General features: G+C 41.5%; 3 protein-coding genes and 1 long non-coding RNA gene across 8 annotated transcripts; 2 read left to right on the top strand and 2 right to left on the bottom strand.

The window, feature by feature from the left end:
• The first annotated feature begins 2329 nt into the window (after nucleotides 1-2329).
• NR2E1 (nuclear receptor subfamily 2 group E member 1) lies at nucleotides 2330-20497 on the top strand. The gene is made up of 9 exons (XM_063150970.1): nucleotides 2330-3111; nucleotides 8068-8213; nucleotides 8924-9011; nucleotides 9288-9523; nucleotides 10827-10973; nucleotides 15667-15763; nucleotides 16149-16298; nucleotides 16563-16668; nucleotides 19036-20497. Exons 1-9 carry the CDS (start codon nucleotides 3087-3089, stop codon nucleotides 19196-19198), a joined length of 1158 nt encoding a protein of 385 aa, XP_063007040.1. The 5' UTR covers nucleotides 2330-3086; the 3' UTR covers nucleotides 19199-20497.
• A 2926-nt stretch (nucleotides 20498-23423) lies between these two features.
• On the bottom strand, nucleotides 23424-41010 carry SNX3 (sorting nexin 3). 2 transcript variants are annotated; one of them, XM_063150971.1, is made up of 4 exons: nucleotides 40759-41000; nucleotides 28050-28145; nucleotides 27548-27672; nucleotides 23424-24107 (listed from the first exon to the last, which is right to left on the bottom strand). In XM_063150971.1, the coding sequence occupies exons 1-4, from the start codon at nucleotides 40918-40920 to the stop codon at nucleotides 24002-24004; spliced, it is 489 nt and encodes a 162-aa protein (XP_063007041.1). In that variant the 5' UTR covers nucleotides 40921-41000; the 3' UTR covers nucleotides 23424-24001. The 2 variants fall into 2 exon arrangements, with proteins under 2 accessions (XP_063007041.1, XP_063007042.1); XM_063150972.1 differs by lacking the exon at nucleotides 27548-27672 and having other exon boundaries at nucleotides 23904-24107; nucleotides 40759-41010.
• A 6584-nt stretch (nucleotides 41011-47594) lies between these two features.
• On the top strand, nucleotides 47595-109102 carry AFG1L (AFG1 like ATPase). 3 transcript variants are annotated; one of them, XM_063150973.1, is made up of 13 exons: nucleotides 47595-47690; nucleotides 54076-54299; nucleotides 61359-61410; nucleotides 62006-62107; nucleotides 63380-63510; nucleotides 68688-68787; nucleotides 71395-71453; nucleotides 86863-86945; nucleotides 90339-90409; nucleotides 90666-90766; nucleotides 103509-103649; nucleotides 105381-105494; nucleotides 106218-109102. In XM_063150973.1, exons 1-13 carry the CDS (start codon nucleotides 47603-47605, stop codon nucleotides 106347-106349), a joined length of 1398 nt encoding a protein of 465 aa, XP_063007043.1. In that variant the 5' UTR covers nucleotides 47595-47602; the 3' UTR covers nucleotides 106350-109102. The 3 variants fall into 3 exon arrangements, with proteins under 3 accessions (XP_063007043.1, XP_063007044.1, XP_063007045.1); XM_063150974.1 differs by lacking the exon at nucleotides 103509-103649; XM_063150975.1 differs by lacking the exons at nucleotides 68688-68787; nucleotides 71395-71453.
• Nucleotides 109103-124207: 15105 nt separating this feature from the next.
• Nucleotides 124208-131446, bottom strand: LOC134415519 (uncharacterized). Of its 2 annotated transcripts, XR_010027069.1 has the most exons (4): nucleotides 131316-131438; nucleotides 127446-127529; nucleotides 126726-126913; nucleotides 124208-125397 (listed from the first exon to the last, which is right to left on the bottom strand). It is a non-coding gene; the product is annotated as an uncharacterized LOC134415519 (long non-coding RNA). The 2 variants fall into 2 exon arrangements; XR_010027070.1 differs by lacking the exon at nucleotides 127446-127529 and having other exon boundaries at nucleotides 131316-131446.
• Nucleotides 131447-132578: the final 1132 nt, after the last annotated feature.

Genomic DNA, 132578 nt, shown 5'->3' on the forward strand with positions numbered 1-132578 from the left:
TGCACACCCCAGCCTACTCTCTGGCAGGGCAGTATGAGAAGCTGAAAAATCCTTGACTTAGTATAAGCACTGCTCAGCAACAACTAAAACATCAGTGTGTTATTGACATTATTCTCACCCTAAATCCCAAACACAGCATTATGCCAGCTACTACTAAGAAAATTACTACTCCATCAAAAACCAGGACAATATGGTAAATGTTAAATGGCAATAATGGCAATAATCATTCCAAGTACAAAATGTTAACTGTAATTTCTCATCTTTTGGAAGCTGAAATACTTTTTGTCCAAATGGCCCTGGAAATGGCTTTGATAGAACCAGCAGCAAAAAGCTGGAGGTGGAAGAGAGCTCTTCCCTACACTCTTGGAAGTATTCTTGCCTTCATTTTCTGGGCTGAGATATCTCTGTCCATCACAAAAACCACTCTGAAGAGACAAAGGACGAACCTCAGCTGGTACAGGTTTACAAAAACAGTGCCGGGCACTGCCCAGGGAACAGGGAAGGGCTGATGGTTTGCTCTACAGCAACTACTGCCTCAGCCCACATGCAGAGCCAGCTTTGGGTGTCTGGGTTATGCTAGTGGAGTTTTGGGTGGAGAGGTGGGATCTTTGAGCTCTCTTTTTTCTCTTGGCAGAGCCTGTGCATGGGAGGGAAAGCCCTGTCTGCATTCAGAGCAGCCTCTCTCGGGTGCATCTGAAACCTGTGGACATGGTCTGCTCAGCCTTTGCAGTGTTTTTGAGGTGGCTTTGAGTTTACAACACAAACAACTGTGGCTGCTATAAGGCCAGAGATCTGCCTCTCTAGAGCAGGGGATACCCGGGGCCAGATTTGGGCCCTGCTGCCATTTAATCCTCTTTCCTTTGGCCTTCAGACCTCGCTAATGCAGCATCTCATTCCCTGTTGCTTTTCACATTGCTCAAGAAGGTGAACTTTCCCTGCCTCCCTGGAAGCACATTTGGAGTGAATTTGTCTGCATTCCCTGATCCCTGAAAGTCTTTGCTTTCTGAGATCTCCCTGAGCAACTTCCCAGCCCTCTGGACCATGTCCCTCAGTGTCAGGCAGGACCAGGCTTGTCCTGGTTCAAGGTTTCCTTCTGTGTCGTGGAAGCACTGGTCTTGTAGGGGGAGCAAAGAGCAGAAGGTCGCTGTGATTCCAGCGCTGCCCAGAGTCATGCAGCCCTGCGACACAGTTACAGTACAAGAGGAATCCCCATAACCTGAGATAGAAAGACGCAAGGTGAAAATATGAAGTGCGGGAGGACCAAGACAGTGTGTTTGGGCTGAACACCTTATTCCCCCAGGATCACAACCAACAAGAGAGAAGTCAGTTGTGGTGCATCAACACCGCACACGAGTGGCAGGGATGGGAAAGAAGGGACCGAGGGACAGCACCTGCCGTCCCCGCTCTCTGGTGCCATTGCCCGGCCCAGCTTGCATCGGCAGCAGAGATAGCCTTCCCTTCCTCCCCAGATGCGCACCTCTCACCATCCTTCGGCTGCTCTAGCAGCGCTCACCTCTCAGCTCCCAGCAGGACTGGGAGAGCTCGGCAGCGTCTCGGTGAAACCGGAGTTGAGAAAGGGTCCCACCTCTGGCCCCTCGCCGCCCCCTGCACCGCGGCTCTGGCAGCGCTCCTGGGACGCTCGGCGGTGCCGCGCTGCTGAGGGCAGCGAGGGCGGCGGTGCCCGGGGCTCGGAGCAGCCCCACCGGGCACGGGCGGGCTCCTCGCACGGCCGCCGTGCAACAAGTCCCGGCGCCGGGCAGCGGGAGCACAGCCCACCGTGCGCCTCAGGGATCCGCCGGCCCTGCTCCCCCCGGACAGCCGCAGCCTCCCGGGGCACGACGGCGGTCCGGCTGCCCTGAGGGAAGGCTGGAGGCTCGGCCCGGCCCGGCCCGGCCCGGCTCACACCCCGGCCGACGCCGCCGGCTGCCGGCACAACCGCTGCCCGGGCCGGGGCAAGGGCAAGGGCAGGGGCGAACCGCAGGCGGGCTCCACCTCAGCACGGGAAAATGCGAAAGAAACGGGATCTTGATCCGTTCTTTCTGCTTTCCTTTTGTCTTCTGTTGTGTTTTATTTTTTTTTTCCTGGGTTTTTGTTGTTTTTTTGTTGGTTTGGGTTTTTTTTTTTGTTTTTTTTGCGGGGGGAGGGAGGTGGGGAGTTGTCGCTTTTTATGACAGCGAGGGCACAAGGCGAGTGAGGAGGCGGAATCGTCTCGGCAGTCGCTGCATTTTGTGTGGAAGCCGCTCGGGGGTTCATTAATATCATTAGCATTTAACCCCCTCCCTGCCCCCTCCCCTTGGCAGCGCGGGGTGACGTCACGCGGCGGCAGGAGTTGGGGGGAAAGCGAGGGAAGCTCAGTGGGCAAGGGGCGTCCCTCTCCCCTCCCCGCCGCTGCCTGTCACTGCCTCTCTGCTGATATTATAGGGGCCGAAGCCTGGAGCTCAAAGCGCGAAGTCAGCCAGTGTAATGAACTTCTGGAAACCTTTCCCTTTTTATACCATTCAGTTTCTGAGAGGCAGAGACTGCCTCCTCTGACGCCTTTTCCCCCCTTCCATTATTTTTCCAGGCTCTGATCTCCCTGCTTGCTGCACCGAGGCGCTCGGCGCAGAGCCCCGCTCCCTATCCTACCTTCTCCTTCGCCTCATTGTTGTCCTGGCTGCTGTGGCTCTCGCTTGCCTTCCAGGAGCGCGGTGGCGAGCACAGCCGCACCCCCAGCACCCTCCCAGGGTCCCGAGAACATCTACTCGGAGAGGGGCAGCCGGCGGCCGCCGACTTTGGGTCACTTCGTTGTTCTTTTTCTTTTTTCTTTTTTTTTTTTTTTTCATTTTGCTCCACTTTTTTTTTTTTTTTTTTTCCGCGCCCCCCACCCCCTTTCCGCGTCCCCGCAGCGTGTCCCCTTCCCTCGGGAGGACATCGCCGGGGGAGCGGGGCTGCGGCGAGGATGTGCCGGCCCCCGCGGCGGAGCCAGCAGTGAGCACCCGAGGGAGGCACCTGCCCCGCGGAGCCGGGGGGCCCCCGGGGGGGCCTCACCGCCTCGCCCCGGCGCCGACACTTCGCCCCGAGTTTAGCGACTCACGGGGGCTTCGAGCATGAGCAAGCCGGCGGGATCAACAAGTGGGTAATAACGCGGTGGAGGCTTCGAGCAGCCGTTCCGAGGCCGGCTGCAGCCTGGCCTGGGGGGCGGGAGGTGGAGGGGAGGGAGAGGAAGGGGAGGGGGGGTTGTGGCTTGGGTTTGCACCCCCCCACACCCCGCGCCCAATTGAAAAAGAAGTGTATATTTCCAACCGGAGCGGCAACGAATATATAGGCTCGGGGTCGCCCCGATGGAGTTTGGGCCTGGGGCTTACAAAAAGCCGTTTTCCAGCTGCGTGCCCCAGCATTCCGGGCTGGGAACCGGGGCAGAAGCCCGTGGGCAGCGAGCACCCGGGAAGGCGACTCCGCCGACGGCGGGGAGGGGGCTGGACCCGCCGGGACGCGGCCGGCTCCGTGCGGGTCTGCGGCACAGGGGTGAAGGGGGAAGGTTTGGGTTTAAAAGGCATTTCGGCGTTTAAACGCGCTGGTTTTCTCACGGGTTTTATGCAACCTTCTGCGACATAATGATTTCTTTTTAAGAGTTTGAAACTCCGGTCACTCAATTACACGGAATCGCGTAAGCAACTCAGTCGAAGGAGGATTTAAATGCAATACTTTGCACACCATTCCTAGTTACAACAAATAATCCTGCAACGAGGAAAGCAGAAACAACTTAAAAGTCACATTTTCCTTAATCCTAAATCCATGCACCTCATAACTGGGGAATTTAAAGCATGACTAACCGCTCTTACAGAATGGCTCAATTCGTATAATCCCAATGGGACTTTCGGAGTTTGTAATATGGATGGAGTCAGTAACAAAGGGGGGAAAAATACCCAATCCAATTTAATGTCTGACAAGTGATGGATCGGACAGCTATTTCCTCTGCGCTCCGACAGGCTCCCGGGGTTGCGGAGTGGCGGCCAAGGGAGGCAAATCTCCCTCCCGCCGCGGTACCTGCCACCGGCCGCCCCCCGCCAGCCCCGCGGCCTTCTCCTCGCCGCTGCCTCCATTATTTTGACCCGAGCCCGCCCTTTGTCCGCGGGGGCCGGGGAGCCGGAGGGGGGCGGGGGGGCGGCGGCGGGGCCGGGGGCAGCGGGGCCGCGGCGCGGAGGGCGCGCGTGGAGGCGGCGGCGGCGCGGAGCCCCCGGCACTGCGGCCGAGCTGCCGCCGCTTCGGCGTCGCTGGCTTGTCCTCTTCCTCCGCGGGGCTGAGTGCGGCATCTCTTTGCCCCAGCCCCGCTAGGAAGGGAATAAAATTGTAGTCGAGGTGCTAAGGTACTGCTAACCGGGGAAGGGGACGGGGACTAAAAAACCTGCGGCGGTCGGGGCTGCTTCGGCCGACTGCATTCCCTAGGTTGCCCGGGCCGAGCGAGGCTGCCGGAGCGGGATCGGGCCCGTGGGCAGCCGCGCCGGGACCTGCCGGGGCTCCTGGCAGGTTTCTGAGTGATGAGGAAGGGGCCGGCAGCCCTGGGGAGTCTTGTCCCCAAAGGGCGGCGGAGCTTCTGCCGGAGACATTTTGCGGAGGTGAAAACCCGCCAGGCTGGATCGCTCCTCCGGCCCCACGGCGCTGAGCGACCCCCCGGCCACCGCCGCCGCTTTCACTGGTGACCCCCTGACCCCTGGGGACCTCCCGAAAGGGACCCCGAGGCCCGACTCAGTCCAACCCCACGGGCACGGGGACACGCTGGGTCTCCTCAGCGCCGGGGCCCGAGCCCTGCCGGCCTCGGCAGCGCATGCAAAAGCACGACCGGCAGTCCCAGGGCCTGGGCGATCGTCCCGGGGGTCCTGAGGGGCTCCCGGGCGAGGGGGCTGCGTCCTGGCTTTTCTGCCCGCCGGTGGGCGCCCGGCGATGTCAACTGCGATGTCTGCCTGGGTGGTAACAAGACCCCATCCCGCCGTCCCCCGAGCCCAGACTAACTTCTTTCAACAGCCTCTGATGGTAATTACAGTAATCGGGGCTGCCATATATCCTTTAAGCAATTATGACACACAAAAAAAAGCCCCCAAGGACCCCCTGTCGTGGGATGTTCAAAACGGTTTCCCTGCTGAACAGAAATCCCATTTTCTTAGCGCTAAAACTTCTGAGACGAAGCGGTACCTCGGGGAACCGGAGCGCTTTTAAACAGAGTTAATCAGTTATCGCATGACCCCGTGTCAAGCTTACATTTTTCCCTTCCCACCCCCCGCCCTGCCTCTTACCCGTCTATTTATTTCATATTTTGCCCAGCAAGAAAGTTTTCTCATAACAGCCCCCGCGGGGCAGGGCTGGGGGTTCGGAGGGGCGGAGGGGGTGGGCAGAGCGCGGCCGGGACGGGGCGGCCCCGCCAAGGCGGGATGCGGGGGGCTCCGGCCGCTCCCTCCGCCGTGCCCCCCGTCCCGTCCCCGCCTCGCCGGAGCCACGGGGCTCAGCAGAGCGGCCACCGACTTGTGTGGGTTTGGTGGGATGATCCAGGTGCTTGTGTGGGTTTGGTGAGGTGCTCCAGGTGCTCGCCATCTACGGCAGGAATACGGGGACGTGTAAGGAGTACATGGGCCATGTGTTTATATGCATGCTGTGGATATGTACTACATAGTGCATAGGATTTTTTTTTTTTTTCCCCAAAGCGGCTCCCAAACTTAAAATCTGTGTGGGGAAAACTATCACAAGTTTTTCCGTCTCCACTTAAGCGCCGGCAGAGGAGCCGGCCGCCCCACTCCGCAGGCCGGCCGGGCAAGGGGGACCGTGTTGCTGCCCGGTGCCCCGGGGGGTGGCGGTCACACGGCGGGCCCGGGTGTGCGGGGCCGAGGCCGGGCCCGGAGCCGCGGGAAGGGGAGCGGCGCTGGGACGGGTGCGCGGGGGCAGCGCAGCAGCGCGGGCTCGGCACCGGGATGCACCACCGCGGCACGTACCGCTCCAGCGTGTCTGCCCCCACCCCCAGCCTGCCCCTCCTCCTCCTCCTCCTTTGTGTGCGTGCGTGTGGATCCTCTCTCTCCCCGTGGATGCTAAGGACTGGAGAGGGAAGTCGGGCGCTTTCCCCCGTTTGCATTGTGCGATATCCGAATTCCCATGCTACACTTTTTGACGGGTCACTGGTGCCCCAATAGGCAGGTGGCAAGGAGGGCTTGTAATTACACACTCCCAGAAACCGTGCCTTGGCCTCAGCCCTCCTCACGGGCGCCTACCTGCAGCTCCAAAGCCGCGGTTTGCTCGCAGGCAGTGGTGTGCGGGGGGGCATCCTTCAGCTGCGCTCCTTATTAATTGCGCAAAAGTTTTCTATTCTTTAACCTCTCTCCCCCCCTCCCACCTTCCCTCCCTCCGCCACCCCTCCCTCTCGCAGTCCCTAACCTAATCCCCGTCCCTCTCGCCGTGTTGTGTATAGCAGCTGTCGGGTTTCATTTAGGGGAGAAGCTGGCAGCTTGTGCTCATTGGAGGCAGTCAAACGAGTTTCAATGGGGAAAATCATTAAGTTAACACTTTATCTAATGTCCCTATTGTCTGCCAGCAGGCATTGTCTTAGAACCTTAGCGCAGACATGTCTGAAAGTATCTCGGACTCCTGAATTCTCTAGGGAGCGAGAGGAGCCCCTGCGGCCTGTTTCCATTGCCCCCTCCCGCCCCCCAGCACTGCTCCGCACGCTGCCGCTTTTCCCCCTCCATCTTCACCCACTCGTAGCCCGGGCTGTCCCTGAACTACTTCCAAAAATATATAGCGGCCCCGAGAGCCCTCTATTAGAGTTTGGAGACCAAGGCTTGGTGAGAGGGACTGAATTTATAATTCAAGGTCTGGTAAGAGGGAATAAGGCCGTTTGAGGAAGAGAAGAGAAGAGAAGAGAAGAGAAGAGAAGAGAAGAGAAGAGAAGAGAAGAGAAGAGAAGAGAAGAGAAGAGAAGAGAAGAGAAGAGAAGAGAAGAGAAGAGAAGAGAAGAGAAGAGAGAAGAGAGAAGAGAAGAGAAGAGAAGAGAGAAGGAGAAGGAAAAGAAAAATATTAAAGGAAAAAAGTAAACAAGGAAAAGAAAGAGAATAAGAAAAAGAAAACAAGGGAAAGGAAAATGAAATAAAAAGAAAAGAAAAATATTAAAGGAAAAAGAAAAAGAGAGCAAGGAAAAGGAAAAGAAACATGAAAATGAAAAGAAATTAAAAGAAAAAAATTAAAGGAAAAAGAAAAGAATTAAAGGAAAAAAGAAAAAATAAAGGAAAAGAAAAAATAAAAGAAAAAGAAACAGCAGAAGAGAGAAGGAAAAAAAAGAAGCAAAGGCAGAAGCCGAGCGGGGTTTTGGCGGGTTTCTTAAACGGGGCTGCAATCGTCTCTGCACGACTTTTTCCATCTCCCTGAGAGTATTTGCAGTTCTGGTGGCAGCCGGAGCGAAAGCAGCGCCCGGCGGCGGAGCGGGGGCTGCGGCGGAGCGGAGCGGGACGGGGGACACTGCCCGCCCGCCAGGCTCACAGCTCCGCTCACTCCTCCGCGCACGAAACAGAGGCGGAAAGTTTTGCTGCAGGTTTCGGGGTGAAGAAAATGGCACGCCTTCCCTGCCGTGAAAATCAGCCCCCTTTCGCCAGGGTTGCCAGCGGGGAGAGGAGGTTGCTTGGCTTCCCAATCATTTTATTTTGTTTTGGTTTGGTTTATTCTGTGCATCGGTCTCCTGACTGCTCTCCTGCCCAGGGAAAGCGCCGTCCTGTTTGCCGAGTGCCAGAAAGCCAGAGAAACACACACCCCCCTCACCAAAACCCCCGAATTCCCTCCCCTCCCCCTCATCCTCACTTCTCGCAGGCAAGACTGCTGCTCCCGCTGCTGTAATCTTCCCTTCCAAAATAGGTCTTGGCGATTATAGAAGATCCAAATAAACGTAGCGGGGCATGAATAATGCTCATTGTAGAAAACTGACACTTGCTCAAGGAAAAGAAAGTTGGCTATAAAATCACTTCATTATTTGCTTGTACTGCGGCTCTGGGGCTAATCCCTCCGGAGGTCAGATTGCTGAGAGCTCTCTCTCTCCCTCTTTCCCTTCTCTGCTTTCAGGTCGCATTTTAGACATCCCTTGCAAAGTGTGTGGGGACCGCAGCTCCGGAAAGCACTATGGGGTTTATGCCTGCGATGGGTGCTCGGGATTTTTCAAGAGGAGCATCAGGAGGAATAGGACCTATGTTTGCAAATCAGGAAATCAGGTACCAGCAGCAGCCTAGCCCCCTCACCGCCTGCACCCCCTACCCTGCATTTCCCCAGGGGCTCGCATTGCCCCTGCCCCACCAAGAGAGAGACTCCGCAGCAAGAGATGCAGCAGCCGCGCAGCCTCACCCTCCCTTGCCGGGTCCCGGGCCGAGGCCGGGCGCTGGGTGCCCCAGCCCGCCTCGCCCTGCACGTCCCCCCGCCCCAGCGCACCGGAGAGGATAGGAGAGATGTGCAGGGAGAAGGAGGGATGTGGGCAGGGGGAAGGCAGAGCCAGCGCATCGCCTGGGTACAGGAGGACAGAGAGGGGCGGCCTCCCGGTAAGCCTCAGAACAGCCAGGCGATGGACAACCATGTGTTTACAAACTGCGTATCGTGCCCGCGCCCAGGCGGAGGCAGCCCCGCTTTTCCCCTTCTGCTCCGGCCGCTCTCCTTCCCACTCCGGGAGCGTCCCCGCGGGGATGTGAGGCTGGGATCGCGGAGGGATGCGCGGTGCAGCGGGAGCCCCGAGGGGGCGGCGCCGCCGTCGCTGTCTCGGGTGCTGAAGGCGGCCCGGCCCGCCCCGCCCGGCCCGCCCTGCCCCCAGGCCGAGCACCTGGCCCGGCCCGGCCCGGCCCGGCACGGCGCACGCAGGGCCGGCCCCTCCGCGCCTCCCGGGGCCGGCGGGTGGGCGCTGCTGCCCCCGGCTCGACGGCTGGTTGTGTTGCAGGGAGGCTGCCCGGTGGACAAGACGCACAGGAACCAGTGCCGAGCCTGCCGGCTGAAGAAGTGCTTGGAGGTCAACATGAACAAAGATGGTACCTGCTCCCCCTCTCCCGGGGCTGGGGTGGCGGGGCAGCCGGAGGGAGATCCTCTGAACTGGGGAGCGCTGAGTCACCCCGGTGTCTCCTTGGCCCGGCCACGACTGACCCTCCCATCCTGCGGCACCCTCAGACACTTTTCCCCAGGCACCCTCGGGCGGGGGGCACAGGGCTGGCCTCAGGAAATTGCAGGGAGGGAGGGAGGGAGGGAAGGCCGGTCGAGCAGCGCGGGCACCCCGCGGTGACTGCCTCGGCCCTCGTTGATGCCCACAGCGGTGCAGCACGAGCGGGGCCCCCGCACGTCGACCATCCGGAAGCAGGTGGCTCTCTACTTCCGCGGGCACAAGGAGGAGAGCGGCGGAGCCCCGCACTTCCCCGCCGCCGCCCTGCCGGCACCCGCCTTCTTCACCGCCGTCTCCCAGCTGGAGCCCCATGGCCTGGAGCTGGCCGCTGTCACCGGCACCCCGGAGAGACAGGCTCTGGTGGGCCTGGCACAGCCCACCCCGAAGGTCAGCCCCTGCCCGGCCCCCCGCGGGCTGCAAACCTTGCTGCTGAGGTGCCTGCAACCTGTCACCTCCTTCCTGCCTCTGGGGTAGACATGGCAAAAACAGCAAGGCTTGAGGCTTTGTGGGTTGTGGTGGGGACTTTTGTTACATCTCTAAAGGCTGTGAGGAGATGAGGTGCAATCCGTCTGGAGAAGCGGTATGCAGCAGGAGCAGCTCATAACCTGCTCCATACAAACCCTGTCTCACGCATTCTTATACCTTCATGGATGCAGAAATGCTCCTCCTGCCTGGAGCCCATCCACAAGTCAGTTTTAGACCTTGTTTCACAAGGAATGCAATCCCTATGAATGAGTTTTCTTCAGAGAAATGCCAGTCTCCATGGTGGTGTAGTTCAGAAAGTACTTTGTGTACTGACCAAAGCCTGCAGCTTGTCCCCACAGACACAAAACTCAAACTTGGCTAAGCTGGCTCTCTGCACTTCTTGGTTGTGACATTTCCTGAGCAGCCCAGTGGAAGCACTGCTGTGGCCTCGACTGCACAGGAATTAGCTGAAAGGTGATGTTTTTCATTAGCCCATTTGCAATGGCATTTTGTGTCTTCACAGCATCTAGAAAATCACAGAAGAAACTGCTTAAATCGTTCTGCATTTTCAGAGCTGGTACATAGCTTGGCAGAATCCTTCATAAACGTGGTCACAACATACAGTTTTATGTGGTAACTTTTAAAAATGCTGAATCAGAATTTATTTGGCAAGAAAATTTAGCACACCCTTGAAAACATAACTCCATTCAAACCCTACACAGCCTCTAGATAGTTATGCTAAGGCTCTGTGCATCTACTTACAAACTGTTGCAGTCAGGGAGCAAGATGAAGGTTTAGGCTAAATGAATATTTACTGCTTTGCTGAGCAGGGCTGGAATGCTAAATCAGCTTCTGAAGCAAGGTTACAAACTACATGTTGTTAATCACATTTTTACTCTTCTAACTCTGCTATCAGAGGTGTTCTATTGTATAACAGAGTAAAGCATGACACATAATTTTGGTATGCTTTTTCCCTTCTGATGCAATAATTTCATTCTCCTTTCAAGCTCCTGCTCTGAACAGTTTCTGTAGTACAGCTCATCCACATGGATAAGCAGCAAGGAGCAGTTTGGAGTGAGCCCACTGCAAGCAATGCCCTCTGCTTGCAGAACAGGAGAGTGCACACTGTACTGGGCATGACCAGAGCACTGGATGTAGGGGAGAGGAAGACCAGGCTGCCTTGGTGGCACTGTATGAGATGGCTTTATTTTCTCTTTGCCATTAGTACCCACACGAAGTCAACGGCACCCCGATGTATCTGTACGAAGTGGCCACTGAATCCGTCTGCGAGTCAGCAGCCAGACTTCTGTTCATGAGCATCAAGTGGGCCAAAAGTGTCCCAGCCTTCTCCACCTTGTCCTTACAAGACCAGGTAAGGCAGTGGCAGTGGGAGTGGCAACGGCCTGGCCTGTCTGTTAAAGAAGGCTCAGACTTCACATTGGGTCCTGAGCTTCCAGTCCTAGACTTTGAAATCCGTAATGGACTTCAGCGGCTCTGAAGTTCAGTGCAGCGTTTCAGTGTGTCCCTGAAAACCAGGCAGTGATTTAGAAACTGCTTTCCTCCAACTTCTATCTTGTGAAGCAAGTGAAAAATGAAGGAAATCCAGGAAAAAGAAATCTAACATAGAACTAATATTATGGAAGAACAAATGCTAGAGGAGGAATCACCAGGCTGCAGACCAAACTTAGTATGCCCAAACTGTTTTTCTACTTGTAGGACAAGTTTTCTTTCCATTAAATGGGGAATAGCATCTTACTTTGCTATTTAGGGATGAGAAATGCTTAGTTAAGTTTATGGCTTCAGGATATGACTGAGGTTGTTTCTGAAGACCAATTCTCCTCCTCTTCCTCCTCCTCCTCCTCTACCAGTTCTTCCTTTTCCTCCTCCCCCTCCTCTATGCATCCTCCTTCTCCTCCTCTTCTTTTTCTCCTCTCCTCTCAACTGTTTATGCAGACAACATTTTTTTCCTTATTCACCTTGGCTTACGATTACATCAATATGGTGGAAGCAGTATTTGGCCAGCCCCCAATATTTTTACCATTAATTAAAATCTTCCCTAATATGTTTTGTTTTCCTCTATGATAATTTCCCTTTGCCTCAAGTAAATCATAGGTGAACCATACAAGATGAAACAATTTCCTAATGACTTGATTCTTGATGAGGACTCAGTATGCTTTGTATAATGCACCAATTTTTTAAAAAGTAATCAGATAATTGTGAAATGGAAGGGTGGAAATCTACACAAAGCTCCAGTCATAAAAGATGTCTATTACTTTGATATGATTGAGCTAATTTACCAAAATGGTAACTAGAAAAACTGTGCCATAGATGTTACACAGCAGTCGTCAGAGAAACTAGTTCCTCTCCCCAGAAGCACATTACAAGTTTTGCAGTTGATATGCAAATATGTATTTTGAGCTACAAGAAAAGAGCTTCCTAGAAAACCAATAATGTTTTCAATCTAAAGGTAAATAATGATAGTCACAATGTGTTATAAAACTAAGGTATATAAAAATGCTCATTTTCTAGCACCAAACCCACGTCTTGAAATCCTTGTTGTGAAATTAGTCAAAGAGGAATGCTGCTCAGTTCTACCTGCTGTCCTGCTATGCAGTGAGGATGAGGGGAGAGATGAGATAGGGCCTGGAAGGTCACACATGCCAGTAGGAAGACAGGAATCCCAGTGTGGCATCCTGCTGCTCTCTAATCGTGTCTTCTGCTGCCACTTATCCTGTGGAGCACTGGGTCTGTCACAGTGAGCAGCCAAAGAAACAGGCTCAAGTGTCAGGGACAAGAAGAAGGTGCTCCAGCAGCAGCCCCAGCACACAGGAGCAGACTGGGTCCATTTCTGGACCAGTGATGTCCACAGGAGGCTCTATAGGCAAAGGGTTTATCTGACATAACAGGGAGGCATTTCCCACACCATCATCTCTGTTCGTGTGGAGAGGAGGAGGCAGCAGGATCTGCAAGCAGGGGAGATCTCCCTGGTGTGTGACCAAGCACAGCCTGCTTATCTACCATAGGCACCACAGTGCTCCCATTAAATAACCCATTGCCTCTTTCACTTTCATAGCAGGGACTAATCTTAGTGAGTAACATATTAAAAACCCGGCCTTTGCTTAACATCACTTTCACTTGCTGTAGCTCATTGCAAGTCAGCTTCCTCAAAACTCAGAGCTGCTCAGCTCAAAAGCTTTGATTTGGGTCTCTTCCTGCATGATTCCCCTGTCACTTAGGAGAGCTGAAGAAGAAATAATTCTGATTTTATTACCTTATTTCATGAATAATCATACAGTTGATTTTTATAACATTGCTATTGCTTTATTTAATGGCCCAGCAAATGTCTGCATTTCTCTTTTGGTATCCCTGATTTTTGCCTTTTTTTTTTTTTTGCTCTTCTAAAAAAGCCAAGTGCACTGTAATTTCAGAACTCTGGGGCAGTTTTATCTTGATTGAAGGCAGGGAAATAAATAGAAACCGATTTGCTGATAAAACACAAGTCTGAGCATTGCTGCATTTTTACCTCTGGTAAGACAGAGGCTGTGTCCCTTCCCTAGATTCATACAGATTAAGTCCATTTTGAACTGGAAACCACAAAACAAAGAATGCCATGCTTCTAGTGCTGCTGGCTTGCACACCTGCCCACGTTATCTGTGAGACAGGTTGGCCCAATGCAGGTCCCCAGCAAAAGGTCACAGCAAGGATGGGGTTGATTAAGAAGCAAAACCAGTTGTTCAGAAAGCCTGGTGTTTGTTATTTCTTTGAAGAAGGAGGGCTGAGTATGACTTCAGCATGAATTATTTTAATTGGTGGTTTTACAGACTTATGCATAGGCATGAAGAAAGCTTTTGCTATTGGAATAGTCTCTTATTTCTAAAGTCTTCTGACTTTAAAGGCTTAGTGGGAAAAAAAATATGAAATTGATATCTTCCAGGAACCACCATTCATTGCCATTGTATCTGCATGAATGAATGACAAAAAAAGAGCAAATGAAAGCAAATGACAAAAGGAAACGAAAGGCTGGCAAATAATTTTCTGTGTCATACAGACACCTGCACATCCATCAGGTGGGATTATCCAGAGGAGAGACTGGGTTTGCAGGTTGCAGTGGTTAGGAAACTTTATGGAATGTTCATCTGCTCTCAGAAGAACGATGAGATGGGGACCACACTCTGCACACAGCACCCCCTCCCTGTCTCCATTTCAGGCAATAATCTGGGCAGTTTTTGGTACTGCAAAATCCAATGTAAGTGTTTCAAACACTTACACAAGCTGTATGCAGAGACACAAGTACCTTCCTGTCACACTTCCCTTATGTTATGGAGAAGTTCTGCAGAGCACACAAAATGGCAAAAAGGCATGAAATGGACATAACCCCACAGTGACAAGTTGATAGCAGAGACTGAGAATTCAGACTGGAACAGGATGGTTTAAAACTTGTAATCATGGAATCACAGGAGGCATCAGGTTGGAAGGGATCACACCTGATCCAACCCCCCTGCCTCAAGCAGGGTCATCACAGAGCACATGGCACAGAACTGTGTCCAGGCAGTTCTTAAATATCTCTGGTGAGAGAGACTCTACAACCACTTTGGGTAACCTGTTCCAGTGCTTGCTGCACAGTAAAGAAGTTTTTCCTCATATTCAGGTAGAATTTCCTGTGCAGTTTCTGTCCATTGCCTGGTGTCCTAGTGGCTGGCATCAAGTAACACTGTTCTGAACAGCAGTATTGTTAGGAGTTTTCACATAGATGAAGGATTTGCTTTTATTGAGGCTTTCTGTAACACCCACTACTTTCACATACCTGATTCCAAGGATATCATCATTCATTTGGTACAGCATCTTTTTTTACTTTGCTCTTCTTTACAGACTCTTTACATACTTCAAATACCCTCCTTCCTCTTTTCCTAAGAAGCTAAGCTGCTGGTAGTTTCAGGGACCATAGAAACATCGATGACTGCAGGTTTTGGGGTTTTGGTTTGGTGGCTTCATTTTTTTGGGCAATCTGCTTTCACTGCATGGAGTTGCTAGAAGGTATCGTCTGAGCCCACTACAGTTCTCACCTCTTCAAATCTCTCCCACCCTATTTTGTGACACAAGGTCTCAGCAACATGTACACACCGCCATGTGCCTTTTGGCCATGCACTTCAGCTGAACCAGAGGTCCTCCAATCCTCTCTTAAGAGTTGGTCTGGGCTAACAATCTAACAACCCATAGATGCCCTCCAGACTAAATATGTCTGTTCTGGCTTTGCCAGTCTGCATTTCCAGAAGTCTTGTCTCCTCTTCAGATGCACCACTGCCTCTTCAGGGAAATCACAAGCATTGCCTCAGGGAAAACAGAGAAAAACACATCCTCCATACAGGCATGCAATGTGCAAAAACTGCAGAGAACTAGCAATGCTGTCAGCATAGGTGCCTGGATATTCTCATCTCTGAAAGGAAACAGCTTTTACTGCCTGGAATTTCTGAGTGATTTTAAGCAAAAAAAGAGAAAAACAAGTGACACTGATGTTTGTGTGCTCAGATGCTGTGCTTGACAGATATAGAGAGTGGCTTAGTAAGGAAGGGGTTATAAGATGGATGTGTGCTCTAAAGCACTGCTCCTTACAATGATCCAGGATGTTATCCAGGCTTTTCTTCACAAAATCCTGCGTTCTGGAGGGAAAGGAGTGTAATCTCCAGAGATCAAGAGGAAAGACCTGTCCTAGAAAAGCCGTATAAGTGCTGAGGGGGAGGAGAAGAGAACCCATATCATGCTGAGAAAGCAGGTGTATTCATGTTGTGAGCAAATGCTCTGGGAAAAGAATTCTCTCTTTCTTTCTTTTCCCTTTTGGTCCACAACATGGTGCACAGTGAACAACCCTCAGTGTTTTTCTACATTGCACAGACTTTTTTCTAGACACCTTCTCAAAAGGCTAAGAGAAGAGCTAATGAATGCTGTGGGGGAAATACCATGACAGGCATTTAAAGTAGTTTTTAAAATAACAGAAATTTACATATTTAAATTGTTTATAAATCTATAAATTATACACTATGTTATATTGTACATCTATTGTATGACAGCTGATGCTTTTGGAAGATGCTTGGAGAGAACTGTTTGTTCTAGGAATAGCACAATGGGCCATTCCAGTTGATGCTAACACTCTACTGGCTGTATCTGGTAAGAATTGCACAATTTAATGACTTTGTTACAAAAATTACCATAAAAATACATTACTGAAAAAAGAACAACATGTAAAGAATAACAAATTCCTACTGAACAATAGAGCATACCTGTCATTTATAAATCTATATTTAAATGCAAATAATGTTGTTTTGTTGTATTCATGACTGCTTGCATTGTCATTTAAATGCAAATTACTGTGTTTGTTATCATCCAAGAGAAGATTTTATATTAACTTTCATACAATATAGTCAGTTTACATGGAACTAGATAGACAAGTGTGACAATAGAGAGGACATTGATACAGAGGATTTTGTCAGAAATCAATATGAAATAAAGCAAATGCCTTTAATATTATTTATTTCATCTGTTTCTGTTTCAGGCATGAACGGTGACAATACAGATTCTCAGAAGCTGAATAAAATTATTTCAGAAATACAGGCCTTACAGGAGGTTGTGGCTAGATTTAGACAACTTCGGCTAGATGCTACTGAATTTGCCTGTCTCAAATGCATTGTCACTTTTAAAGCTGGTAAGCAAAAAGGATCTCTCACTTGTCTGGTCTGATAACTGTGAGGTTGCTGCTTTAAAGTGATGTTTTAAACCAGGCACAGCTTTGAATCACCCAGTAGGTTTCCCCGTATTGAATTCCAATAGTCATTGCTGCATTTTGAAAGGGCTGACAGCGGAGTGCTGGGGAACTAATGGGAACGTTTAATTTCCATTGATAGCACTAGCTGAACTGTTTTGATCCACACAAGAGTCAAGCTGAACTAGTAACTGATCTGCTTTCCAGTGCCCACACACAGTGGTTCTGAACTGAGGAGTTTCCGCAATGCTGCTGCCATAGCAGCCCTTCAAGACGAAGCCCAGCTCACCCTGAACAGCTACATTCACACCAGGTCAGTGGTGGCTTCTGCCAGTGCTTCTGGCAGCTGTAGGGCTGAAATCCTGCTCTCATTGCATGCAAGGTGGCATTTGCACTGACTGAAATGGGGACCAGGCTGCCACGGAGAGTATACATTGGCTGCCAGCCGGCTGGGGTTTCTGAAATAGAACCATAGAAAATGTTGGAAAGGATCCTTAAAATTATTCAGTTCAACCATTAACACTGCCAAGTCCACCATAAATCATGTTCCCAAGGGCCACATGTACACGTTTTAACTATCTTCAGGGATGATGACTCCACCACTTCCCTGTGCAGCCTGTTCCAATGCTTGACAACCTTTTTGGGAAAGAAATTTTTCTAATATCCAAACTAAACTTCCATTGGTGCAACTTCAGGCCATTTCCTCTTGTCCTATTGTTTGTGACTGGGAGCAGGGACCAAAACCCACGTCACTACAATTTCCTTTCAGGTAGAGAGTGATAAAGCCTCCCCTCAGCCTCCTTTTCTTCAGACTAAACAACTGCAACTCCCTTTAGCTGTTGCTCTAGACCCTTAACCACCTTTGTTGCTCCTCTTCAAGTGTGCTCCAGCACTTGGGTGTTTTTAAACAAACAGAAAGGTGTTAAAAGGAGATCTCTTCCTCTGAGAAGTGATAATGGCTGGGCAATACTTTGCAGTTCAGAGGGCTAAATTTCCTCTATGTTATATTCAATCAAATACCACTAAAAGTGATGCTCAAAACATTGCATCTCTGTTAGTATGACTGCCTTTCATACATGATCTCCAGTTCCCATATAACCTCCTCCATTTTGCAGACACAGAAATCAGGACACAAGGAGCTTAAGTGGCTCTTCCAAGATGTCACCCGGAGTTTGTGATCAGGTTCAAATGAAAACCCCAGAATTTGTGAATCCCATTATGGTGCTGCAGCAAAGTCCTTTAGCTGCAGTGGAAGTCCATGAGACTAAAATAGTTGAAGATGGAGCAGTGGAAGAGGAACTGTTATACATTTATTTCCCTCTGAAACTTTGATTTGCTGTCATAGTAGCTCTGTCAGGCAGAAGCCCTATCAGTATCAGAGATTAGATGGTAGCAGTCTCTGAAGCACTTTTATTAGTCTACAGGGAATGGCCTGCACTGGGGATGGAAGTAAAAATGCAAATTCCATCCAGTTATTGCTGCTTCAGAGCAGAAAGAGTAACTGCTGCATAGTGGTCTCTTCCTATTCTTAAGGAAGGCCTTTTCCATGAAGATTGCTCCCTGGAGACCTTAAGTGAGACAGGGCCTGTTGGAGAGAGAAGCCAGGGAGGAACATATAGCCACATCTTCCCTTCCAAGGAATCAACTTTTCCACGGCATTTCTGTGTTGCCGCAAGTATTTAGATACTGTGCTACCCAGTGTATGTTGTAAACAATATCCTTTTACAAGGGAAAAGTGCAGTCCACTGACAGGACTCTCACTCAGACTCCCTTGTGAGAGGGCTTTCAGCCTGTGTGTTTCATCCTCAGGCTTGAATTTACCCTCCTGCCAATGTCACTGCAGTATCAGCCCTTTGATCTCAGTGGAGGTGCTCTCAAGAGGATGCAAGGGAGGGCAGTCTGGGGAAGCAGCATGTCTCTCCTAACAACCTACACTTCACTTTAGGGAGACCTCTGTAAGCAGAAGTTTGAGAATCACTGTTGTAAAGACAGCATAAGCACAGCTAAAAATGCACATCCTGTGCTGTGCTGGCTTCAAAAGCTGGGAGAAAGGCCAGAAAATATCCTACACAAAAACACATTACCTGGGGAAAAGCACAGCTTCTTTAACTAAAACTCTCCTAACAAATGTCAGTTGGTATTCAATACATCTGCTAACCAAAAGGGGATGATTACCATGACAATCCAGCTAGTTCTAAACTGTACTTCAAATGACAGGGCAGTTACTACAACTCAAGCTCTTCCTTGTATTGCATTGAGAACATTGCTGTATGAGAGACACATCAGAGCAGGTCCAGTTTTTGTATTCCTACTGCTCCAGGGGAATGAAAAAAGGAGCTAAACAAAACTCAGAAAGCTTGTCCTATGTTCTGCTGACTGCCACAGAGAGTTTTCCTTAGAGTCAACCTTGTTGCTCACACAAGTACAAAACACAGATTTTTGGCACAGTTGTCCTGGGGTGACAATAGTATCCCACTAGATTCTGAGTCAATCTAGACCATGCAGAGTGCACTTAGGTTGAGCTTATGGTGTTTCCTCCCAAATTTGCCTCAAATTGGGACACATAGGTAGCATCACCTGTGCAATTTAGTAAATATTGGTCTTTTTCTATAAAATAAAGTCCTTCCTTTGAAAAAATACTTTAAAACTTCAATGAAATTCTTTTTCTCTCTGTCTCTAGGTATCCCACACAACCCTGTCGTTTTGGAAAACTTCTATTGCTTTTACCAGCTTTACGTTCAATTAGTCCATCTACAATAGAAGAAGTGTTTTTCAAAAAGACCATTGGGAATGTACCAATTACAAGACTGCTTTCAGATATGTACAAATCCAGTGACATATAAATTACCTTAAAAGAAACAATCAGGATGGACAGTTTGAGAAGAACTTTTATCTATGGAGAATAAGCCTCAACTAACAAAATCTACAGGAAGCATAAGCCTGGGAATGTTTAGTCCTTAAACTCATTGACAAAAAATACCCCAGTAGATATGATTCTGCTGCTCTGAACAGAGTGATTTAGATCATGGAGAGAATGCTTTGTTCTACAGAAAAAGTGAAAGTGGTTGGAATTTGGCTGCTATTCCTGTTACTACAGGATGGAGGCAATTCAGATGCCAGTCATAGTTAACAAAGACTCTGCTATTCTCTCATTCAACTGGCAGATCTGAGACAAAATGTGAAAGAAGGTACTTTAGCTTGTTCAGTATTTGGAACCGGGTGACCAAACTTGGCTTCTGTTGTAACACAAGATGTGGTGGCCTTCAGAATTGTTTTAAAAGTAGCCTATGTTGGGAAAATGTTTTTAATAAGATAGGCAACATTTGAGACCAAGTTACCAAAACATTGTTTCTGCTATAATGCATCATGAAGTGGCCTTCAGAACTGATTAAAAGGTAGCTTATGACGGCAGCTCCATTCTTCCTACAAAGTGAACTGGTGATCTTTGATGCAGATGTCACCACAATTTGTTCGGTTAACATCTCAAACACAGAAGAGCTTTATACATTTCCTTCCCGACCTTCCCTCCTTCTTCTTCCACACACAGACACACATTCACACATACACACACACACACACACACACCTGAAAAGAGACAACACAAGAAAGGAAGACTAAAACAGCAAAACCAAATACAATGGAGATGACCGCTTCAGTGATCTGCTGGCTGTCCCGTTGGCACAGTGCTGAAACCAAAGGCAACGGTGGCCAAACTCTTTGTCAATGAGATGTGCAGAGAAATGAAATGACTATTAAAAAATCAATGGAAGGAATTTTATTTCAAAGAAATAAAGGTTGTTGACTGATACAATGCTAACAATTTCCAAAAGTCTCCAATGCCTTTTTAGAAAACTCCAGGTTCTAATTTTGAAGCCTTGTTCGCCTACACCCTCTCACACACAAAAATGTTATAAGCTGCTTATTTGATGTATGAATAATGTAGAAAGAAAAAACATTTAAAGATAGCTGCTGTACTTTTCAAAATTTGATTTGTTATTAGGAACTAGCACTGAGAAAGATCAGCACTTGAACTATCATAGAATGAGTAAAACTTTTCCTGTACAAAGTGGATTAACCGATTTGTGAAGTTAAAAAGTTGTACTCATTGTATTTACAAAGAATAAAAATATATTGAATTTAAATTAATTTCCACTGTTCTTTCAACCGTTGTCCTTAATCAGCTTCTTTCACTGTCCCCTACTTACCAGGGAATAGAAGTATTCTTTACTAAAATGGATTGCCCTAGATCCTGTGGAGTTTCCATCATCACAGGTTTTTAATAACAGATTAGACAAACATTAAAGGAGTAGCTTAGGTGATCCTGCCTTGTGAGATCCTAGATGGAGCTATTTTCTGTAATCCAAATAAATACCAGCTGCCAAATAAATACCACCTTCTTTCTCAAGGTAACAGGTAGCTTTTTCTAGGATACAACACTACGTGCATCAGAGGTCTACCACAGTATGTGCCTTCCGTTGCATGTTATTACAATTTTTAGTACCAGTGAACCGTGCAGTAACAAAAGGTGATGAGTACAAAAGCACTGCTTCAATTAAAAAGACTGAGATTTTATTAAGGTGTCTAACTGTGTAATCACACCAAAAAAAGAGGGAAACAACTCCTAATCAACACAACAACTTGGCAAAAGTAGGAGGGAAATGCATTGTACATATGGCAATGAGTAACTGAAGAACCATGCATGCTAAAATGACAGGTAGAAATAAACTGTGTGTATTGATAGCTCACTGGTTTGCAGTGTCAAGGAATACAGGTCACAAGTGAAATCCTAGCTCTGCTGACTTCCAAGCTCAAAAATCTCACATGTTTCAGAGGTCAAAGTTTTAACCCCAGCTCTCTTCCATTTGCAGTCTGCTGGGTCTCACATTCTATCTTTTCCAAGACAGACAGACCATAAATACACAAGATGAGTCACAGGCTATGGGACCTCAAAGTATCTTCTATACAAACTAGCTTGGAGCACTTAAAAATGCACTTACCACAAAGCAGAGCACATTCTTAACAAGAAACCAACAAACTGTTTATAATCCATTCTTCCTGCAACTGTAATAATCTCCAACTATCTTCTGCTCTCTACACTGAAAAAAACCTAAGAGGGTAGAAAAATCAATTGCAGTTCTCCAACTCTGTGACAATTCAGTCTATGAGCTAGAGAAATAAAACCCAGTGCTGCACAGAATCCATCACAGAACATTCATTTCAGTAAGATTCATGCTGCTGTCACAGAGCAGCAATGAGCATGAACTACATCCACCCTGCTAGACAACCAGGCCATCACACCCTGCAGTTTGCTGCAGTCCCTCCATCGCCCAGGCCAGAGGACACAACAGAGCGTACTGGCAAAGCAGGCAGGGCAATGGCACCACACCCACATCTCATCCTCTCACCTGCAAGACCTGGCCCAGCTGCAGAGCAGACTCACAAGCTGGGACAAGGCCCAGATCCCTATGGTTTAGGCACAGCTAATCTCAGACTGTGTCTTGCTCACACTGCTGCACATTGCACTGAAGCACAATCAGTTCCACTCCACTAGGATGAGGGTCTCTAGCTAGCCTTGAAGGACTTAAGGCTAGGTGAGATCCCAGAGTGCTATGCAAATGCCCTGTCATTCTAAGAGACTAATGCTCCAAAGTCCTCACTTTGGAAATAGGAATACTTTGACATCAAGCATGCAACTTTTCCCTCTTCAGCTTAAATATTTTAGTTTTTCTTTCATGGCCAATGATAGAGATTGTGTCATCATCTTTCAAGTTTAAGATGTGGCATTTACTTTGATTTCTGGAAGAAACTTCTCTAAGAAAATAACATTTGAGAGAAGAAAAATAACTTACTCTGTATCTAAACCTACATAATGAAACTTCAATATATTTAAACCTTACTTCTCCCTTTTCAAGAATAACTCAACTTTTAGGGGTGATTCAACAAGGAGAGGGAAATTCGGAAATTATTTACATTATCAAAAACATCTTGAAAAGCGACAGCCCTGGGCTGCAAATGGACTGTCAGTTTTGGTCCTTGGTTTCATGAATAGAACAGTTAGAATCAGCATAGTCTCAGTTAAGTATGAGGTTTCTATCTAAATTTAAATTATGCAGAGCAATTATTCAAACATCTATCTATTCAGTGCAGCTAATCAATAGTACTATGTGTAATTCAGCCAGCCACCACTGCCCTGTCACTTCAGTCTTTTACATTCAGATTTCCATAAATGAGGTTAATGGTCTTAGTTAAAAGAAGCTGCTAATTTTGCCAGAAAGTTTTAGGATGCTCTTTACAGAGATTGTCATAAGAAGGAAAAAAGCAGACCTGAGACTAAGCCAATACATAGCTACCAAATAGCATGAAACTCTAGAGCCGATTGCTACTAGAATATCCTGGAATCTGCCGTCAAGAGCATCTGGACAGGCAACTTCCATGCCATATTTTGAAGACTAAGGAAGCTTCTCTAGCTCACTTCCTTCCTATATAAAAGACAACTTCAGCAGTGCTGCCTGTGAACTGCAGTTCAGCCATCCAGCACCTGCATTGCACCAGTGGTCAAACCAGCACAATGCTGATCTATGTGGTCTATGATCACATCTTACACCAGACTTGTATGACTTTATGTTCCTAATTCCATTTGTAGAGCAGAGCTATTTTAAACTAGGCATGATGTCATAATTTAAATTATGTAAACATTCATTTTTCTATAGGATGGCATAGTTTTCACTACCTAGTTGAAGCTGGATTGATGCTTCTCATGCCAGGCAAAAAGGTACCCCTTTCCCAAAGTTATTAAAGACACAGATCTGTTGATTGCCTCTCATGAGTGGTATTCCAGCTTTGATTCCACAACACAGGAACAGCCTGTTATACCTTTATGTGTTCTTGAACGCTTCCAGAGCAGGTGCCAGCATCTAAGAGTATTTAGTGCTGGCTGTTAGTGACACACAACTACAGTGTGGAAGAGCATCACAGTGAAGCTGTAACACCAGTTCACTTGGCATAGTCAACCCCTCCTCCTCAGAAAGCAAGAGATACTGCACACTCAAGGTCAAGAGTGACAAAACATTTGAAGTGCATTTTCACTTTTATTTCAAAACTTTAGACAAGTTACTTTAGTATATAAATTCATTTTTTTTTCCTCTTACAGAATATAAAGATAATTCCCTCATTACTTCAGTATAAAGTGTTTTACAAGCTTGAAGACAATTGCATAAGTGTTTCTCATACAGGATATCAGAAATAAAGCAGTCTTTCTACAGACATTCAGACAGGTGACTACCTCAGAAACAGCATAGCAGTTTAGTCAAATACAAGTGAACACGTGACACTACAGTTGTGAAAGTTCAAGTAAGGCCAAGTCAGTAAACATTGTTAAGTCATTGCAAATAATAGTGGAAAGGTTTGTGAGACATTGCAAGGGGTGGATGGTTTCATGGTATAATACTCTTAAATCAAGGATTCAGAGGGATTTAGCTAGAAGACAAGTGAGTTCTTAAATGCTATAAAGCATATGCAAAGACCAAGCAGTGTGTTGGTGTTAGTGGAGACTTCGTGCCTGTTTATCCTCAGCATGCTAAGACAAACTACAACCTCTTAAAACCAAGCATAAGAACCACTAATATTTCAGAAGATGCTTTTAAAATTCAAGTATGCCTTATTTTGGATGGTGTGTAGTTTTTATCTATTACTTCATCTTGTAAGAACATGTGAAGACAACGCTCGTTCTGTGCCAGTGGGTGGCCTGCAACCCTGGAGAGAAAAAAAACCAAGCATTAGTGTGACCCAACTGAGCCTACTTGCAGCTATCCAGCAGATCAAGGTTTGCACCAATAAACTCTTGTTCTGCACTTGGGCACAGATCCCACTTTCACTTCACTGTTGGCAACTAGAATGCTGTCTAGTAGCAAGATTTATCATGCTTCCCAAGATGAAGTTAGTCCATAGGAACCCTGAGCTACCTCTGATCCCTTGGAAGCATGTTACATCATCTGTCACCTGCAATTGATGGGACTATCCAAGTAAGTGCTTATTCTAGCATTAGGAAATCTAGAGCTAAGAAAGGCAAGAGGATTTTTTTTTAAAAAAAGGTCTTAACACCTTTGCCATGGGACACCCTTTTAAAGGCCACTTATCCCCTCCATTTTCAGCATCACTGAGCAGCAGCTCGTCGCAGCAGAGCTGAAGCCTGGCTCCAGCAGGGGGTGTGAAGGTTTTCCAAAGGCTCAGGCACTGCTCCAGACAGAGACTGGACCCTAACCAACGTCCTGGCCTGGATGGGCAGCACTGCACACAGCCAGGGGCTACTGGCCCTTCTGCAGACACAGGAGAAAGAGCTTGCCTGTTCTAGGGGACACCAGCATCTCTACTGTAAATTTAATTTAAGCTGAAAAACCATCCTTTTAACTGTAAAGGAGCTAAAACTGAATTAGGAGACACTCACAAACTTGGAAGAAAATCACTCACACTCACAAACTTGGAAGAAAATCACAAGGTACTGAACTTGAACCCTTAAAATACCATTTTTACCACAAAAATCCAAAAGAATCAGATAGCTGAAAGTTCATCATTTATGGACACGAATATTATGCAGTTTGATTTGAAAAAAACTACATCCAGTTGGTCAATTAAGACACACTTGTTCTTAGGAGAGAAAAGTCCACCACAGTCCCAAGGGCAGCTTCTGTAAGCTTTGTGGCCTCCACATCTATCAGAACATTTATACTCATCTGGCTGAACACATGCAAAACATATTCAGCTCCAGTGGCTCAGCACCACTTCCAAGCACTTCTGGGCATCTTCTCCAAATGTATCTATTAGTGTTTATTTCATCACAGAACATACTCACTTGTCACTACTCACTTGTCATTAAGGGCAACCTGTAATGAGGAAGCTGTGCCCTCCTATTCAGTATTGATGTATTATTTCAAGAGCAGTTATAAAAATGTATCCATCTTGCCAGGTTCTAGAAAAAGGCCAGCAGTCTCAAGCACTAGTTCACAAGGATGACAGTCTAGAGTAACTAGTTTGAGTTTCTTACCCCATCGGAATGAAGTTACTGATGTCAAACTTCAAGGAAAAGATATATAGGAGAGGATGAGGCAGCAGTAAATTCCTTCTTCCTTTCAGGAAGGGTTGAAAATCGGTGGCTGAATTGCAAGACTAGATTTGATCTCTGATTCAGCTCTTGGTTTCACAGGAATACCTTACTCTGTATTAGCTCAGTAATTTTCACCAAGGTGACCTTTACATATAGCAGCTGCTACTTGAAGAATTTTCATCTATTTCAAAGTCAGGTTGAGGCAGACAAGTGTTGAGGCATAACCACCCTTGTGAATGTCACTGCATGTAGTATTGATAGTGGTGCCAGCAAACTGGCCCAAGAGAACTGACTCAAGCTGCACTCTTGTGATTCAGATTTTACATTTAGAGGGACAAAGCTTCTCCATAACATCCATCTCACAGTCCTGAATATTAAGAAGTAGCATTGGTGCACCAAGATTTTTTTTGTTCCAGTGGCATCAGTTATCTGAGGGACTCTAATTCCAGAAGCAAAGAACAACTTTGATTATGCAATAATGTGAATGTACTATGCAAAGGACCTTCAGGTATAAGTTCACTAGTGCCCAGAGTACTTGGCAGAAGTCTTAAAGCTTCTACATGGTTCAAAACTTTAGTAACAATTTCCTAATGAGTTGGTCATGCCATTAGAATACACTGATGAGTTAAATGGCTATGATTTGTGCCTGGAAAGCTTTATTCCAGATGTACTCAACTCCACCACTGCATCAATATCTACATTAATCTCAGTTTATGTTTCAAAGGAGGAAAAATTAACCAAGAAGTTTTACACTTCCACAAAATCAATTTATTACTTGCAGGAGGACTGAAAAATGGATACTGATAAACTGGCCATTCCATTTCTGTCAGCTATACAGAGTTTTTCAGAGAGACAGGGTAAGATGACTGTTTCACATCAGCTGCTTCAGAACACCAATAGTCCTCATGCATGCATATTGCTAGACTCAGCATACAAAACTTTCAGTAAATGCACTTTTGCTCCATTTAAGATAGAGTTCCAAGTCTGCATGGATAAAGGCTTACTTTACAGCCATGACTGCCTTGATTTTACAGCAAACTCAAACATATTCCATCTTACTACTGGATGCCTTGGAAGCTCATTCCACTTGTCTTTGAACAGCAAAAAGAGCAGTCTGAAGCATTTTACCCGTTCAGAACCATTCTAAAATGAGTTAAGAAGCAACTATGTGAAGAAAAATTTCATATGGTCACACTTACTTGTACAGGACAGACAGTTCTAGTGAATTAGTCACTTGCACCTCCAAGACACATGCCTGAACTAGCAGTAACTGACAAGTACATTTTTGTAAGTTCTGGCATAACTCACAGGCATCCTCTGTTCCTGTTAAACAGCATCACTATTTGAACAAGATTAGAATGCCAGGGGAACTGACAGGCTTCAACTCCCTGAGGGAGCAGTCCCAAATCCAGTTGGTCTGAACAGCATTAACCAGAAGAGCTGGTTAATTGACAACACTCCTTACCTACTGTTTGGATCTGCACTGTTAAAGAGATTAAACCAGCTATTCAGGTCAGTGTACAGACAGTGGTTAGTAGTGTCAGATGGTGGAAAAAGAATCATAAGACTTTGTTACTATAATTTCTGCTCAGCCTTTGAAAGGCAGGGACAAAATCCAGTGACTATTTCAAACTACGTGTGCACGCCTCGAGTAGTGTTTTTACTTGAGAATCTTCAGAAAGATTCTCAAGATGATCAGAGAAAACATGCATCATCACACAAACTGATAATGCCTCACATTTGCAATCAAAGTAAACTGCTGTAAGTCCACTGTAAGCTCTACTGTTCACCCAGTTGGAAGATATCTTTCCAGAAATTATAAAGTAGAATTATTTTGAACACTATAATTTCAGTAGCAATTTGCATAAATTAACAACAACACTAACAGTCATTTCAGCTGTTCAGGTAAGCACTAAGATACCCAAACTAAGCATGGGATAAGTAATGTTAGTACATCCTACTGCAAGATTATGTGAAAGTTCATATTCTGAGCCTAGTGCAGTTACCATCCTTAGGAGGATTAGTAGCTTCAACTCAGTTTTCCAGGGCTGAGCTCCAGGTTTTTCTCTAAATAACTAGATCCAACACTTACTTGTTTATGAATTGTTCAAGGGCCTGCTTCCTCTCCTCTATAAAGGAATCATCAAATATACCATCATCTCCTCGGAAGGGGAGCTGGCGGAGAAGAGCTTTTCCTGGTAGAGGTGGTACCACAACCTGCAAGATTTACACAAGTGTCCTTATGTGCAGCCTGTAAGCAAGTTCATCCACCTCTTCCTCCTAGAAGACTCAACTCACCACATTTTTAGTGAAGTAATAAAACGTGAGCAGAGAAGAACAGTACTTGCCCACATGGGTAAGCTGAAATCAAGTAGTTTATCTCTGAATTAACTCAAAATTATTAAAACAAAAAGCCTCTGGCAGTGCAGCACCGAGGCTTGATAAAAGGACTGACACACTGGTTTATTTCTGGGCATTTTCAACCCCAGTACCTGCTTTATATGATACATGCTTTCTAACACAATAAAAACATTTCAGCATCACGACTCTTTGCATATCTATGCAGACTTCTATTTACTTTTCACTTTACTCACCTTGCTTTCTCTTTCTAGTTCATTCCTTAGCCATTCAAAATCACTATATCTTCTTCTGACTGTAGATTCTTTCAGTTTGAAGATAGGTAGATTTGTCTGAAAACAAGAACACAAGCTATTGATTAAACAGATTAGAAGTTCTGATAAGCAGAGACAAGAACCAAGCTGTTGTTACACAGTAGTTCCATTTAAGCAACAGCAGTAGTACTGAGAAACATTCAAGATACAGAAATAGAGATAAGGCTCTAAGCTACATGAGTAAGCTGTGCCTTGAACTCCACAGTCATGAGCCTCATTTAATGGTATCCCAATTACTGATATTCTGTCATCATATCACCAAGCAGAATATCTGATCTGCTGGCCACTTGAGATGTTTCTAAGGTTGCAGAAGCATCTGCTATTCTTATTGTCTCAGCAGCTGGATTCCCAATATATACAAAAGTGGAGGTGGGAAGGGGGAAGAAATTCTTATTCCACACAAGTTTCTCTTACTGCATTCAAGGGAATGTTTCAGATATCAGCATAGGACATTAACCAAACTTCCTGTACTTTTCTACTCCCTGATACAACATGGCTTCCAGCACCTTCAAAATCAAAACCTGTAAGTCTTACAGTGAATCCATTCAGGACTGATGATGATTTGATAGCACAAGCTGCCAAGTTTGGGTCGCTACAGAGAAGGCAACAAGGCTGAGATGCATTACAACATTCAGTGCTGAGAAGATCAAACTATTTGACTACAGAGTTAAACCAAACAGAGCATGACTAGGGAGAGCTTTGCTGAATGAGGCTAGGAGGCAGCACTCAAACCTAACACCCTTGAAAGGGATATCACATGGGAGCAAGGTTATAATTCTGCACAAGACCCTGCTACAAGTCCTTACATTAACTTGTGTGAGAGCCTGCATTACCTCTGCTCATTCTTGCGGTGCAGGGTTATCCCACTTTTGCAATCCAATTGCACATTATTTTAAAAGTACACACTGAGAGAATCCTCTCCTAATGAAACCCTGGCTAGAACACTACAAAATTGTTTCTAGGAGTTATGACCTCCTGAAAGTAAGAGCATGAGCCTGTAATTACCATACACAACCAGAAGTCACAGAATAATGCCTACTACTGTCGGACTACAAATTCAGTAACAGTCTTTGTGTACTTTTAAAGAAGTCTCTTGAGAAGCACTCTAGGAAACTGATGTTCACTTGGGGCTACACTTACCTCCAGCTGTCCTGATGGCAGATGCACAGCAGTCATTCTCAGCTACTGCCTTTTACTTTTTGTTTTTTGGTTTTTATCTTGTAGGCCACCTAACTCAGGATCTGGTCATTGTTTGAGCAGATACCCCTGTGCAATATCATTTGTAGAGGTTATGCTTAAGCTATCACTAGGCAATACTTTTGGCTGCTCAAAACAGGTTTAATTGCAGATATATTTTCCTGCACTGGGCAGGTCCATGACTTGGGTCATTGTACTGCTGCCAGCCAGTCACACAATAGTACTTGATAAGTTAGTTGTGTACTTTCACATTATGCAAGTTAGTTCATAATTTACAGGTGATAAAGTTTAGAACAATATTTTGTTATCTTATTGCTAAATGTTTGAAAGTATTCCAGCTCTCTTTCCCAGGTAAAATATTGTTGACTGTACTTGCGACTAATAATAAAATTGTGTTTAAGACTAACGTCAGACGTCAGGCTTTATAAATAAACACTCTCGTCTAGATGGTAAGAATATTCTACTCAAGAGTGAATACAGCTAGGTTCCCCACAATGCATGAAGGAGATTCCCAGAAGTTAAGTATTGGATTATTCTCCTCTGATTTCAGCTATTGTTTTGTAAACCAAGTTCACCATTACATAGCACATCAACTCTTTGTCAGTGTCTCTGGTAGAAAGTCCTTTAAAATATTTAACATACAGGCTCTCACTTGCAGAAAATATTAATTTCTCTCTCAAGTTACTAAAAAAGGGATTAGAACTGGATAAAAGCAGCTAAAAAACTTAAGTTCCCAGGTCTTCAGGAACTCTTTTCATGCTTTGAGGCATGCAGTCTATAAAGTTAATCTCTGAACAACATATCAGGCTTACAAGTACAATGTGGGGGTAGAAGTGCCAATTGAGTTCACTTTACCTTCTACATTCCCTTTTCAACTTTTGACATGCTAACTCAGCTAGCAAGTAGGAGAAAAAGAGTTTTTGTTTCTAAAAAGCAAGAGTTCTTTGCATTCCCTGTAAATTGAAAAATCATCTCAAATTTTCATCATAAGTACCATAAATATTCAGATTGTGAAGTATGTCAAAAAGCATAGACTAAATTAAGTGTCTTGCAAGTCACAACTTGACAACTATATTCCAAAACAAAGTACATGTTCACCTGGTCTGGATACGTACTAGAGCTATCTACTGAGATCAATTTCTAAACCTTATGTTCTTTAAACCCAGAAATTGCAGTAATTCTCCTTCCTCTAGAAATAAGTACTGACAGAGCAGTGTTCCTAAGGTAAGCAGCTGTTAGGAAGGATCTATTTAAAAATGCAATTTGAGAGTCCGGTTTTATACTGCTTAACCTATTTACATCTTAGGTCCCTATTTTTAATTCAGGCTATATTCACATCTGAAGTTGCTGTATGGGCCTTTATCACTAAGGATTATTGCCCTGTTTGAGCAGAGCACCCTTTGCTTCAGCAGGCTGGACTTCTGCACGCCCTACTGCCTCCATCTCCCATGGATAGACAGTTTTCATTAAGCAAGCCAGACACCTCCTGAAGCATGGGCTTTCACTGGACAAGAACTTGGTAGGAGACAATCCCGAAGAGCCAACAGAAACTTTCGTTTTCTATTAAACTGTCATTTCAAGACCATGCAGACTATCAAAAATGTATTATTCTCTGCTTGACATTTTATGTTGAGTTATTCTTGTTCAGTCACTGAGGTTCCACCAGGTATTCTGAGCGCTTCCCATGCTTTGGTTGTCTGCTAGAATAGAGATCAGAGTAAGGCACAAAACTTGAAGTCAGGCTAGTTTCATTTTTATGAGTATTTCTGCCCATGCTTATTCAGCATTATAATGTCACCTTTCTGGCCTGCTGAGCTGCTAAGTCTACTATCACAAAACTCATGACAGCATGAAACATGGAACAGCCCCTGGAGCACAGCTCATTCCTGTAATAATTTCAGCACAATTTCTGCAGCAATTCTTTCTTCAGCTGTGTAATAATTATAAAATTTATTGAAAAAAAATTCAACAGCTTCTTAGTCCAAAATCATGCTGCTTAGCAGTTTGAATGCAACCTAAAAGGATTAGGCATCACCCAAGATGTTAGACAATTGTAAATCACTAGTCAGAATTGCAGATAAGGCATTGTTGCAGAAAGACAAACAAATCAGTTCTGCAGAAGTTATACACAGCCCAAAATCCAAAGAAAGTCCAGATGGATTTTGTGTAGCACTGTCCCTTTATTAGACTGTATGTAGACACCATGAGGCTTTCTCTGACAACTGTCAAACAGCCTGTATTCTGCTGGGGCAGTTAATGGCCAGCCAGTACACCAGAATAAATATTGTCAAAATTGGTGCCAAGTTACATTACATAATTAAACAACAGGTGACAAACTCAGATCCTTAAGTCACTCCTGCATTTTTCCACTCAGATGCCAAACAAACTTTCTACAGTCATTTGGCTAGTGCTTGACAAACCAGAAATGGGAAGCAGTGGTTCCGCACTAACAGACTTCAGGGCAAAGTCCACGTTCCCAGTAAGCATGTTTCATCAGCTTCATTTATGTCACCATAACATATTCCACTTTGAGCCTGACTCTAAATTCAGGAGATTCCCAGTTCACCTCAGAAGCAAAAGACAGTTCACCTCAGAAGCAAAAGACAATCCAAAGACAGTGGCTCAGATAACCAGGTAACAGTCTTCCAGCTCTTAATACAGTCACTCCCCAAGCTAGGCCCAGTCAGAAGCTGAAAAATTGTTTCTGTATGGAAGTGAAGAGAATTTCACAAGCAGAATGCAAGTAGTTTGAGTACTAGTCATTACTGTCCATTCAGCTTCAGATACAGTCAACAATGCAGCCATTCTGGTAAACAAATTACCTTAAATGCAGGAGGAAAACTACACTACTTTATTCGTTTATAGTTAGTTTCAATTAATAAAATAATTCTAAGTATTTTTAAGTCTTAGTTTTTAGACTAGTTTATCCAGTGAGTGGAAAAGTCTTGCAAATAGTCAGACTTGCTCCTAAAAATTGGTTTCCAGCCATAAATCAAATGCAAATAGCATCTGGGTTCCTTCAAAGAGTATGCTGACACTCCACAAGACTGTGTGACACGGCAGCCCAGTCCATCCCCACAACAGCAAATTCCCCAGATGTTGTTGCTCAGCATAGTCTGAGGTAAATTTGGCTAATTTCCTCATCTGCCACCATAACACTCAGCAGCAGCACTGCATTGCCAGCGTCTCCCACTCCTAACAGACTGAGAATAAAGCTGCACTGTTGCCACAGCACCTACTTTGATGTCATCTTTTCAAGTAGATTATGGTAGCCTTGAGAGAACTCTATTTCCATTAAAATAGAGTGAAAGAAAGCACACAGCTCACTTTTGATAAAAGTTTGTGGCTTTGACTCTCAGAAGCTAAATTCAAGCATCCTGACTGTCTCATGCAAGCTGTAATCTTTGTCAAGAGCCTACACTCTTTGACTACATTTACAGTCAAAGAGAGCTCTGGGGCACCACAGTAAATAGCATTCAGAGTGGATAAAAAAAAGCATTATGATTTTCTTAACATAAGAGCCTGCTGCCCTTTAGTACAAGAAACTGGCTCCAGCAGTCCACTGTTATTGCAGAAACTTTGCCAGAGGTTTGTTTCCTTCCCAATTCAACATAAGCAGCTACCACTCAATTTCCTACAATTATGAAAAGCAAGAAAGAAGGAAAACATGCTTTAAACTTCAGTTTCTAGAAGTTTAGATTTTTGGTGGGTATATTACTGAAGGAAAGCTCTTTCCTCACTGCAAAATGTCGGACTAGAGACTGCTATTTTTCTAAGTTTTAGTCCTTCTCATCAAAACAGAGTGCTATCTCCCCTTTCTCCATTTGGTGTCCAGATCTACTGAAGGTACGCCATAATAAAATTACGAGAACACAAAGATCTGACCATGCAAGTTTTAAACAATGCTGACTTAAACTATACCATGAACTTTTGAGCTTCCCGCTCTGCAGCACTGAAGCTATGGGGCCAGGGTGGTTTCTACCTTGAACAGTAATAGCAACATAATGAAATCCTAATAGCAACATAATGACAGAGACTATCATAACCTTTGTCAAATCCAGTGCTTTGAGTCCAGAGTTGCTCTCTGAAAAATGAGCATAGGGATGCCCATATTTTTGCCCAAAAGCATCTATCATCACCTGAACATGTTCAACAACATCATGAACAGCTGAATTATGGTATGCCACAGTTAAAATACTCTGAATAGGGTAAGCTAAGAAAAAGAGATTGCTTAGTGATTCTTAATTCTTCAGGCTCCATGCTCAGAAGCCAAAAATAAAAACTGGAGCCTGCTTTGAGGACACATTTGAACAAAGACTTTTACAACACCCATATAGAACTAGTAACTAGATTTGGGTTAGCAAGTCAAAGCCTCCTATGAAATGCCAAATATTGATTTGAAAGAGAAGGGATTGCTACTTTTACACAATTCAAGGTGCAACAGCCAGATGGCTCTGATTTGACTTACTGTAATGTTCTTACTCATTCCTCATCAGGAATGACTGAAAAGGGATCACATTAAGTTGATGCTTTAGCATCATTACTGACATCTATCAGCTAAAGTCAAATGGGGATAAAAAAATTTCAGTGAATTGCTGAAGTTGCTAATTTTTTATCAAAAACTAAACTTTTAATATGCTTTGTGGGCTAGAGACTGTCTAGCATCCCTATACTTCAAATACACAAGAAAAAAAGCAGTAAGTTAACTAGCTTAAAAGTGAGTGTACAAAGTAGTAAAAAATTCTCTTCATATTTCCAGTTTTACTGGAACAGTAACACAACACTCCTAAGTAGCCACTAAAAGCTATAGAAAGGCTTCCAACTCCTATTCATTAATCTGCAGCATATCTTAACACTTAGAGGGTGCTACATCTTAGGCCTATAGAAATAATCTCTAAGCTCTATTTCCAGGTCTAGAGGTGGCTCTAAACCACTTAATATATAGCTTCATTTTCTTCTGGATTTTAGAGTAAAGTTGCTATACACTAGCTTATAGTTATACTTTCAAATAGGTTTTGTGGCCAACACAAACTATACTGTCATATTGGAGAATCTTCTGGGGTATAACACAGATTTTGAATTCAATTCTAAAGACATAACCAAACCATGGACCTATATTCAGTTGGTAGAACAACTGTTTTTACACCTTGACTAGGTTAGGGCTTCTCCATCCTTTTTATGTTACAAGTTAGAGCAACAATAGTAACTTCAGACCCTTTACTCAGTGTTACAGCTCCACAGGGTATTTGGATTATGCACTTGTTAAAACAGTCTCCAGTAGTGCAACTCGCATTGCTTTACCAAGTGAAAAAACTTTAAATAAAATACTTCCCTTACTGTTAGAAGACATAAACCTCTGCTCTATCATTTTTCCCCAGATGAAAAGCAGCAGAGACCAGACTGCTCTAAAGTTCAAGCTGACACTTTTTCAGCAAGCCATCTAAAAATAAACACGTATCAAAACTCTCTGGCATCACATGCCTACCTGGACTACAGCCATCCGTCCTATAAAGATTAGTCATTGTTCCATTTGATTTGGTCTGTTCTGCACTGTACTAGAGTGCAATCCTAAAACATGACTGCACTGTATGCTCTAAAATAAAAGGAGTGCAAGACACCAGTTAAACTAATATATTAATAAGAAGCACTATTCAGAAACTTGGTTATTTTACTTACACAGTAACAGATATCAATGCCAAACTAGTTCAAACCTTTGGACCAGCCTCTTGAACCTAGTTTAATTACAAACCTCTACAGAAAAAAAACAGCTGCTCAAGAGTAAATCCACTTTCCTTGCTTTGGAAGTTTCTTAAATCCAAGCCATTCTACTTCTCTGTCTCCTTTATCAGTGTCCTTGGAAATTCTTAGCCTTCCAGTTATCTTTATCTGAATTACTGCTTGAAGGAATAGTTAATGTTTGTGAGGATGCAGTACCCAGGCTGTAGAACAGAAAAACACTCACCCGAATCACTGCATTTTTATTCTCTGTAGAGGAGTCTGAGAATACATAACTGGTAGCAGTGTCTAGAATGGGTTTTAAAAGCACAATTTACTATAGTTAGGGCAGACTTGCAGTGTTATGCAAGATTTGTAGTAGTAGAGAAATAGAGAATTACTGCTGATTATGCATCCATAAACACATCCCCACTGAGTCAGTGTTTAGTCATGACTCCACCACAGGCTTCAACTACTAAACTGTGCAATGCTGAAGTCAACTACAGCAATGGCTGATTTGATTATTTTTGTGGTGGGGGAAGAATTTGCAGCTTCAAACATGAAGGACAGGACATTTGGAACTGTTCAAGGACAAAACATTGCAAAACACATTCAAGAGCACTACTTTGCAAAACATGGCACAAGATAAGTGCTTTCTGAGCAAGTTTGACTTTCAGTTCATTTTCTGTCTTACTCTGACTTGATCACAGCAGTCAGACTACAATCAGTTAATCACAAATCAGACCACTATAAACATGCTGAAATGTCAATATTGTATCCAAACTAGGTCTTGAAAAAATTGGTTAAGGAGAGAACAGGACTTTCACAAGCAATGCAAGTTCAGCAGTACTCAGATAAACTTCCCCAATCCCTGGAAACCAACACTATTCATAATACTGCAGGCACTTCACAGCCTGTGTATTCATTTCCTTCCCCACAGCGGACCTACACAGTCGAGCACCTCTGCAGGTCTGCAGAACATTCAGGAAACCTGACTGCTGCCCTAAAGAGCACTGGAACCACCCAACTATTGCATTTCACAATGCAAGCACAGCAAGACATTCCCTTTCCATACCACAAAACAAGCAACTGCACTATGGAATATCAAAAAGCTAAGGTAAGCCTTAGGGCCAAATTTAGTAATACTGATTAGAGGCAAGAGATTAATGAACATTAAAGAACAGAGCTAAGATGACAAAGGCTTTTAGTTTGGCTTTGGTTTGACAAAAAAGAATTATTTAACTATTTGGACTAACAGTTCCTGTAACAGCTATTTTATTATACTTCTAACTATCAGTTTGAATATCAATGACTTCTCTGCAAGTTCTCACTAACCATGAACAGATGATTTAACCCTTCAGTCTAGGTAACAAACCCAAGCAAAATGGGCAGCACAGAAGTCACTTTTACTTCTACAGAAACAAAACCAGATGGAATAGTGTTAACAGTTTATTTCCAGAACACTGAATATTCTGAGTTTGAAGGGATCCACAAAAATCATGAAGTCCAACTCTTAAGAGAAGAGCCCATACAGGGATTGAATCCACAAGCCTGGTGTTATTTAGCACCAAGCTCTAACTAAATGAGCTATTCTCAGGGTTGCCAAAGGGATACTTCCCAAAATGTAGCAAGTTCCTGGATACTTTTTGTTGACAGTATTCTAAACAAAGTGCTTATCTCCCGTGGCACTGTCTTTACAATGGGTGTACAGCTGTGACGTGTGACACTAGCCACTGGATCAGTCAGCTTGTAAAGATTAAGTCTTGTCTCCTTAAAGGATTTAACAACTGAAGTTATTGCACAGAATCTGCTTGAGTAAAAGACCTTCCTTTTGACCCACTTATCAAGAAAAATAGAAGACAAATGATACCTGGAACTGGACTGAGGACTAAATACATGTTGTAGGATGCTAATATGATAATTGTAATTTGTTCTGTTTGCTTCCTAGAATTCAGAGAGAGAACTGGCTTTTAGTCCATAAATAGTAAAGGTATTCCCATGCCCTCATTCAAGAGTGTTGACTTGAACAAGCCCACCCTGAAAAGGTTTAATAATAAAGAGAGAAGAGCTAATAAAGACTTATGAGAAACAGCATGTAGGGGTATTTACACTGAGAACCTGATTTTTGGTTCACATTTTTCCTCAAGGGGAAAGAGCAATTAAGTAGTTTACTGTATTCCTTTAGCAGGCAGTCTCGTTGATTATGTTAGTTTTAAATGCTGCACAATCACCATATTGTGATCATCTAGACAGATACCTTCAGATGAGGTAAGTACTTTATCAAGTTTTATTTTGCTAGACAAAGCACTTAGAACTTTATACCCTGCTGCATTATTCCCAGTCTAGCTCACCTTGAGCCTTCACACACAAGGGACACCTCAGAATGGTAGAAATGCTCTGTGTGATGCTGCTGCTGGAAAGAAAATTCTCAAGTACCCTGTCAAAAACATGACCCACGCAAATTTGCTATTTTAGCACAGCAGGATGGCATTTTCTATCACTTACTTCCAAACAAGATGTTTGACTTTCATTGCTAGGCTGCACTGTAGTGGCACGTTGCCACACTGTGTGCCTTATAGTGGTTGCTACAGTGGAAAGCTTTCTGTCATCACCTTGTCCAGCTTGCCAAGAACAGACTGTTATTTAATGCACAGACTCAGGCTCAGAAAGTCAATACTTTGGCCAACTGTCCATCTGCAAAGTAAGCAGCCTGGCTAGAAGTGCTGCATAGGGTGTACCTGCAGCACTCCTCTCATTTAAGACTCCATAAATGCTTGTCAAAGCACCACTCAACTACCCCAGCACACAGCCACCCTGCACAGAGACACTCACAAACCTTCCTAAGCTCCAAACCACTACTGCCTTGCTTATGCAGTAATGTACTGCTGAGCAGTCTACCCAAAACTTCAGCTTCCCCATCAAGCTTTCTGACTTCCACCAGAACTTGATGAGTACAGCATTACAAGAACTAAAGCATGAAGTTGTTCCACTTGCTGCTTTCCAGACAACAGATATGCTTCAACTGCAGTACCAGCAGAAAGCTTGCCAATAAAAGTTTTGGGGAAACTCTGCAGTATTTCACACACAAGTTTTGCAAGACACTTTTCATCAGATATCACTTCAAGAGGCAGCTAGCAAGCTCAGTCTTTCCAAAAAACCCCAAAAGTGAAGCTTTGAGATTCAGACAAAGATAGAATTACAGAGTCTGTAAACACCATGACAATGGTACAAGTGTAATTGTCTCAACACAAACTTGAATTTCAGCGTCCTCTCTGACAATGTTTCTGGCTTAGAATGCTCTCCAGCTGCAACATGAGGCTGCAGTCCTTTAGCTTTCACCAGCATTTGGCAGCAGTTAAGCCATCCATTTCTGCACACTTAATGTTTTACTGCTGGTGTTACCTGAAGACACAGCTCTCCAGATATGATACAGGTAACTCACACCATCTTCTCAGGTTTGCTCCTCTGCTGCTCCCAGCACTGTTGAAGGAAACTGCCTATCAGCTGCTACTTTCTTACTTTCTGTGACCACAGGCACTTGTCAAACCACAGAAGCCACACTCCAATGAGCAGGCTATGGTACTAGGCCTATCTTTCACAAATACAATACCACAGCAATCCATGCTTGAATTCTCCCTCTGTGCTGAAATTTGTGTATTAGCAATATGGTCCATGTTCTGCTGAGAAGCAGTTAATTGATGCAAGTTTAGACAGTGAACATAACTCTGCATGCCTTGTATTACCTGCTCTGTAGCCTTCCAGCATAACAGTTCACGGTAGCTATGAACTATGTGTATGGCAGTGCACAGCTGGAAAGGGAATGATCAGGAGACAGTCCCGTACACCAGCATGTACAGATGTGAGCAAGGAGGGTGGAGGATGCAATGTTTACACAGCAGTCAGTCTGGGAGGAAGAACAGAGGAAGGTCACAGTACTATCACAGTGTACTTTTGTTCAAATCATTCTTGGGCTTCATTACAACAGGAATCCAGAATTTTCTACCCCAAACACCAGGTGGGCTAAGACTAACTTGCCTCAAAACCTGTTTTTCTGCTTCCCTTTCTGATGAAGAACTTCAGCTGAGTATTTAAAAAAATTGCTATTTTTTTAATCACAGGAAATTTGACATAATTCTCAAGGCCGTATCATGGCCAAGTCCCTTTTGGATCATCTTCCTTGGATCCAACCATTCCAAATACTCAATCTCATGGAAAGAAACGTCATCAGGAACTTAAGGTGCAAATACTTTCCAGCAAGATAGAATTACATCTTTCTTCTAAGTGGATTGCTAGGGTTCTGGTAAGGGCAGTGCAATGCAAAACAAATCTGCAAGTTCTAGTTTGACTTCACACTGAGGCCAAACATAGGCTACAAGCATGTTAGTTTATTCTTCCTGCCCCATAGACACATCCTGAAACACAGAAATAGCTACTGAACATGACAATTTATAAGCATCAGAAATAAAGTATCCTCCCTAGCAGCTTTACACTTCAGGTGATCTTTCTTTTTCAAGTAAGGTTACACCAAGCTGGGGACTTAGACCTTTAAAACCAGAAAATTCACACAAGGTTAAGTCTTGTCTGGTGAATTTCGGTGACCAAGGCAGCAGCCCTTAGCTGTATCATTCCCTGCTGTGAAGAACGCATATTGCAGAGAATGTGTGCAGGAAATCAATGAAGCTTCACCTTTTATTACTGACTGCAACAACTGACCAGGTTCAATCATATATAACATAGAAAAATTATAACAGAGCTCAACTAAACAAGGTTATAACTGAGCAAAGCTAAACAAGGTAGAAGACTCAACTACGAACTATAAAAAAACCCATCTGTAAGCATCCAACTTCCTCAACCCAGCTTATTTCTAGCCCTGTACACCAAAAAGGGTTCCCTCCTCAAGGCCCTACCAGACGCAGGCAAGGACTGTGCTGCAGACACTGCATTTTTTGACCATTCCTCTGGGCCCTGTTTATGAAACCCTAAAGACCAGGGAACACAGTAATGACTTCACATAGCTTTTCTCAAGCTTAAGACTACTAGCCTTTGGGGCAAGTCACTGAACACAGCCCTTCCAGCTAGGAAGGATTCTAGTGTTACTAAGAAGAAGCATTTGACAGCAGCACATAGTGAGAAACAGCCCTATTTATTAGGCACTACAATTTTATTTCAGGTACAAGAAAAACCAGGAAGCCCTCCTCCATACACACACCCCTTATCACTTCAGCTGGCTCTGATCTAAGCGCGTGTGCCAACTACACTTATTTACACCTTCTCTATGTACTTTTTGAAGCCGCTGGAATCCTGAACTTGACCTCTCCTTCGGGGCAGATCTACCCATATTACCCCATCTCAGAGAGTGGAGAGTTTGCTCTTCTCTATTTACCTGGAGACAGACAAGCAATGGCTCACAGTAGAGCGGTATTTCAAGTCTGAGGATAAGCTGTACACAGCGGAGCCGAAAGAGCACTTGTCCTTTGGTTATCTGAAACAAGCTGCACCGCCGTAGCTACCAGGAGCCCGTCACAGAGTTATCAAACCCAGGCCGAGGATGGACAGTCAGTCCACTGCGGCTCTGCCACCGCCCCCCAGCGCCCCGCACCGCAGCAGCCGTGACACCGGTCCTGAAGGACACGGCGGCGGGAGCCCGTCACCGCCACCCCGGCCAGCGCCGGGCGACACGAGAGCCCGATACCGCCACCCCGCTCCCGGGCCGGCTCACCTTGACGCGGATCTCGTAGGTGGTGAAGCGGCCGCGGCCCACCCCCACCGTCTGCGGGTTGCCCACGTCGATCTCCAGGAAGTTGCTGGGCGGCCCGTAGGCGTCGTTGAGGTTCTGCGGCTTGCTGATCAGCCGCCGGGTGTCTGCGATCGTCTCGGCCATGGCGGAGCGGGCGCCTTCTCCCCTGAGCCAGCGACCGAGCCCCCAGCACCGCTGCCGCTACCGCCCGCGCCGCCCGCCCTGCGCCCAGTTGACCGACCGGCAACGCGCACCCGCCTCCCGCCCGCGCCCACAAGGCACGCTGGGTAATGTAGTTCTTGAGGGCGGCCCCGCTTGCTCATGTTTGGCGCGGCTTCCCGCCTTCTGAACTACACGTCCCAGCAGGCGCTGGGAGCGCGCCGCGCTGGCCGAGAGCACTGATTTGTCAGGCCCGCCCACCCCTTCGGCCGGGTGCGGGTGGCGGAGGCGGGGAGTTGTGGAGGGTGGGTCTGCTCTGCCCGCACATCCTCATTCTTCGGGGATTGAAAAGACCGGGTGGGAAATGCTGTATGTGCAAGGTGTTATGCAAAAGGAGTCAGCCCACTGCAAACGTAGGCTGGTGGAGATCCCCACCAAAAGCTTTGTATTGAGAGCAAAGTCTTAAGTCACTGACTCAAGTTGCAATCGATGTGACGCTGTTGTTTGTAGTAGCCTTAAACCTTTTATTTTAACAAATTATACACATTTAATAACATTACCAACGGGGTCAGATTTTATGTTCTCATGGCTTGCAAAGCTAGAGTTCTTAAAGGATAGGAAATTAAAATAATGTTTACAGAGTAAGTTATTAAAATGACTTGAGAGAGCAAGAAAGAGAGTGAGAGAAAGGGAGCACAGCTGACAGAATTGTCCCCTTCCAAAACATAAGGTCTTTATTTCTCATTATCTGATTAAGTAAGTGGTATGTCACGATAAAAGAAGTATTTCCGAAAGTAGTGCAATGTTTACCTAGAACGTCAGTGAATTGAATTTATATCAATCCGCTATTACTTCTAAATTTTTCTATCATCTTGGAAGACTTCAGACTTTTAAAATACCTGTTAAAATAATAAAATGCATATATCACTTTCCTTCTGTCTTTATTCTTATTAAAGAGTTCTAGTAATGTTCCTTTACTATCCAGGTGGAATGAGACTGTGTGAAAACTAGTAATATTTTTTCCAAAAATCTGTGTAGGCAATAGGTAAAATGGCAGGCTGCCCACAAATCACATCAAAGTTAACATCTGGCAAGTTTAGTTAGGTGTTGTCTGTGTTAATAAAAAGGTAATCAAAAAGCAGAAATTATTCCAAAGTTCAAAAATAGTTCATCCCCATAACCAGTATACCATGGGTTATTTGCTTGGTAACTTTTCTGTGAATTTCCTTGTCATCAGTCCTTCAGTGTTATTTCTCCCACGTACTAGAGCACCTTCCTTACTTCCACTAGTAGCTGCCAACTATTCACTTTATAATTATAAACAGAAATGAGGCTGACACGAGTTTTACAAAGCAGGAATGAAGGGGAGATTTACCTGAGTTATACTAGTTATTAAACTGGTCGTGCTGCAAGGCAAGAAAAAACTCATTAATCCTACTGAGATGACAGATGCATCTGGAAAAGTTTTGTTTGTTACACAACCTATGCTGCCACATCTGACTGCAAATGTGAAAAAGAAACAGAGCACTGGTGTTGTCTTAACTATAATACAGCGTCTTTCTCCTGGCCAAACCTGGTTTTGTTACCTGTTCAAAGCAACAAAAAAGTGTTCACTGCTGTACATTTGGGAAGTTGCTGTGTCTGTGATGAATACAGAATTTGTTCTCATGCTGGGTAGCTAGTAAGAGTGAGGCTTAAGCTGAATTCTTTTCTCACAGCACACCTTCTCAGTGCCACTATTCTCTCTGCTTTTCCTGTCAGGGATGACTGGTGGTGGAGAGCCTTGTGGAGGCTACAGGGAGTGACTGTTTTAGTCCCCACTTGTCAACAGTATGGGTATATAAAGGGGTTGCAGTGATTTGATGAGGTGTCCCATCTGTTTTTCCCACTGAAGTCAAATACAACTCCTCTAACCTGGGAGATGAAGGGGAAGATGTCCAGCTTCATGACTCAAGCCCCCCTTACATCATCAGAAAGCATAAATGCCACACTGGCTAATGGGGCAAGGAGAAGGAATGAAGGTAGGGGAAAAACAGAGTCCTTCGAGCCTTTGTTTCCTTCCAGTCCTCAGAAAATGCAGTTGTTTACTTTGAATCATGTTCCAGGGATTTTTTTGTGATCATGAGACTAGAGTTATGTTAAATGTAGTTGTTTCTTCATGCTAGAAAGGTTCATTTCTAAGCATGAAGGTGAGCAAAAACTCAGAAAGTTTTAATTCTGTTTCTGACATGCACTTTGGGCCAAATTTCAAATCTGGAGGGAGAGAGGTCAGCTGTGTTTGTAGGTTCAAAGATTAGGTCAAGCATTTAGAATTGGACTCAATCCTTCTGGGTCCCTTCCAAGTCAGTATATTCTGTCATATCAGTGAAAATCCTAGCGAACCTAAATTCTTTAACAGTCAGGTATTCAATGATTTGTTATTACACCTTGTTTATTAAACCATGACACAAAGATTTTCTGGCATAACTTCAAGTGGCAAAATGGATACCAGAGTCTCACAGCACAAACTGATACAAGCAATATTAATGGATGATTACTCCTGGAATTTTGGGCAGTAATACTTCTCCAGTAGTTTTTTTTTTTTGTTTCTTTCTTTGTATTTTGAAAGAAAGAGTCACATTTAACAGGAAAGTGAACCAATCTCTCCATTATCCAGTTAAGACTCTCCAGCCTTTCTGACAAGTGTCCAGGTTAGCACATTTTAGACAGCATAGGCTTATTTTGTTAGAACTTGTGGGGAATGCTGACTCAGGATAAGGCAAAACCCACAAGGCATTGAACTAATTGTGAAATGCCTTGTGTGGAAAAATGACTTCCTGATCCCTGCAGTAGCTGCCAATGCTTTGAAACATGATGTTTGAATGTCTGCATTGTGCCCCTGCCTGCAAGACAGTAATATTAAGCTTCTAATCATAATTTGTAATATCTACATTTATATATACATCCATTTACTGTGAACTCCTATTCTGAAAGATAGTGTAGCTGAAACACTGCAGTGAATTTCTAACACATTGAGCTATTTGAGCTGACTGAGATGCAAACAGTAAACAGATAGTGACAAGGGCTGTAAGTCCATAATTTTGGGAACGTTTGTTAACCTGAGGCTTTATCAGCAATGTAGGCTTTTAACAGTGTATTTGACTGTCTCAAAATAGATGAGGTTAATATCAAGTCTACCCCCAAGTGTCTTGACATAATCCCAGGAAAATTACTTTGATGGAACTGTGTTGATGAAAACGACCCACAAAATCCATTTTTGCAGAATGGGCTGAATGGTCAGTTCTATATCAAAAGTGTCTTTTTGTTTGGGAACCAAAGATATTTCCCATGGTGGGAATATCTTGGAGCCTTGCAGTCAGGTAAACCCAGCCCTCCAGAAACTCTGAATGGTTCTTGAAGAGACCCAAAGACTTTTGGACCCATCCCCATAGGCTTCAGCACATCCAAATTTCTAAAAGCAGTGCATTTATACCACCAAAGGCCAGAGAAGACACTTGGAGTGGTTTGATTTTACCCCTCATTTTTATTCCTGTTTTATTCATGCTGCAGGCCACTTTTGGCTAGCTGGCAGAGTAATAATGCAGCAGAGTTGAACAAGTGCCAATTTAATTTCTACACAATTTCAGTGTCACATTTCTGAAGGTGGGCAAAGGCATAGGTACAGGAAATGAAGGGTACAAATGTACCACAGGATGGATCTGTACCTGTTACAGGACATAAACCATGGTAATCTACAGAAATGTACTTGAATGTCCTGTTTGTTAAGGTTAACACCAAAACTTGCTTTTGCCAAGTGCTTACAGCCAAAGGACAGTGAGTTCCTGGGATGTGCAGTGCAGTGCATGGTGGCATTTCAGTTGGCCAGTGTATAGAAGGTTCATAGCATTGCAGAGGCTTTATTCATTTAAGTAGAAGATGTCCGAAAAGATCCAAATGAGTTTTTCTATGCTGCCTTGCATAGCAAGGTTAAGAAAAAAACAGTAACAATTTAAATAAATCAGATGTTTTTGCTGAAGATTATACTGTCATTTTCTCCAATTATTCTTGACATTTCACCCATTCATATTGTTATCTGAGTTAATAATGGAAGAAAACCCAGCTCTTGTTGCCTTGTTTATTCTTTGTTCTCAAGGAGATAAGCTGTTTATAAAGATAACTTATTTGTTATTTAAATCACTTTTACAGAATTTGTTTGTTTCCTTGTTTGAGTTTCTAAATATATTGCAACAATTGTGATGCATCTTTGAGATGCCTATTCAATTCACTATGATTTGTACTGGAATTCATTCCTAAATGGGCACAGGTGTTGATAGCTATAATATGCTGGAATGAGTCAAAACCAATAAATGCCCAATAGAGGAAAGATGAAAGAAAATGCACTGAAAACAGCTCTTTTAGGATGTGATAAATAGGCACTTTAATTCACTACCCAATTAGGTATATAGCGCTGAAGATGTGTCTGGAGCAACCACGTATTTTAAACAGCTGAACATGTTAGAGTGCAACTTCAATGACTGCTAATATTTTCAAGATCATAAACATTATTTTTAGAATTAACAATACTATTCAGGATATAATCAACTTTTGTTTGCAAGCTGTTCTATAGTTCCCTAAAGCAACATTTTTCAATACTTTTGTTAAAAAAAAGTTCGTTGATATTTTATGAAAACTATTTGCTCACTTTCTCATGTTGCTCAGAAATTAAATGCTAGAATGACATTTAGGAATTCTGATGTTACAAAACCAAAAGTCAGTTTAAGCACTTCCTTTGTGTTTTACCAGGAACAGACACTTTGTAAACTATTTCTTGCACAATTCACTCTGCACACAACACCTCCTGAAGCCCCATCCTGGCATTTGGGTGCATTTCTATCAGGAATTACAGGCTGGCCAATGTTATGATTAGTGATTCCTGAGTGCCAGTGCCCTTCCCTCAGAGTGCAGGCTTTTTTCATTGTGCCTTTCTGTCAAAAGAACTTTGTAGTTGCAGTGGAGGTGCTTGGATAAGGCAGTCAGGTACCTACCAAAGGAGGAGGGTGGTCAGCAATCTCCTGAAGAGTTCTCAGAAATCCCACGTGGGTATTTGAGCTGATACCAAAGACAGGGTTTACTGTATACTAAGCAGACACTGAGACTAAATCAGCCTCTAGGGTTTGAATTATCTCCAGAGAAATTTGCTTTTATGTTAACATATCTTCTTGTTGCATTCTAAATACACATTCATAGGCATAAAAATTATACTGATAGATGTAAAACTGATACTGCTGATGTGCAGATTGGTTGTAACTCTGGCCAAGGATATTTGTCCTTAATATTTTACAAATATCTATCCTTAGTATTTCATGGTCCATGTTTTTAGAGATAAAAGCAAATAGCACAAGACAGAAATTATCCACAAATGCAAATTCAGTTGCCAAAACTCCCCAATGACAGCTGTGGCACCCAATGCAGCATGATACAAAAATTACAGACTCACAGAATAGTTAGGGTTGGAAAGGGCCTCTGGAGATCATCTCGTCCATGGCACCTAGAGCAGGTGACACAGAGACGTGTCCAGGTGGGTTTAAATGTCTGCAGAGAGGAAGAGCCCATGATCTTGCTGGGGAGCCTGTTCCAGTGCTCTGCCAGCTCTGCTTTACCCTCAGTGTAAAGAAGCTCTTCCTTGTCTTGAGGTGGATGAGGAAGTTCAGTTTGGAAACTGGAGTGCATGGGTAGGGCAGTTGGGTGTTGTGTGGGGCTCCAAGTGGATTTGGAAAGTGGATTTGTACCAACTGACTGTGTAAAGAGTCAGCCAGGTGGGGGCAGCCAGGCAGGTGGGCTCCTTGGGGGCTCCCACATTGCCTGCAGCACAGTTTGGGGGAAAAGGAGGGGGAAGGAGCCAGGGACCAACAAAGGACTGGGGGTGCTGGTTGACAGTGGCTCAACATGAGCCAGTGTGTGCCCAGGTGGCCAAGAAGGACACTGGCATGCTGTGTGTATCTGGCCAGCAGCACCAGGGTAGGGATTGTCTCCCTGTACTCATCGCTGGCAATGCTGTGCCTCAGATCCTGTGTTTGGTTCTGTACTTCTCACCACAGGAAGGACATTGAGGGGCTGGAGTGAGTCCAGAGAAGGGCAATGAAGCTGGTGAAGGGTCTGGAGCATCAGTCCTGTGAGGAGCAGCTGAGGGAGCTGGGGGTGTTTAGCCTGGAGAAAAGGAGGCTCAGGGCTGACCTTAAGGCTCTCTATGACTCCCTGAAAGGAGGTGGTAGCCAGGTGAGGGTTGGCCTCTTCTCACAGGCAACCAGTGACAGGGTGAGAAGACATAGCCTCAAGCTGTGCCATGAGAGGTTTAGGTTGGACATGATGAAGAATTTCTCCACAGAAATGGTGATTAGATATTGAAATGTGCTGCCCGGGGAAGTGGTGGAGTCACCGTCCCTGGAGGTTTTTGAGAAAGACTGGACGTGGCACTTAGTGCCATGGTCTAGTCGACATTGTGGTGTTAGGTCATAGGTTCGACTCAATGATCTCAGAGGGTTTTTCCAATCGAATCGACCCCTGTGATTCCGTGACCCAACGGGAGCGGTTCGCCCAGCACCGGCCGCGCACGGGCTCCCCCACAGCCCCGCGGGACTCCATTTCCCAGCGCGCCCCGCGCCCTGGCCGCCGCCGCCGCGCCGGGAAGATGGCGGCCCTTGTGTCGCCCTTGGCTACTGCGCGCTGCCTGCTGCGGGCTCTGGGCTGCCGCGGCCGCCTGCTCCCGCCGCACAGAGGTCAGTGCCGCCGCCGCGGCTCTCCGGGGCTCGCCAGGCCCGGGCGGGCGGCAGGCTGCCGGGGCACCGCGCACGAAGGGCACCGAGGAGCGGTCGCAGGAGCCGGTGCGTGCCTTCCCTCCCCGTCGTGCCGCGGGTCTGTCCCCGGCGGAGGGAAGGGGGCTGGCGGTGCCGGGCGGGCCACACGGCAACCGCCGGGACACGCACGGGCCTCGCCGCTCTGCCATGACCTGCCGGTGTCCTCGCATTCCCGGCCGGGGCTTGTCCGCCACACCGCCCCGGAGGGGACCTGCCTGCCGGGGTGGCACCGAGAGTCGGCCCCGGGCACTGGGTGACCCGCGAAGGGGGCCCGTGGCTTCCCGAGCCGGTGATGCCGCTTTTCCCCTGGCAAACAGGGCCTCGGTGCGCTGCCCGGTGAAAGGCTTGCGGCTGCACCCGGGCTCGGCGAGTGCGCCCTGGCTGCCAGCGCTTCGGCCAGGCCTTGGGAGTCTCGGGGGCTGTTCTCCCTCAAGGACCCTCCGGGGTGTAACGAACGACTGCTGTGCTTTCACAGCCTTGCTCTGAAAGCCTCTTCGGTACAAAACTTTATGGAGTTCTGTTAACTTGAGGCTTAGGTTAGGAGCAGAGATCTTTTTTCCTCAGTGAGAGCTCTTCGTCCTCTGCCAGTCTGGCCAAGGTGTGAGAATTCAGCTGGTGACTGGTGGGTCTCAGGATTGATAAATGTCCACATCCACACATTATGTTGTGATTATAAAATATTTATACATCCTAAGAAAAATAGACAAGCACTGCAGCTAGTACTGTTCTGTAGGTGAGAGTGTTTTATTTTATATTGGTTAGAAAAAGTTACCTGAGCAAAATTAGAGGTTTCAGTCAGCTTCCGTGTCAAAGAAAAGGTAGCCCTTGCATATGTTGTTTGAGGACATCAGACTGCAGGGATGGGCTGCCATCATGGAATTGATTTATAATCTTGGTTTATGATCTGGTTTATAGTCTTTGTTTTTGTGATTTGCTTTCCACAGTTGTGTACCTTTTCCTTAATTAAGTAAAGACATGACAAGTATTATTTGTAAAGTCCCAGTTTCACTGGTATGCTTCTCTTGTGTCTCCCTACTTTCATCTGTCAGTCAGGTTGTGAAATGAAGTGTGCATGGAAAAAATACAAGTAATCTAGCAGAATAATGTATCAGGCATGTATGCAAAAACTAGAATTCTAGTTCCAGCTCATGTTTCTCTAGATTAAATACTGTGTCGTATGCTGCCTGAATGAATGGCCTTCAGTGATTCATCTGAGGTCATATAATGGGGCAAAAATGCAAATCCTTGTCCTGTGTCTTAGTTGCAAGCTGCCTCTTCTGGTTTGAACCACTAATTTCAGCATGTGGGGGGCTTTTATGAATTTTACATGATATTGGCCTAACATCTTCAATTCATGCAGATAATTTACTGTTTATGCCCTACCCCCCCCCAATATGGTTGGTTGGATTTTGATTTTTTAAGCTTTCTGTTAAGCACTGGAAAGTAAATAATTTTTTCAGACCACCTCCTCTTGCATTCTTGTCATTAATCATAGTGCAATATTTTGAAAGGAGCATTTGTATATTATAGGACTATAAATGCATTTTTAGCTTTATACCTAGCACATGATCTCTTTCCCAAGAAACTTACATGACAAGTCTTTGTTCTTCTACAGGTTTATTCATGAGCTTAACTTTAGCACACATTTAATTTATCCAAATCCTTGTACATCATGGGGCAATTTACCTGTTTGAGACTGATTCTGCCAAACTTGCATATATATTTAATAAAAGATGAGACAAGAGAACATTATTATTGCTTACAGATACCAACATGACAAAAAATTCTTTCTGATATTTTGCTACCTTTGCTCCTATTTGCAGAGAGGAAAATAACCTTTGGAGCTGCAAGACTACAATTGCCCTTCCTCATCACTGTGGTGTCATCTAAGAAGGAAACCTTTTACAGCACTTCTATTACTGGCTTAATCTTGAGTTTAGGTCTCTGATACCCCCATCAGCCTGTTGATGAAAGTGCCCTCTGACTCCCAAGTCCTCTTTTTCTGTTGTGGCATTTGTGTTTCATAGGCAGTTTTAACAGCTTTACACTAAGAGCTTCAAGGTTTGAAGTAGTTTGGCTTCATTGTGACCCAAACTGATATTCTGAACTTCAGCTTGGGTTATTGAATGCATGACAGCTTTTAAAAGTTGGTTTCTATGACTTTTTTTCCCCTCTCTCCACACAAATTCCGGGGTTTGTGAAAAGCTCTCGAGGCAGATTGTGCTGGCAGAGCAGTAATGAAGCAGATGTGATCCTTGTACCTTGCATTAACACTGATTTAGTAGAAGCTATTCCAGCTTCTTGATGGTGACTGATAGCAAAGGTGGCGCTCGGGTGATTTTGGGGTACTGAATTTTGGTGCAGTTGTAACCTACATGGGTTTGGTTTAGATGCAGTTCTCACAACTCTTCGCAGTTGGAAATGTTCTCTATGTTTAAGACAAACAGTAATTAACAGCAAAGAAGGAAGGGGGAAATGTTAATTCTCTGCCTTGTAGCTTGGTTACCCTTCTGTGCTCTCAACCTCTTGGCTGCTGTCAGGATCAGTTTTGGTATGCCGCAACTCAACTTCCATTTCAGTTTGTCTTCTTGCATAAATAAATAACTCTAGTGCCTGCCTCAGAAGTGACTGTTGCTTTCATAAGATGTATCATTGAAACTCACATCCCTTTTTCTGTGTTGTCTCAGACATCAGTTCTATAGCAGTGGAAAAACTCAACAACACACTGATCAGTTTTCCAATTTGCTGCTTTTTTCCTGGTCAGAAAATCCCTGGAGTTAAGAACACTTTTTATAATTTCATGTAGGCATTAATTATCTTTGCAGTGGTAAATTAATGTCAGTTTACCAAATATGTCTTAAGTCCCCTACTTGAAAGAAATTTTCTTGTAATTCCAGATTGGCATTTTAAAAAAGAAGTTTTATTTGCCTTGGTGAGATTTTCCCTTCCAATTTCTTTCTTTTTTTGGATGTGTCGTGGTAGGTTTTCACTGCAGCTGTGTCTGTGATCCTTGTATGAGCAAGCAGAAAGGCACATGCAAAGACCTAATTACATGGTATGAAATAAAGTGAGATTATACTGACATATGTATGTTTTGGGAACGGGAATTTAGGAAAAAAGTTGCAGCTTGGTGTCAAATCTAAAGCAGCGGGTAACATCAGTTTAAATGTGGTAACATCCTACACTGTCCTGCACCCTGAAGGTGGGAAAGGTAGGTTATGGATAACCATGTCTAATTTTACACTGTTCTGTGTAAAACTGTGTGAACAGTGAATTGACGTTGTGCTTTTCTATAGTTGTATCCAGAACACTGCATAGGTGTGGAGGACGCTTTTCCTGTGTGTGACACTTGAAGAAGGGAAAATAATAAATAATTGAGTTGAAGTTTCTGTAATACAAAGATTAGATAATGAAACAGTAAGGAATAAATGAAAATCCCTATTTTGCAGTGTGGAGAAAAGGGCTGTAGGACTGTAGTTAGTACACTGAATCGTAGGCGATTCCTATAATTGAGTGATAGATTTTACAATCTGTTCCACAAAATGCGGGTTAGAATGGAAGGTGCACATTTTTTTCTGTCTCTTAGAATATTGTATCACTTGTACCTTCTGTTGACTTATCTCTTATGTCTAAAACCCCACATGCTCCTCAGTAGCATCGGCCTTTTTTTTGCAGCTACAGGTGTGAGTTTATCACTTAACCAGTTACTGGGTGTCTCCTGATGGTGTGCTATAGTGTATTCCCGTGATATTTAAATCCCAGTGTTCAATATTATATTAGGAGAACAGTGAGAACAGCCAGGACACCCTCTATGGCCGTTTGGGCATAGTCTCCACCTCTGTCACATGTTAATGACAGAGTACTTTCTCCCACTCCCAGGATGGTTAGCTGTGAGAACATGTAATCTGAGACAAACCCCATGCTTCTGAGCACTCCTGCTGCTGATGTGCTTTGTCCATGGCCAGGAAGGTCATGAGCCACAAACCCTTTCTTACCCCTAAATCAGCTTATTATTTATTTTCCTTTGATTTTGTGGTAAGCAGTAAGAACTTTGGAATGTATAGATATAAGGGGGCATGCTGGAGCTCTTGGGGCCATCAACTTCTGTGTATTTCAAGGGCACAGATAGTTCAGAGGTACGCATCACGGGACTGAGGTGCACTTTTTTTGGGAGTGGAAGAGTAGAAGACATGATGAAAAACTTTTGAGAGTTCATCTGAGCAACCTGGTCTGGTGGAGGGTGTCCCTGCCCATGGCTAGGGTGTTGGATCTAGATGATACTTCAGCTCCCTTCCAACCCAAGCCATTCTAAAATTGTGTGATCTTTCCTTTTCCCTTCAGAGGCAGGTCGGGTTTTGCTGACCTGTTCCTGACAGATTTTCCTCAAACTTATTTTTAAAATTCACCCCAAATCTTTGGAAGTTTTACAGCTTCTAGACTATTAATTACAGTTATTAAGTTATCTGTGTAAATACCATATCCTTCCATTTTCTCAGTACACTGTATGTATTTGGAGACAGCTGTATGTTTTCCTTCTCTACAGGTTTTACTCACACTTTTGCAATAACAAACTTTGAACTCACCTTTCTTTATGTGATCTCTTTGGATAGAGATGAGCTAATTACTCTTAATTGAAAGCAACAACTCAGTTCCTCCAGGAACAAGAGAATTTGGTGCAGTTATTGGCTGCAGATATAAACAGTGGCTTTTTAGGAGAAATTTTTATTTGCAATAAGTAATCATAATTTGATCTGCTAGTTCAGTTTCATTGTTTTCTAATATTCTATCTTCCTTGTAGCTGTGTAAAACTCTTTTCATGCCTTTTACGGCATCTTTGTGGGTTCTGATTCATATTTTAAAAAACAAACAAAAAAAATCCATTTACTCTGTCATTTGGTTCATACTTCTCGTAACATATTATGTGAAAATTGAAAAGTGTCTTCCATGGCGGACTGTACCAGCATTGAATAGAACAGGGTGTTTTTTTTCTCTGTGTGTATCTATATTGGAGGCCTTGTGTTTATTTTATTTTAGTTTATTTTTTCCTCTAATAGTGTTATGATATTGTCTCACTGGCATTTTGTGATCCAGTGTAGCTGTTGGATCCTTTTTTACAGGTCTTGTCTCTTTAGCTGGTAATTCCCCATCTCCTGAGTTAGTTATTTCCTCTAAATAACATGCTTTGTCCCTGCTGAATTACATCCTAGTTTATTAGATTATTTGTCCAGTGTGTCAGAATTTACTTGCCTTGCAGAGTGTCTTCACAGCTCTCCTGATTTCTGTTGTGTTCCCAGTCTGTCTACCTTATTTTTCCATATATGGCATGAATGGGAATCTGGGGTTGCACCAAGATGAGATCCTGAGCCCTCTATGAAACTCTACTGCAGATATACACCTGGTTTAAGTGTAGTAATTATTTATTACATATCCTTTTTCCAGCTGTTTTGTACCTGCTTAAAAGTACTTTCATTTGCAACTTTCTTTCCTGCTTTATAGATGGTAATGCTGTGGGACAAAAGTGTTACTGCAATTAACATGCTATACCTTTACTCATTAAGAAATAATATTTTTCTTTATTATACTTAACCTGTTAAATGACACTGGAAGCAAAGAAGATATTTAACAACTTCCCAGTGCATGCCGTTGTTTCTGATATTAATGATTTGGCAAGCCTTCTTTGTAATCTTATGCATTGTTTCTTTCCCTAGTTATGTCTTGTTTTATGTCTAGCAATCCTGACTTTTTTTTTTAACATCTTGTTTCTGACAGTATTCCTATCTGGGCTTGTCCCTGTCTCTTCTAGGCAGAAGATGATGGCAGCAGATCAAGCTGTGGCATTGCAGGGCTTCACAGCTGCTGCCTTGCTTAGTGTGGTGTTTGACAGGTTGTTTCAAATTCCTTACAGAACTCCTGCTTTGGTCTCTTGTTTGCTGACTTTTAAGTATTTTCTGAAGTTTTACCAAAAAGATTATCTATTTAGAGAAATGCACTTTGGAAATGTAAAGGGTTTTACCCCAATTTGGAAAAAAAAAAGGGTCAAAACTTCCCTTGCAACAGCTCAGCCAAATCTTACCAACTCTGTAGCTGGACTTCTTAGAATGTGTGCTTGTTAATAAAGTAAAGGAATTGTAAACATACATTAGAGTTAGAAATTGAGTTAATGAAAAATGAAGGGGTAACCAGTGGTTATATAGGTAAGTCATTGTCATGTATATATGTCTTTGTGTAAACTGTTAGGAATATGTGTTGTTTATAAGGAGATTCTTTTAAGAACTTCTCTATTAATTGGTTACTTTTACTTTAACAGCCTACACAGCTCAGGCAGATGAGAAGACAGGCCCTGCTTCTCCTACAGATGTTCATGCCAGAGCCTTACAGGTTTGCAATGGACCTTTAGAACATTATGACTTTTTGATTAAGCATCAAGAGCTGAAGAATGACGAGCAACAAAGAAGAGTTGTGGAGCGCCTGCAGAAATTGCATGAGAGCCTTAAAGGCTACAGCATTGATTCGAAAAATATTTTTTCTCAGGTGAGGTTTATAATGATAAAAATATTTTTTGCATTTATATTTCCTCCTAAGAATGTGCTTAAAATGCATAAATTTCTGTCAAGAACACAAATCTTATTTTTGCAAATACATCTTTCCAGATAGATGATTCTTCATGTTTCAATATGTCTTCTTTCTTTTTTGGTTTGTAAAATCCAGTGGCACTCTAGAAGTAGCCAAATTAGATATATTGAAATAATTCTGTAAGAAAATCTAATATGGTTTTAGTTATGTCCACTGCCTACTTTTCCAAAAACATCATTTGGCTCTAGGAGAGAGGGGCCTAAACCAGGTTTTAATTCTCAAGCACTAGTATTATACTTGTGTGTTTGGATTAGATAAACTGAACACTGATGTTTTGTGTTCTAACAGATATTCCACAAATAATTCCACATTATAATATGTATCAGACATGACTTTTAAAAACAATTCTTCTCCATGTTGCTAGTTTCCAGGTGAGGTAAGGAAAGAAGGCTTTGGTATAATCTGCACCCTTGTGTTTTTGGGGGCATCGCAGTTTCTTTTCAAAGGATTTACAAAAGTTTAAACGTATCCCTGTTGCACATTGCCTTAACAATTACAGTGCTGTTAGCCAGCTGTTGCATCTCTGTAACTTTTCCCTGAAGCTCTTGACACAATGTTTTCTAGACTCTCTTTCACAGTATTTTCCACATCTCTTGTTGTCATGCTATTATTCTTAGATTGCTGCTCTGGTGGCCTTGCACCTGCAAGTATTGATAGCACTGGTATGGCACATTCTCATGGGAAGCAACTAGAACTGATGTGGGAATTCCCTCTTCAGCTTTCCTTGCCTCTTGTTTTGTAGACCTGAGTTTATATCCCAGAAAACTAAATGTAGCACCCAGAAAAGCAGATAAGACATTTAATTCGTTGCTAAATATTGGGCATAGATGTGCACAAAGGTTGAATGCCCAGTGAATGTGCTTGATTTGCACCTGATTAACATATTTCAGTCAGCACAGTTGTAAGCTGTGGTAGGATGAAACAACAAGAGTGGGGTGTTTGAGTGAGTCTGATGATAAAAGTATGGTGCTGGGTAAAAAGCATGGCAAAATATACGTTGCTGTCTCACCTGCACTTTCCCAGCCTGGAGAGACCTCCTTGTCCCTGGGAGGAGGGAATCAGCATTTTCCCCAGCTAGACTCTGAGTTTTTCTTTTGATTTCACTCTTTTCTTGCATCACTTAAGGGTTTGCTTTTTTTTTTTTTTCATCAGAAGTAACTTTAACATTTATGGTCAATAAATGTCTTAATAATAAACATTATGGTCAAAAATGTCTTTTGCAGTCCTTGCTAACAAATCTCCTTGTCAGCCTTTTTAAGCATTCATTGCACCACACTCCTCATCTCATGAGCATAAATTTAAATATGCTACTCTAAACTTGTTACCTAACCATACCAAATTGTTCTCTTACCTGGCACAAATACTGTCATGTTTGCAGATTGCAGGGCAAGACTAAATGATGTAGCACGAGATAAGGGGAGCCAAAGCCTGAGAAAAAAATGTTATGATGAAGACATTGCCTTTACTGCCAAACCTGAGGGATCAGTAGGCTAGAATATTTTGATCTTTTCTGGCAAGAAGTTGTGGACATTTGGATATAAAGTTCTAAAAGCACTGCCCTGGAGAATAATTTTGAGAGCTGACTTGTGTTAACTGGAGTGCCCCAAATCATTGTTAGTTGTTAGAGCAGGTGTCATGGCTTTGTAGATCAAGCATTCTGTGGGTTTGTTATTTACTGATTCTTTGACTGGGAAGTGTGAATAGCAAAGAAAGCCTGTATTGCAGAGAACAAATTATCAGCCTTTCTCTATTTAGGAAATATGATGCTGCTATGTCCCTATGTAACAGAGCTAATTGCAGTAAAGCCAGACTGACACTTTCTTACTTAAATGCCATTTTTTACTTGAGAATATGTTTTTCACCAATTTCTTTAAAGCATTCCACTTCTGCATTTAACATTGCTTTAATTTTAAACCAACTTTTGAAAATTGTTATATGGCTCACTGATGAACTAATGAGTCAGTGAGAAGCAGCTGAAGAACTACTTGCTACAGGGATAAGTATTACTGCAATTTGAGGTTTTTTTTTCTGGAGTTTGATATTTCTATAGAAATCTTAAGATTGGTAACAGGTTGAGCACTATAGTGCCATGCCATACGTCAAAACCCCAGAAAAGGAGAGCAGTGACTTCTGCATGAATCTGTCAATGTCTGCTAGCCTGTGTAGTTAAACTGAAATCATGATTCAGAGAGAAGTCATCACAACAGCTTTGTTCCTCTTCTGCTGTATTTGAGAAAGCAATTTGCCAGTTCAAGCAGAGCTCCTTATGAGATAAAATGAAGCCAAACAGATGAGTTTTTGCTTCAGCAAAGTTGTAATCAACATCTTAATGAAGGTTTCCCCAGATAAGTCACAAATGTGACTAGGTAGTTGTAAAATCATATGCTTGTATCTCTTGAGGGGTTTCCTAAGTAAGCAATATACTTGGTTTTTTGCTATGGACTTTCAGCGTAGTGATGCTGCTGCAGACTTGGTTCAGTTAGAGCTAAGGCTTTTCAGGCCAAGAAGAGCTGGTGCTGAGTACTGCTGTCTGGAGTTGGCCTGCTTGAATAGGATTTGTGTAGGTTTATGGGTGGAATTCATTCTGACCAGTTGAAGGCTTCTCCAGGAAATACTAATGATACAGGTAAATCCTGTATTTGTGACTAGCTTGTTGGCAGTCTCCTGTCATGGAGGCCAGGCGCTTTGTAACTTTGAATACTGTCATGTTTGTGTAATAAAACCATTGGTTTTCCTTTCTGTTTTGTACTTGGTGAGTTTTAATAGATGAAAATGAAACAAATGGATGTATTTTAAACTAATTAAGGATATATTTTGAAAAAATGAAATAATTTATCAGTTATGCTTAGTATTTTGTAAGTTCACTTCTTGCTTTTTCAAGAGGCTTCTAGAAACTTGAATAGCCCACTTTTAGTATGAAACCTCCTGTTCTGAGAAGAAATTAATCTACTGGCAGCTTTTTTTAAAAAAATAGTGGTGCTTGGCATTTCAAGTGTGCTCATTTTTCTGGCTCTGTTATTGAAGGGAATGTGGTTGAGAGGTTGTGGTGAAGAAAAAGGGGTGGTGGAAGAGAAACCTCTCTCTAGCAGCCTATTCTATAGTCTGATATTCCTTATTTTATTGCTTGATTTCTTCTGTGATAGAAGTGCAGAAGCCTCTTCCAAAACAGCAGAAACTATTCCAGAAATAGAAACTTCTTGCACTTCTGAACTGTTACAATAGTGGTCTGCTTTGGTTTTAGCTTGGTTCTTCTTTTGTCACTTTTTCTCTAAATAGTTTATTCACTAAACTGTGGTAAAAGTAGGATTAGGGAGCGAATATTTATATCAGATACAATAGAGGCCTTTCAGGTTTTTTTTTTACCCAGAACACTTGTGTTACCTCACAGGCCAAATCTTTTTGAAATGAGTAGTCTGGGGCACACAGACACACCAGGCGCCATTTTCTTCATGTTAATAAACTCTATTTTGTTATGATGTAGGTTTTTTGGGACATCAGCTTAGAATGAATCTCAGGGGAAAAAAACAATTAGTCTTGCTGCCAACCAAGTAGGCTTCTGTTTTTTAAAATTACTCCTCAAATTTGAACAAGGACTTTGATCTTCAACTTGGTGAAAGCATGGCCTTGTGTGTTGAGATATTTTGAGATCCTCTGAATTGAAGTTCAAGGCTGTTAGAGTTGGCATAGACATTTCAGATCTCCAGCTTTTCGAAATAATACCAATTGGAACATCTTAAGAGTTGTTGAGTTGCTGTACTAATGACTTGAAATAAGCTCAATTATAAGTGAGGTCATGTTTTGAAAAGAGGTATGAACAATAGTAAACACCATTCAAGACCTTGAAAATGTCTTCAGCTACAACAACAGCCAAAAAGGAGTTTTGAAAGAGTGGGAGAAAGAGGCAGTTTTGTTAGGATTTAAATAAAAATCTGCTGTTGGGAAACTTGTCTTGAATTTTGCATATTTTAATTAACCATCTTAGTATTGACATGCATTTGCACTTACAAGTTTTTCCAGTCAGGGTGTAAATACTGCCAGGAAATGAGTTGCTTTCTTCTGGTGTCTGAGCAGGGGAGAATGTGGGAAGACATTGCGTGTTACTAAAGATGTTGTCCCCTTCAAACTCAAATTTTGTGTATCACTTAATATCTTTTAAGTATGTATTAACATACTTAAATCTTACCTCAGTTGTCAAAGAAAACATATTGTCAACAAATTTAATGTTGTTATGCTGAGACTCCAAATGTACCTCAGGATAATATGGAAATGAGCAAGGAGAAATCATTAATTTCGTTTGTCTTCCTACATTTCCTACTTTTCTCCCTTTCCAGCCTGAAATAAAGTGTCCTTATTTTAGGGTGACTGGAGGATTTTCTGCCTTAGATCTCCTCCCTCCTTCTTGCAGAATGTATGTTTGCATAGAACCAAGATCAGTGTTCTGCTTTCTTTGCCACCACATACTGTTGACTGGCTGCTTGCTGTGATTTAAATTGTATCAAATGTTGATGATTGAACCTCCTAGTGGAGGTTTCCCTTTTTCTTAGACAGCTTCCAGGCTTCAGAAGATGCATTAGAATAACTAAAACAAAAAGAAAAAAATCCATTTCATGGTCATGCAAAATAGCTTGAGACTGGTAGGGATATCTGAGTTGTCAGTATTAAAAAAAAATGTACTGATAAAGTTTTACTTTTTTGAAATAAAATGTATGTTAAGAAAATAGGACCAACCAGAAAAACCAAAGAATATAAAAATAAATTATTAGAGTTATATAATATCTGACCGGAATGAGGAAGTCATTATCCTAAAGCTGTCAATAGTGTGATGTTTAGAATTATATGTAAAATATTTTCTACAAACTTCTTTAATTGCTGAAACAGGAAAAACACTTTTCTGACATTTGATTTGTTTTTAGAGATGATCAGCAAATATACTTGGCTCTGCCACAGTATCCATGCTTTTTGGCAGATAGCAGATATCATTCAAAAATTGCTGCCTTCAAAGGGAAACAATTTTAAATTTTTAAACCAACTTTTATGGAGGCCAAGCCATTATTTTTGTTTCCTTTAGTCAAAACAAAAGTTCCTTTTTCTGTAACATGTTATCGGGAAATAAGTATGCCTAAAAAGACAAATATTTAAGTAGCTAAATTAAATTAATAAAAGCTTTGCAATGAAAATATTGGTATAAAAATGTAGGCATTTTTATTTGTTCTGTTTATATAACCTTTGCAAAAACAGGTGAAGCTGTACTCTACATATGGATTTGTTTTTCTGGCTTTATGCTGCTTCTTGTGAAACTGCAAATCACAGTAATACAGCCTTTCTGTATAATAATTTGAATATTATAGTCCATTGATTGTTGGTAATCTAAAACTAAATCCAAAGAAATTATTTTGAAAATGTCTCATTTGGATTTTTGTCTGTTTCTTTTCTCCTGTAACTTTGAGCATCAGTAGTTTTATTGAGCACAAGCTCTTTAAAAAGTACACACTGAAAAATATTCAACAATTAAATTGTCTTACAATGCTTTCAAAGTACTAGCAAATGGCTGCAGCCTTGTCAATTAATGGAATAGTTTCCAAACATCTGAAACCCTTTCCAGCCACAGATTGATGATACAAATTTTTGATTACCCTATTAATAGAGATCCAAATTAAATCTAAAAGGGACTCTTGTGTAAGAGCCATGCTTGCATATTTTCTGAGTGAGCTGGTACTATAAACCCGAGATATTACCCTTCTACTTTTTGGTCATGCATTTTCTTTTATATTTAATTAGTGTTTTGTACTGACTCCTCTATTTCTTTACCACAGCACTGTATTTTCAAAAAGTGCTTTAGATTCAAGTTGTTTAGCAATTACCCAGCTCCAAATGAGACCACAGGGTTGCAATTTTAATTTTCTTCTGTGTTGGCTCAGCCCATAGAGCTCTGAAAGTGGAGCACTTTAAAATAAGCAAATACTCCTCTGCAGTGTGTTTTGTGGATGTCAATTCAGTTTCATGGATTTGATTGAATTTTGGTAAGATTTCCAGTGTTTTAGAAACTGTTTCTTTTTTGAATTATACTTGGAAGTGGCTGTGCATAGTACTGGGGGAAAGGGAAAGAGTACTATTCCAAATTGAAAGTCTTAGCATTTCTGGAAGTTTTTGCATAAAAATATATACTTGAGTAAAATAGATATCAAGTGTCATAACATATGTCCTGAATAATATTAAGAGATTTAAAATTTTTAAGCAATATTCATTCCAGATGAAAGTAACTCACTTGAAAAAAAGGTTAATAAAAGGCATACTTTGAAAGTATATTTTTATGTTTATATATTTATACATATAAGGACACATGTATGTGCATATAGATACATATTTTTACTGTGACTCTATTGATTTTAATCACGTTTAAACCAGAGATAATTTTGGGTTTAATATTCAAAGCTGAGAGAATAGGATGTACAATGTTCATGGGCTTTGCAGCACTGATTTTCTGAGTCCTAATACTTTATCTCTTTAGCAGATCTGCTCTAATAGCTATTTAATGCATATATCTATGCATAGTACCATACTACTTAACTTTAAATCCTGTTTTTCTAAGACTATTTGCTCAAATGGCTTAATGAGGCAAAGGATTTGTTTTGATCATGGTGGATTTGGAAACATTGAATCATTTAATGTGTTCTGATAAAAAGGCACATGTGCTAGGGCTGGGAATGGGGATATTTTTGCAGTGATCTAAGAAAACCCCAAATCCCAAACCCTACATGTATGTTTTGCTTCTTATGTAGAATTTGCACAATGAGAACATTACTTAAGAATTCTGAGCTAATGATTTAGTCAAGGTTACACTTTGTTGCCTTGTGCTACTGTTGTGGTTAAGTGTAGCTTCTTTCTTACTTTATCATAGCCATGTGCTTGCTTTTATTTTAACCTATATCTATATTTACTTTTTCTCTTAACTTGCAGCTCTTTGCTAAAACCAACCCCCCAAAAGGTCTTTATGTCTATGGAGATGTTGGTAAGTATCATTTGCATCCAATAGAATTTTTTCTAAATTCATGTCTATTTGAATTCTGAAGTGTCTGAAAGCTGTATGTTTATGTAGCTTTATTGGTTTAATGGATCTTACTGGATGTAACATTATGATGTTATTTAATATAATTGCACTCTGAATGCTGGAAGCTGTTTGATTGGACCACATTACTGTGTGTAGTTGTTTTCAGCATTACCCATTCTCTTATATTTAAGAACGCAATTGAAGAATTTGGGAACTAATTGTGGGAGAGAGATCATAAATTCTAATTGTAACAGTGCAGCATGAAAACATACTTGCTTTCTAAATGAAATACTAACATGTTTTATGGGTGTATGGGGAGTAATTTGTGCAACCTTTGGGCCATGTCTCTATTTTAAAACAGAAAAAAAAATGTAGTTCTTCCAAGTTTTTGAACAGAAAACATAACTGCTCCTCACAGCAGTCTGGTCTTGTACTTAGCCTGTAGAAAATTAGAGTTTCATTAGGGCCAAGCTGACAAACTGTCATTACTGTAATCAGTACATATTGCTCTTAAATTAACTACCTCTTGAGTGATTTTTATTGTTCTTACTTGAAGGCACAGGAAAGACAATGGTGATGGACATGTTCTATTCTCACTTAGAAGTAGAAAAGAAAAGGAGAGTCCATTTTCATGGCTTCATGTTGGATGTACACCAGAGTAAGTGCAGACATAGGTATTAACAAGAATTTTATAAAATACAGTATCTATTAAAAAGTCTGTCTCATATTAATATTAATCACTGTAATTTTATTTAAATATTTAAGCATAAAGAAAAGTAAAAAAAAAAAAAGAAGAAAAGTTAATGCATGCTAGCATTGTTTATCATACCAGCATAGATATTAATTGCATATTATTTTTCAAGTATCTTTTCTGAAAGAAAAATATACATACCTAGTTGTATCTATAACTTGAGTATATTGCTTAGAATGAAATACTTAACTAAATGTTTTCCAGGTGCCAATTAGCTTACCTGAAATCTGAAGAAGGCAATTGCTAAAACTGAAAATGGAAAGGTTAAACTCACTCTGTATTTTGAATAAGCAATAACTAAATCAGATATAAATGCCAAGGAGACTGGGACCTATTCTGGTTGAGTAACTTAGTAATAACTGTCAGTAATTCAGAGGAAAAAAGCAATAGAAAGAAGCACATTCCAAGTTTCAGAAAATTTTCTGATCAGCTGAATAAGGCGCTTTGTTTTGACAGGGATGCTGTTCTAAAGATTTTAAAACTTGCTTCTCTTTCTAAATTCTGTGACCTTAAAATACTATCAAATTGTTAACTATTACTTTATTTTACAAGTGTTGTGACAGCTGCATTTTTCTTGGGAAGCTTTCACTGGTGTAAATAACTCAAGCCACTTTTTAGTGCCCACTTTTCAATCGTTGCTGGGTCACTTGAGATATTCTGTTTCCATTTCTTGTCGTTTGTGCTTAATCTTCCTTCTGCAGGATCCTTTTTTTCCTGAATCTTTGTTTATAGTCAGGTGCAATACAATCCACGAGACAGTAAAGTATGGATTTAATTATCTTACTGTACGCCATTATCATCATCTTCACCTGTTGAAGTATAACTGCATTGCTACATCTGCCTTCTTTTAGCTAAATGCATTCTAAGAATACCCTCAGAGCAAGATAAAACTCCAAATTGTATCAGTTTATAGAAGATAGAGTGCATAGCATTCAAGATGTTTTTGACATTTGTTTTGCAGCCTTCTAAACAAAATAAGAATCACAAAATCTGTGAGCTTTTAACTGTCGTGTGGATGTGGTTGTAAAGTGTTTTAGCCTCTTGAAACTGGATTAAGTTTGAAGCTTTCTTATTTTTACTGGACCAGTTTACTTTTTATTTGTTAGCTAAGTAATTTGTTCTTCCTATCTTAGAAAAAGAAATAAGAAATATTTGTTTTTTTCCCTTTTATCATCTAAGGAATACATCGCCTTAAGCAGAATTTACCAGAGAGAAAAGCTGGATTTATGGCCAAATCATATGACCCAATTGCACCTGTGGCAGAGGAAATAAGCAGAGAGGCTGCTCTCCTGTGTTTTGATGAGTTTCAGGTAAGTCATAGATAACTCTTTCGTTTCAAGGGAAACTTCATAAAATTACTTTTGATCTTAAAATACGATACCTGTTACTGCTAATGCAGTATTTGAATCACTGGCCAGTAGTGACTGGTAGAAGTTAAAGACTAGAAGTCACTTTACAGGTTTGAAGATGGTAGGGTTTGGGGTTTTTTTCCACAACAGACAAGATGCAGGTTAGCAGTGTAAGTCCCCTTGCAGTGTTTTTGTTTACCAGTCTGGTCATTGATCATACAAGGAGGTATTAGAGTTTGTCTAGAGGCTCATGAATTCTTCAGGACAGGGACCATCATCCACCTGATGCTTGCTTGCCACTGATCGTTGCTTTTGTAGTTCACATAATGCAACAAACACTCACAATGTGATTAAGGACTTTAAGAAACTTCTATTGAATTAAATGTGAAAATTAAAAATAAGTTTATAAAATGATCTTTGCCCAAGCTAACTTGATTATTTCATTTATTTTACACAGTTTGTGAATGTTAATGTCACAAACTTAAATGTAAAATTCTTTATAAAAATGTTTAATAAAAAAACTAGAGGTATTTGGCAGCTTTAACCAGCTGAGATATTTTTTTTAATTCCGAGAGAAAATGCAGAGCAAGATATGAACAGATCTGTGTTAGTTCTCGAATCACCAATAGTAAAATAATCTATTAAGTGAAATTGTCTGTTATAGTGTTAAATTAATACATTTCTAAAATGGATGGAGCAGTTTATGTCTCCTAGCTATTACTTTGCAAACCTCCACACTTGAGGAAATAACTGTCTATGGTTGGCTCCCATGAAGGGACTTTTGGTCAAGGAACAGTTGTTCTTGTTTTAAATTTCTCTTGCATTTTTCAAGCAGAGGTGGTTTCAGAATGTGTGGGGTCATTGCAATTGCTGATGTTCAGTCATTTAATTTGTGCTCTGTCCAGTGAATATGGTTATGCTGGGCTTCCAAAACCTGAGTGTAAAATCTAAATACAGAGACAATTGTACTTACACAATGAAGAAATGAGAAGGTTTGGAAAGGGAATTGTTAATTGTCCCAGCATTAAATGCTCGAATGGTAGAAAATGGCTTTACCATGTATTAGTATAAATACCTGCTTTTCTGTATAAATGCTCACTGCTTTCATGTGGCAGTACTGTGGTGATTACAGACTGTCTGTCTTATTTCCACATTTTAAAGGGAGAGACTGTGGTATATTTTGTGCCCAAGTTGATTGCCTGCTCCCCCTGCTGACTTGCTTGAGGTACACCAATGACTTCAGTTGTAAAAATCATCTGTTCTGTTGAACTGTTGCAGTTGGGAAATTAATACAAGAACTATAAATTTTAAATGTGTTTCCAAGACTTTGCATTGATAAGTGAATTTTTAAAATCTACTTGGTTTGGATATACTAATATTCTACATTCACAGGTTTCTGAATGGCTGGATTTCTTGCCTGATTTTCTGTAACGTGGAACTCTACACAGATTCTGCCTGATAAGCGGAGTTCCAGCTTTCTGAATTTTTTCAGAAGGCAATGAATTTGGGATAAGAAACCCTCTGCTTAAATAGTCATAAAGTAGTGCAGTGACTGGAGAGAAGCTCACATGGTGAGACAGTTAACATTAATAATAAGGAGCCATAATTTAATTTGGGTTGTTTGCAGCTCATTTCTGCAGTGGAGATCATGGCTTTATTTCCCTGCAGTCTGATTTACTAGTATTTAAAGAATTGCTAGAATAAAATGAAACTGGAAAGAGCTGCAGGCTTAGAACATACACTGCTCTGACTTGTGGACAAAGCAAATCTCTGTTTTGACAGATGAAAAGTGAGGTTGTTTTGGCAAAATAATAGTGTGTGGAAACAACATCAGAAAACTATTGAGATTTGCTTTAAACACTTCAAGTTGCTTTCAGATGCCTGCTGAACAAAAAAAAGGAGAATAACTTGAATTAATTATTCATTTATCTTAAGAACAGAAACATAGATGAGTGGTATTTTAAACAGGGACAGCAGAACATATTGTTAATGCTCATTTTGCAGAGGAAACCAAATGCAGAACTTCAGAAGACAAAAGCATTGTTGAGGTTGCATTTTCCTCATTGACTATGGGCTAAAGCAGAACAGAAGTATTCTGAAGTGAATCTTCCTGCAAAACCCAGAGAACTATTAAGCAAATGGACAATTGACTAATTGATCTAGAAAAATATTTCAGTACTTATTTTAAAAGTAATTTTCTGTGTTTCAGTGTATTGTTGTGTTAAAATTTATGTTTTGATGTTTCTTTGTGCAAATACTGTGTGATGGCCGGGACCTCAGTGACAGCACTATGCTTCTGTGTTTGTCCATTTTGAAGCAGGATTTTGTCAGCAGTTGCCTGAGCCCCAGGCTGTCAAGTTCTTAAAGCATTGCTGTGTCTTACTGATCTTTGTCATCCAGTTTATTGGAAATATTAAAGTCTTTTTTTCATCACAGAACACTTAAGCCATTCTGAAAATATCTTCATTTTGAAGAAAAACCCTAAAATTAAGCCATTTGTAATGATGAGATTTCAGAGCACAGGGGTGGCTAGCAGTGGCCAAATAACTATACACAAGTAGTTAGAAGCTCTAATTTTGGCACAGGACTGCAACCTATGTTAATATTGATAATAAAACCAGAGTCTCCCCTTCTTGGGAAGCTGAGAGATGATGCAGTGTTAACCTTAAGGTACCAATGGTACCATCTGGACTACAAAAGTGAACGAACAATTTAGGGAGTTTTTACTAACCTACATTCTATTAAAAGCCTCTAATAAAAATTAGGCTCTTATTTTTGTGCTAATACTAATTGCTGATAATACATGCTTATGTTTGTCATTCATTACGTGGAACTGTACCAATCAGTGGCTGACTGAGTCTCAGGCACTTAAACATGTAAATTAACTATTAGTCTAGTGTCTTCGCTTTTTTTTTCTTTTTTTCTCTTAAATGCTAATGAAATTTCTCCATTCTCTCCTCTAGCAGGCTCTCCTTATTGGTAATTTGTAGTCTTTGCTTTTGTTATCAGTTGCAATAAATGCTGGATACAGTAAAAAACAAGAACTTACGGTCCTTCAGTTACTGTCTTCTACCTGCTTTACCTTGTAGAAATCGTTTATCTTTCCTAAAGTGTATTAGATAAAAAGAGCTCACATTTGCATCCTGGTCCTCAAAATGGCTCTTGCTTTTTGACAGAACTTTCAAGAGGTTTGTTTGGTTTGGTTTTTTTTGTTGTTGTTGTTTGGTTGGGGTTTTTTTTTTGGGTTTTTTTTTGGGTTTTTTTCTTTTCCTTTTTTTGTAATGGAGCTCAGAATTCTGCATCAAAAACCATTCTCATTAATAGGAGAATGCTACTGGGTTTTTTTATGTGAGCATTATTACCCTTTCATTCCCCACTTGCTAGAGGCAGCATGCTTTGTAGTACTATTAAACAAAAAGGTTTGTAACAAAATTATTTCTATAATAGAATTTTAAAATTTGGCTTTTAGGTGTGCTTTGTGGTACAAGAAATTCAGCTACCCCTAAGATGCACATCTGTAGTGATTCCTTATGTGTCTTGTGTTCTTAGGAATGGGAGAAATTACTAAATTTTAGTATCCGGTAGAAATAAATTATTGCTAAGTGAAACATAAGCAAGTGTGTAAAACTTACGGTATGATAGTGAATTACTATTTTTTTTTTAATATCAGCTCTTAGGGAGCAGAGAGATGCAAATCTGAGGGGTGTGTAATTATGTAAAAGTTGGTTTTTTATAAAAGAAAAAAATCCATATTAAGGCATTAATAGAGTAAAATAGAAAAAATTTTGGAAGAAGGAAGCTAGTGTTTATGTATTGTTCATTAAGAATGTTACTGCTTCAAAACTAGCTGCCAGAAATGAAACCTAAGTCTTTTACCTAAGTTTCTAGTGTAGTATTACCTTTCTTTTTTTTCTGCACTGAAAAGTAATTTAGAAATTACTTTTGGAAGAATTATGGGGGGTGGAGGGGTGTGGAGTAGAAGAAAACATTATGCTGGGTAAACTTTCTGTGATGGCACATGTGTTGATATCACAGCATACTCATCTAAGGTGCTGAAAGCTCAATATTCTGTCAATCTCCTGTGTAATGGGAATAACTCCCAGCATGCCACCACTGGTTTATTTCCTCAGAACTGTGGTCTGTTTTGGCTAGCCAAAATGCAACAAGTGTCTTTATAATAACCACAGGGTCTGCAGGAAAATGAAGTGTAATTATCATAAAGGTGGATTATGTATTAAGGTGGTGAACTCCTGTAAAATATGAATTGCTGGTTTTTCAGAAAAACTCGATGCGTTTCTTTACAGCATTGTTCCTGTATCCTTTTATTTCGTGGTACTATAAAGCAAATTTGTTAAGCTAAAATTAAGATGCTAAAGAAATTTTACTTAATGGCTTATCTTGTAGTCATTTTTTCTTCCTTACCCCTCCCCAGTATCTCTTGTTCTACCCATTTTTATTTTTCATTCGTGTTTTGTGCCTGAAGGTTAGAAGAGGCTGACTGTGCTGGAAGTGACTGCCTGCCTTTTGATTATTCATGGACAGTAATAGAAGGCACTTAAAAAGAACAATGAAATTGCTTATTTTTGTGATGGGCCATCTGTTGAATTGTTTTTTGCAACAATCACACAATAGTATCTATGTCATATCATTCTATTTTCAACAGCAGCTGATTATGTATAGTTGGCTACTTGTCTTTATTTTCTGAAGTCCCATGACCATTTTAAATTCACCTCTGCAAACCTTTGCCTCAAAGGTAATAGAAATGTAAAACAGCCGGTGTGTATCTCTTTTTATCTTCTGGTTTTTTTCATGTTGTTCCTAATTAAGTAGGCTCTTAAATGTTTAGGTCTGTTTTCTGTGTCTCCCACCTGTAGTTTCATAATAGAAGTTAACATGGAATCATTTAGCAATTGGTAAAGAAATGGTGGAGTTCTGCAATAAAGAGTGGGCAAGTTTTGAAAGACTGTGGTACATTCACTGCTTATTAATTATCCCTTTTATATTTTTCTCACCAAGCAATAATTAGAATCTTTTTCCATGGCTTTCACTAACAAGCATTTTCCTAGCTACAAAGCCACTTGCAGATCTATTGCAGCAGAAGCTGAAAGCAAGATATAACAAATGTGTTGTCTTCTCAGGTCACTGACATTGCTGATGCCATGATTCTGAAGCAGCTTTTTGAAAATCTCTTCCAAAATGGGGTTGTCGTTGTGGCAACATCTAACAGGCCACCAGAAGGTAAAAACAAACATTCTACCAGTGTTAACCAAATCCAGTGAATCTCAGTATCTTACAAAACAGTTGTATTTATATCATACAGTGTTTAGTTCTAAGGAACTCTATAGACTAGGGGACAGCTTGTCCCCTAGTTTTTCTTGTTCTTAAAGAAGGAAAAGTTTTTCACTTAATCTTACCCTTCCTGTATCTTGAACTCTGTGTTCTTTCCTCCATCACTCTCAAAACCTCCTGTGTTTTCTGATCTCCTCCACTCTATCCAAGCCAGTGAGAGGGTGTTTGGGCACAGGGCAGTTGAAGAGGGGTAAAATATTGCCTGTTCTGAATGTGTTTAAGGATAGGAAAAGATCAGATCCTGCCAAAGAAGGGAAATGATATCACATTGCTTCCCAATTTCTAACTCAGAAACTTGCAGATGTGGTCCACCAGCTTGAAGGAGAGGCACTTACCAAGATGCCATTTTTACTTTCTTACAAGCTGGTCTGAGAGAATTAAGTGGAGAGCTCTTTCCATTTCTACCTCTTTTTTGCAGTGACTAGTCCTTTCTAGTGATTAGCTGAGTAGATCCTTCTACAAAGTTCCCAAATCTGTATGGGTTTTAACCATTCAGTAACTGTAATTTTTCGTGAAGGAGAAAAATGTTTGTGTTGTAGAGCATTAGCAGTTAGCATAATGCATAAACTTTTATGACATTTCAGATTGATCAATTTCAAATACTGAAGAGTTACCTTAATTGTTAACTGTAACAACCATTGATTTTCCTACCCAAATTAATTGAGTAAAAGACAATCACTAATGATGGGCAATTCTACAATGAACTTTATCTTGACAAAAACAACACCCCAAAACAACTAAAAAAACCCACCCAAATGTATTTATTAGGGAAGAAAATTATTTCCCATTGGCTTATTTTCCTTTTCTGCACAAAAATGATGGAATGTAACTGCTGTAGTTGTGTTGATTACAGATAGACTGAATGCTGGTGCTTTACTCACTTGAGAGCCATCCTTGGGTTGTTTTTAAGGACTACACTTTAAAGTTCAGGAGAATTTTTTACCATAACCTGAGGATTGTAGCCAGTGCTTTAAATCAAGATGTAATTTTGTGACCTTTATGGTTGTATGGGTGTTTTTCATATACATTAAGTCACTGTATCAACCTGAAATACATCCACCTATATTAAGTACCCCAGAGAATGACAAGAACAGCATTTCCAAAATTACTGTTAATTTTTCTGATCTCATGAAACAGAGACGTAATACACAGCTCACAGTCCTTTCAGCTAGAAGAACTAATGGGAGTAGGTGTCTTACATTACTGTTACATATTCACTAATTTTTGCAAGTAAATATGCAGTTGATTGCTATATATTTTAACAAATGTATGACTATCCTGATTTGTTGAGTTGGGAATGAGCATGATATATGATTTCCTAGAACTTTTTTAGTAATTAGGGTAATGGAATTATCTTTACTGCTAATTTTTCTCAGTGTTTCCACATACATATCCAATTTTGTGAAATCCATTCTGTAGGTGGCGTGTTGCTGTCTCATGGATGCAGCATCTTCTGTCCACTGTGAGGTGTTGGCAAAGCATAAAAGCTTTAGTGTAGCTGTGGCCTTCAGGCCTTATGAGGAATATAAAGGTTAATCATAACCAGGCACGTGCTTTGTGTGGAATTTTGGTGATATCTCTGCCAGCTGTCTGTATTCTCTTTATTCATTCCTTTTGTCAGCTATAGGTCCTAAGCTGCCTTTTTATAAGGCTTCTGAACATTAATGAAACAGTGCAGATCATCATACTGTTGTAAATTATTGTGTTTTCAGAGAAGTCATTCTGTTGTGAATTTGTTGGGCAGTTGGTTAATTTCCAGAGAAGAAAAGTTTATGTTGTATAAATACATAGAGATAAGATGAAAACTGCTGCTTTGCCATTTTTGTTAATTTGTATTTTATTTGATGATGCAGGTCTGCATTTTGTTACATAATATACTATTTTTTTCTTTCTTCAGATGTATTTTTAGCAACTTTGCCTAAGTTTACATCTTAATTTAATGTTCAGGTTTTTGGCCTTAGGGGTGATCCTTTTTCTTGCTTTTGAGGAGGAAGTGTACCTGGCAGAATTGCTAGAAGATAAAGCATATCACAGAACATCAAATAAGAATGATGCTAACTTAGTAAAGACAAATTGTATATTTTTAGTTTGTGTGGGGTTTTTGCCCTCTGCAAAATACTTGGGTTTAGCAGTTGCATAGTTTGGCCTTACAATCGATACCAATGTATACCCAGCATTACAAATATTTTTTAAACCCTTACTTTAAAACAGATGCTGCTCTAATTTCTTCTGCTAGAATTGGTTTTATGTCATTAGAGATCTAAGTAATTTTTTTACTTCCTGCTGTTTTCACATTTCTAGAGATGTTCCGTTCTACCTTAAGGGTGTTTTGAATTTTTGTATAGTAAAATAGGAGAAATGAATTTTAGCTCTCCTTTTCTGCCTTTTGTTCTTCCTCCTGTCTCCAGCAACGCTGAGTTTTATTTGCTAGACTAGAAGACAAGCTGATGTTATTAAGACTAAGTAGCAAAATGGTACTGATTTCATTTCTTTCAGATCTCTATAAAAATGGTCTTCAGAGGGCTAATTTTGTACCATTCATTGCTGTGCTGAAGGTAAGGAGAGCCACTTGTTTAATGCTTTTCAGTTCTGCCTGCTTTATTAATTAATTTGTAGAAGATTTGTAGAGGATTGCTTTAGTGCAAGTTTCCACATTATATATATCTGCTTTAGCTATTTTGAACAAAACTAATTGAAGGTAAGGCAAGAAGGGACTTTTTCCTTCTGGAATTAACATGTTTTTAAAGCTGGACTTTTTTAACATGACAAAAAATTATCTTTTTGACTAAGGCAGCAGAAAGTGTTTGGATAAGATTTTCCTGCTGGTGCAGGTATGCTGTGTAACATAGTGTCCCTCTAATATTTATACTGTGTTGTACTTGTGGGTATCTTACATTTATAATGTAGCAGCTTGCAGTTACTTTGATAGGAAGTCAAAGGAAACTCGGGTTTGTTCTGTACTTCTCAATTACCTTGTTTCTGGGTCTTTCTCCTCTGTAAGTAGTTTTTTTTTCAATGGCTGTTTGTGAGGCTTCACATAATGTTCAAGAAGCAGTGGCTCTGCAGCAAGCTTCCTTCAGTCTGCATGTTGTATTGTGGGAGGTCAAAAACTATAATAGCTTCATTTAAATTTTAAAATGGAGGATCCTTCCTCTGTGAATAACACAATTCGTGCTTATTTTGCTGTGAAAAAGAATACAAGCTGAAATGACACTTAGAAGTTGTGGACAAGTTGCAGATATTTTTTATTCCCAAGCTACAATTGTATTGTTATGTTATTGGGGGCTAACATACAGGTCTCTTATCCTGCTCTGGATTGACATGACATGTAAAATGGAAATATCAGCGCTTCCCTACTTCACAAAAGTATTGCTAGAATAAACACATAAATAATGTTAAATAATATTGGTATCTAGGATAAAAGAGCTGTAAGGTTGAATTTAGGTAGGTTTGGCTTTTTGATAGGAGATTTGGAATTGCTGAATTGATGCATTGACTGGATGTTTCTGCTCAGATGGTCAGCAGTAAAGCAGCTGACAGTGCCTAGCAGTTTCAGTGGGCCCTCTCAGAATTATAAGATTGCTTAATTGCCGAAGAACCTTTGAAAATCCCATCTAATGTTGACATTTGTACAATTACCAGGTTTAAAAGTTAATATGCCATTGACATGATTATGGCACTCGGGTGCATCTCAGAATGGCTGTGTATGAAGTCAGGGATGTTACCAGTGAGAGTGGTTCTTAACTGGATGGCTTTAGAGAAGTAAGGAACATAAAAACAAATTAACAACCACTTCCATTTCAAATTGTTGAAAAGGGTTTATTTTGTAGCTGTCTGCATAGGATGAGAGCTCCCAATCATAGAGTATTTTCAAGCATAGAAGTAGTTTCATATGCATTTGCTTTTTGAAATGCAGCAACCATGGCAGATCATTCTTTTCTATATGTCCTTCTTTGTTGACTCCTAGTTTTCTCCCTGATAAACATAAGACTCTTTCATTTCAGTGATCATCAGGCTTTAAGAATATCTATCATGTATGCTTATTTATAGTTTCCTTTTTTGTCTTTTTAGCTAGCTGAATTAAAAAAATGTGAAATGTAGTTTATGCATCAGAGCACCTCATCAGGACTGGGAAGGTAATAAAAATTTTTTAGTAGGAAATAGATGGAATGCTGAGAGAAGCAGTAAAGGTGGCTTAGTCTAAAGAATGGAGTACTGCAAAAAGAAACAAGTAGCACAACCCAAACAAGGGGCAGATGAATATTATCATCATAATGAATGAAGGGAGAAGCAAATGTTAACGTAATTCACAAGAGCAAATACTGGATTTCCTGTCCTTGTTCTTTTTCCCAGCACCTTTGTGTTTTTACCCTGCTCTAAATATACGTGCCTTCAATGTCACTTTAATAAATATTACCAGTGTAACAGTATTCTTTCCCAAAGACATAATGACCAAAAGCTGGATCAGAGAAAGCTTATTCACAAAATGCTTTTCTGACCCTGGTTGGGAAGTGGAAGGATAAGGGCATGACATTAAAATTATTAGTTAAAAAAATATTGAAATCTACATTTTTAATTCAATATAGCAGAAGTCAGTATTTAAAAACCACACTGGAATGTATTCTTGAGTACGATTTTAACCATTGACCTTTACAGTACAAAGATGTGGACAGAACATTGATACTCTGGCTTTGGTGGTTTGAGAAATGCAGATTTAGGCCTCCCCAATATGTAGAATCTGTGTGATGACATTGGTGTGAATGGATAAAGTAGCTTCTGCCTCAGATGTGCATAATTCTGTGACTAGGAAATGTAAATGTGATTTCTTCTGGGATTTTTGTGAAAATATGAAGGAAAACCCTGCATTGGTTGCTTGCAAATATTTGATTTACTGTCTTCTCAACCTTTCCCTCAATCCAAGCCATGTGTGTCTGTCACTCTCATCTGACCTGTCCCCTGGTACTGGCTTTGACAGCTGGGACTAACTCCTGGCTTAGTTTTCCCTGGGCTCAGAGCCTCCCAGAGGGCTTTTGTTTGGGGTTTAGTGGGAGTGAATAGGTGAGTTGGTTTTGTTTGTTCTTTTCAGTAATTAACTTTTATGATCATAAATCTTAAAACAAGACTTGAGCACTAAAAGTAGTTCAAGTTCAGCACAGGAGTTTCAAATTTCTTTAAAGTTTCTTGGGAAGGTGGAATGAATGGAAACTATTGGCAGTATATTTCTGTGAAGAAATGCTTCACTTGAAATAGATTTCAGGCTCTTTTCATTTTTGTCAGTGGAACACATACTTTCTAGATACCTGGGTAACTGTTACACAAATATCTTTTCTTGTCTTCAAATGATCAAAAGTAATGGTTTCTTCCCCAGATCTAGAGTTACCCGTGTTCATCTTGAATTTTGTTTTTATTTTCTACAGTCTATGTAATTCCAATATCTGTGTTTGAGTTCTGTTTTTTACAAAGATAACTGTAAAGCTGTTTCTGTGGAATAAGCAAAAGAGTGAAATAGCACTCTAGAGAAGATACAGTTATCTTCCAGAGCTCGTCCATATTGTCTTTCTAGGTGGTAAATTGCTGGGACAAGTGATTGTTGTGTGAGGTTGCAACTGAAAAGTTCCAATTTTTAGAACCACTTGAAAACTTCATGTCCTACAGCTGGTAGCCACATAAAAGCCCCAGGTCTGTGTCATTGGGCAGGTCAGTAACAGCACTGGCAGCTTTTTTTGCCCTGTGTATGCTCCCAGTTCAATTCTGATCTTATCCCAGTGTTCTCTTCTTTTGAAATATTAAATCGTTTGAGATGTATTTTTTTGGTTATTTTTTAATCCTCTAACTCAAAGCTTTATAAACAGGGGAAAACTCTGAATTCATCAGTTCATAGTTGTGGCTATGATTCTTTGGGACTCTGTATTCCTTATGAAAGAGTTTAGTTTCTGCAACAGGTAAGAGTGCTTCTTCAATCCATGAAATTTTACAAAGATAGAGCTTTACAGAGAAAAGAAGTATTAGGAAGAAAAATCTTTTAATTCTATAATTGTAATTTGATTCAGTCTGTTCCGATTGAGCTTTTAATCTCACAGGATCTCTTGCTGAGCATTTTAAAGTGTGTGGAATTCTGATGTGATTTTTTTTTTTAAAGACAGTTCTTGAGAAAACCATTGATTGCTCACAGTTACTTTGTTCAAATGCAGAAACCAGAAATACTCTAAAAATTGATACTCTCTACCTAAAAGAAATATACAAAGTTTCTAAATGTTTTAAAGCTGATTTACAAATAAAGCTGTGTGTCTTGGAATCACAGAATTGTTAAGATTGGAAAAGACCGTGAAGACTATTGAGTCCAACTGTTAACCCATCACTGCCAAGTCCATCACTAAACCATGTCCCCAGGTGCCACATCTGCATGTCTTTCCTCCAGGGATGGTGTCTTGCTTCCTTGGGCAGTCTGTTCCGATGCTTGACAAACCCTTTTGGTGAAGAAATGTTAATCCCAGGTCCTTTTTTGCTATGGACCTTCCCAGCCATTCTGTCCCCAGCCTGTGGAGCTGCCTGGGGTTGTTGGGAGCCAAGGGCAGGACCCAGCACTTGGCCTTGTTGGAGCCCACACCACTGGCCTTGGCCCATGGATTCAGCCTGGCCAGATCCCTCTGCAGAGCCTTCCTGCTCCCAAGCAGATCAACATTGTGCTGGTCTTGAACAACTTGGTGTAAGATATTATGTGAGGATCTTGGGGAAAAAAAAAAAAAAAAAAGAGAAAAAAAGCATGCTTTTTTAATTTACTGTTTTGGCAGTAATTTTGGCAACATTTTAATTTTGGCAGACATTTAATGAAGACATTTACATCAACCCTTAACTGTTCTGAAATTCTAACTCTAATTCAGTGGCTAGTTCAATGTTTCATTCTCTGAAAGTCAGGAAGGAAAGCCCCTCAAATAATTTGTTGTGTAGAGTCAGTAACTTGAGTGAGCAGTTCTTGCATTTCCAAAGGTTTCCTGGAAGTGTAGCAAGAGGCTTCAAAATGTCAAGCTGTGCTGAAATACCGAGTATGTAACTTCTGTGTTTTGTCAGGTTTTCTTCATGCAATAGACTTGCACTACACTAAATTTTAACTAACAGTCAAAAAGTTTTAGGGCCCTTCATAGTCTGAGTATAACTTTAAAAAGCCAAATTTTAGAAAAAAATCTTTGGCTACCTGCATTTTGCTTTGAGTAAAGGGGAGGAATCAGCTAGAAATCTGTTGTCAGTAGGACATGAATTTACTTTCAGCATCTTTTTTTCTCTTCTTTTTTTCCTTCTGCTATTAGCGACCAAATAATTATTTATTTTAAATAATGTTTGGTTAAAATGACTTTTAACCGTAAGTAAGCATTGTACACTTCTCTCAAACAGAAAGCAATGCATTATTTATACGCTGTATTTCCCTGTCTTTCTTCAAATCAGTTAATGATTATTTATTTAGAATGTTGCTGGCTGTGATTTTAATTAAAGTGCACCCTTTCCTACAAAGCAAGAAACTGAGGAATTGAAAAGCATTTTCAGTTTTCAATAGCTTAGTATGGGAACGTGAGAAATATTTGTTTTAAAAACATTTAGAGCTGCCTCTAAGGAAATTGTGGGAGTTAGTTTTGTACAAAGGCATTTGGTAGATATAAAATGTCTTTGATGGTGCAGTCAGCTTTTGTCCAACCACCTGTGTGAGAAATGCAGGGATTTGTTGAGTGGCGGATCTGCCTCTCTCCTCCCCCCTCTCCCAAAAAAGTCATCTCCTTGATGAAATTGATTTGTCAGTTTGTTCCAGTCTAATGGTGTGATAGCCCAGCAGCTTTCAGTATGTTGAATAGTTAAAACCTGCTTTTGAGGTCAGTGTCAGCCACTCTGACCCCTGTGAACTGTCACCTGAGTCAGAATTGCAGGGATTAGGTCTTTGATATTGTGATGGCTTCGCCTATCAATTGACTTTTTCATTACTGAAGATGTTGGGCCTTTTGTTTCCCTTCTTAGTATGTAACCAAGCAAACTCCTAAGTAGAAGGAGCATTTGTTCTTGTTCTCTCTCTGTGCAAGTAATAGAAGTGCTCATCTTTTGTGAAGTGTACCTAATTAAACATAGAAAAAATAAAAATAGGAAATACAGCATGATTGCAAGTATTTTGTGCTGCAAGTATTTTTGAGCCTCAGTATAATTTCTGGGAAATCTTAGTTTGATAAATTTGTGAGACTATCAAGTAATAAAATGTTGTATATAGAAAGCAAGGTGTCAGATTAGAAGCTACCAATCCCTTCTGCATTCAGCCTTCTAAGCCTCTGTGTGTGTGTTAAATTTAAACAGCAGGGTTATTTGAAATTCTGTAGTTCAGAGCATGTAACTGTTACAATATTATATAATGTATCTATTTCTTTACTGTGTTCTCAAGAGATGAAGAGTTCAATTTGTTTACCTTTTATATCTGTCTTAGGCACTTCCTCCTAGACAGTTTATTTAGGTGCAGATCTAAACTTTATTTTAGGATTAAATAGTTGCTACTGTAACTCTGTGCCAGGCTTCCTACCTTCTCCCTTTCTTAAATTGTTAGGATTTCCTGAGCTCTTGCTTGGTTTGTTTGCTCCTTGATTAAAATGAGTAAATGAAAGCATATCATAGATATGGAATAGTTGATTCCTGCTGTATCAGGGTAAATTAGTCTAATTACACGTGGCAGTTCTGTTTGCTTGTGATGTAATGTGAAATGAGGTCCTGCCTCCCCCTGAAAAGCCCGAGCCAATTAATAAAGCTTTTAAGCTCTTTGTCACAGGCCACCGTGGAGGTCTGCAGAGAAGAACTTTAATCCAATAAACATTTCATTTAGATCATGAAAAGAAAGCATGAGGAGAAGCTCCTACAAGAGAGGGTGTTACCAGCAATTCTAGTTGTGAAGAGATGCGAGGAATTTGCCAAATTAACCAAGAGGCCTTCATATTTAACACATAAATGTGTCAAAACTAATAATAGAATAATTTAATTTGAGTTGAACCTTATATTGTTAAAATTCTAAGAAGCCACAACTGTTTTCTTCAAAGACTTTGCTGTCGAGTTGGATGGACAGGGCAAGGGGAGGTTGTGAGAAACCCAGATAGCAAATAACACTGGCCGAAGTTGGTGGAAAGGGGGAAAAAAAAGGAATAGATAATTAGGTGTAATTAGCGTGTATGAATTGTTGTCTCCCTGCCCTTGCCTTGAATAAATTTCAGAGAAAAAAAAACCCTAGTGGCAAAAACCCTTTGATGTAAGAAGAGTCATTGTGGTTTGGCAGCATAAAGGCAGTGTTTTATACTTCTTACATAATGGTTGTGATACAGAAAGAGTGAATGGACCCTGCACCCCCCAGCCTGCTTTACAGCAAGGACTTTTGGATTCCCTTGAAACAAAATGCATCAGAAGTTTTCAGTTGTGGGTAATGAGGTAGTGGACCTCATCAGAGCTAAGCGTAAGCCATCTTTAGCCTTTGTTTAGATCTTAATCGCTTTTTTTTTATTATTATTCTGGGAAATTCAGTTTCGTAAATCATGACTACTTTTTTTTTTCCTTCCCTTTTTTTTTTTCCTGCCTGCCAACAGTTCTGGCAGGAGCAAAGGCTAATACTGGGGAAAAGAAATACAAATCAAATGTTAAAAAGAAAAACAGCAGCATAAAAGAAATCTAGACAAATAACTTTGTCCAGGGTATAATTCCAGTGAAGTACATGTATTGGGATGAATTTGACCCTTAGCTTACGAAACATCATGTTATAAATTCAGCGTGAACTCTTGGTGTTTGTTTCTCACAGAAGGCACAGCTTGCTTATTAGGAGATTGAAAGTTACAGTCATTACTGGTCCTTTAGCAAAACTGGGTGTTATGCAGTGATTTGTGGTTTGCAGGTGGGTTTTTTTCCTTTTGTATTTATTCTTATTCTGCAAGGAAGATTTTTTCAGAAGTGATGGGAAATGGGGAGCACTGTTCAGTGTAATTCTTAGTGCATGGAAGTTTACTCTGCCATTCTTCTGTTCCCTGACTGGAAAAAGGAGAGGCTACTTGTCTCCGAGCCGGCACAGCCACATCTGTACCTCCTGAATTCTTTCACTTTTGTCTGAATATCTGAAATACTATTCACAGAACAGTACATTTTAAGAGTCTCTCTTTTTATTCATGCACCATTATTTTACAAGTTAATTGTCTATTTTTCCTCCTCTTAGGGGGTAGCTGATTTGTAGCTAGACATTAAAATAAGTTATTGAAAAGTTGTACAATAGATTGTATGTTCCTTGTGGTTGCAAGAATGGTGGGGTTTCTTAGTTGTTAAAGTTTTGAAGGCTGTAATGTAAACTTGTGCAACTTCCACTGAATGAATTTTGCCTCTCAATTTATCTCTGCTAAACTCTTCAAAGTTTTAATGTTCTTGTCGCAAGAAAAAGATTGATTGCAAAAGTTATATTTGGCAATATTTATTTTCTCAGATATTTTTGCTCTAAGTCCATGGAAAAATAATTTGCAAGCAAAATGTTTGTTATCCCAAATCAACTTGAGAGTGATTGCTTTCCCTGATATTGTACAGGATTCTTGGATGACATTTAGAAAGTTTTCCTCAAAATTTGTTCATGTGGTTCTTTGGGGTTTCTTGTTTAGTTTTGTTACAGTGTTTGCAATTGGATAAACATGAAGTATCTGAGGCTATTGCAATCGTTTCCCATATTTAATTATTGCTGAAGAATATAGGGGAAAAGACTGTAAAAAAATCTTTAGTTAACCCTGTAAAGCATTGCACTATTTTGTAGTGCAAATAGCCTTTTCTGCTTGAAGTTAATTTGGCCTGTGAAAGGCAGTACCTGAATACCATGCCAGATAAGTAATTATTCCTGATTGTAATGTTGGGGTTTTTTTTCAGGTATAGGTCACAAGAAATTCAGTTAGGGTAGAGTATGTACAAAGCTAAGAAATAGGCAGATTTTCTGTTGTAAGATTGTGTAAAAATTATTTACAGTTAATACTTGCACAAAGGTTAGAAAGGTTGATGAAGTGATACTTAGTTTTGCTTTACTATTCACTGCATGTCAGAATGTAATTATGACTGATTCATGAAACTGTCTTAGCAATGAACCATCTTTATTAAAATGCTGATCAAGAAAAGAGCTGACAGTAATAAAGAATAGAACACTTTAGTCTTGTTGCTTTTGAATGATTGCTAATTACCCCAGAGGTCATGTATAGTGCTTATGAGGATTCATTGACATTTTCTTTAAAGTCTACTGTTTCAACAACATCTGAACAAGGAGACAAAAACTACATGTGCATCCAACAATGCTTGGACCAAGTTTTTCTTCACCACCAAGTACCTGGTGTTTCCCTTTCTTCTTCCTCCTCTCCCCGAGTACATCTCAATCCCAAGGATTAGTGGAGCAGAAAGTTAGAAGTGCTACAAACTTGATTAATTTCCTTTTTTTTTTGTTGTTGTTCTTTTTTTGTTTTCAAGTAAGGCAAAAGGAAAAAAGAAGCAACCCTTTGAAGGTGCCTCACCTGTACCATGCATGCTCCTGTCTAACAGTCTGGTTGATCTCCTTGTAGAGCTGCACCAGAGAGGAAACTGCACTTAGCCTTGTACACTTCTCTCAGCAGGTTGTGGACAGACCAGCTCCAGATTCACATTCTGAAATTTCACATTCTGGTGACTTTGAAAGTACACTGAATTAAAAACCTGTGGGTATGCTTTGTATATCAGTAATATTTTTATTCGTTACATACTATGTTTTTGCTGAAGATGATTGTTGTTCTGCCATAGTTATAGAAAATGTAGTTGTAATGGTATCCTTTGGATGGAGAAGCCTTTTCTTTAAATTGCTTAAGGAAGAATATTAAGAAAGAAGAAATAATACTCTAGTTGATAATTTAGCACTACATGGAGTCAAATATTGAAAAATAAAGGTTAAGTCTAGTGAGCTTTGTTTACCTGAGGAACTCTTTCTCTGTTAGCTAGTGACTCTCATCACATCTACATGTTGTGTGATGTGGAAGAACACCTTAGGCTGAATGTAAATGTATGAAAAGAATGATTGCAAATGAACAATCAAATTATTTTCTGATTTGCTGGAGAAAAGGAGTATTAGTGATCCTGTGACCAAATCAGAGGATGCATTTGAAAAGGAGAGTGAGATCTATGTGAAAATTGTGATTCCTTTTCCTCAGAAAGAGTGGCTGGAAGTTGAACTTCTTAGATAGGCATGGTTACTAATATGGGTGTTCTGATGGGCTTGTTCAGAGGCCAAGAGTATGAATTGTGCAGCTTTGCCTGCTTGGAGATAGAACTATACTCTTCCTTGCTCATATGGAAAATGAGCATTTGATACTGCAGTGCTGCCGCTGCATTTTCCAGGTGTCTGGTTTGACCCAGGCATGAAAGGCTGTGGAAACTCAGCACGTGTGGGAATTAAAGTGACAATCCTCCTAAACTGAAGCACTCTTGTATCTCTGTTCCCCTACACCTTCTCTGGAGGTCTCAGATGGACACAGCTAAGTGCTAATCTAAACACTCCTCTTAGTTCTTTGGCTGCTGATTAGAACTGTGGGGAGATTAGTTTGTCTATTCTTGTGGTCTGATAGGATGATTTATCTGTTGGTTTGTTTTTTTTTTTTTTTTTTTTTTTAATACCATTAAAATTCAGAGCAGAGAATAATAATTGGGTTAACTTAGGGTGATCTTCAAGGTTAAGAAGTGTCTACTCACCTGCATTATCAAGTGTTACAAGCTGATCACAATAAGTGAGCTCAGAGGACACGTGGTACTTAGTGTGGTGTTTGTTGTGGTCTGCAAGGCCATCTGTGACATTTCAGGGCTTTTTGTGACACAGGGGAGACATGTGTGACACAAGTGTAAGAAAAAGATTGATTGCAAAAATTATATTTAGCAATATTTACTGCCAAAACTTAAAACTTGAGAACTTGCAGGTTTTTCAGCTAACGTAGATTACCTTTTGAAATTTTCTGAAGTTTCTTTCCTCATAATAATCTATCCTGTCATGTGCTTTAATTTCTTGAGCAGTTAAACATTTTAATAGCTACCATTCTTGATTGCAGCAATAAAGGAATATCAGAGATGCTTACTGGAAAAAAAGTATTTGTTAGTCTGTATTTAATAACTTTCTAGAATAGATCTTTTGACAGTCTAATTTTATCTATTCTGTCTAAAGGTGGTTGTTTTAAGTGTCTTGAGTTGAGCCATGAGGTTTTACCTTTTTTTTCCCTTCTGAAATAAAAAGTTTTTGAGCCACTCAGTGGGAATGAGTCCATGCTTACACTGCATTTTTAACTTACTAATTGCATTTTCAATTCTGTAATTGTATTTACTCTTTGTATACATAAATACATAATAACTAATTAATTTTATGCATTTGAATTGCATAGGGTAAGTCAGACTTTAAATATCTCAATAGAATAGAAAATTTGTTGGAAACTGAGGATGGTTCCACTAGGCTGACTGTAGCTTCAGTATTAATCATGTATTTCAAAAGGAGTTAAGCCCAAAATGAAATTTGAAAATTTAAAACTCCATCTTAAGAAATGGAAACCAATTGTTATAGTTATGGGTTTGACAACTAAGTGCTAACAACCTGAGCACTCCAGTTAGTTCTTTGTCTGTTGATTAGGATTCCATGGTGATTAATGAGTGTGAGAATGCAATCACATCCATAGCTTTAATCAGTCCCGTGCTGGATGAGGAAGTCCAAAGATGCAGAAAGAAAGAACTTCTATATGTAATCTTAGTAGGGGTTTTGCCCATGCTGTAAGAAGCTGAATGGTAAAAAGTAAAGAAGCCTATCCTTTCACCCCTCTCCAAACTTCCAGGATCTTTAAATTATAGTAGTGATTTTTTAGTACCATGATGCAGGAGAATAATGTTGCTGATACCTGTGAAGGGTAGACAAGATGCATGGTGATACTCACATAGGCACTCTCTCTGATGTTCAGTATTTCATTTTTACACTTGTGAGCAAGATTTGTTTTTACATACCATGGTACCATGCATCTGGTTTTCTTTTTTCCAGATCTAGTATTTTAAATATTTAGCTTGGACATTTACAATTTTTTTGTGTGCTTTATTTTATTTTGTTGTGTATTCTGATAATTTAAAGCATGTATCCTAAAAAATATATAAATATGCATATTTTTCCTTCTGCCTTCCTGTGAAACAGATAAGTGAATGCTTATGTGTGCAGAAATAAAGAACCAGGGTGGGTATCCTTGTTGACAAAGGAGACCCCAAAAAGTAGAGACCTTTGGATCTCTACTCAGCACATAACTTCTCTGTGACCTTTCTGAGTGAGCAAAGATCACCACGTGCTGCATCTCCCTTTAGGGCTATCTCCAAGGGTACATTTGTAGCTCAGAGAAGAGATGGTGGTGTTATTGTCTGGCAGTGTGAGCAATCCTCCTACTACTGCCCCTGGGTTCACTGCTGCTGCTGCTGTCCCACCTTTTCTCTCCTCTACTATGCTGAGCTCAGTTTGTGTAAATAACATTTTCCACTTCTGTTTGGTGGTTTGGGGTTTTTTTGTTATGTTATTTTCCATTAGCACCTATGGATCTGTACTTGTGATGTATTCACATAAGGAAAGGTTGTTCCTAGCCTGCAAAGGTAGCTTATACTCTAACTGCAGGGATCATGTCCTGAAGGGCTGTTTTCTGAGAGTGTGTTGTGATTCAGATGATGATGTTTGAGTTTTGAAATGAATGGCAGGAGCCATTCATTTCATGTATATTCATAGAGTGTCTTAACACAATAGGTGTGGGTGAGCTTTGAAGTGTCTCAGTGAAAATAATTGGCAATGAGTATGGATAGACACCTGAACGTGTAGAAGGATTAGGGAGTTCCTGTGGCTCTTATTTGTATTCAGAATATGATCTCTAAATGGCCAGAGTACTTTCCTGAACTGACCATCAGTCTGGAGAGACCAAACATGTCAATTAAACAGGAACTTCCTAGGAGTAAAATGCCAGATATTTCCAAAAGGACTAAGTATTTCTTGGCTCCTGTTAGCTGTCCTCTGCTTTTATGCTTACACTGTGCATTACAGAAAACTGCTGTACATCAGAATTCTGGTTTTTCATTTTGTTTACATTTGGTTCAGTTGACTTTTGCCTCCTAAGGAAGCAAAAAATCACTAGGACTATATTAATTGTATTTTATAGATCTCTGAACTGAATTCTGCTGTTGCATTTTTGGCTGAAAGGTCTTACATCTAACAGGGTTTTCTGAAATAAACTACATCATGTTGTATCATATTAGAATCAAAAATAGTACATCATTACAGACATAACAAATAAAGCTTATAGGGAAGGAAATATCTCTGTTAGGCAATGTTTGTATCTTAAAAGAGGTCCAAAAACATAAATAATTTTTTGAACACACAAGTTCTTTTTAACTAGAGTCACTAATTATAGTGTTTTTTCCTGAAGAGTGATAATACTAATTACTTCAAAGACAGAGAAAAGAGAAGAAAGAAAAAAAAAAAGGCATCTTCTCTTTAGCTGTATTGGTGGTATTTGCATCTTCAGTTTCATGGTTCTTACCTCTGAAACTCATTCAGTGTTATGTCATGGAGACATAAAAGCTGTCGGTGCATGGAAGGAGTGACAAATTTGTAAGTGGACTAAAACAGTGTAGCACTGGGCACCCATTTCTGTTTCATGAAGCTGCACAGACCTGCATTACATAGCCCAGTACAAGTCTGTATCTGAGTGCACAGGACACCTGCTTGTCATTGGCAGCTGGGCCTCCAGCACCACTGTAAATATCAGGGAACAAATTTACACCAGCTACAGTGTTCAGGTGTGCTTTTGTTTTTTTCAGCTCTACCATAACCATGGAATACTCTCAAGTATATGTGAGTCTGTGTTCACTTTTCACTATGTGCAGCACAACACCCTGAGGGAGCAGTAGAGTTTATAGATCTGACTTGAAGGCCAAATAGATGAGGCTGAATTCATGTAAAATCCCATCTCTTGTTTCCAGGAAAAAACAAGCCATATTGATTAATAGCATTACTAAACTTGCAAGTATCTAAAGTTAACCTAAGTAATTTCATCATCCTCAAATCTGTAGTAGTAATCTGTGGGGTTTCTCCCCATCTAACATAAAGAAAATAGTACTTAAGTTATTCTGCTACTTTGGAAAAATAAACCGTTAGGTGGAAAGATGCTGGCAAAGAAAAACTAAGTGAACTAACTTTGCTGTGAAATTTCAGTAATCTTCCTTCTGGCCTTGGCTGCCAGACTGATGCTGAGGAAAAGCTTAAACATCCTCCCTCCCCTGTGCATATTATTTATTACATGCCTCTGGAACTTTTTTCTTCTGCTCTGTTATTCTCTTTCTTTGTGAGCTCTCACGAGAAGAAAGGGAATAGATTATAATAATATTGTAGCACCAGTGCTATTGTGTTTGCAGTAGCCTTAGTCCAAGATAATGATTTGATTAGCATGGCTTTTTCACTTACTGGAATTAAAGATACATGGATTTTCTTGGGATTCTGTGCTTTCAGGATGATTTTTGTTTTACCTTCTTTCTTCAGCTGTATCTCTTTGCAGAGAAGCTGGAGGTTAAAAGTAGGTACAGAGCTTTCACTAATAGCCAAGGGCAAAAAATTAGTGCAGTGAGTCATCACAGTAATTCCTGCAGATATTTGTGATATGCAATGCATTTCTTCAAAAGGGCCATTGTTCCTTAAATCACTGATGGTAGTTCTTCTAAATATTTTTCCTGCAATGTAGTTGCTGTGACTGAGGTTTGACATTTCCAATTTTGTTATTTGATTGGCCTCAAGGAGGCCTTGAAAAATTCAAACATGCAGAATATGAAATGCTTAACAAGAATATTAAAGATAAACCAGTAGTTCACGGTGCAGTGAAGAAGCAGACTAATTTAGTGGATTCTAGCAAATGGAAGAATTTTACTGGTGTTGAACTACATTTAAAAAAAATGTTTTATTGCTTAAATTAAATTATTGATACTGCTATGTTTTCTAAAATATGAATACTTTCCTCTCTTTCTTCTATGGCTTCTTTTGCTTCTTGCTCTATATAACACCCAAAAGTTCTGTGTGTTGGAAGTAGTCAAAACAGATAAGCAGAGCAATTCCCTTTGTTGGGGTGAGGAGGGGGATAAAATCTTGATCCTGCTGATAGTAGTGAAAATCTTGCTCTCAGCCTCAGGCCTTGAATCAAAAAAAGCACCCTTTGGTACAGCTGGGTTTAAGTTTTTTAACAGAAGCAATTATTGTAACTACTCAGGGGCATCTGTATCACACTTAGAATCCTACAGGTTGTTTAAAGGAGAGCAGAAAGGATCCTTTTCTGAGTAAATTCATACATTGCAAAAATGAAATAAAATCTTTTAGATACAGAGCTTTGTTTATTCCCCCCTCATCCATTTTACAGCAAAACTTGTGGTTCATATATTTGATCTTTGTATCAAGATCAAAAATCTTTACTGCTCTTAGTAAAAGGAAAAGATAAAATTGTTTTTAGTTTATAAAATAGAAGTAGTTTCACTTGTTGCTAGAACTTGTGTTCCATTAAACTTCTAGTGCTTCTAATTTTGTATTTCAAAAGGTATATATTTTAATGTGAAAATAATTTTTGCAACAAAGCGGTGCCTAGAGACAATGAGTAATATCCACACTAATTTCATCCCATGTGCTTCTAATCCATATTAATTTTTTAGCTGATGGACTTGTGATAGGCCTTTTTGTTTTGCATATGTGAGTGATTTTCACCTTATTTCTTTGCTTCAATAATTGCAAATGAGACTTCAGCTTTTAGATCTTGAATTTCAGTTTTGCAGATGATATTCATGCTGATGGTTTATTACAGCAGTGTGTCTTCTGTGTATCACAGACAATAGTAAATACAGCTTTGGCTCGAGGAAAGCTATTCTTTCTTTCTTTTTTTTTTTTCTCCGTAGAAATACTGCAGCACAGTCCAGCTTGATTCTGGAATAGACTACAGGAAACGAGTGCTTCCAGCTGCTGGAAAACTTTACTACCTGTAAGTTTATCTATGATATTGTATTAGCTTCCTTCTTCCTTCTTATTAGCCAATAATTTCCTATTCAGTGGGAAAAGAAAAATGTATAGTAGAATTAGCAGGGTGTGACTTTTCCTTTCTTTGCTTTCTGGTCCATTTTGTTCAGCAAACCGCCTTCCATTATGCCTTGATATTAACTTCATTAAACTACATTTTTGGTAACCACACTAGCATCATTTATAATGTGTGACTGAATAAAAACTAATTAGATTTTTTTGGGAGGTGTGGTATTTGGAGAACTGAAGTGACAGATGGTTAGAAAGTGATGAATATCCTCTTGTAAGAGACTGCACAATTCTCTTATAATAGAATAACATCCTTATTGTATTTAAGTAATTAAGTATTTATAGAAATCCAATGAGAAGGATTTATTTAATTTTCGGTGTTTCCAATGCTGTGGATTAAAAAACCCAACTCCCTTATGTTTTCACAGATTGTTTCTGTTAATCATGACAAAATTTCTTTAGCACTTTATATTTGCAAATAAATATATTTTAAAATATATTCACAGATGTGTTTCTGCTTGCAGCATAAATCTGCCTAATAGGAACATCCTCTTTAATACTTTGAAACCTTTGCAATGTAAACATTTTTCTGTCTTGTATTTTCTCTTGTAATATTATTTACTTAGTGACTACCTGAACAAAGCAGACTACAATCACTTAATATTAGATTTATAATAGTTGTATCTTTAAAATACTGATTTAAAAATCATGTTTCCAGAAAGGTGGGGTATTTTTATCACTGTGATGGGTGTTTGAAATCATGTATGTCCATGCTACTTTTTAATGAAGTTAGATGTTGTACCTGTTTGTCTGGAAGGAGGAATACTGCTTGGTAGAACTTTTCCTGCTTTTGAAAGGAAGTGACAGAATTTCAAATATGGAAAACAGGTCCAGTGCAAGTTCTGTATCCTTAAACTGTGGCTATATGAACTTGAGAAAATTAGCTCTTGTGCTGTATTTTTGCCTGGCTGCACTGGCTCAGTGCTTTGTCACACCTGCTCAGCAGAACTTTCTGAAGCCACCACTGATACCTTTGCTCATCATGGCCCTCCTGAGTGCTGCTGTCCCTGCCTGTGGTGCTGCTCCCTGGGCCTGCTGCACTCTGTGACCTTCTGGTGGGCACTGTGGAGAGCACCTGCCACATTGTTTTCCATACTCTGGAGAAAGGAAAGGATGTTTGTGGTTTCTAGCAGGTTATAGGCCAAACATGGTGCCTGTGGCATCAGCTCTCAGAGGAGAAGCAATATAAGCAAATTCCAGGAGTAGTACCCAGCCAAAATATCTCATTGTGTTCTGTGGTAAAACTTCTGATCAAGTGAATGGCAGAGATGGGCAATAATTCTGTCTTATGTTCTCTTACTGGATAGATGTTGGTTGCCTTAAGAACCCGATGTGTAAATCATTAAAGCAGTGGGGTGAAAAATTATTAAAAAAAACCCATAGCTGCCAATGGATTTAGGTACTTATTTCTTTATCCTTTCTTCTTCTGAGGGAATCTTATTAATTCTTCTATTCAAACTGGTTCATTGGAGCTTTAACCCTGTAGAAATAGCTTAGTATGTGGGGATTCCTTTTGTTTGGTTTGTTTTAAAACTAGGTACTGCATACAGTATTTTGCTACAGATTCTAAAATTTAATTAGCAGTCTTGTCTCCCAAAGAAAATGTTCTTGTTCAACATATATATGTTCTTCAATTAATGGCTGTAGTATTATTGTCAGATTTTTTTAAAGAGTCCTCTTAATGCTTCATATGTTGTGTAGTCCTGTCTTCATTTAAAACATGTAACTGAGGGTTACTTAAAACTGTTTCATACTCCTCTGAGAGCAGTCAGTGTAACACCATTACAAGATGCCTGATCAAAGCAACTTCATCGATCTCAGTCTCAGGTGTCTATTTTCAAAACAAACTTTCTTGGCAATTAGGTACAAATATTCACCTGTTTCTTCTGGTAGCCTTTCAGTTGAAATTTCTGTTACTCATATGTATGCACATGCACATACTCTCTGAGACAGATACAGATATATAAATATATTTATACACACATGCACACACTCTTTACCCCCTTTTATGGCCTTTTTTTTTTTTTCTGGTGTTGTCTGTTCTTTATTGTTTTGTTAGAGGAATGCATCCCACCAATATCAATGTTGAGAGAAGCTTCTAGAATTTTATGTAACCTCCTAGTCAGAAGAGGTTTTTCATGTCTTCAAAATGGCACTTGTATAAGTTCGTGGGTTTTTAATTTTTTTCCCAAATTCTTTGTATCTACAAGGTTTGTCATCACTAAGCTTTAGCTAAAAGAAGTTACTTCAGTTCTGATCTTAACATTTTTAAGGTGCTTAAGGCCTAATGAGCAGGAGAGTATGTGTTTAACAAACTGATATCATTTGTCAGTTAAGAGGATGTCTAGAATTGTGTAAAGCAGTGTGACTTCAGTGCATCAAGATCTGTAAGATTTCACACCAAAAGTTTACACCAACTTCAGTGAAGCATTATATATCCTAGTTCTAGTTTGTTATCTACTGTAATAGTAATTTACTATTCTCAGGTAGAAATCTTATCTATCTCTCTATCTATCTATCAATTCATCTTTAAGAATAAAACATGGAAAGATTGGCTCTCTACCCTATTCAGTGATTAAAAAAAAAAGTTTTCTGATTGGACTGATTTTTTAATTCTTGTGGCCCAGAAGATGAATGCAAACTTTACTTCAGCTATCAGCACAGATATTTTGCATTTTACCATCTGTGGTTGATCTTTTACCAAGCAGTATTAGGAACAGAGGTTGGGAAACTGCTAAAACTGCTAATAAACAGATGATAGTGGTATTTTTAATTTCACAGTTTAATTTTGCAAATTGTTTGGTCAATATAATCGGTTGACTTGACGCAGCAACCTCCCCCCCCCCCAAAAAAAAAAAAGAAAAATCTGTTTCAACATTTAATTTCACAAAGTCCCCTCTCAGAAATTTCAAAGGATACTTCTTTAGGTGCTTGACTGCCTTGCCTTGCCTTGTCTATTTGCTCTTATTTTGCATGCAAGATAGAGCCAGAAGCCTTTTTACTCATTGTGTACACATAGTGTTAATGGGTCTGCTCTGCCTGCATTGCCTCATTACTGGAAACAGCTCAAAACACAGAAGTCTTTCAGTGTATGCAAATAAGGCAGAATCATCTACCTGAGAGTTAATATTCTCTACTTTTAAGTGTATTCTAAATGTAATGTTTGTATTTAGAGCATAACATCCTGTTCTCTTTTTTTATGGGCAAAAAGCTAAGCAGGCTCAGGCAGCTGTTTGATGTTGGCTTCAAGTGTTATTAATTTCATATTCTATTATTCTTTTCACTGTAGCACAAGTGAAGCTGATGTGGAGGCTGTCATGGATAAGTTGTTTGATGAGCTGGCTCAGAAACAAAATGATTGTACGTAAGTTAATTTCTCTTGAAAGAGAATACATTTAGAACACAATGCCCAATCTCCACTGACCAATTAATAAGTTCCATTGCTGTATATGGGTTGATGCCACACTCAAGTGGCAGTCATTGTATCAGCATTTTGTCTAATTTATGTGTTGAATCATGTGCTATTATTCATGAAGCTATGCATTTCCTATCTGTAAGAGATGAATTTTATAGTAATTATCCAGAGAAGATTGAGTCTTTGTTCATGTTCCCATAGTAACTAGACCAAGGATTCTAAAAGTGCAAGGCAGAGAGCTGGGGCTGAATAAAGCATGTGGAACCATTGCAGACTTCACGTTTGAAGAGCTGTGCGACAGAGTGAGTACCCAGTCCAATCTAGATCGGTTAATGCTCAGGCTTTTCACAGTTAAAAAAAATTCAAACCACACAAACTTGCTATTTTCCCAAGATGCACTGAATTAAAAAGGCTTTAAAAAAACTTGATTAACAGAAATATTTTTAATTTAACAGGAAAACCTCCTTTCTTCAAATGAACCATACTAATTTTCTTTTTAATGATATAGTAAATTCAGTCTTGGGTGTATCACAGATTATCTTCAAAAATCCTACTGCAGTATATGCCTGGCCTAACATCACTGCTGGTATATGAGTGCTGGTAACATCTCAATATGTAAATAGCAATCAAATGGTGTTTTTATAATCTGGGGTTTCAGTTTGATACTCAAGCAAAGGAGTGGTGATCCTGGCACCACTAGAGTAACACACTGTTCCATGCTTTGGTTTCAGCTGCGAGTATAAAGAATGTTTAATCCCAGGCCTTCTCAAAATATTCCAGATTTTGCTAAATACTGGCACATTCTCAGCCTAAACATGTGAGATGTGAATCTTGAAAAGTTCTCCTTGTATTTGACCTCCAGTGGGTTGGAAGACAATTCCCCAGGAGTTGCACTGCACTTCAGTGATCTCTTTACTGATGTCTGCAGTTGCTGTTAAATGATCACAACACTAAACTGGCCAATAGCACTTTTGATTCAGGATGGTGACCAGTCTTTTGGTGATAACATTTTGCTTTCACTTCCTTGCAGCTATGGAGTTGATAACTATTTGGATAGAAATTTCACTGGTTGCGTTTCAGACTGCAGGTTTTAGACCTGGAGTTGGTTTTTTGTTTCAGACAAAACAAGTAAGCCATTTGTAAGAGTGGAAGTGTGTCATGAGTAGAATAGCTTGCTTTTCACTTAAGGTTTTGAGACTTTTTCTGCTTTGTGCCCCTTAAAGCATGGGGAAGCTATGCTGTCAGTGAATACTAGTACAATTTTTAGTCCAGGAAATGCCTTATGTACTTAAATGGGATAATAAGTTGCTTCTAGGTAGAAGTGCTTTGATTAGCTCACATGTCAGTGGTCTGAAGGTTCTCATCCTGTTCAAGAATTATTTGAGGTTCAGATCATTCTTACATGGATTGCCCAGGACTTAGGAAATCTTGCTGTCTCAAATCAGATGCCTTCTGCAGATGTGTTATGGTAGTCTCTTACAGCAAAATCACATACTTAAAACTAAAGCAACATGGCTGATAGTAAATGGTTTTCTTTTGACAGCTTCCTCAGTTATCACTGATTTTTCTCTTCAGATCACTGATGCATCTTCATAAATATTACATCAATATGTTGGTAAGGGGTATGAGTGTGCTGCCTACATAGGCAAAAAAATATTGTCATTGAACTTCAGAATTGTCTATTAAATTTAGATGAATGGTCAGAGTTGCCTCCACTGTGATTTTTTTTTCCATTACTGTAAACTTTTGCAATGACTTATAGCAATGGTAGAAAATTTCACTCAGTATATGCTGCGTTTAAGACCTTGCCTGCCCCATTGCTCTGTTTGCCTGACCTGCTGCCTTTAAAATCTGCTAAAAAGAAAACTTCAAAAAAGGAAAAATGCAGCTGTCAACCCTTGAAACCCTCTTCTTTTTTTTTCATGAATTCTTTTAAATTTTGATGGAAAAACTTAAAGCATGCAGTATCTTTTTTAAACAGTCAGAGAGGGAAATTGCTCCCACTCATGTCACAGAAGACACAGGGAAGATCCAGAAGAGTGCACTGGTGGTTTATAGCAAAAAATTACCCCAAATTAGGAGACATTCAACATGACAGGAAGTATAAAGTTTTTTATATATATTCCAGTAAGATTGCTAATAGGAGTGATTTGTGGAGGGATAAAGCAGAAATCTTTAAGGGACATAGCAACAAGATATTTGCTACTTCTTGTGAAGCCAAATGGTAGACAAGTTGACAGGCATCATAAGTGCTACTATTAAAAGAAGGAAAGTAGAAAGTGAAGAAGATGTAATGAAAAGCAAGATTGACAAAAGAAAATACTGGAGGGGAATTTTTTGGATTTGCATGGAGCAGATCTGCAGATTTCTTATTGCAGGACATGGGGACAAAATCCCATGAGAAAGCAGATTGTACAAAGGGATATGGGGCAGGAAATCTTCCTTGCTGGAGCCTGTTGCAGCCAGGATGAAGCTTAATTGACAGCTTAAGCAAAACCTGCAGGTAGATAAATGAAATCTAAACTTGGTGTTGTAGGAGCTCATTAAACTTGTACCAGAATTGAAAACAAGATTTGCAGTCGGTTTTGTAACAGTTTTAAGATGTGGTGACAAGCATGATAAATGGGAAATTCTCATTAATGGGGGAAAATGAGAGATAATTGCTATTATTGAAACCTTGTGGGACAATTCATAAAATAATAATACAAATGGGTGCTTACAGCCTGCTTAAAGACAGAGTGGCTGACAGAGGTGGAGAACAGTGTGCAACATTGAAGGTACTGGTACCTGCCTTAAAGTTAATTAATACAAGGTTCTTGAGTACATATCAGTCTGCTAATTACCAAACCTGGAACTTGTAGGGATCTGTTGCATATGGAACATGAGGTGGATTGCTCCTTGAGCTATAAGAAGCATATAAAGAAAATACACCATTGTATGTTACACTATAGATGAAACACAGGAAAAGGTGAAATGTAATTAGCCAGAAAGCAGCAAATGATAATTTTCTAGCCTAAAATGTGCTACATCCAGTACAAGGTCATTTGGCTGGTGCTTACAGTGATGAATTAATCTAGAAATTTGTGTTGTGTAGGAATAATCTTAATTTTCTAATGTTTAATGAAACCGAGAGATATTCCAAACAGTGAAGTTGCATATTTGAGTGTTCAGGAAGAGTAATTTTCAAAAGCAGAAGGGAAGTGTGACTAACTGGAAAGTGAAGTGTAAACAACAGTAACAACAAAAAAGAAGGACTCTGAGGAGGAAGATAGTAAAAGTATCTCCTGTGTCACTGTTGAGACAGAATCAAATAATACAGAATGAATGACAACTAGTTATGAAGTGCAGGAAAATTATAAAATAAAGGTCATGGGCAAATATGTCTAGTCAGATAAAAGACTTAAGTAAAATTGGAGTTTTGATGTTTTGTATTATCTGAATGGTACTGGCTTATTCTTAGCTGGATGAACTTTTAATAATGATGTGGGAAAAGGAAAAGGTTTGGCAAAGAGTAAGTGTTCTAGGTGAAGTAGAGTGAAATATTCATTTTATTAAAGGATAGTGAAATAATTTTCAGTCTCTAAATAGTTAATATATGTTAAAAAGAGCCTGCAAATACATTTTGTATCATTGGAGTCCTGTAAAACTAGGCTGAGATCTCTGACTAGCTTTTTATTTTTATAAATGTTAAAGTGCAAGAGAAATTCCATGTCACTAGAAGAATGCTCTATGTGTCAGTATTAAAAACAAACAAGTAAAATGTTTATGATGATGGGTGGAACTGCAGGCTGTTGGTGAGATTTTAGTCCAGGAAGGGTAATGGAGAAGCTGATTCTGGATGCATACAATGGATGACTAAAGAATGGAAATAAGATTTAATTCTCCAGTCTCCCTGACTTTATAGCAAGTGTTGAGTTTTGAAGATGCTGTTCTTATTAGGAAAGTGACATTATGCAATCTCAAGAAAGTATTTGTTAAATGGGTTCCTAAGATAGTTAACTAACCTATAAAAAGAAATATTGCTGAAGGTTTTTTGTTTGTAGCATTTCTAATGACCACATGTTTATACTAAGCCTGATGTACCAGGTTTTTTCCTCCAGGAGTTTTGAATATAACATAAATGCTAATACAAACTTGCTGTAAATACAGAGTACTGTGTGTATGGGGAAGGAGCAATGAAGACAAGAATGCTTTGTGCAGTTTATCAGAACTGGTATTTTGAGGAAATGGTTGGGGCTGTTTACTTTTTTTTGAGAGAGAGTTTGTTTCATTTTGGTTTTTTTTACATCTAAGAGTAGACACAGCCTCCTTTTACTGTGTATTGGGTCAAAACTGGATGTCATTTTAGGAGGAGGCTTTTGTGTTTGAGCTAATTATTAGTTTTTAGGCTTAGCCATCTCTAAAATACAGGAACTTGAAGTACCCCATGATCTTTTCTGGTTTTAAATTGCCTGAAAGTAGGGATGTGAGGGAGTCAGGGTTCCTGCTGCCTGTTGGCAGCTCTCACTGCTCCTGCACATGCAGTGAACAAGTTCAGCAGCCAGCAGGGGAATGTGCCCAGTCCACCTTGAGGGAATTACCAGCTCTTATCCCCCTCATACTTCTAGGAGTGGGCAATGCTTCTTAGTCTACCATCAGTCTGTGCAGTCAGTTCAGACTGAGTTTATCCAAGGCTTATAACTTCCTTGGCTTTGAGGGGGGTTTCACAGGAAGTGTAAGGGGCATTTCCCTCATACCACGCAACCTTTCTTCCAAATTTGACATTTCTGGTCTGCATCATAGAAGCACTTACAAGTTACAGCATTATCTTAGAGTTGCAGGAGTATTTTTTGAAATTGTTTTCTGAAACTGTTGTATACCACTGCTCATGTGGGTGTTGGAAATCATTTGAGCATGAGTGGACAACACTGTACTCAAAACTTGGTTAATTGATTCCTTTGGCTGTCCATTACCCTTAAGGGTTCCAGAAAAAAGAGTAAGGTTTGCAAGACTCAACAGGTGAAACGATAAATGCTTTTGTTGTGTTGGCAAAATAGCTTATCACTCAAGTGACTCTGCTTTCACTTCCTTGCTGCAATCTGTCTTCTAGGCTGGTCTTGGGTACCTGTTACAGTGCATTCCAAGGGATAAATATCCAGACCTAAAAATCTGCATTTGCTGGTGTAGGATTAAGGAGATGTGTTTGAAATTTACATTTTTAGTAAAACAATATTTCATATGAACAGCCTCTAAAACTTCTTTATTTTTACTGCAGTTTCCTTTAAAATAAAATCAAAATTCTGTTTTAAGGGGAAATATGAAACATTTTGCACTTTGATATCACACGATTTCATGAGATGTTAGCTAATAGATGAAAATAGCAAATCAGCAGTTGGTAACTTGATACTACTTTTAACATCTCCTAGCTTAAGTAGAATTTTCATTAATAGCTTCTTATTAATTAATACCTGGAGACCTTGGGAATTAAGATTTGATACCTTTCTGGTATTACAATATTTTATTCTTGTTTCATATATTAGCATCAAACTTTTTCATGTCAAGAGTATAAAGAGTTACTTCTATCTAAAATAATGCATCAGATACTGGTAATTACTTCTTGTCCATTAATGTTCATAAAAATAAAATACAGAGATTATATTGTATGCAGTGCTGATATGACATGCAGTTGAGTTGCTAAGCTCTTGTGTGCATCAATTTGTAAATCCTGGTTTCCCAGATGAGGACAATCCCAAGTTTTAGGTAACTTAGTTAATATCAAATTCATACACTTTGCTTTTTTTTTTTTACTAGCTATGTGAACATGTGGAAAACCAACAAAAAACTGGATGAGAGGATACTGATCTATTTTGGTTGCTTTAAAGCAAAGGAGAAGCAGATTTTCAGCCTGACACACCAGGGTTTGTGTGGCAGAGTGGCACGTGCTGGTCTTCGTCATGGGCATGAAGTAGTTACCCAGTAGTAGAATGGAGCCCTGTGAATGTGCTTCTCCAGTGTAATCAGACAGGAGCACTCTGCTTGGTTTTCATCAAAATAAAACATAGCCACAGGAGGCTGGGACAGCCACCAGGCAGAATAGAGACATACAGTTCCCAAATTTTAATGCTGATGTTGACTTCTCCCATTTTTTGGGGGCCTTTAATTCCTTTCTTCCAGTTTCTCCATCTATACAGTGAGGGAAACACTACCAGTGGTGTTATATTCTTGCAAAACATTATTAGTTAATTGAGTTAAATGTGTGAATGAAAGATCACCAGATGCCTTTAAAAATAAAATGGATATATTAACTTGAATTTAAAATCTCTCTGTATACATACATATATATATGTGTGTGTGTATATACGCAATTGTGCAAATGTAAGTCTTGCCCATTTTAGTGTGTTCACACATGAAGAACAGTGTTCATTACACCTTAGAAAAAATCACTCTCTATCTTCGCTTCCCTTTTAAATTTTTCCTTTAGAAATTGTTAATAGTGGCAGTTGGATGTGTTGTAAATAAGGCAGCGGACAGCGGTGTGTAATCCCGGTGGAGCTGCGGGGTCGGGAGGTGCCGAGCTGCTCTCGCTGCTCTCGCTGCTCCCGGTGCTCCCGGCTTGGCGCAGCAGCTGCTGCCCTCTGCCGGGATTGCCGGCTGCGGCCGCCCGGGCATGCGGCCCGCTCCTCCCGAGCCCGGCTGCTTTGCTGCATGGGTTCTCTAGGCTTGCCGCTAGGGAATCCAATAGATCCCTGCATCCCGCTCCCAGTACCAATGAATGTACCGTCTTAACATGATGCTAACCATTAACTAGCATACATACGTTAAAAATCTGCAAATAAATTTAATATCAGTATTTATGTTGTAAAAGGTTATCAGACTGTGAATTTTTTCCTAGTAGTTATTCAATGTTTCTGAAAGCGGCAAAATAGAATTTTCGTGTAGATTAACACAACAAATTAGTGGTGAACAGTTTCTATTAGGTTGTTGTTCCATTGCAATAGGCACATTGTATAAACCAGGAGGAAGATGTAGTCCTTAACTTGAATAGCTTGCACTTCAAAAAAAAAGATGTAACTAACCTTTTAAAAAAGAAAAGAAAATAAAAAACTCACAATTTTCAAATGCATCAAGTGATTAGAAATGCAAGTGTCTGTTTTTGAGTCAGCTGAGCACCTGCCCTACATGACAACATAACTCAGCTGCATTTGGTGTTTAATGATTCTGAGCAGTTTTGAGGGAACTGTTTTATCTTCATTAAAAGCTGCTGAATGTATCCACAGTATAATTTGGTGTCATCTTTAGGATTGTAGGATTGTCAGGTATAGGTGTAAATAAATGTACCATAGATAAGCACTATTTCCAATAACCTTGGAATCATAGTCTTCCTTAGTTTGTGATCTTAGTTTTATTCCTAAGAGATTAGCTTTTGCAGCTTAAGCTCTAGATTGAGAGCTTATTTTATTATTTATTATCTGTATTTTATTAGCTACATTTGCTTTAAGGATTTAATCAGGTTCTCTATCCCCCCAAAATTTGGCTTATTTTATTCACGTGCATTTTTATAAAAAAACTCAAGAAACTTATTTCAGCTGAAAATATTGCAATACAGTTACATTGTTAGTCAAACCACCTTTTTGTTTTATATTTGATGTGTATCAGAGCTTAATTTTTAGAGAGCACTCCTTTCAGTGAAAGCTGCATAAAACTTGAGGGTTTAGATCCTATACTTTGTAGACCAGGTAATACAAGCTTTTTGAAGCTCATTGGAGTTTTAAGGGTTTGCCTTTTTAATTTAATTTTTCTGTTTCTTAAAGTCTTGAATGTACTTCTCTCTCTTTTTCAAAGCTTTTTTGATCATGGTTTTGAAATCTTAACAGTAAGTGTAAATACTTAAATAGCCCTATAATTTTTTTAAGCCTTAACTATTTTTGGAGCCCATTTCATTGATAATGCTAAACTTTGGAGATGGAACTGGAAATTTAGCAGTGAGAGCTTTTATAGCAGAAACATGCCTTTTCTATGCTTCCGGTATTCTACCAGCTTTGAGTGTATTGTTTTAAAAAATACATAAATAAATAAAAGAATGGGAAATTACAAGCATCTTCTTAAGCAGAAAAGCAAAGATCTGAAACAACTTTCCACTATGAAAAATGTGACTATAAAACTTTTGTTGTAAGAACAAGGAAAATTGCTTCTTAGCAGGATTCTGTGGTGAGATAACCTGAGATAGCAAGGGGCTGTGCTTGGTACAGAAAATGTCTTTCACTCCAGGGTTTACAGATCTTATATTCCTGCTGTCCTAGTTGGAACTAGATGATGTTTAAGGGATCTTGCAACCCAGACTGTTCTATGGTTCTGTGATTTTAACTGCAATCAGTAGCTTAAATTTTTAAACCAAGTTAGCCATGCCCTACCTCTTCCCATATTTATTTAAACTTTAGCATGCTGTGGCATCATATATCATGCCTTGGGTTTTTCTGTTCCTTTCTTGGAATTATGATCTTGACACATTATCTCAGTGCTCTGTTTTATGAGCCTCACTAGTGATAGTGTGTTGTTCATTTGGAAACAACAGAGCTTTTGTTTGTTTATACTTAATCATTAAGTTGTAAATATTATCTGGTCTTAAACTGAGTGTTGTCAATGAGAAGTTTTGGAGAGTTAAGAGTGTCTGCACAAAATTATAGTTACTGTCAATCATGCACCGTCAAGATTGGCTGGAACTGGTACTGGAATATCTTGCAGCATCAACAAAAAATACATATTGAGATGACATATCCTCTTCTATCATACGTAAAACATTCTGTATTCTTCAGACAATCTCTTAAAGGTGATATACTGGGCCACTGATGTGTCAACAAAGAAAAAAAGATGCTTTATACTATAATTAAATGAACTCTATAATAGAAACAGGAGACGACTAACTCTAAAACAGCACACAGAGAGCGCCAAATAATAAACATCCTACTTGAACTGAGATGATGATAGCTGAAAATGCATTAAGTAGACAGAGAAACAAAAACAAATAAAGGTGAGAACTCAGTCAAGCAGGTTGAAGTGGAGTAAACACTTTGTCAGGAGTGTAGACCATGTTAGGGCTAATGTGTTTTGCATTAGTATGATGCTTGTAAAATACTGACTCTTGGCACCAGAGCTAATGACAAAAACTCAAAACAGTTTTACAATATATACACATGCAAAAACAATAATACCATAAGAAAGATTCTTACCTATTAGTGTTTTGAGTTTTTAAAATAATATAGCATATGAAAGAACTGGTAACAAATGGTAAGTGACAGTCATTAGATAAATGTCTTATTGTTCTGCTATTGAGTTTTGATCAATAATTGATGAAACAAAAGAGATCAGACAGTACCAGAAACACACACCAAATGAAGTTATTTTTACAATTTTATTCAGAGGATGAGATTAATCAGGCTAAACTTTTAGTAAGAGGATTACATATATATGTATCAGTATTAGGAGGATTTGTGGCTTCATTAGCAACTTCAGAGGAAGAAATACCTTCATGTATGCTGCTAACTAAAATGAAATACTTTCTGTGATTGGTTGAGATTCACAAAATAAATTTCAGACCTGGAAAGTTATACAGAGGACAGTGCTATGTGTCCAAAATCACATGCTTCTAGTCCTGTAACCTAGTCTGAGCTGGTGTTGCTGCCAGTTGGGACCCAGAGAATGCTTGCTGCAAGGTGAGGGAAGAAGGGCCTGAAGGCAGTAAGGCAGTGCTGTGAAGGTAGGGGAGGGCTCTGGGCTGCTGGAACAGCAGGAATTTGCTCCTTGGTGGGACTTCTGTATATGGACTGCACAGCCAGAGCTCTGGCAGTGGCACAATCTGGCCTGGAACCCATTTCCCTGTCTGTTCCTGTGTGGCAGAGGGGGTACGTGGGTGCTTGTGCCAGCCTCGTGCCTGGTTTGGGGGGCACCAGGCCAGTGAGAATGTGAGTTGAGAATCTGTCAGGGTGCCCCTGGTCTTTTGCATTTGGAGCATTTTGAGTTAGCTGGTGGGTTAGACCAGCTTTGAAGCAATTACAGGGAGCGTGGAAACTGGGTCTATAGCAAGGACAGGGGGATACATAAAAGTGCTCTAACCTGTCACCAGAGCATTTGCAAACTTGCTGGTGGTTCCTTCTTTTTACACTGAGTAAGAGGGAAATTAGAGGACTTCCCAAGACAAGAGTAAGTCATGTTAGGAACAAGATGAGAAGCTTTGTCTTTCATCTCCAGGACTGTCTCTAAACTCCAAAAGCAGGTAGTTTTGAGAACTCCTCTGTGTAAGGGACTTCAGCTGGTATCAGCTGAGCCATATGTAACAGCAGAATGGCTGATTTGGCATTTCAGTTGTGTCTCACTAGACTTGAGTCTTGTCAGGGAGGTACCAAATTTACTTTAGTAAAGTACTCGTGCTGCTAGACTCAGATCTTTCTGAGTGTAAGATTTAGGAGTCTCCAAAGGCACATTTCTGTCAACATTCACAGAATATTGTCACTTAGTGTTGTAGATGTTTCAGAAGTTCTTGTTAAAGCTTGAAATGTTCTGCTTTTTATGCCCTTAATTAGAGGAATTCTTGAATTGCTTGCTTTTTGCACTGCTGAAGTAGATTGAATTCCTGTTTGACTGATAAAGATGCATGTTGTAACCTTCTATGAACCATGGTTTTATGTCTGTATGAACAGCAGTATAAGTATTACATCTTCCATTCTTCCCATTTGAAATGCATTAGCCTTATTTTTGTCTTCCACCTATTTCTTCCCTCTGACTACACGGGTTTTTTAATCTCCTGTTTGAATATCCACCAAACAAGATACCCACCAAGTTCTTAGCTGTATAGCTCATTAGTTGGGCACTTCAGTTTGCCCATTTTGCAAAAGTTCGTACACTTCAATTTATAGTTATATATGTATTTGTTTTAGGAATCACCTTTTAATATCTGGTACTTTGAGATAGGGAGGGTGTACTGGTATGGTTTGTTTGAGAAAGTGTGTCACATTGGGTGAGGACAGAATAATTCCTCAGGGTTTTGGGTTTTGGCAGAAGACTACTTGGGCTCTTCAGGTGATAAAAGAATGAATCAGCACAGCAGTGATTTCTCTAATTTCTTACCTAGGGGGAGACACGAGAAATTCTTACCTTTCTCATGTACAATGAGATCACTGGTGTTCTCCCTCACAGGTACTCATCACACAGGCATACTTGCTCTCCTCTGTGTTTAACAGTGCTTCAGTCCCAAGTATGGAATCAAATTACCAGTACCGAAACTATTTGCTTCTCGCTAATCTTAATTAATTAATCTTAATCCTGGTTGTGTTGCTTTTAGTGCTCCCATTGTTTTTCTTTTGCACTTGATACTCTGGGTGTCCATCAGATGTATCACTTGTATCTGGTGGCAAGGTGTCCAGTGAGTTTGCTCTGTGTTGTTTCCATCCATCAGTTCCTTCTGCTTTCTTGAACCTTTTCCTGCTTTATTTCATCAGAACATTTTGAGTTCAGTTACTCTGGTTTATCCAGATAGGATTTTGGTTTTTTCAGAGGTGTTGCATGAAACTTGGCTGGTGACCCTCATGATGATGAGGTTTTGGTTTCCGATGACCAAGTCCATAGTAGTAACTAGGGGACTTAAATAAATGGAGGGAGAAAATAAGCATTAAATATAATTCTAAGGGGAGAATACAGCATATACTACTCTTAAACACTGCTCAAAAGAATGGAAAGGTTTTGTAATAATTCTTTTCCATAGATGCTACAGGGAAGTTGAGTGCTTGGAATGGGAAAGCAGGGTGATTCCTGCGACTGCAAGTGGGAGAACTGGTGGAGAGTGACAGGCTTTAGAACCTGCCTGGAAGGTTAGCTTATTCCCATTAATTTTCAGAAGAATTTTTGGAGTGCCATCAGGGCTTCTCTCTGCTGTGCTTGTGTAGAGACCATTTCTACAAGTTTTTTTCATTCTATTTCTAAACAAAACCCAAAGTCCTGTTCATGAGCAGCTATCGATAATTGCTTAAAGTAACTTCTTGCAGAAGTGTTCTAGTTAAGAAATTATGTTTGGCCTACAACAAATTAGTCTCATAATTTCAGTTAAAGCAAATATTTTATATTTACTGGTTTTAAGGTATTAGCAGTATTGTAGTGCTTTATAACAGTATTATACTTGGTACAGCACATAGTGCAGGTGATTACCTGGGAAGGGAGTTGTGACCATCCAAAATGCTGCTGAACTTGTTCTCTGCAGTAGCTGCAGACAAGATTCTGAAGTATTTGTACAAGTAAAACTGGAACAAGTTCAGGAGTACAGATTTTAATAGCTCATGATAAAATACTGCCTGTGGTACTGATAGGACAGATCTTGCAGAAAAAAATACCTTCCATGTAATGAAAAAGTAATTTTAGAGGAATGTACTTGAATGAGCTACTACTATTTGTGCATATTTTCTGTTGATGGTTTAGATACAGAAAGAGAAACTAATGAGTTCTTCTTAAAGATTTTTATTTCATCATTACAGGAGAAACCATGAACAAAGGTACTGCTGCAAAATTGTATTTCTGTCTGTTTCCTCTTGTTTTCTATACTTAAAAAATAAGATACTTATTCAGTCTGGGTTAGTCGTGGGTGAACTAAATGCAGGTCTACTTAGGATTTAGTAACTAGCCTATACATTTGCATTTAAAAATCTTTAAAGATCTAGAAAGCATCCTAAGAGCTATTCAAATTATTTATGCTTTAGGTTGAAATCACATGTCTTCTATGGATTATGGTTTATAGTGATTATTTTTTTTGAGGTTGTCAGAGAGAGATCATAATGTTGTGTGAGTGCAGAAGAGCCACATTTTTCACTCTCAGTGTTCGTGTAAAGCCAGGAGTGTGAACACCCCCAGGTACCTATGTCCATAAGGGCAATCGAGCATTCCTCAAGCAAGATACAAAGGAATAAAAATAAGATTATGATCAGGACTTTAAGGCTCTCTTCTGTTTCTGTAGTATGTGAAGATATAGAGTTTATGTGTCATTCTGTCATGGGTTTCCATTGCTTATGGTTTGTTTTGTTTCAGCCTCTTGGAGCCAGCGACTATTTGGAAATATCAAAGCATTTTGACACAGTGTTTATTCGTGACATACCACTCCTTACAGTAGCAAAAAGGACACAAGCTCGTCGTTTCATTACTCTTATTGATACCTTTTATGAGCATAAGGTGAGAACCAAGCCTTTCCTATATGCAGAGGAATAATATTGGGATTCCTAAAACTGACTCTTACTATTGGTTTGAAATAAGGCTTTCTATAGTAATGGTTTGGAAAACATAAGCAGAATGAAGTAGCACTGCAAAGAAACATCATTCCAGCTTCACAAAAAAAAAAAAAAAAAAAGGGTCCTATCTCAATAAAGGCAAATAAACAGATTTTTTTTGTTTCTGTGAGTATTAAGCATGAGCATAAATATAAGCCTGAGCTCATTTGCCTTTTTTGAATGGGGATGTTCTTTCCTAACCAAAGAAAACAACAGAAGCCATGTCATTATTTTAATAATGAAAGATTGTGCTGCCAAATGTGCTGGAATGAAATTGAGTTTTTTAGATTTTAATCTGTATGGTTAGTTGGTCAGGAATCAGTGCCTTTTTGATCAGGAAAGAGGAGTTAATAGCACAATTACATCATAAGGTTTAAAGGAAACAGTCACTGCAGGCTTTACATTAGATTGCAGAATTGATCATGGAATAATAATGATAAATACAGCACTTCATGTGGATTTACAGAGATTTCAATCATGGAAGCAAAATCAGCATAACTAAAACAAAGGGAAGTTCCTGTTTAAGGTGATTTTTTTTAAAGTGATGCAAGGTTTGAAACACTATCTTATATGTGATTATATTTGAACACACTTAAACGTTTATGCAGTTGGGAAGTGTCACTTGAGGTTGGTTCTTATCAAGAATGTTCTGGCATGGGTCGTTGATCAGAAAGGCTCAGCAAGGTGTTGAACTAACTCAGTGTATGAATAGTCTCATTCAAATCAGCCAGATTCAAATCAGTGTCATTGAAATTAGCCAGATTCTTTATTCTTTAGGTTGGGAAGTGGATATTTGCTAAGGCAATATGCTAATATTAAACTAATGGGTTAGAAAAGGGGGATGGTCTGCTCTGTGTTTGGGCTGTCAGTAAGAATTGCAAGCAGTCACTTTCTATTACTTCCTCCATAGGAAAAACACAAGGTTAAACTCCCATCAAAAGTAGTTGGGAAAAATACCTGAGTATATCTGTGGGTGCCTGTCCACAGCACAAACATCTTACCTGCATGCTCTCAACAAGAGTCTCCTTCTACAGTATTATTTCAGTCTGTCTTCATTGCAGCCCCCATCTCACACTGCATGTTGTATCTCTTCCCAGCAGACATGAAAACAGCATCATTCATTTTACTAGCAAATAACTTACTGGAGTAGCACAGATGGAGACAGGAAAGGCTTCACTCAGTCTTCTGAAACTTAGAATTTTGGAATTGGAAATATGGAAATTGGAAATTTGGAATTTAAGTATTCTTTTAAATAGTGCAGTGTATCTACCCACTGAGAGGAGTCTCACTATGGATGAAAAGTAAGCATTGCTTACTGTACAGCTGTTATTTTAGAAAGTAAACTTTGTGGTGAACTCATTGCCTGTGTAGCAGATATTCTGGGTATTTGCTAGCACAGTTCTTCTGTTCTCTGAGTAAAAGTTCCATCAGTTGTTATTGAGAAAAAGATCCTGGAAGGTTAATAGTTCATCTAAGTCAGGTAAATCTGTAACAGCAGCGCTAATAAGAGAAAGGAAAATCATTGGGGAAAAACCACTGCCAATTTAATGTGAAGTTTGCAGTGCATAGATGGTGTGTTTTACCCCATTCCTGTAAAGCCCAAGGGATGACACTGTTGTTGCCTCTCTCCTCTCAGGTGCGCATTATCTGTTCTGCAGCAGCTCCTCTCCAAAGCTTGTTCCAGGTGAAACAGGACAGTGCTGAACTGCAGGAGAACAGAGTGTTGATGGATGATTTGGACTTGAGCCAGGTACACGATTTTAACATTGTCTCCCTTTTGTAACAAAATTGGGTTTGGTCTCATAATTGCACAGCATTTTAAGAGGGGCAATAAGGAAACATTTAACTATTGGTATGCTGCTTTTTTTGCAGTGTCTGTCACTCTGATAATTATACCTTGTGCTACTTATTCATAGTCAAAGAAAACATCACTATATGTAGAACCATTTTGCTTAAGTTTTAGGGTTATTTTGAATACTAATCATTGTATCTGTTCAGTCATATATGAAAATGCTGATTTAAGTATAGCACCAACATTTAAAATACAGAAATAAAAGATAGTTTGTTCTACCTGTTCCTAGACTACAGAACAGCCTCATGAATCCTCACAAACAGTACTGCTTTGCATGTTGCTTATTCTGTTTTTCTTTTTCCCTGTAGCTCAGCTATTACTAATGACTTTTTAAATATTTTAATTGGTGTACAATTAGTCAAAAAAAAGGAAAAATAGACAGTTAACCTGTTATTGTGTTGGTTTAAAACCAAATTATTCTTTTTGCTGTATTCCTTCAGGGGATTTCCTAGCTGAAAGAGGTGCTTTTCTTTAATTTTTGGACATCAGTTTTAATATTTTGGTGCCATGCTGCTGTCTTGTTTTATCAAAGCCTGTAAAGCACTGAGCCTAAGGAGTTAGGCAGGAAGCATTTCAGTACAGCCATGAGTCTCATAGGTGTGTGGTGCTGTTTTGGTGTAGGATTCTGCCAAAGGACTCTCCGTGTTTACAGGAGAAGAGGAAATCTTTGCCTTTCAGCGTACTCTCTCACGGCTCACAGAAATGCAAACTGAACAGTACTGGAATGATGGGGACAGAAGCAAAAAAACATAATTAAAACTTGAATGAAATCACCAAGAAGTAAAATTACAGCATGAAATCACCAAGAAGAAAAATTGAAAAAGCTTCAGAAAAGCACTGGAAAGCTTTTTAGTACAACTTGAATAATAATTGCACTTTATCTATCTGGACCATGTTTTCTTTCATCAATAGTTTTTTGAGTTTAAGACATGAGGTCTCAATTATTTGTCTGTACCACCAGTGTGTGGACATGTGAAATTCTGCCTTCATTTATTCTTCTTCAAACCTGTCTGGATGTCTGGCTCCATGTAGTGGTGGTGAATGGAATTACCTCCAGCTGGTGGCTGCTCACCAGAGGTGTTCCCCAGGGCTCAGTATAGGGGCCAGCCCTCTTCAGTATCTTTATGCATGGTATGGACAAGGGGATCAAAGTGCACCCTCAGTAGGTTCACAGATGATGCCAGGTTGGGTGGGAGTGTTGACCTGCAGGAGGGCAGGAAAGCTCTGCAGAGGGATCTGGACAGGCTGGATCAATGGGCTGAGGCCAGTTGTATGAGGTTCTGCACAGGCCAAGTGCCAGGTCCTGCCCTTGGTTCACAACAGCCCTGGGAGCACCACAGGCTGGGCAGAGGGGCTGGAAAGTTGCCCAGGGGAAAAGGACCTGGGGTTGCTGGTCAACAGAACACGAACCAGCTGTGCCCAGGTGGCCAAGAATGCCAATGGAATCTCAGCCTGTATCAGCAGCAGTGTGGCCAGCAGTACCAGGGCAGGGATTGTCCCCCTGTACTTAGCACTGGTGAGGCCTCACCTTGAGCGCTGTGTCCAGGCTGGGCCCCTCACTATACAAAGGACATTGAGGGGCTGGAGTGAGTCCAGAGAAGGGCAGTGAAGCTGGTGAAGGGTCTGGAGCATCAGTCCTGTGGGGAGCAGCTGAGGGAGCTGAGGGTGTTTAGCCTGGAGAAAAGGAGGCTCAGGGAGGCCTTACTGCTCTCTACAGCCACCTGAAAGGAGGGTGTAATGAGGTGAGGGTTGGACTCTTCTCCCAGGCAATCAGTGACAGGATGAGAGGACCTAGCCTCAAGCTGCTGCAGGGGAGATTCAGGTTGGACATGATGAAGAATTTCTTCACTGAAAGTGTTGTCTAGTATTGGAACAGGCTGCCCAGGGAGGTGGTGGAGTCACCATCCCTGGAAGTGTTTAAGTAATTGCTGGACATGGCACTTAGTGCTGTGGTTTATTTGATAGGGTGAGGTTTGGACAAAAGTTGGACTCAATGATCATGGAGTGTTTTCCCAACCTTAATGTTTCTCTAAAATATACCTTTGATGTTGAAGAAGTTTGATGGGATTAGAATTTTTCTGAAGAATTGGTCTACAGACAAAGTTAATGGGCTATGCAGAGTCATTTTATGATGTCACATGAAGTGGGCACTTTGAATGATTATGCACTGCTTCTGTCATGTATAATGCTGCTTCACAAAAGAAAAATCAAATGCTTCTTTAAGAAACTCCTGATAGTGTTCATGCTAGAATCGTGGAACTCCTCTGTAGTGTGTTTTGGTTTGGGGTTTTTTTCTGTTCTCTGAGTCTAGCTATGTGTTGAGATTCAGGCTTCAGGCGTTTAGTTTTTTTTTTTAATCAGACTGTTGCTCAGTCTGGCTCATTGAAAGCTAATGGTTTTAACAAGAGAGAATCCTGAGGAGGAGCTTTAAGGTACTTGAAGCTGCACAGGATTAAGATCTAAGTAATGGATGAGAAAAGAGACCTTGATAGGACAGGGTATGCTGTAACAATAAGTGCAAGTTCATATTGTTCCTAAATGTTGTGGTTCTTGCAAGCCTGGATATGCTGCTTCTACACCAGTGACATCTCTACCCTGAATTTCCTTGTGCTTCTTCTACACCAAACCTTCCACTGCTGCTGACACACCTGCCCTCACTACTACTGAGGCAATTCATCATGTTACCATAGGAAAGTGTTTCATGGAAAAGATAGGATAGGAACTGATACCTCAAGACACATCACCCATCCTCATGTTTCTGGTTGTAAACTCTATTTTAGTTGAAGATGCAGTGGTGTCATTCTTAATTTTAATCTAACTGAAACAAAACATGATATTGTGTGTATTGGCTTATTATGTATTTTTATAAAGTAATCTTAAGAGCATATTTAGAAACTTTGAGTAGAAAAAAGCATGTAGATGGACTGAAAAGACTGCACTCATGTCCTAGGGAGGAGATACATAACACACTCTCCCCAACTTTAAGAGGTTTTGTTGGATTTTGCAGCATGACCTTTTTCTGTCTGTTACCAAGTTGTCTCCCATCACAATCACAAAAAGCATCCTAAAGGGCCTTCTGGGCAGCAGAGAGGGCTGGAGAGGTCCTGTGCACTTACTTTTGTTAGGGAGCCACATCTTCAATTCTAGTTTTCTGTTCTGGTCCCTTCTGCTTGTCCTGGAAGTTACTTATTCTGGCTATACCTGCTCTTCAAATAATTTTTAAAGCCTATATTTATAGTTTGCAACTAATGGAACTTTATTATTATTCCCACAATGGTGTCTACCATGGAGAATTTTAATGCATATTTATGAAAACTCCAATCAGAATACATTGTTTATACTTAAGACTATCCAAATAATTGTTGTGTGCTTTCAGAGATTTGGATTAGGTTTCTCAGCCGAGGGACTATTGACATGCATGTGTGTCTGTATATATAAACACATATGTATATTTAATTTATACATGTACATATAAATCTAGATAAAACTAATATATATAATTTAAATGTGTGTGTTTCTCTATTTATATGTGGCACTCTATACTTATCAGCCTGGGACTGATAACTCTCCTGAAGCTTCAGCCTTGACTTTTTTTGAGTAGCATTCAAATGCTTCCTGCCTTGAACTAAAACGTGTTGTAGGAAAATGGGAGATGCTGGTAGATAACCTAAGGCACTTTGCATCTGGATATTTATTTACATTGGCTTTAAAACTGTATTTTGCCTGTATGCCCTCCTCTGTCAGGTGGTATAGGGGAAATGTGCAGTCTTGCAGAACACAGATGACATGTCTGGGACACATGGGAGAGGAGGTCCTGGCAGGTTCTTCATTCTCACAGAGACTGCCTCAGGCCAGGGAAGTGAGGTGTTTCTCCACTGCCTGTGTGGGTGATGACAAAGCTCCTTTACCCACAGGATCCCTGTTTGTGTTCAAACTGCTGCTGCTGCTTTGCCCATTGGTATTTGAGGCTTTTCTGCAGTCTGAATGCACACCCCAAACTCAGATGCCCCAGGTTTTTGAAAGCTCCTAACTGCAGTGGGACTGATGTACCACTGAAAGCCTCTAAGGATATAGGTGAGCTCTGTGAAAACACAGGAGGGAAGTCCCCCAAAAGCTTCCAGAGCCAGCACTACTTCTGGGACCTATTGCTAAATAACACCATAGTGCAGTCTTTCCTTGGCCAGCAAGGAATTTGTCTGTTGGGAGTCCCTAGTAGGTACTAGCAATAATCAAGGAAAAGAAATGGGGAAGATTCCAGAGTGTTTTAAGGCTGAAAACAAGAAAAGTTGCCTAAATCGCTGTGCTGTATTTGTGATTGTGCTGCAGAAGGAGGTTTGCCACTTTTGGGTCAGGTCCACAAGGAAAAATTTATTGGACTTGTTTCTCAGCCAGCCCAGATGTGTCCAGGGCAGAGGGTGCCCCTGTAACCACAGAAGCAGCACATTTATGCCCATCTACCTCCCTGCAGAAAGTGAGGCCCAATTTGCTTATTTGATGATGCTGTAGCATGTATAAAGCCTTTTTCCAGTGCTGAGTTGGGCGTGTGCTTCTGGGGTCAGACACCTCCCAGGCAACTGGTGCTGGCCAGAATCCTACTGGACACCATGGCCAAGAGTGGTTTGTTGTGCCCCAGGGTGCTGGGCCACCTGTGCTCCCAGCTGTCCTGTCCCCTGCTGCCTGGCCTGCTCCTGCTGCTGTGAGACAGCAACAGTCCATGACTTTATTCCACGTGAAGATGTTGTATTACCCAAAATGTAAACAGTGAGATGCCTGTGACTAAATTATGCGTGCTCCATAATAGCCTTAAAAATTGCTAGATTTGTGCTGAATGCTTCTATCCAGAGTTTAAGTCCTGGCTTTTTAAGTTTTCCTTGTGAAATTATGTCATCTCAGATCTGAAACAAGTTTTTATTTCCTTTAGACGTTCAGTAAACATTTTTGACAAGTTATTTTTAAAGGTTGTTTCAAGTGACCTTTATTGATGTGGTATAATATTTTGCTGTCATAGGAAGTAAAATCCTGGGGATTATGGACCATGTGAAACACTTCATGTTTTTTAAAGGTCACATCCTGGCTGAGAATCTCCCAACTAACTTCTTTCAAATACTTGATTGACCAAAGAATGTTCACAATGCCCAAAAATTTAACTGCTTTTTAAACAAAATAATAAATAGTGCAATTCTGTCTTTCAGAATTACTGGTTCTCAGTATTTGTTGCTGTGCAGATTGAGGGAACAATTGGAGTATTTTGGGTAGAACAAGACAGTCTTCCAAAGGCTTTGGAGGGAGTGAAGAGGCACTTTTTGCTGGTGCTGGGTTTTGATCTGAAAAGGAAAACCATTAATGGCTTTTCTTTTAGTAAAGGTGTTTGTGATGACAACCCAGCTGGATAGATGGATAGATGTCACCTATTTTGCAGCAATCTAAACATGAAAAAAAGCAACTGAGCAGGTTTCAAACAGTGCCCAGCAGGGTCACCAGCCACATAGCAAGGAGGAAGAACAGTCTCTCCATCATGACGTGGCTAACAGAATTAAGGTTCAGGATTTTTCTTTCTGCAGTTTCCTGGGTCTGAATACACCCGGTGCCTCAGTTTCCCTGTTGATAAAATGGGAATGATGTTACTTTCTCACTTGCTAACTCTGGCGTGCTGCCAGGCTTCCCTCATTAATATTCTAAGATGCTTGCTGAGGCTCTGGGATGAAAATACTTCAGTAAAGTATGTAAATAGTGCAAAAAAATAATTTAGCTACTCAGAGTGGATTAGTCTCCTTGTTTGGGTTACAGAATTAATGTCATCCACTAAACACCACATGCCTCTTCGTAGTGATTTTGTTTTAATTAATGCATCTATTTTAAGAATCTATTTAAAGAAAAAAAATTATTTTTGTGATTAAAACTGTAAACCATTTGTGTAGTTTTTCTTTTACTTGTAATAACGAATTTCCTATAAGATTTATAAAAACCTCAGATCCTATACATTTGAAATACAGTGGCTTTGTAAATTCTGTTGGGATTTTCCTTGTATAGAGAATATTTTTTTAAATATGTCATTTTGAATCTAGTATATTACAAACTGAACACTGTCAAATCCATCTGCTATTTGAGAAGAATTTATCTTGTAATAAAAATTAATAAAACCAGATGTTATAAACTTGTCACTTACTCATGCTAATTTTAGATATGTGTTCTGGATAGACAGACCCACTGTTAATTAGAATAACAGAATATTAAGGAGTTGGAATGGACCTTCACGATGATCTAATCCCAACCTCCCCTGCCATGGGCAGGAACACCTCCCACTAGACCAGGTTGCTCAAGGCCTCATCCAACCTGTCTCGGAACACTGCCAGGGATGGAGCATCCACAGCTGCTCTGGGAAACCTGTTCCAGTGCCTGACCACCCTCACAGTAAAGAATTTATTCCTGATAGCCACTCTAAGCCCTTCCTCTTTCAGTTTAAAGCCAGTCCTGTCACTACACACCCCTTGTAAAAAGTCCCTCTCCAGGTCTTTGCAGTGTCCTTTAGGTACTGGAAGGTGCTGTAAGGTCCCCCTGGAGCCTTCTCCAGGCTGAACAACCTCACCTCTGTCAGCCTGTCTCCATAGGAGAGGTGCTCCAGCCCTTTGGTCTTCATGACTTAGTGTGATGGCTTTTCTTAGATCTCTGTATCCAGGGGGGAAACCTGGATTGGCAGCACTGCCAGTTTCTGGCCATGTGGTTGGCTGCACAAGCTGTAGACATTGCCCTACACATGGTTCAACTTTTGGGTTGGAATACCCAGGCCTTGTCAGAAAGATCCTCCTCCAGAAGTAGTTTAGATTTGTCTGCCTCAGTTACTGCTGCCAGCAGCCGTAATTTTTGGGTTTGGAACCCTTTTTTCCACCTCTTTGTCTCTTTCCTCCAACAACTTGAGGGTGAGACAAAATAACTGTATGCAAACCACAATTAAAGTGCTTTTTTCCCCTCATAATTTGAGATTCTTACTGTCCAAGATGTGCTTGTGCTGTCAGCCAGTTAGTTCTGTGGTTAGTTGTTACAGGTTCTGCACAGCTTAGAGAATTGCTGGGGAAGCAGTTGGCTAACATGGAGGCTGGCAGAGAGCCCCCACACGGAAGGGCTGACAGCAGGGTCTGAGGATCACTGCAGCTCCCCAGTGCAGGTGTCCCAAAGGAGCAGCTCTGAGTGCTGGGAGCGGGACAGCGCTGCTGAGCATGGCACTCCTCCATGGATGCCAGGGGCACACACAGGTCCTGCTGGCAGATGGCAAGCAGTTCGGACTTGGAAACCAGGCTGTAAAATTTTTAGGTTGAACTTTGGGTCTATTTCTACACCTTTTACTGCAAACATTGTATTTTCCTGTTTTTTGAAGAGGGATATTGTAATACTGAAAGTCAAGCAACCAACTTGCTCCAGTATCTTGCTTGCAGCATTATGGTATCCAGTGTTTGAGAAGAGCATCCAGAATGGGATGTCTTACTCTCCCATTACAGATTCACACAGATTCGTGAAGGAAAAGGATGTACCCCCAAAAATGTTTGCATGCCTTGCCACTCATGGAAACGTTGGACCCTTCTCCAGATCAATTTAAGATCTTGTTTTTCTTTCAAACATCCTGCAGCAGTAAGCTGTCAGGGTTTAATTAGAAATTTTGCTCAAAAAAAAGTCTCTAGGCTTTGCTGCCTCTTCTGAATTTCTTCAAGAACAGGTTTTGCCAATCTGCCTTTGCAGCTTTGTTTGTCCAGTGGATGTTCCTCTTGTGTTACCCTGATCCATTTGCTCTCAGAAATGAGCAATCCCCAATGTCCATCTCTTGTCAATGAAGATTGCTCCTCATCCTGGGGTACTTAATATTCTCTTGTTCTGTGACCTCATTTCTGATGGAGAAGCACAGGTTTTTGTGTCTCAGCTTCCCCAAGACCCCTGGGCTTAGACTTCCCTGCTGCTTGGCTTGGGGCCTTAGGAGCTCTGGCACACATAAAATACAGGGTGTGGGGTCTAGGGGTGCATCCGTGCACCTGCAGAATGGGAGACATTTCTGACCCTTTTTTTCAGGGCACTGCCTGCTTTTGCCTCTGTGTCTGCCCAGAAGGGGGACTTGCAGTAGCAGTTCCTAGCATGAGAGGAGAGGGAGGATGGAGCAGATGGAGGATGCAGGCCACTTGCTCCCTCTCCAGCCTTCTGCATTCTCCACATATTTGTAAAACAACTTTTGTTTTAAATTGAATTGATTTCTAAGAGAGCCATTAAAATACAGAAATGCTTCTCACTGACCTAGTACTCTGCATTCACGTTGGTAAAATTTTGGATGTGTTTCTATAGTCCTCCCGCCAGTTCTTTGTCAGGGTGAAGGGTTTAGTTGGCTCTGTTAATCTACTCTCTAGCTGAAATTGTTCATTTAAATAGTTATAAAAATCCACTCTTTTCCAATGCGAATCCTATATTCCCAGATTTGAGTACTGCTGCCAGAGCAAAGACTTCAAATTCTCTGAGTGCAACCACACTATGTCAATCCAAAGCCAAATTGCAAACACTTATCCACAATTCCCCTTACTCAGCTTTAAGCTAATTTTTCCAGCAGGCAACAATAGCCATAAAAGTATAGAGGAAGATTATTACAAGAGCTTAAGAAATGGTTAACTGATTTCTTCACAAGCTGTGGGATAATTCTACCACATTCTCTTATTGCAAGAAGTTACTTAATGTATTTTCAGCACATGGTTCTTCAGTGTCACAGTAATTAAGAGCAATCACAGCCACTGAAAAATGAAGCATGGAACAAAAGATCAAGTGAGTGTTTAAGCTGAAGTCAAGGAAACTAGGAAAAGTAATCTCACTGACACAAAGAAAAAACCTTTGAGTGCTCTGGTCTTTTACAATTAGCAAAGGCAAACACACTTCTGTAACTTTTTCTACCTGCAGTGATGGATAATGTTCAGGTCACAACATGCTGTGTTGGGTGGGGAGGTTTGCTCCTGCAGGCCTGTTAGGAGCATCACTCATGTCAGGTCTTTCCTGTAGTTGAGGTATGATGTGCCTGGCAACACTTCCCTGCTAATCGAGGTTCACATGCTTTAAACAGGTAACAGAGTTCCTCAGGGGGCAGGGGGAGCAAACTGGTTGGAAACACGTGCAGAGGACCAGTCTCCTCCAGTTGCAGTTGTTGTCTCTCAAAAAGTAACATTTCAGAGGCCAGTGGAGAGAGGAGCAATTACTGTCCAGCAAAATTACAATCTGAATGGGCTGCCATTTCCAGTGCTTCACTAGGATGGCTGTGATTGCTATAGAAACTTCTGAAAGTGAGACAGAGAGGTTTTCCAGCACTGGAAACTGCGAATGGAGAAGGTTAGACTGGGTGCAAAGCCCATTCAGTCAGGCAGCTGCCAATCCAGCCTCTTTGCCAAGTAGATTGTAGGAAATGCTGATTAAAATGTCCATGGAATGCACCAGGCAAATTAAATTTCAGTCACTGCCGCCTGGGCGGTTTTGGTGGGCAGACAGCTCCAGCCTGTGGTGCACCTGGGCTTGCTCTCCCACTGTGGCCTCTCCCACGGCCACCTGCCCCTTGCACAGGGGTACTGCAGAGATGCTGCAGCCACGGCAGCCTAAGGAATACCTGTGAGATGAGGCTTGTGGGGAAAGGTCTGGTAAAGGATGTTGGGGGGGGGGGGGGGGGGGAGCCAGACATCATTCCAGGTAAGGGAGCAGTGTCCCTACTCACTCCAGCTTTGACATTTCTCCCAGGGCATAACTCTAGGAGGTGAGGGCTGCTGCCATGTTCACCACCCTGTGACTGGGCTGGCACCCCCTGCCTGTCTCGCCCACCCTACTCCCTGTGTTGGCATTTAAACAGGACTGCTGTCTTTGAACACTGCCTGCCAATCCCTTCCCCTCCAAACAGCCTGCAGTGGACAGCTGAAAGTCTCCCCTTGGGGCAGAACAGCTGGCAGTACAGCCAAAAGCCTGCCACAAACCAGGAAACAAGCCTAAGTCTGAGGGAAGTGTTGGCACTTGGAACTTCCCCCTTTCCACCTTTTCAGCAGCATAGACAAGCCCCTGAAATCCCCTCCCACAGCCCATAGCCCATCATCCCCAGCTTTGGTGGGACACCCAGGTGCAGCTGCAAGTCCAGTAATGTTTCTTCTTGAGAAGCTGCTCTGACCTCCTTTCCATACCCCCAGTCTCCAGCCCTTTCATCTGTGCTGGGAGAGGGTTTAATCTCTTTTTGTGTTCATTGCTGCCCTTGGTAAAGCAGCTCGTCACCCTTCTGGCAGCAGGCTGGCAGCAGTGATTGCAGCACCTCGCTCCCCACTGATCCCCTAAAGGAATGTTGGTATTAGCAGGCTTTATCACCCCCATAGTTTCATTTCCTTGTCTCTGCGGTCTCTCCTCAGCCTTCTTTGGTCTAACTCCAGGCAGTCAGCCAGAAGAGTGTCAGGCAGGTCAGTGCAGACTCAGGTAACGCTGCGGGGCAGTCCCACAGCCCTTCCCTCCTGCTCCAGGAGCTGGGCGCAGCCGCTGTGCCAGGCTCAGGCAGCCTCAGCACTCTGCCCCCTGTGTCCCTTCACAACAGCTCCACTCAGGACAGCTGCGTTTTTGCTCTTGGCTTTGAGGCAAAACAACAAAACCACTTTGTGAATCAAAGGAATTTCTTACCTACCTGTATTGCAGTTTCCAAAGGTTCTTCATAGGCTGTGCTAGGCTTGCATTTAGGTACACAAAATTATATGGCCTCCATAAATAAAAGCAATGAGATTTGTCTTGCCACATAAGGGTGAACAATGTAAAAAGTCACACTTACCAAATCCATTAAATGTTTGCTGCATGGATTTTTTTCCCCAGAAAAAAAAAAAAAAAAAAAAAAAAAAAAAAAAAAAAAAAAAAAAAAAAAAAAGCCCTTTTGGTAGTGAATATAAGAATATAATTGGTATTCTGGTTTATTTGATTCTGCTAATTTACAATTCCTCAATACACAGTTCTTTAAAAGTCACAGTGACTTCATCCTGTGCTCTCAGAGCACCTGAGGATAAACATTGAGACATCTGCTCAAGCCAGTGCCTGTCACTGCCTGCCCAGCCTTTTTACATACCTTGGTTATTTATTTTACTAACACCAAGCTGCTGCAGTACTGTCTATGTGTATATATTACATGTGCTCAAGGAGTTACAAATGGGTTCTGCAGCCCTTGTGGCCTGTAACTGCTCCCACAGCCATGAGTTAAGACTTGGTTAATGGATGCTAATCTGTCAATTCTTGAACAATTCAGGAAATTAGTTATTGACATAATGGGGAAATTACCTGAGTGTATCACAGCAGCCCATACTTGAGGACACCTCTGTCTCCTAGGGCTGACCTTAATAATTAACAGCTTTACCCACTGCCCCAGAGGTGCTCTATAAGGCAAGGGGCTGAAGGTTAAATAGCTTCTGTGCATCAGATGTGCTCATTACACCAGTTTGTCTATAATGGCTTTTCTGAAGCCACAGCAGCCTGTTAATTGATTGTTCTCGTTTCACGGTCTTTCCAGGGGTCCCCTGTACCATTACAAAACTGCGCACTTGTCCTTGCCAGATTCCCTTTTCCTCTTCAGACTAACGGTGTTCCCTCTCTGAACAGGGACTGCCTTCCATCCCCTTGCCTGCCCTTGGTGGGCTGTATGGTGCTGCTTGGGCACCCTCCATCCCACTCCTCCACCTCAGCTCTTCCTTCTGTCACACTCACAGGCTTGACTGCCAGCTGCCTGCAGTTCAACCACCCGCCTCCACAGCACAGCATCCAGGCAGCCCTGCAGTTCTCCTGCTTTGTCCAGCATTTATTTCAGTTTTCCAAAATGAGGCAGCAATGACGAATCAGAAGCAAAGTGTCATAAGTGACTTGGTGTGGAAGAGGAACAAGGTTTGCAAGGAAAGCACAACTGAGCAGGAAACCACCATTCATCGGTCACAGCCAGCATGGCTTCCTGAGGGCAAGGTCTTTCTTGTCAAACTTCATTTTACAACAGGGGAAGCCACCTAGCTGACCAAGAGAAGCCAGTTGATGTAATCTTTTTTAATTTCAGTAAAGATTTCAATACTCTCTCACAGTATCCTTCTGGCCAAAATGTCCAGCACAGAGCTGAATAAACACATCAAGCCATGGGTGAGCAACTGGCACACCAGTCAGGCACAAAGGGTTACAGGGAATGGGGTGATAGCAGACTGGTGGCCTGACACTGGGGTTCCACAGGGCTCCATCTTAGGCCCTGGGCTCCCTCAACATCTTCATAAATGACTTGGATGCAGAATCTGAAGGGATCCTGGATAAGTTTGCTGATGATACTAAATTGGGAGGAGCTGCTGAAGCCCTCAAGGGCAGGGAGGCCCAGCAGAGAGACCTTGACAAATCAGAGGACTGGGCAATCACCAACCATATGAATTTCAGTGAGGGAAAGTGTTGAATTCTGCACCTGGGATGGGGCAACCCTGGATGTATGCACAGACTGGGGAATGAGAGGCTGGAAAGCACTGCTGTCAGTGGGTCCCTCTCCTCTGACTTTGGTGCATCTACCATCAGTGACAACAGTCAAGTTCAATGCTGTATTTTAAGTGAATTGAGGCACCACTGTTCCATTATCCAGGCAAAACAGAGAGTCCGGGCTAAGGCAGGATAAACAGTAAATTATCGTGGAAGACTGACAGAAAAAGGAAAGCTAGCCCCTAGTTCTGTAGGAATACTTTTGTATTTGGGCACATCACACGCCATCATCTGGCACCACTCTGTGTTGAGATCTCTTCTCTTGCCTCAGGGGAGGCAAAATTTTGTTCCTCAACCTTTCCTGGAGGAGTGTGCATGCACTTGCATCACTCTCTCTTCAGCAGGCTGTTGTAGTAGTGCCAAGCAGGCAATTTCTCATCAACCACGCTCATTGCTTCTGCGATTCAGTGGCACTTCCAGTCAAAATGCATTCCCTGTTCTTTGCTCATCTTCCCCAGAATCTGCACATGCTGAACTCTTTGACGGTAAAAAATTAGCAGGCTGGGCCAATTAAATCCTAGACTGGCAAGGATTTGTGGGGATATCTGTCTTTAGGATAACAGGAGTCATCCAGATAGCCCAGGTTCCCCACAGGACTTGCACCTGCAGGGGCTCTGAAAGCACTTCCACCCACTCTGCCATCAGCCACTTCCCAGAGATAAAAGGGAAAGCCTGTCTTAGGACACTGCTTTCGGCTTTTTCCTACCCTTGTTTGCAAAATCACAGAATCAGAATCGTAGAACAGTTTGGGAGAGAAGGGACCTTAAAGTTCCTACACCCCTACCATGGGCAGGGACACCTTCCACTAGACCAGGTTGTTTAGAGCCTCCACCCAACCTGGCCTTGAACACTTCCAGGGATGAGGATCCGCAACTTCTCCAGGAAGCCTGTTACAGTCCCAGTTATCTTCCGTATTTTAAGTCTGCTCGGGAAATCTCCCTTTGAAGCCCCGAGCGCCGCCGGGGCTGGGCTGAGGGCGGCCTGCAAGGCGGGCAGGGCCCACAAGATGGCGGGCGCGCTCCGCGGCCGGGCGGCGGCGGCGGCCTGGCAAGGAGAGGGTAAAAATACACCCCGGAGTGTCACCGCCAGGCTGAGAACAGTCTGGCAAATACACCGTACTAGCCTCAGATCCCTTCCAGAAAGTTCCGTTTGGAGTAGAGAAGACTGAGAGGGGATCCCATTAATGCATAGGTGTCTGTCTCAAAGGCAAGAGGATGGTGCCGGACTACTGTTGGTGCTGCCCTGTGACAGGATGAGGAGCCATGAAGTAAAACACAGTAAGTTCCACCACAACATGAGGTAGAACTTCTGTATGCACTGGAATAGGCTGCCCGTGGAGGTTGTGGAGAGTCCTTCTCTGGAGAGACTCCGAATCCACCTGGACACATTCCTGCGTCACCTGCTCTAGGCGACCCTGCTTTGGTAGAGGGTTCAGACTGGATGAGCTCCAGAGGCCCCCTCCAACCCGAAAATGTCTGTGAAATACTGGAAAAAAAAAAAAAGATATATCAAACACCCACACTCCCAGCATGGGATACAGTCCTGTGTCCCACATCAGGCAGGCTGGACACAAAAATGGGGGGCAGAAGGGTCGTGAGGGGCTGCAGGGCAGCTGCTGGACAGGGAAGTGTGGGGCAGGTGGGCAGCAGAGCCTTCCACAGGACAGGGATAACCCAACCTTCACCATGATTTATGTTTTTAAACAGATCTGTTTTTAATACACAACCAATTATAATGATTTTGGGAAGCAAGGGCTTCCATGAAATTGGGGTTGCCTTATATCGCAGAATAATCTAAGTTGGAAGGGACCCACAGGGATCATCAAATCCAGCTCCTGGCCCTGCACAGGACCATCCCCAAGAGTCCCACCATGTGTCTGAGAGTACTTCCAAACTTCCTGAACTCTCTTGGTGCCGTGACCCCTTTCGTGTTGCTTAATCCTATCCCAGCCTTCTCCCCATGGCCAGATGCTGCCTTGCAATGGCTCAAGCTGAAGCCTCCCTGTCACAGCACCAGCAGCATCTTTTGGTGCAGGGTACAGGGCATGTGTGGTCCTGAGCAAAGACACAGGCAGGCCCCCAAAAAAACCTCTGGAAAGCTTCTGCTGGCTACCTTTCGACAGGGATCCCTGTCTCCAACTCATCATTTTGAACATATATTTGTCAGCGTGTTGCCTGGGTGATGTAAGGCTGTCTCCACCCTGGAGCGCAGAAGTTCTTGGTGGGGGTCCTTGCTGCCCCTTCATGTAGGGACCTTTTGGCAAATGGAGCTGGAAGTGCCATCTATTCCTGGGATTGCAGTAATTCTGGGATGCTTCTTGCACATACAGGTGGTCTTACAAGAAACAGTGACTCTCACAACTTCAGATTGTGAATTCACCTGTGAATTCCCCATGTTAAAGGGCAACTGTGCTAATGAGTTGTATCTCTGTATCTCAGTGGTTGTCTTCTGCTGGGATCCTGTTCTCAAAAAATCACAATATCTGGAACAGACTTAGAGGAGTCTGGCTTTTGAACCACCCTGAAACCCCAATGCTGTGAAACCTGGAGCACTTGTAGGATTTAACTTATGACAGGCTCCTCAAAAATACCCCCAAGACCATGCCTTTGTAAAAAAAGATGGCCCTTGCTTGGGCTTACTATGGTTAAGAGCTTCAATAAGCTCCCTTAGTCCTATTCTTCCACCCCTTCATCATCAGTGTCTCCACTTCTCCTCCTCCTCCTCCCACAGGGTTCAGCTTGGAGAAATCCTATCCACTGACAACATCCTAGGAGAATGTACAGACTGTATCCTCTCCAAAAACATGAGTGCAAGGAAACCAGAAGGTACTAGAGGGGATGGGTCAACCTCTGTTTAATATTTCACGGCTTGTTGTTTGGTTTGGGTTTTTAAAAATTAGTTTGTTGTTTGTTTTTTATCATGAGAGCAGCTCTTGCCTGCTTGGTCTTCCCCGTGTGATTTCCCCCGCAAGGCTCATACCTCCGTTGATTGGTGCAAGCAGCTCCTTGTGTGTTCAGGTTCTGTTCTTCTGAGGCACCAAACTTTCCCCTCATAAAGTGCAAGCACTCCATGTGGCACTCAGGGAGTCAGGCATTTCAATGCTCAGTGTTCCTGCATACTTAAGTACCTTTTAGGCTCTATTTCTTAATCTCAAGTGATAAAAAAATGCTAAATTCAAGTGGAAAATATAGACGAACTTGTTAAACATTGGTCCCTCTGTGGCTTGCCTAAAGGAAGGAATTATATTGAGATTTTTTCAAGTCAAACTATTGCACAAACACATTGAAGGGAGGTACATAAGAAAAGACCTTTACTGGAACACTTTACCCCTATAGAGAATCTGCTGGAACAGAAGTCTGATGATATGCAGAAAAATTACCTCAGTGTTTCAAGATTTTTGGTCCATGTAGAGTGAAGAAGAAACAAGGAAAAAAATCAGCTCCAACCAAGCATGCTAAAGCATAACCCTCTCTGCAGATGTCTCCTCATAACAGTCCAAGCCCATGAAAGGACTGGCATCAATAGATGCTGAAGCCTACTGAAGGCCTTTAATGTAGCAAGTCAATGAACTTCTGGCTTTTCTGGAAAGTCAGCTGGATTGCCAGGGTAACCACATCACAAAAGGATGCAGGATGGAAGGATACAGACATTTGCTGAAAAGTTCTATGGGCTTGACAAAATTAAATGAAACTGGATGTCCTAGAAAACAGCTTTCACATTCATCATGTCTCTTGGCTGGATTCCACAGCATTACAGAAACATTTCTACAAGAATTGATTAATTTTCACATTCTGGGCCCTGGAGAGCTTCCCATGCTGCTCAGAATAGGTAGGGGTTTTTTTTGAGTACAGGCCTAGAGGTGAGATCTAAGCCAGCTGGGCAGGGCCAACATCCTTCAGTTACACATTACCATGCATCCTGAATCCTGCATCAACAAGCTGAAAGGAAAGGGAGTAAAAGGACAATCTGCTAATTTTATCCACATTTAGCAGCAGGATATGCAGACAAACTGTGGGGACAACAGTAAGCTAATCTGAGACAGAGAGCAAAGGTAAACCTTTTCTCTGAGACAAAGAATAACCTTCATCTGGGCAATGACTAAACAAATGGATCCAAGCTACAGGGTAAGGTTAAAAGCAGCATTCATCCAGAGTTTAAAGAAGTTTTAGACTCATGCGTTCAGTTCAGACTAAAACATGGGGTTCTTAAGTTCTAAAACTAAATGTTTCCTAAAGTCTGGGTGAGTTCCTGCCAGGCTCTGTTTGCAACTGCAGTCTTTGCAGAAAACCCTACCAGTGGCTGCAGGACTTCACCACTTCCATCTCTCCAGCTAAAGCCTTATTCTTCTTACATCCTCTGTACTTTCCTGTGTTGGAGCTCTTTGCTCATGCAGACACTTCTGCTGCTTTCTAGAGGTATGAGGACTTCAGGAAAACTGGTTGGAAAACTTCTTGGAGTGTGTCCACCAAAAACCCCAAATCTAAAACAAACACAACCATCCTCACCCTCCAACATTTCTTATTCTTCAAAAGGTTTTTTTCCCCACATAAAAGTAAGTTCAGGACTCTCACTATCTGGAGATGTCACTTCAAAACCCTGCTCTACCTTTAAGTTCCGTGTTCTAGAGAGTCCATGAACCAGGTTAATGGTTTGTGGAAATTGACAACAATGCCATGACAACTGGATGACAGCACCCCCCCGTCATTCATAGAATCATAGACTGGTTTGGGTTGGAAGGGACATTAAAGATCAACTAGTTCCTACAACCCTGCCAGGGGCAGGGACACCTTCCACTAGATCACATTGCTTCAAGCTCCATCCAGCCTGACCTGGAACACTTCCAGAGATCCTCAGCTTCTCTGGGCAACTTGTTCCAGTGCTCACCACCCTCACAGTAAAGAATTTCTCCCTAACATCTAATCTGGACCTATCCTCCTTAAACTTAAAACCGTTCCCCCTTGTCTTATCACTACAAGTAAAAAGCCTCTCTCCCTCTTTTTATAAGCCACTTTAAGTACTGGAAGTCTGCAATGAGGTCTTCCTGTAGCCTCCTCTTCTCCATCAAGAGAAGAGCAATCCCAACTCACTCAGCCTATCTGAGCAGGAGAGGTGCTCCATCCCTCTGATCATCTTCGTGGCCTCCTCTGAACTCCCTCTAACAGGCTCACATCTTGTGCTGGGAACCCCAGAGCTGGATGCAGCACTCCAGGTGGGGATTGAGAGAGCAGAGGGAAGGGCCAGGATCACCTCCCTTGACCTGCTGACAACACCTGCTGACACAGCCCAGGATGCGTTTGGCTTTCTGGGCTGCAAGTGTTCACTGTTGGCTCCTGTCCAGCTTTTCATCCACGAGAACCCAAAAGTCCTTCTCCACAGGTCTGATCTCCATGAGTTCTTCTGCCAGTCTGTACTGTCTGGGATTGCCCTGACCCAGTTGCAGCGCCTTGCACTTGCTGAACCTCAGGAGGTTCTCATGCTCCCACTTCTCCAGTTTGTCCAGGTTCCTCTAGATGGCATCCCTTCCCTCTGTTGTGCCAGCTGCACCACTCAGCTTTATGCCATCTGCAAACTTGCTGAGGGTGCACTTGGTCCTACTGTCATGAATAAAGATACTGAAGAGACAGAGCCTCAAGGGGCACCACTCAGCACCAGCCTAGGCATAGAATCTTTGGCCACAACTCTCTGGCTGCATCCATCCAGTCAATGCCTTATCTAGCAAACAGTCCACCTTTCAAATCCATGTCTCTCCAATTTGAAGACAGGGATGCTGTGTGGAAATCACTTGCCTTGTTTCAGCTCTGACTTTGTACCTTGCCCTTTGGAACCAGGAAAAGTGAGCAAACTTGTCTCAGGGCTTGAGAGTATAAAATACTTGCATCACCCCTGGCAGATGGCCAATAAGCATGAAAGCACTGGGACCCCAGAAAAGGGAATAGGAGATAAGAAATTCCTGATTTTCACCACCAACTGGTCTTCTGGAAAAGGAGCCTTGTTTTTAAAATTAGATTAGGGCACTTCTCAAGATACAGACTGCAGGTATTTTGCAAAGACGGCTTAGTGTGTTTCCATCAATAGCTACAGCAGATACAAACTTGTACTTTTGGATGAAAGGTACTTTATCAAAAAGTTCCTGACAAGCTTTTATCTACACAGCACATCACTGACATACCCATCCCGTGTGAAATCTGTGCAAGAAAGACAGTGTTTATTTTGTCAAATCATAGGTAGGAAGCACCCTCCAAGGCATCCTGCACCACAGATTATCAATGCAGGAAAATACACTGAGCCTGGTGGCAAAGGCAATACAAGGAAATGGATACTAGGGAAACTAGCAGGTGCGAAGAACAGGCAAAACCAAAGCTTATGAAGATGGAATTTAAAAAACCAAAAACTGAAAAAGGAAACTACTTATCCTAGCTACCACTGAGCCGCTGAGCATCACAAATTTTTATTCATTCTCTTCTAAAATGAAAGGTGCCGATGCGAATCTGTACCTTGTGGAGCTTGTGGACTGGAGAAAGGTTGTTCTTGTGTTGGCAGTAGAGCAAACATTAGCAGAGCCCCAAGCAGGTGAAAGACACAGTCCTTCCAGAAACAGAGGTCACCGGAGTGTGCCAGCAATGAGGCTGTCATTCTGATGCCTCCCTTCCACTTTCTGCTAAGTGCTGTTTTTCTCGGTCTCTGGGAGGTTAAGGACAGATGGGAACCATTAGATCTTCACAGCTCCTTTGGGAGCTGTTAGTCAAGCCTGTCACACATCACAGTCCTTCAAACATCACCTGTTTACCTTGCCTGAGACTTGACTGCAGTGTCCCTCATGCTTTTAACGGTGCTTAGTGCACGCCCTTCAGAAACAGGCCCGTCTTGGCTTGGGCACATCTGGAAAATGTTCCAACTATCCTGACAGCTTGTTATGGTGATTAACCACCTTCATTCCAATAAATTTGTGCCCAGTTTTTCATATGAATGTATCTGATTTCAGCTTGCTGAAACACATTCCCATAATTTACTAGATTAAAGAGCCTTTCAGTACCTGGTATTTTTCTTCCAAGGAAGTTCCTTCACCATCATAATCAATTCTCTGCTCAGCCTTTTTTGATAAACTAAAGAGACAAGGTGCTCCATGTCTCCCATTGCAAAGCATTTTCTTCAGGCTCTGAATCATTTTGTGTGGCTCTAATGTTCCACCACCCATTTTTCAACATCAATTTATAACGTGCAGGCCATCCCAGGGTTGGTCTCACAAATACAGTACATGCTTATATCCATTTGCTTCTCCCTTAGGACTCTTAAAAAAAAAAAAAAAAAAGAAAAAAAAAGAAAAAAAAGAAAAAAAAGAAATCTGTTCACAGTCTGAGGCAGATGCATGCCTGCTTCCTTCTGTCTGGCATTTGGAGCAACCAAAAAAGAGCCATCAGTCACCTCTGCTGCTGCTGCTGCCATCTCAGCAGGTAAAGGGGAAGCATGACAAGGCCGTCTTCCTTCTTCCCCGCGACATAATTCAACACTGGAGAGCAAGGCTGCCCCTGTGCAGGGTTCTGCTGTGAGCACAGATCGCCCCAGGCACACCCAGACCACATCCATAGGGACAAATGAGCCACTGGGCACAGATTAGCTGTCAACAGGCTGTTAAACCCTCTTACCCATGGAAGTGTAGTGACTGCAGACATTTTATGCCCATACCCGGGAATTGTTTGGGAAAATGCCACCATCCTGAGGCCAACACTCTGCCAGGGACCAGTCTCTCCATGGACCCAGCTGAGCTCCACTATCTGCGAGTACTCCCCACTCTGCCACCTCCTTTATCAAGAGAGGTAAATGCCATCTGAACACAGCACCAGCCTCCAAAGAGGGAGAGGATGAAATGGCTCCCTCATTTTCTCCTTCCAAACAGGTCGGCAGCATTTCTAAGACCAGGGAGGCAGCAACAGGCTGGGGCATCTGGCAATTGCATCAAACCTCTCAATGCACCCTCACGCCTCTCCACAAGGGAAGGGGCACAGGGCGAAAAGGCAAGAAGGAAAAAAAGGCAGTGAAGGCACTTTTGCATAAGGTCAGAGAGGAGAGCTCGTGTCTAGGGCTTGCATCACCATGCAGCTGGGATCCAACCCAGGCTGGCAACCTCACCCAAGCTGATGGTTTAGCCCTGGGGGGACCCTGACCTGCCTGTCCTGCACCAAACATCCACTGGGCACCAGCACCCTGGAGTGTCCTCATCACAGGCCTGTCCTGCAGTTGCTTGTCAGAGCTGGAACAGCAGTCACCCAGGAATCCAATGCCAACAAAGCTGGAGGCACTTCACACAGATTATATATAGAAAAGGTGCCCAGGCTGTGCCTAAATAAAACTTTGTCTTCTGTTCCAGGGTTCTCAGATCAGGAGGCTGAGGGGAGAGTGATTTTGGGAAAAATATAATCTCAACCCCAGCTCATCAGAAGGGAACAAAAGTACCTGGTGGCTAATATTTTATTAGGTTTTGATTAGAACAATAGGGACTTTCTTTCTTTGCTACAGAATTTTCCCCTTTCTTGTATCTCTCAGTGGCAGAAAATGCTGAATCACAAACCTGGAGCTTTAAAAAAAAAGTATTTCATATGCAGAAGAAACATATCTTACATAATTTCATGCTTCCTGCTCTGCTCTCTGGTGCCACGTTCCTCATTTTCAGGCTGTTTTAAAGGTCAGCTTCACAGAACAAATCCTGACCTCAGACATGGGAAATATGCTGCCTCATCACTCCAGGATCTTTTCTCACATGATTAGTCCCAACATTCCTGCAAGTAGAACAGTCCCCACTGCCACTGCTGCAGACATTAAACAAACAAACAAACAAAACAATCAAACAAACAGAAAAGAAAAAGGCAAGATATTTTTTTCTCTTCATTCTCAAAGTTAATGCTCACCAACATCACAGCCTTATTTTACAGGCTGGGGGCCACTTCAGCACTGTAATGCTATTGCCATCTACAGACAAGCAATAGTCTTAACAAACATACATACAAGTTAAAGTAGGAATATATGCCTAAACTGACAACTGTTTTTGAAAAAGCCTGAGAGGACGTAAAAGAGAATTTTATTTAAGATTTTCCAATGGCTAAGATATAGGATCTGAGCAAAAGTTAATTGAAGACAGCAATTAGTCCTGATGGTGCTGGTTTTAATACTGATGATGTATTCATTCAACTGGCTCAATTTTTCTGGAGATTTTTATTTTGATGCTATAATTTGAGCAGACAGGAGGGGTCACATTACGGGGCTGATCCAGAAGACACACATATACTCTGTTTATTTTGAACAAAAGATCTGAACTTATTTGAAATTACTAATATCAATTACCAAAGAATGATGGAAGGCACAGCCATGATGAACAAGCTCCAGTGCTACAGGAAGGCTGAATATTAATTTACTTGCTTAATAAAGCTGAAAATATAAGATTTCAAAATTAATAAAAAAACCCAGTCAGTTATTGTATTGGTTATAAATGACAAATATATACTGAAAAATATTTTGAATGAAGTATTAAAATTACTGCAAAGTCTTTTTAGTGTGCTTAGGCCTCTAAGAAGCAATATGGCTCTTATTCAGTAACCTGATGGACTAGTTTTTTGTCAGTATCTGTAAGAAATACAAAGCAAAACTGAAGCTCCCACTCACTGGGAGACTCCACAGATGATATTTAAAAGAAAGCATACCACCACAGCGAGATGAAAAACGGGGTTTCTGTTAAATTATAACTAGCCAGACAGTTATACTGCTCTCAGGTTCACGATAAAAGCAGAAAGGTTGCCTCCCATGCCTGCAGAGTTCATTGCCAGGTGGCTCAAACCAGGCACGGTTTACCTGTCAGACTTGGCCTCTTCTTGTTGATCCCTGCTGAACCAGTGCAAGGGAAATGCCCAGGCCCTGAGAGCAAAGACTGCCCCACAGCCTGTCATTCTGGGGGGGGGAAGAATACAAAAGAAAAAAAAAAATGCAGTGAAGGCATAGGACCCATCTCAGTCCCTTGCCAGAGGAAAGGCGTTGTAAGACTGAACCCTGAACAAGTCATATGAAAAGAACCAAAGCACAAAGTCCTCTAACGAAGTCAGAACAAAAACGTTTGGATAGGATTTCTGCAAGAAGGAGCCAGAGGTGTTTGTGAATAAGCACAAGAATAGGCACTTCCAGTGACCACAGAACTAAAAACAAAAGCACTTTTGTGCACTCCCGGATTACTTGCTCTTATTTTCTCTTACAGTCACATGCTTACGTAGGCCTGTACTGTTTGAAAACATGATTTATTAAGATACCTTAAATTGCAACCAAGTATTGTGCTGTTAATAGCAACTTTGTTTTAACTTTCCTGTTCTTAATATAAATTTACATAATTTTAATCTCTTATGCAGCCAAATCCCCACTGATTCTTTTAAAAGTTTTTCTAGTTATGTGTGCTATATTTCCAAAGTGTTTCAGATTTATGGGCTTCCCCCCCCTTTCCCATCATTGTTTCATTGGTTTGGGGACAACCCCTTCTTTTCAGCAGATTGAAACATCCAGTAATGTGAAACAGATCTGGTGACCCTATAGCATTAAATCATGCTTTGTGGTGCTTTATTCCTGCTCCAAAAAACTTTATGCATTAGTGAGTACATAAAATTGCACCAGAGACTGAATGCATATTGAAAAGCAATAAATGATTCCATATGATCTTAATTTTTCAAAGCAGTGCACCACTGTCTTAAAGCAATCGTGTTTAATTTTCTAATTAAAGGAAGTTTTTTAAATAGCCCTTCTAACCCACAGATATGGGAACACTCTCACTTTGGATATTCTCTCCAGCTGAGAGATTTGGGTACACCAACAATTTTCACAGTCAAATGGTGTCCTTGGTTAGCAAGCTAGCAAGGGTGCAATTAGCCACGGCAGTTAATTTCTTCCTTTTATTCAAAAAAGCTTGTGTCATCATTACTGCGAAGACACAGGTCACAAAGGCTCCGTGAGCAAACTGAATAGCACACGTTCCTCTTTAAGCTTCACATACTTGAACATCTGTCAGACCTCAGCTAGAGTTCCTCCCCCAGTTTTCCCTGTTTACTTCCAAGGAAACAAGTCCATTTTGGCTAAACAAGGTTTATAATACCTCTACCTATATTTTAAACTAGACATGCCTATTATGAAGAGTAGTCACTGTGTTTAGAAGCAGCACACTCTCTAGCAGATTGGCATGTATTCAATTAGGTGGGCTCAAAAAATAAAATTGCCCCCAAAAATACATTTAAAAACCAACAAAATCAGGTCTCACTCTTGCTGTCATTGCCTCTCCATAGATAAACTGGCAGTGAATGACTTTAGTTGAAGTTTTGGTTTGCTAAACTGAAGGAAATGATTTTGCAAAGCAGGCAAGGGTGTGTGCAATGGAAGAATTCAACTTTTCAGATTCCAGGAAGAGTTTGCAGGGCAGTTGCTATAACTGCATGCCCTGAGCTTGTTTGAGTCACGTTCACATGAGCTGCGAGGAATGTAAAGTCTTTAAGAGCAGAACAGTACCGGGGCAGAACCGAGGCACTAAAGTTCAGAACTGCCCTCCCAAAATCCCCTGCTCCTAATTAGATGCCTAATCCTGGAGGCAATAAAGGCCTATTTTTGGGTTGTCAGCATCTCAAGATACAGGATATTCTGCCTCTCACATACACACAACCACCCCAAGTTGGGCAGCTCTGTGCCTGTCTTCCCCCGGACCCGGTGCTGGAATTCGTAGTTCGGACACGTTTCCATGCAAGACGAGACCCACGGCCCCGGCTGCGTAGCCTGCTCAGAGCACATCCAGCACATACCAACAGGCTCTGGCTTCTTAGAACGTGCTGCTGGGATCGCTTTTCCAGGACGGGACGGCAGGCAGGAGGTGCCCAGCGCTGTCCCATCGCTCTGCGGCTCCGCAGGCACTCGGGAAACACGAGCCCCTTCCCATTCCTGCGACTTGATGCAGCTCCTGAATCAGCAGTTACCCAGTTCCTCCGAGGTTCGAGAGGAGAACCAGCTGCAAATGCTTATAATCAACTTCTCCACCATGTGCTAAGCCGCTGACTGCTTTTGCTCAACACTTCAGCAGCCCTTTTGAACCCTTCCTCAACTCCCCAGGGGAGATTTCCTTCCCTCTGTGTGCCTTGCAGTGCCCCTCACACACACCAGGAGACACGAGGTCATTTTCTCCTTTTCTGCCCGCCGGGGTTCAGATGCCTGGCTCTGACCTTCCCGAGGAGTGTTTCACCAGGGAGGCAGGCCAGCCTGGCACGCACTCCATTTCCAAGCAGCCTGTTGAACCCGCACTGCTGCTTGGGGGAGAGGGTGGGGCTTCGGGATTCACGGGAGCAATCAAGGAGAGGCCATGACCCAGCAATAATAACATCGCCATGGGGAAGGGAGGGGACCAGCCTTGGATTTCAGTCCCCTTTTGAAAGTGTGCTCTATGTACTTGACATCAAACATCTGTCAGAGAAGAAAACACAGCGTCCTGGGAAGAGGACCAGGAGCCACATCTTCAGCTCCTGAACAAGTGCTCTGATCACTGGAAATACAGGATGACAGCATGAGGGAGGTGCTTAGACTTTTTCCTCCAGGGGCCACGTACGGGAGAAAATAATTAATTCTTTGGAGGAAGCGAAATAGGCCGTATTGGGCACCTGCTGTCAAAAGGAGAGGCCAGGCTGCAAGCCTGAGAAAAGGTAAATCCTTTCCCGCAGCCCTCATTCTCGTCACCTGATCCCCGATTAAATCCCTTGCTGGACAAGCGCGCCTTCTGCTTGCAGGTAGAGGGAGGCAGGGCTGTGAGAGGTAGTTGTTTTAGGGCTGTGCTGTGTGAGCACCACCCCAACGAAGCAAGGATCGAGGCTGTAGCTCTGCACAGCACCTTGCGGGCAGGACAGTCACCTCGGGGACGTTTTTGGTCCCGCGAAGACAACCGACACTGACAACCGACATTGTTTCAGAGGTGTGGCTTCCAGGTCTCCCTCTCGGTGCCCTACCTCTAGGCATCTGGCACACTGGAATGGCACACCTGGCTGCCAGACACGTACCCACTCAGTCCCTTCCCCTCCCTCCGCACACAGCTCTCCGCTGCCTCCAACCCACATCTGAAGGGCACCTGCAGCCTGGCACAACTTAGCTTTAAGACAAGGGGATCGGGGAAAGCCGAGACATGGTTTTGCTTGGTCCTCAGGGCAGCAGTACCTTCTGGCTGAGGCAATTTCCGTGCGAGCGCCGCAGCACCTAGAGGAAAGGCTTTTCTGGCGGCAGGGCTGCAGGCAGGGCCCGGAGCGAGGGGCAGCTCCGGGGAGGGGGCGCGGAGCCCGCCCGGACCCCCGCCCCGCGCCGCATTTTACTCGATTGTTTATTATTTTCCGAGGGGCGGCGGCGGGGCGGAGGCGCCGGCCAATGGGAGGCGTCGCTGGCCTGACGGGCGACGGGCGGCGGCCAATGGGCGGCGAGGGCGGGCCCCGGCGGTCACGCGCGGCCCCGGAGCATGACATCATTCAGTTCGCACGGCGCAGCCTAGCTTGGTGGGGGCGGGGCCGCGGCGGGGGCGGGCCCGGCGCGGGGGCGGGGCCGCAGGGGGCGGGGCCAGCGCAGCCGCTCCCCCTCCCCGCGCCGTGTGGGAGCAGGAAGGTGCTAAGTTATAATGATGGAGCAATTAAGCGATAAGTGGGGCTAATTAACCCCACGTGGGGGGAACCGAGACGGGCTTAAGTGGACACGGCCGCGTTGCACAACGAGTCAGTGGCGGGGCAGAACAGCGTTTGGTCATTCAGACCAGCCCAAGCTAAGGGAGAGAGCTGTCTATCTTTACAAGTCAAAATTCTCTCATATAATCCAAGATTAATAATAATAATAAAAGCGGAATTTCTTGGTGTATCTCAGCAATTTGACTGCACCCTAACAGTATAAACTCAAAAATTGCATGTACCCCCGAGTATTTAAAAATTATGAAGCAAGCCTTTGAGCAGTGTCAGCCTAAAGAGCAGTTTTTTTAAAAGGGTTTAAAACATGTAATTAGTTTTTGCTTTTTCACCACCTCTTACCTTTCTTCCTGGCCCTCAAAGCACATTTGAATCACATACATGGCACATCAGGAACTTGGCTATTGGTTTACAATGGAAGCTGAGATGCTCCTTCAATGGGACATTAGGAAGAGGGATATCAGGGAAATACCAGTATTGCAGGCCTCATAAATAATGCTGAGTCTAACTTGAAGTTAACTTGAAGTGATCTTTAAATTGCTGTTCATCACTTCGGGGAAAATGTTATAGTTAGAAATCTGTGGCCTTCTTTGGCAAACCCATCAATTTCCATGGCACAATTTGGACCCTTGTTCTGTGTCTGCCAGTCAGCCAACCTTTCCATAACAACTGTGAAACCCATTAGCCAGTTTTAGCCAAACTCGACCAAAAAGTTAGTCTCAGGGTATGAATTTGGCTGGTTTATAAATGACATTTC

The sequence above is a fragment of the Melospiza melodia genome, chromosome 3 (genome assembly GCF_035770615.1).
Source record: "Melospiza melodia melodia isolate bMelMel2 chromosome 3, bMelMel2.pri, whole genome shotgun sequence".
Classification (NCBI taxonomy): Eukaryota; Metazoa; Chordata; class Aves; order Passeriformes; family Passerellidae; genus Melospiza; species Melospiza melodia.

Bases quoted from the DNA above. Each gene is read 5' to 3' on its own strand.
- NR2E1 (XM_063150970.1), top strand. From the start codon at position 3,087: ATGAGCAAGCCGGCGGGATCAACAA. The intron at 3,112-8,067 runs GTGGGTAATAAC...CTCTGCTTTCAG, and splicing joins CAAGCCGGCGGGATCAACAA to GTCGCATTTTAGACATCCCT. The intron at 9,012-9,287 runs GTACCTGCTCCC...TGATGCCCACAG, and splicing joins GGTCAACATGAACAAAGATG to CGGTGCAGCACGAGCGGGGC.
- AFG1L (XM_063150973.1), top strand. From the start codon at position 47,603: ATGGCGGCCCTTGTGTCGCCCTTGGCTACTGCGCGCTGCCTGCTGCGG. The intron at 47,691-54,075 runs GTCAGTGCCGCC...TTACTTTAACAG, and splicing joins CCTGCTCCCGCCGCACAGAG to CCTACACAGCTCAGGCAGAT. The intron at 62,108-63,379 runs GTAAGTGCAGAC...TTATCATCTAAG, and splicing joins CATGTTGGATGTACACCAGA to GAATACATCGCCTTAAGCAG.
- SNX3 (XM_063150971.1), bottom strand. From the start codon at position 40,920: ATGGCCGAGACGATCGCAGACACCCGGCGGCTGATCAGCAAGCCGCAG. The intron at 27,673-28,049 runs GTGAGTAAAGTG...TAAATCTTGCAG, and splicing joins AACTAGAAAGAGAAAGCAAG to GTTGTGGTACCACCTCTACC. The intron at 24,108-27,547 runs GTAAGTGTTGGA...TTTTCTCTCCAG, and splicing joins CTTGAACAATTCATAAACAA to GGTTGCAGGCCACCCACTGG.